The 138,035-nt window shown below is 42.8% G+C and overlaps 1 protein-coding gene across 2 annotated transcripts; it reads left to right on the forward strand.

Annotated features, from left to right (window-relative positions):
* The first annotated feature begins 31,306 nt into the window (after nucleotides 1-31,306).
* On the forward strand, nucleotides 31,307-115,362 carry LOC126177149 (UDP-glucosyltransferase 2-like). Of its 2 annotated transcripts, none has more exons than XM_049924426.1 (7): nucleotides 31,307-31,335; nucleotides 72,706-72,892; nucleotides 90,599-90,786; nucleotides 95,208-95,667; nucleotides 104,780-105,002; nucleotides 108,355-108,574; nucleotides 114,880-115,362. In XM_049924426.1, the coding sequence occupies exons 2-7, from the start codon at nucleotides 72,716-72,718 to the stop codon at nucleotides 115,154-115,156; spliced, it is 1,545 nt and encodes a 514-aa protein (XP_049780383.1). In that variant the 5' UTR covers nucleotides 31,307-31,335; nucleotides 72,706-72,715; the 3' UTR covers nucleotides 115,157-115,362. The 2 variants fall into 2 exon arrangements, with proteins under 2 accessions (XP_049780383.1, XP_049780382.1); XM_049924425.1 differs by lacking the exon at nucleotides 31,307-31,335 and adding an exon at nucleotides 54,526-54,583.
* Nucleotides 115,363-138,035: the final 22,673 nt, after the last annotated feature.

Genomic DNA, 138,035 nt, shown 5'->3' on the forward strand with positions numbered 1-138,035 from the left:
TAGTTCTAAGTTCTAGGGTACTGATGACCTCAGATGTTAAGTCTCATAGTGCTCCGAACCATTTGAACCATTTTGAGACTAACCGGACAATAAACGCGGGATAACTAAACTGGTGATTCTGGAGGGTTAGTGAAGTTAACAGAAGAATAAGTTTTGACAGTGGCACGAACAGTTACAGAATTAATGATGACAAGATTGTTTCTTAGAACGAGGAAGGAGAAGAAACGAGGACATCACACAAAATATATGGAAGAGTATGACCATTCCAAATTTATGTAAAAACTTCGTACGGTTACATTTCGATATCATGCTTGAGAAACTGGAGCATATGAATGAAATGTGATAATATTTCCCAACATAACATTTTTTCAGAATGAGAAAGGCCCCGAGTTCGTGTCTCGGTCTGGCACACAGTTTTAATCTGCTAGGAAGTTGCATAAAACCTTTTGCTTGTAGTCGGTCTAATAGGCATTTGATAATGGTACTTAGTGATGTATGCTGTTGTGTTACTTGTGTAAATGAGGTACATAAAAATGACCATTTGTGCGAAAACAGTATCCCATATTTGGCGTGTGGTGCAATTGCTGCAATATTAGAAATGCCTATTTTATTGTATTTAACAGACTGTGACAAAATAGACGCAATAAAATTAAAAAACCTCACCAGTCGTGCATACCATCCATAGTAACAGCCTTTTCAGTGTTAGACAACGACATTACGATTTTTCATGTAGCAAAACGTTTAACAATCTTTGGTGAGGTAATAGATTCTTTCGCAGAAAGGAAAGCACGCCATGTAAACCTGTACGAGGGAGAAATAAATGCTGGGACCTAAGCGTTGAAGGCATGTGTACTGTCTTGTTTGTCTCTTGTCTTTACTGGTTTCATGTGTCCTATATTTAATTTTACGTCACGCAACAGAGAAAGTTACAAGCTAATAGTCAATGAAGAATGCAAATTTTCTAAAGAATTCTTATTCTCCCGGTCAGAAATAATCCCACCCAGCATTAATTGTGAGGTTTTTTTTTTAAGGAGCTAGGATGTCAAACAGGCGACTGGGAGTAGGAGAGGCACCACAGGACGTTTTAATTTCCACTGTCCTGAATATAGTTTTGTTGACTTCCACTACAAAATATACGCGTTTGAATTCCACAAAGCGAAATACAGTGATCTGAGATAGAAGAATGCTGAGTGAAGAGTCGTGGCAGTCCACTTTGGCACAGTCACTGACACATAACATGTGTTACAGTCCGTCGAACATGTACGTTTCATATATCAAACTCTTCAGAAAAATGTGCACTCCAAAAGATTCTGAAGAATCTATTTTTGTTTTTGACGTCCTATCTCAAACGCTTGGGAAGGGGGGGGGGGCTACCACTTTTGCCCCGGTTCGGAAATATCGTAGATCCGGAGCTGACGCCTCCTTCCTCAATTCAAGTTCCCGTTCGTGCCTCAGCCCACTTGATATTCTACCTAAACTCATCCTAACTGAATGAGTAATGAAATGGAACAATATAATGCATCTGAATGGTCAATGTTTACCATCATTGTGACTGCAGTACTCTCATCGGAATTATCTTAGCACATAGAATGATACACCTTACGCTAGCATAAATGAAGCAAATACATAACATATGCAAACTCTATTGACTACATGCAATGCTGTATAGTATACACAGACCATAACAGTTTACGCACTATTGTTGGACCTTCTTCAACTCCTGATAAGGGTAAAGACACTCAACTCTACCAGGTTGGGGATACAGGAGCAGACAACTGCCAGGATTTACTCATCCTGGCTGTTACATATGAATGTAGTGATGTGGCAACAAATTAGCAATCTGGCCTGGGATCGCTGGTTGCTTGGCTGAAGGGTCGTTGTAGGAAGCATGGCACAAGGTATTAAGTGAACACTTCCAGTTTGCTTTGATATCCACAGATGACACCGGGTCGTTTCTCAAAAATATTAGTACCTGCTCCAGTTCAGCTTGCTGTGAAGCATGGAGGCAATCGGATTCAAGCACTTTCTCACGGATGACGCACAGCACATTTGCACTCCGATTATCTTCGCATTGCTGCGGCAGCACCTCGCCAATGTATCGCACCTTCGCTGATTGGCATACTTCTCGCTCTAAATGTCCACACCCATAATATATTCAGTGGTCAGCCCTTCACTGATAACCATTTCATATGACACGACCAATTCTCCTAATTTGTAATTGAACATGATTTTTAATGAATTTGGATTTGGGGCTAACTGCTGTCACAATCTTATATCTGCTCATAGGGTATATCTTGTTGCTCACAGAATATTTTAGACAGACCAGCAGATACGGCACTTCGTTCGACTCAGGTGTCAGTAATTATCAGCAGAGGTAATCCACTAATCGTGGTTTTATCTGAGGACTGAAAACAGTATTCTGCGAGATTACCACATTCGCTGTGCCCCTGGCACAACTCATCCCACGCGTCGATGCCATCATTGTATCCAATCATACGCGTTATGTCATGCTGCACGAACCTGCTGTTATCTGGGACTGCCCCAGCGGGGCACTTTCCGGTGTCATATCCATTGATCGTGACCGGACCAAATATATCACGAAATAATCGTCAAACGAAAAAACTACAAAGAACAAATATTGTCTAACTTGAAGGGGGAAACCAGGTGACGCTATGGTTGACCCGCTAGATGGCGCTGCCATAGCTCGAACGGATATCAACTGCGTTTTTTAAAATAGGAACCCCCATTTTTATTACATATTCGTGTAGTGCGTAAAGAAATATGAATGTTTTAATTGGACCACTTTTTTCGCTTTGTGGTAGATGGCGCTGTAATAGCCACAAACATATGCCTCACAATTTTAGACGAACAGTTGGTAACAGGTAGGTTCAAATGGCTCTTAACATCTGAGGTCATCAGTCCCCTAGAACTTAGAACTACTTAAACCTAACTAACCTAAGGGCATCACACACACCCATGCCCGAGGCAGGATTCGAACCTGCGACCGTAGCAGTCGCGCGGTTCCGGACTGCAGCGCCAGAACCGCACGGCCACCGCTGCCGGCCAACCTCAATGCATTTGGCAATATGTGTAACGACATTCCTCCCAACAGCGAGTAGTTCACCTTCCGTAATGTTCGCACATGCAATGACAATACTGTGACGCATGTTGTCAGGCGTTGTCGGTGGATCACGATAGCAAATATCCTTCAACTTTCCTCACGGAAAGAAATCCGGGCACGTCAGATCCGGTGAACGTGCTTCGACGACCAATCCACCTGTCATGAAATATGCTATTCCATACCGCTTCAACCGCACGCGAGCTATGTGGCGAACATCCATCGTGTTGGAAGTACATCGCCATTCTCTCATGCAGTGAAACATCTTGTAGTAACATCGGTAGAACATTACGTAGGGAATCAGCATACATTGCACCATTTAGATTGTCATCGATAATATGGGCGCCAATTATCCTTCCTCCCATAATGCCACACCATACATTAACCCGCTAAGGTGGCTGAATTTCCACTTGTCGCAGCCATCGTAGATTTTCCGTTGCCGGTTTACGTTACCGCTGTTTGTGAATGACGATTCGTCGCTAAATATAACGTGTGAAGAAAATCTGTCGCCGGCCGCAGTGGTCTAGCGGTTCTGGCGCTGCAGTCCGGAACCGCGGGACTGCTACGGTCGCAGGTTCGAATCCTGCCTCGGGCGAGGGTGTGTGTGATGTCCTTAGGTTAGTTAGGTTTAAGTAGTTCTAAGTTCTAGGGGACTTATGACCTAAGATGTTGAGTCCCATAGTTCTCAGAGCCATTTGAACCATTTTTGAAAATCTGTCATCGTCCCGTAATTTCTCTTGTGCCCAGTGGCAGAACTGTACACGACGTTCAAAGTCGTCGCCATGCAATTCCTGGTACACAGGAATACGGTACGGGTGCAGTCGATGTTAATGTAGCATTCTCAACACCGACGTTTTTGAGAATCCCGGTTCTCGCGTAATTTGTCTGCTACTGTTGGGCGGATTAGCCGCGACAACAGCTAAAACACCTACTTGAGCACCATCATTTGTTGCAGGTCGTGGTTGACGTTTCACATGTGGCTTAATACATTCTGTTTCCTTAAATAACGTAACTATCTGGCCAACGGTCCTGGCACTTGGATGATGTCCAGGATACCGAGCAGCATACATAGCACACGCCCGTTGGTCATTTTGATCACAATAGTCATACATCGACACGATATCGACCTTTTCCACAATTGGTAAACGGTCCATTTTAAGACGGGTAATGTACCGCGAAGCAAACACCGTCAGCACTGGTGGAATGTTACGTGATAGCACGCACTTACACGTTTGTGACTATTACAGCGCCATCTACCACAAAGCGAAAAAAGTGATCCAATTAAAACATTCATATTTCTTTACGTACTACACGAATATGTAATAAAAAAAATGGGGGTTCCTATTTAAAAAAACGCAGTTGATATCCGTTTGACCTATGGCAGCGCCATCTATCGGGCCAACCATAGTGCGATCTGGTTTCCCCCTTCAAGCTAGATGAGTTTCGTTCTTTGTAGTTTTTTCGTTTGATGCTTATTTCGTGAGATATTTGGCCCGGTCGCTATCAATGGACCACCCTGTATACTGTCGGAAAAGAATCGCGGTATAAAAAAGCAATTAATGCAATGAATTTTTGGGAATACATACGTCGAGGTAAAATATTTAAGTGATTAACACTGCGAGATCACAGGTTAATGTAAACACGAAATAGGCCATTGCAAATGTGAAATACTGTTACTTGAGTAACCGGTGTAACTGCCACACTGTTGAATGCAAGCATGCAATCGTGCATGCACTGTGTTGTATATGTGTCGGACGTCAATTAGCGGGATGGAGTTCCATGCCTGTTACATCTGGGCGATCAGTACAGGGACGGTTAATGCTGTTTGTGAATGACGCAGGAGACGTCGTCCGATGATGTCCCATATGTGCTCGACTGGCGACAGATCTGACGATCGAGCAGTACAAGGGAACAGTTCGAATCACCATACTGACGTACAAGATAGTAGCCAGGATGCGTGGGATAACGACGAGGGTAATTTTTGAGGACATTTTTCGAGGAGAATCAGCGGTTTTGCTAAAAGTACTTTAAAACTGACTTGCAAACGGCTCACGGGCAGTAGGCGTTCGTGGAGTTACAGCAGCCGCTTCAGCCATAGCCAGCACCTACCATGATGATGCGAGGGCCTTAGTATGGTTATCTACATCTACATTTACATCCATACCCCGCAAGCCACCCGACGGTGTATGGCGGAGGATACTCTGAGTACCTCTATCGGTTCGCACTTCTATTCCAGTCTCGTATTATTCGTGGAAAGAAAGATTGTCGGTATGCCTCTGTCTGGGCTCTAATCTCTCTGATTTTATCCTCACGTTCTCTTCGCGAGATATACGTAGGAGGGAGCAATATACTGCTTGACTCCTCGGTGAAGGTACGTTCTCGAATCTTCAACCAAAGCCCGTACCGAGCTACTGAGCGTCTCTCCTGCAGAGCCTTCCATTGGAGATTGTCTATCATGTCCGTAACGCTTTCGCGATTACTAAATGATCCTGTAACGAAGCGCGCTGCTCTCCGTTGGATCTTCTATATCTGTTCTATCAACCATATCTGGTACGGGTCCCACATCGGTGAGCAGTATTCAAGCAGTGGGCGAACAAGTGTACTGTAACCTACTTCCTTTGTTTTCGGACTGCATTTTCTTAGGATTCTTCCAATGAATCTCAGTCTGGCATCTGCTTTACCGACGATCAACTTTACATGATCATTCCATTTTAAATCACTCCTAATGCGTACTCCCAGATAATTTATGGAATTAACTGCTTCCAGTAGCTAAATGATAAAGGATCTTTCTTTCTATGTATTCGCAGCGCATTACACTTGTCTACATTGAGATTCAATTGCCATTCCCTGCACCATGCGTCAATTCGCTGCAAATCCTCCTGCATTTCAGTACAATTTTCCATTGTTACAACCTCTCGATACACCACAGCATCATCTGCAAAAAACCTCACTGTACTTCCGATGTTATCCACAAGGTCATTTATGTATATTGTAAATAGCAACGGTCCTACGACACTCCCCTGCGGCACACCTGAAATCACTCTTACTTCGAAAGACTTCTCTCCATTGAGAATGACATGCTGCGTTGTGTTATTTAGGAACTCTTCAATCCAATCACACAATTGACCTGATAATCCATATGCTCTAACTTTGTTCATTAAACGACTGTGGGGCACTGTATCAAACGCTTTGCGGAAGTCAAGAAACAAGGCATCTACCTGGGAACCCGTGTCTATGGCCCTCTGAGTCTCGTGGACGAATAGTGTGAGTTGGGTTTCACACGATCGTCTTCTTCGAAACCCATGCTGGTTCTTACAGAGTAGATTTCTAGTCTCCAGAAAAGTCATTATACTCGAACATAGTACGTGTTCCAAAATTCTACAACTGATCGATGTTAGAGATATAGGTCTATAGTTCTGCACATGTTCGACGTCCCTTCTTGAAAACGGGGATGACTTGTGCCCTTTTCCCTTTCCCAATCCTTTGGAACGCAACGCTCTTCTAGAGACCTACTGACCGAAACCGGTTACCATCGAAATATATGTTTTTGCAGTCGAGACTGTTTGTATTGAATTTTTAAGACACGAGAGTGCTCCTGCTGTCATACGATATCGCACCCCGTAACGTAACTCTAGGTGAAGGTCCAGTGTGTCCAGCACACAGACAGGTTGGTTGCAGGCTCTAGGCTGGCCCTCGTTCTAACCAACGCACGGTCATCACTTCCACCGAGGCAACACCAGCTTTCATCAGAAAACACATTAGATCTCCATCGTGCTTTCAAATTAACTCTCGCTTAACATTACTGAAGTCGCAAATGGAAGCTGTTTGGGGTCGGTGAAATGCACGCTACAGGGTGTTTTAACACTTCTACTTAGTTATTACCCACTCGTCGGTAAGGTAATCCTCAAAACTTCGAAGACAGATGAACTGACTTATCAAAAGTGCATGTCATCTGATGTTATCTAGAATCATAAGTAGAAGGTTAAAACGAAATTTTTCCCCACATAACTGAAATATTCGTAGATTGCCTGGATCTTCATGAAGTGTGTGGTTTACAGTGAAAGTGATTGGTTCCAGTTTTTAAACATTTATTCTTCCGTTCGTAACCGCTGATCAAATCCATAATGACACATTGCAAAGAGGCAGAGTTGTACAGTATGTCTTCGTAAAACAACTGACCGGTTCACAAATCAAGAAACATACTTTTTCACAACTTTAAGTCTTAGTGAAATATGATTCAAGTAACTAACACAGGTTACACTTCGAGATGTCAGCTCAAACTGCCCGTCCCACCAGCCTCGCTGCTTCCCTATTTATACAGGGCTATTACAAATCATTGAAGCGATTTCATAAATTCACTGTAGCTCAATTCACTGACATATGGTCACGACACACTACAGATACGTAGAAAAACTCATAAAGTTTTGTTCGGCTGAAGCCACACTTCAGGTTTCTGCTGCCAGAGCGCTCGAGAGCGTAGTGAGACAAAATGGCGACAGGAGCCGAGAAAGCGTATGTCGTGCTTGAAATGCACTCACATCAGTCAGTCAAAACAGTGCAACGACACTTCAGGACGAAGTTCAACAAAGATCCACCAACTGCTAACTCCATTCGGCGATGGTATGCGCAGTTTAAAGCTTCTGGATGCCTCTGTAAGGGGAAATCAACGGGTCGGCCTGCAGTGAGCGAAGAAACGAATGAACGCGTGCGGGCATGTTTCACGCGTAGCCCGCGGAAAATTGGCTCATGCCACAACTGGAGACCGACAGCGCCGACTTCATCTTTCAACAGGATGGTGCTCCACCGCACTTCCATCATGATGTTGGGCATTTCTTAAACAGGAGATTGGAAAATCGATGGATCGGTCGTGGTGGAGATCATGATCAGCAATTAATGTCATGGCCTCCACGCTCTGCCGACTTAACCCCATGCGATTTCTTTCTGTGGGGTTATATGAAAGATTTAGTGTTTAAACCTCCTCTACCAAGATACGTGCCAGAACTGCGAGCTCGCATCAACGATGTTTTCGAACTCATTGATGGGGACATGCTGCGCCGAGTGTGGGAGGAACTTGATTATCGGCTTGATGTCTGCCGAATCACTAAAGAGGCACATATCGAACATTTATGAATGCCTAAAAAACTTTTTGAGTTTTTGTATGTGTGTGCAAAGCATTGTGAAAATATCTCAAATAATAAAGTTATTGTAGAGCTGTGAAATCGCTTCAATCATTTGTAATAACCCTGTGTATTCTAAAATAATGGATGGCCTCTTGGACCATTATTACTTAATAATGACAACATATTTTTAATCGTATTTACAATTAAAAGTTCCAAAGCTAAGATGTTCTGATTACACAGAATAATACGTCTAAAATTACAGAATTGAATAATATGTGAAATTTATAATGTAAAAATGTTGTTAAATATGTAAATTCCATCCAAATATGAGTACAATAATGAACTTCACAAAATTAATTAATACACGCTAATTACACAACGACTCACACTCTTAACAGTAATTGAAGCTAAGAGGGTAAAACTAAACAGGTTTTGATTCATAGAATTTGTAACAGATGCCTAGAATTTTATAATTAGGCGTATATCTGGTTACAACAATACGAGTTTAATTAATAAAGTCATTAAGATGGAATGTTATTTACAGTTCTCATCCTAAATTTACGTTTTATAATATGTACCTTCATTTGCAAGCGACAGAATAACTTCTTGAACGAGTAAACTACATTCGTAAAAGTCCAATTATTTGAATAATTACAGTTGGTGATTAATACGAAATATTTTATTCCTACCATTTTCACTAATTCAAGTCTTTCCCATTACTACAATGAATGCCACACTTTGTTAAAATACATCGTCGTTTGTTTTATTTTGTAATAGTGTCTGCTAATTAGTCTCCAACTTAGTGTCATTTCTATGAAATTCACGAATCACCACAATAGCAATCATTTTAAAGTGAGGTACCGTACTACACGATGTCAGGGAATCGGAGTTTCCATTAAGTCTTTGTATATTAGGTATATTACAGTGTCTCTCTCGGAGCTGTCCCTGAAGTAATCGAGTTGTAACAGTTCGTTGTCACTGTGATGCACACTCCTGTTCCAATCGCTGCTGCAGGTGCAGCACGACGCTCCAGAGCCAAACGCCGAAACTGATGGTCTACCCTCTCGGCAGTGCCACGTGGCCATCCCGAGCTCCGTCTTCTTGCAAACGCTGCCAGCAACCGTGGACTGTGGCTAAATTCCTGCCAAGTCTTTCTGCAGTATCGCACGAAGAACGTCTAGCCCTGTTACAAGGTATCGATCAGACTCAGTGAGATGTTGATAATGACGTCTCTGTCACCTTACAGGCATCTTCGCTAGCAACAGCTCACCACGTCCAGTCTTAAAATAACTAACGCACACGACCGTTACAGCGCGTAGGTAAACCAAACTCGGTTTGCACCCTCACAGCGTCGCTACTACCGCCACTCTTACGCGACTGGCTCGAAATTTGGATAATCATCTTTCAGATGTTGAAACACGTCTACCAACTTTCGTTTATCTCGCACAAGTCCTTTTGGTGTTGTGATTTTCTTTTCTCCGTCAGCGTAGTTTGCTGATTTATTGTGAGCACATACGAGTGAACTTCGTTGACGTTCAACCGTGCAAACCGCTCCTGGGCTGGTGTTACCACCTTTCGTTATGTCTATTTTTCAGCAGATGGTTCGATTGGAGATAATTTTGGGTCTGACCGCGCCTATTGGTTCTGTAGCGATTTTCATTCTCTTTGTCTTCACTATCACTCGGTGGCCTTTGTCTACGCCAACGCGAACTACTATTTGATCTTTGTCGCTACATGCGGTGGCGGGATTCAAAGAATGCTTGAGTTCCTTACTTTTTTTTTTTTTTTTTTTTTTTTTTTTTTGCAATTCTGTGAACGACTGTTGTTGTCCGGTTGTGTTTGGATCTCGTCATCGTGAATCAAATCTGTGTTGTCTATCAATAACCCAGTCAATTTGGTCAAAAAATAACGAATTGAAACATCCCCTTAGAAAAATTTATGAATTATTGTGCTGGTAAACCCCTTACGTTATTTGATTTTCAAATAGCTGACCAAAACTGAACGTGCTCAGACGTTTCTCTCTTTACTTATTCTGATCATCAATAAACCGACACACAATATTTTTAGCGCAACGCAATCTGACTTTCAATAATCCCTACAAAAGAATGGCCCTGTCTAACAATAACCTATACCTTTCATGAATCACTTACCTCACAAAAATCTTCGTTTCTCGAATTACTGCAACACAGCGAGCGCCAATACTACCAGCTAAATAAAAGATTCTAACTACTAAAGGCACTAACTACTGGTAGGCATACTTTGCAAATGCAAGATTTTGATAGAGAACAAACAATGTATTTACCTTAATAGTGTTCAAAAGTCATAATATATATAGCAGTTCATGGCATCCAGTCTTACAAATTTACTGTCTCTGATGGACACACGTCCAGATCATCCGCTCTCAAAACTCCGCCATTTCTCTCCCCACATCAACCACTGCTGGCGGCTCACCTCCAACCGCGCAACGCTACGCGCTGTTAACAGCCAACTGCCCAACACTACAATAAATAGCGACTATTCCAACAATGCCACCCAGCCACAGACTGCACACAGCACAGCCAGTGATTTTCATACAGAGCGCTACGTGGCGTTACCAACATAAAAACCTAAACAGCCTACTTACAAAATGTTGGGAATATTTATAAAGTTGTGAACATTTCGGAAAAATACTTATTTGTTGTGTAGTAGTAACAAACAGGAAAGTTCCCCCGTAGGGAGGGCACGTGTCGCCTTTTCCCCCACCAAAAGTCAGCTTCTCCATATTTTTGTACGTACGACTGTGAACGCCTGCTGTTCATGCATCGGTACCATCTCGATGTAACGAAAAAAGTGGTCTATTATAATCAGCACAAAACGATTCCCTGTTTGAGTTCGATTGAATGGTCCGACATATCCTCCCCATTATTGGTTCCTTCGCTTCTGGCAACCTCTCAAATAGTACTTGTATCTCACAAAAATCTGCATGTTGCTCACACTGTAAACAATTCTTACAATTCCTGACGTACTGATCGACATCACTTTTCCTCCCTCTGCATACGGAACAACCCGCCACATGTACTGTTCACATTCTTCGTGAGCGCTCTGTGCTGTTTGCCACCCAGCAGTGTCTTGACCTGGTGCTTGTGTCACAGCTGCCTTCCTGCTTAGTGCATCTGTATTTCCACGATTTGTGGATTACTTCGTTCTCAATTTACTGACTTTTAATGCCCAGTCTACTGAATATTTCCTTCAAACCACTTCATAGCAGCATCGTCCGTCTCTACTTTAAACTTGTTCCTGTACAGACAACACCATGCTAGCTAGCTTTCTCTCTGCGATAAAATAGTTCCTTTCAGGTGCATACAATTGTCTCGGCGCAAAAGTAATAGGGTGTTCTTCTCCATCGACCTGTTGGCTCCAAATGCATCCGAGAGCATGGTTCGCGCAACACGTTATAACACCAATTAAAGCAGACTCCAGAGGGTAGAGTGAGGACTGCGTTTTCAATGGCTTTGGGAAATTACCTATGCAGAAAAATTCCACTTATCTTAAGATATGCACGAGCAACATTCCAGCGTTTATTGGGTGGAGTGTTGAAGGAAGTGAAGCCTTGTCATTGTTTAGGGTACCTGGAAAACATAACTGCTTTTATGTATCTCTGAAGTGGTGACGTCCCTAATTCTAGATCCCATGACCGTCACCAAAACAGAAATAACTGTCTCACTCACCCCACATCTACATCTACATCTACATGGATACTCTGCAAATCACATCTAAGTGCCTGGCAGAGGGTTCATCTAACGACCTTCACAGTTCTCTATTATTCCAATCTCGTATAGCTCGCGGAAAGAATGAACACCTACATCTTTCCCTACGAGCCCTGATTTCCCTTATATTATCGTGGTGATCGTTTCGCCCTATGTAGGTCGGTGGAAACAAAATATTTTTACATTCTGAGGAGGAAGTTGGTGATTGGATTTTCGTGAGAAGATTCCGTCGCAACGAAAAACGCCTTTGTTTTAATTATGTCCAGCCCAAATCCTGTATCATTTCTGTGAGACTCTCTCCCGTATTTCGGGATAATACAAAACGTGCTGCCTTTCTTTGAACTTTTTCGATGTACTACGTCAGTCCTATCTGGTAAGGATCCCACACCGCGCAGCAGTATTCTAAAAGACGACGGACAAGTGTAGTGTAGGCAGTCTCTTTAGTAGGTCTGTTACATTTTCTAAGTGTCCTGCCAATAAAACGAAGTCTTTGGTTAACCTTCCCCACAACATTTTCTATGTCTTCCTTCCAATTTAAGTTGTTCGTAGTTGTGATACCTAGGTATTTAGTTGAATTTACGGCTCTTAGATTAGACTGTCTTACCTTGTAACCGAAGTTCAACGAGCTCCTTTTACCACTCATGTGGATGACCTCACACTTTTCGTTATTTAGGGTCAACCGCTACTTTTCGCATCATTCACACATCATTTCTAAAACGTTTTGCAGTTTGTTTAGATCTTCTGATGACTTTATTAGTCGATAAACGACAGCGTCATCTGCAAACAACCGAAGACGGCTGCTGAAATTGTCTCCCAAATCATTTATATAGATAAGAAACAGCAAAGGGCCTATAACACTACCTTGGGGAGCGCCAGAAATCACTTGTGTTTTACTCGATAACTTCCCGTCAATTACTACGAACTGTAACCTCTCTGACAGGAAATCACAAATCCAGTCACATAACTGAGGCGATATTCCATAAGCACGCAATTTGACTACGAGCCGCTTGTGTGGTACCGTGTAAAAAACCTCCGGAAATCCAGAAATACGGAATCGATCTGAAATCCCTGTGTCAATATACCGTTTTCTTCGAGGTAATTCATAATGTTCGAACACAATATATGTTCCAAAATCCTGCTACATATCGACGTTAACGTTATGGGCCTGTAATTTAGTGGATTACTCCTACTACCTTTCTTCAATATTAGTGTGACCTGAGTAACTTTCCAGTCTTTGGGTACGGATCTTTCGTCGAGCGAACGGTTGTATATGATTGTTAAGTATGGAGCTAATGCATCAGCATACTCCGAAAAGAACCTAATTGGTATACAGTCTGGACCAGAAGACTTGCTTGTATTAAGTGAATGAAGATATCAATGGTGTCGGCTCCCCTGACGCCACACTGTAGAGTCCATATGGCACTCGCTAGGATGAGTGGTGGAGTAATGGGCCGGAGGTTGAGAGTAATATTTTCTTCAACTTTAAGACCCATCAACTCATTAGCAACGTGAGGCGTGCACACACCACTCCAGCGGGCCGGCATCAGCTCGCAAGTGGTTGGATTCCACCGTAGAGAAGAGATGGTCGCGTATGCACCCTGCATTGTTGCTGTCAGACCGAGCAACAGCAGTAGGCTATGACCTCCATGTCAGCGGCGCTCTCCTACTGTTGCAACAACATTCAGCTGCAGAATGGCCTCACGCAGCTATTCAGGTCCTACTCGCTTCCACTGCGGACGTGAGTGATGACTCCCGTTCACAGGACACGACAGACTGTCCTCTGGCAGGAACTGGCAGCATCTGGCTTGACAGCAGGTCAGCGGCGCTGTTGCTCCAAGTCCCACAAGCAGACAGGGCAAGAGGCGGCTGGCCCAGCCCAGTCTCAAACCCATGCCTTCAGATCATGATGCCCTCTCTTCATCTAGTGTGGACGAGGTATCATGATGGTGCTGCTGGGGCCCTAATGCATTTCCCACAAAATTTGCACCTATTTATATGACTCGAAGGCACATTTATTGCACTACTATCCAGCACCTGGTCACATACACTATTTGATCAAAAGTATCCGGACACCTAGCTGAAAATGACTTACAAGTGCGTGGCGCCCTCCATCAGCAATAATGGAATTCAGAGTGGTGTTGGCCCATCCTTAGCCTTGATGACAGCTTCCACTCTCGCAGGCATACGCTCAAGCAGGTGCTAGAAGATTTCTTGGGGAATGGCAGCCCATTCTCCTTGGAGTGCTGCACTGAGGAGAGGTATCGATGTCGGTCGGTGAGGCCTCGCACGAAGTCAGCGCTCCAAAACATCCCAAAGGTGTTCTATAGGATTCAGCTCAGGACTCTGTGCAGGCCAGTCCATTACAGGGATATTACTGTCGTGTAACCACTCCACCACAGGCCGGGCTTTATGACCAGGTGCTCGATCGTGTTGAAAGATGCCATCACCATCCCAGAATTGCTCTTCAACCGTGGGAAGCGAGAAGTTGCTTAAAACATCAATGTAGGTCTGTGCTGTGATAGCGCCACGCACAACAACAAGGGGTGCAAACCCCCTCCATGAAAAACATGAGCACACCGTAACACTACCGCCTCCGAATTTTAGTGTTGCCGCTGCACATGCTGGCGGATGACGTTCACCGGGCATTCGCCATACCCACACGCTGCCATCGGATCGCCACATTGTGTACCGTGATTCATCACTCCACACAACGTTTTTCCACTGTTCAATCGTTCAATGTTTAGGCTTACATCAAGCGAGATGTGGTTTGGCAATTACCAGCGTGATGTGTGGCTTATGAACAGCCTCTCAACCATGAACTCCAAGTTCTCTCACCTCCCGCCTAACTCTCATAGTACCTACAGTGGATCCTCATGCAGTTTGGAATTCCTGTGTGATGGTCTGGGTAGATGTCTGCCTATCTACACATTACGACCCTCTCCAACCGTCGGCGCACTGTCACATCGGAAACAGTGGACCGTGGGATGTTTAGGAGTGTGGATATCTAGTGTACAGATGTATTACACACCCAATCACCTGACCATGTTTGAAGTCCGTGAGTTCTGCAGAGCGTCCCATTTTGCTCTCTCGCGATGTTTAATGACTACTGAGGTCGGTGGTATGGAGTACCTGGCAGTAGGTGGCAGCACAATGCACCTAATACGAAAAAGTATGTTTTTGGGGGCGTGCGAGTACTTTCGATCACATAGTGTAGCTCGCAACATGTGTCTTGTCTTTGTGTGGTAACATCATCCGCCCACTTCAGGTATTACCGCCGTGCGGTGCAGGTTTTTCCAAGCACAGGTGACCAGTCTCGCAATCGTTTTGTGAGTGTGTTATTCTGACCCACACCATCGCCACCTGCACATCCTGCATCTTGTTTGCTACTGCAACAAATGGTACAAATGGCTCTGAGCACTATGGGACTTAACATCTGAGGTCATCAGTCCCCTAGAACTTAGAACTACCCGAACCTAACTAACCTAAGGATAACACACACATCCATGCCCGAGGCACATTTCGAATCTGCGACCGTAGCGGTCGCGCGGTTCCAGACTGAAGCGCCTAGAACCACTCGGCCACAACAGCTGGCCGCTACCGCAACACTTCGCAAAGACTTCCTGACTAATTCTTACGAAGTCCCTAGGAACGGCTTGCAACACCACAATATGCTGATTGTAGATGTATTATAAAGACAGTAATTATTGATTAATTCTGCAACAATTCTTAATACTCGTAACAGATGATTCTGATTCCAATAAAAAATTCAGGTGCAGTAATTCTGAAAAAAAGCTATGAATCGGAACTGTTGTGAATCAATAAATGTCAGTTTTAAAAAGAATTTCACATTTTTACCCTTAGGTTTTAGTAAAAACATTTATGTGCAACATATAAGTTACTATATCTAGAAACTGCAAATAGTTGTGGAGAAATAAAAGGAAGACACAGTTTAATCAAAATTGGAGTTGAAAATGGATTTTTAATCTTTCAGATACAATGTTTCGAAAACTGGTTATCTTGACATGCATATGGCCTCCTTTGAGTAGAACCTCACTAGAATTATTATTGTTGTAATAGCTATCTTTGAAAAATGAATCATTCTCCATACAAATGTGTCAAACTGGCAGTGTCACATGATATTTTGCTCCATAAATAGTTAGAATCATTGGGATTATGGCTAGCTCGTAAATGGCGTCATTATTTGTTACAACACTAGGCTGCGCTCCGGCACGCAGCACAAAATTCCTATTCGGACCAGGCACATTGTTATCACAAAGGTCAGACGTGTTATCAGTCTTGATAACTTCATTTATCTGGTTTATATTCCAATAACCTTAGTTATCTCTTTAAGTAGGGATTCTCATCATTCTTTAAATTCAGAGGAGACGGAATCTTTGATATCCCGAAAGTGTTTGTGAAGATATGGTACGTGAACCTCGTCCCCTCTTTAGCTTGTATGACATTGTTTGGGGACAATTTATCAGTTTCGTCTTTAAGGCTTGGAGTGGCTTTGCTTTTCTCTTGTTGTTCTTCATTTCAACGGGAAAATTTTACTTCAATGCTAATACTTATTTGCTATGTTTCCACTTCAGTCTAGATGTGTTACTTCTCTTCCAATGTTTTTATTTTTTATTTATTTATTTATTGTTCCGTGGGACCAAATTAAGGAGAAGTCCCCATGGTCATGGAACGAGTCAATACATGAAATTATAACACGATATTAGAAACAGATAAAATGAAATATAAAAAAAACATATTCAGGTGACAAGTCGTAAGTTTAAATGAAGACAATCAACAATGTAACACTGGAATTTGCTTAATTTTTTAGCTCTTCCAGGAGCTCCTCGATAGAATAGAAGGAGTGAGCCATGAGGAAACTCTTCAGTTTAGACTTAAAAGAGTTTGGGCTACTGCTAAGATTTTTGAGTTCTTGTAGTAGCTTATTGAAAATGGATGCAGAAGAATACTGCACTCCTTTCTGCACAAGAGTCAAGGAAGTGCATTCTACATGCAGGTTTGATTTCTGCCTAGTATTAACTGAGTGAAAGCTGCTAACTCTTGGGAATAGGCTAATATTGCTAACAACAAACGACATTAAAGTAAATATATACTGTGAGGGCAATGTCAGAATTCCCACATTTTTGAATAGGGGTCGACAAGAGGTTCTCGAACTTACATCACATATAGCTCGAACAGCCCGTTTTTGAGCCAAAAATACCCTTTCTGAATGAGAAGAATTACCCCAAAAAATAATACCATACGACATAAACGTATGAAAATATGCGAAGTAGACTACTTTTCGTGTTGAAGTGTCACTTATTTCAGATACTGTTCTAATGGTAAATACAGCAGCATTTAGCTTCTGAACAAGATCCTGGACATGGGCTTTCCACAACAGTTTACTATCTATCCGAACGCCTAGGAATTTGAACTGTTCCGTCTCGCTTATAATATGCCCATTCTGTCTGATCAAAATATCGGTTCTTGTTGAATTGTGAGTTAGAAACTGTAAAAACTGAGTCTTACTGTGATTTAGCATCAAATTATTTCCTTCAAGCCACGAACTTATTTCATGAACTACATTATTTGTTACTGTTTCAATATTACACACAAGATCCTTCACTATCAAGCTGGTGTCATCAGCAAACAGAAATATTTTTGAATCACCTGTAATACTAGAAGGCATATTATTTATATAAATAAGAAACAGCAGTGGCCCCAGCACCGACCCTTGGGGAACGACCCACTTAACAGTGCCCCATTGGGACTGAACATCACTACCACTCTCAATATTGCGGAGAATTACCCTCTGCTTTCTGTTGTTAAAGTAAGAGGTGAACCAATTGTAAGCTACTCCCCTTACTCCATAATCGTCCAACTTCTGCAGTAATATTTTGTGGTCAACACAGTCAAAAGCCTTCGTTAAATCAAAGAAAACACCTAGCGTTCGCAACCTTTTATTTAATCCGTCCAAAACCTCACAGAGAAAAGAGAATATGGCATTTTCAGTTGTTTAACCATTTCTAAAACCAAAGTGAACTTTTGACAGCAAATTATGTGAATTTAAATGCTCCAGTAACCTTGTATATACAACCTTCTCGATAACTTTAGCAAACACCGATGGCATAGAAATAGGTCTAAAATTGTCAACATTATCAATGTCTCCCTTTTTATAAAGTGGCTTCACTACCGAGTACTTTAATCGGTCAGGAAACCGACCACTCCTAAAGGAAAAGTTACAGATATGGCTGAGAACTGGGCTAACATACATAGAACAATACTTCAGTATTCTGCTAGATACCCCGTCATATCCATGACAGTTCTTGGTCTTTAGTGATTTAATTATTAACTCAATATCCCTCTTGTCAGTATCATGGAGGAGCATTTCAGGTAACAGTCTCGGAACTAAGAGCGCTATATGATTCCCTGTTGGGACTAGGTTTCCATTTAGTTCACCTGCTATATTCAGAAAGTGATTATTAAATACTGTACATATATGCGACTTATCAGTAACACGGACATTCCCACTACGCACTGATTCTATATCCTCGACCTGTCTCTGCAGACCAGCCACTTCCTTTACGACTGACCATATGGTTTTAATTTTATCCTGAGACTTAGCTATTCTATCTGCGTACCACATACTTTTTGCCTTCCTAATAACATTTTTAAGCACCTTACAATACTGTTTGTAATGGGCTGCTGCATTTAGATTTTGACTGTTTCTAACGTTTTGATATAATTGCCACTTTGTTCTGCAAGATATTCTTATCCCTCTAGTCAGCCACTCAGGTTGCCTGTTTGTGCTAGTACCCTGTTTTAAACGTTCTAACGGAAAGCAACTTTCAAAGAGCATGAGAAAAGTCTTGAGAAAAGCATTATATTTATCGTCTACTGTATCAGCGCTATAAACATCTTGCCACTCTTGTTCCTTTATAAGGTTTACAAAGGTCTCTACAGCAACGGGATCAGCTTTCCTGAACAGCTGATGACTATATTTAACACGTGTTGCAACATAAAAATCTTTTAAAGTTAAAATTTGCGCATCATGATCTGAAAGGCCATTCACCTTTTTGCTAGCAGAATGCCCTTCTAGTAATGAGGAATGAACAAAAATGTTGTCTATGGTTGTTCTACTGTTACCTTGCACTCTCGTTGGAAAGAATACGGTTTGCATAAGATTATATGAATTAAAGAGGTCTACCAGCATCATCTTCCTTGCACAATCACTTATACAATTAATATTGAAGTCACCACATATAACTAACTTTTTGAATTTCCTATAAAGTGAACCAAGAACCTCCTCTAGCTTTAGCAAAAATGTTGTGAAATCGGAGTCTGGGGATCTATAAATAACAACAGTTACAAGTTTAGCTCCGTTAAATTTAACCACACCTGCACAACATTCAAACACCTTTTTAGTGCAGTACTTTGAAACATCAATTGACTCAAATGGGATGCCGTTTTTCACATACATGGCTACTCCCGCACACCGCAAAGAGCTCCTCGAAAATCAGCCAGCCAACCTGTATCCTGGTAAAGGAAGCCTCTGAATTATCTCCTTATTTAAGAAGTGTTCAGATGTACCAATAATTTCAGAGTCAACATCTATAAGCAGTTCACTATCTCTAATACCTTGTATATTTTGATGAAATATACTAATTCCCTCATTACTCGGATACCTAAGCTTTGTCAAAAGTGATTCCCTTGTTAGAGACTTCCCTTAAGCAGGAATACCTATCAGCTGACTTCAATCTAAAAAAGGTGCAGCTCTAACACCCACTACTGCAGGATTTTTCCCATGAGTGATCCCACCAACTCCACCTATGCTGTCACCTATAAGCTTTGCCAACCTCCCCTTCCCATACCTGTTGAGGTGCAGGCCGTGTCTAGTGAAACCCGTCCTGCTGATAGACTCCACAGACACCACTGAAATGTGACCCATGCTTCCTGTCATCAGCGCACCCCCAAGTCTCATGTTATTACGCCTGACGGCTGTATTAAGATGAGGTCGATCGTGACTCTGAAACAGTTCCACGAAATGCACATTCGTGTTGCCAGTCTGAGTGGCTATCTTTTCCAGGTCACCATCAATGTTATACTCCCCATTCCTATCAATACTATTACCAGCCCCACCCACAATCACTACCTGATCCTCTTTAGTAAAATCCCTACATAACACCCGTATGTTAACAGTCACCTGAGCCAACCCTGCATTAGGCTTCACAATGCTGGTGACCTGGTACTCACTCCCCAGCACTTCCTGCAACTGCTGGCCTACACCTCTGCCATGAGAACTGCCTAACAGCAGAACCTTCTTCTTCCTCTTCGACTTTGCAACTGTTCTAGGCACAGTAACTACTGAGGTCTGCTGCATACTTCTTACATCTACAGCTACTAGAGATTCCTCTCCACTAGACTCTGACAGTTGGTCATATCTATTGTAAACACCAATAGTAAAACTATTTGAAAATCTTCTCCTCCTAGCAGATCTCTTGCCAACAGCCAGCTCCCATTCCCCAACCCCCTTCTCCCTCCTCATCCTATCTAGCTCCTCATGTGCGTTTTTCAACTGCACCTGAAGGGCACAGATCTTACGCTCCTGCTCCTCTATCAATTTACTCTTGCTACATAACCTGCAGTTCCAGGAGAGGATCTCACCAGAATGCCCACTGGCTTCCCCACTGCATTCCCCCCCAGCGAAAATACTTCGAACAAGTCTCACACCGCAATCCACTACTCACGAACCTACGGCGAAGCCCACACTTCTCACTCATGGTAAAATTTTACTTTTTCTAAGTTCCGCTACTACAATAAGAAGATGTTAAAAACCTGACTACAATAATCACAAACTTACTCTGCAAGGGAAGTAACTACTATTATTAACAGTATTAATAAACAACAAATGTGAATATAATAAAAGACTAATACAGAAAGAGAATCAAACGTCTAATGACATAGTAACGAAGCTGTAAACAGTTCTCAAAAGGTTCTTCTGAAATTATTTCACCAGAAAACACCAAGAACACCGGTTGAAGACTACTAAAGTTCCTAAATAAACCACTATACGCAAACAATTAATTAGTACTTAGCTTTCGATGCGCCGCTACAGCTGCAACTGGTCAGCGCGGAATGTAAACACAGGCAAGAGGTTAAGTTGCTCGATACGAAACACTCACAAATATCAGGTCACAACACAAGAAAGGCAGAGGTGAATGAAGAAACCACTAATACGTCACTTATATAGTAAATATTATCACAAAAACCGTTAAAATATGTATCTGAAACCTAAAAATATATGAAAACTTAAAGAGCGATCTCACACGCAGTCACTCGCTTATGACGTCACACCAAAGTTCTGTTTGCTAACACTTAACTTCTTTGGTAATAATACTCAGTAAATGTCTGAAGATGGCCTTGTAAGCCGAAAACCAGTTAACAATAAAAGTAATATTGTAGAACAAAAGCAACTGGTACTTTTCACACATTATAATTGAAATCCTTTAAACAATCGCAAATGTGGCATCTGTGTACTAAAAATAATAACGGTAATGTAATATTTAAGTAACAGAGACACTTAATTAAATATTATGAATAATTCATAAACATGTTACTAAAATAAACCAAATTCAAATAGTGCTAATGTTTTTCAGGAACGTTAGGCACTGCAGAAATCAGTACAGTTTGCAGACGTAAAAGGTCACATCAATGTACTTTACTTATGGGATCGCGCAGTTTCTCAATTCACTACACGTAGAATGGCACAAAATCAAGCATAGTCTTCAACAGAAGAGACAGTGGAACAATGAGTACACTCAAGTTACTATCTACGAATAAGAAATTCTTATCGTTGGTTAACCTACATTTTTACTAACCCCTAAATCAGTCGATATAGAATTACATAGGCCGCTATGTCCCTGAACTTAATACAATATTTTGATGTAAAAACATTATACTTGGTGACAGCAGTCAAAACTCTATCCTGCTCTAACCGATGACGCCAGGAAGGGAGAGGACAGAAAACTAAAGACTCGGATATCTTGGTACACAAGTAATACACGAAATTCAGTCACCGATGTGACATAAAATTCTAGCAGGATCTGTACTGCAAAGATTAATTTCGGACAAGAGTTGTTGTTAGAGGTGTGGAGGGAGCACGTAGACAGAGAAGTTTATATAAGTCTACGGAAACCAGTTCGATATAGTGAAGACTTTAACAGCACAGATAACATTATGGGTTTCTTAGTTTCGTGTATAGGGGTCTGAAGATTGTGCCAATGAGCCACAGATACTGGTAGGTAATTAAAATTATCAAATAAAATTCTTCATGTTTGTGCGCAGAGTTGTATGCTACATTGTAATCCGTTCATTTAGAATGTTGGGATCAACTGTAATGTGATTTTAACCTCTGCACTTGGGGATTGCACCCTCCATGTTTGAAAAAAACGAAAATAATTAAATACTTTCTGTTCATCCGCCTAAGGGATTTTACGTGCTCTGAGAATTTTGTAATTCCTTCCTTTTAGTGTACAAATCTCTACTACACTGAAGAGCCAGAGAGACTGCTACACCTGCCTGATATCGTGTAGGGCAGGCAGAATTGCCGCAACTCCACGTGTGACATGCATTCGACTAATGTCTGAAGTAGTGTTGTAGGGAAATGATACCAAGAATAGTGCAGGGCTCTCCATAAATCCGTAAGAGTACGAGGGGGTGGAGATCTCTTCTGAACAGCACGTTACAAAGCCCACATATGCTCAATAATGTTCATGTCTGGGGGAAAATTGTAAATTTGTGGTAAGATCTTGTGAGACCAAACTGCTTAGGTCATCGGTCCCTAAGCCGACACACTAGTTGATCTAACTTAAACTGAGTTACGCTATGAATAACACACACATTCATGCCCGAAGGAGGACTCGAACTGTAAGTAGGCTGTTTAGATTTTTATATTGGTAATGCCACGTAGCGCTCTGTATGAAAATCACTGGCTGTGCTGTGTGCAGTATGTGGCTAGTTTGCATTGTTGTCTGCCATTGTAGTGTTGGGCAACGGTAGCTGGATGTGAACAGCGCGTAGCGTTGCGCAGTTGGAGGTGAGCCGCCAGCAGTGGTGGATGTGGGGAGAGAGATGGTGGAGTTTTGTAATTTGTCATGAACTGCTGTATATATATTATGACTATTAAGGTAAATACATTGTTTGTTCTCTATTAATATCTTTCATTTGCTAAGTATCCCTATCAGTAGTTAGTGCCTTCTGTAGTTTGAATCTTTTATTTAGCTGGCAATAGTGGCGCTCGCTATATTGCAGTAGTTCGAGTAATGAAGATTTTCGTGAGGTAAGTTATTTGTGAAAGGTATAGTTTAATGTTAGTCAGGGCCATTCTTTTGTAGGGATTTTTGAAAGTCAGATTGCGTTGCGCTAAAAATATTGTGTGTCACTTTAGTGAATGTTTGAGTACGTTCAGTTTTGCTCAGCTGTTTGAAAAGCAAATAGTGTAAGAGGTTTATCAGCACAGTCGTGTATAAATTGTCCTAAGGGAACGTTTCAGAACCTCCGAATGGGGGAGCTGCGCGGACCGTGACAAGACGCCCCAGACCGCGCGGCTACCCCGCGCGACTCATGTCTGGGGAGTTTGGTGGCCAGCGGAAGCGCCTAAAATCAGAAGATTGTTCCTGGAGCCACTCCGTAGCAATTCTTGACGTGTGGGGTGTCGCACTGTCCTGCTCGAATTGCCCAAGTCCGTCGGAGTGCTCAATGCACACGAATGGATTCAGGTGATCAGACAGGATGCTTCCGCACGTGTCACTTATCACAGTCGTATCCAGACGTACCAGCGGTCCCATATCACACAAACTGCACACGCCCCACACCACTACAGAGTTTCCACCATGTTGAATAGTCCCCCGCTGAAATGCAACCATGGTTTCATGAGGTTGTCTCCACACCCGTACACGTCCATCCGCTAGATACAATTTGAAACGAGACTCGTCCGACCAGGCAACATGTTCCGAGTCATCAGCACTCCAATGTCGATATTGATGGTCCCAGGCGAGGCGTAAAGCTTTGTGTCGTGCAGTCATCAAAGGCTACCCTAGTGCGCCTTCGTTTCCGAAAGCCCATATCGATGATGTTTCGTTGAACGGTTCACACGCTGGCACTTGTTGATGGCGCAGCATTGAAATCTGCAGAAATATTCGGAAAGGTCGCACTTCTGTCACGTTGATCGATTCTCTTCAATCGTCGTTGGTCCCGTTCTTGCACGATCTTTTTCCGGCCGCAGCGATGTCGGAGATTGGCTTTCTTACGGGATTCCTGATATTCACAGAACGCTAGTGAAATGGTCGTACGGGGAAAATTCCTACTTGATCGCTACCGCAGAAGATGCTGTGTCCCATCGCTCGTGCGCTGATTATAACACCACGTCCAAGCTCACTTAAAGTTTGGTAACCTGCAATTGTAGCAGCAGCAACCGATCTAACAACTGCGCCAGACACTTGTTTTATATAGGCGTTGCCTACCGGAGCGCCGTATTCTGCCTGTTTACATATGTCTGTATTAGAATAGGCACGCCTATACCAGTTTCGTTGGCGCTTCAGTGTATTTTGTAACGACTCTCCAAGGCTGTAGCTAATACTAGTACGAGTATTCCGTGGTAATGACACTAACTGCTGTCGGTAGTACCCACCGGCTGAAGATGGCGATGGCATTATCTTCCGGCTTCGTCACCACCAGGGCTCAACGGAAGTTGTGCGTCATCTTTCAAGGGCTTAGTCACTACCAGAGCTTCGTGGCTCAGGTCAAGGCCATTTGCAAAAACATTTTGTGATTGTTTTGTTACGCCAATATGGCAATTTTGACAAAATATGCCCATGTTACCCTTAGTTATTAAGTCCCACACGGGGTATCCTGCCTCTACAGAAAGGGAAATGATGTACAGGTCACCTAGACAGTCTACTACGGCAACGGTAAATTTTATAGTTAATTTAAATAGTTTTCTACTGAAGGGGCGCTTGCAATACGTAAAGCAACACTTTTTCTTCTCTGACGATTTTGGTTGGAAAAATGCGGAATTTCTTGCGTAACATCGTGGGACGTTCCCGGTGAAGCTCCGATAGTTTCATGAACTTCCGATAGGTGGCGGCTCTGTAAGTAACCTTCAAAATGGCGTCTGTGACGGAGGTGCTTTCGGAGCAGAGAGTTGTAACTGAGTTTCTTTTGGCGCAAAACCAGAGCGTTGCAGGTATTCATAGTAGAGATGGGGGATCCGCTCTTGAACTGATACATAGAGTTGAATCTTTCAAAGGAGTGAACAATCAGTGATTCAGAAAAAAAGAAAGGTAGCTCCAAACGTTTCCCATGGCAGAGAGAGAGAGAGAGAGAGAGAGAGAGAGAGAGAAAGAGACGGAGCATATCAGCAGCGCCTCTGCTGGTCACAGCACACTGCACGCCACACAACACAGCCAGCGCCGGCCTCTGCCCTGCTTCTACCTTGGCTGCCTGCATTGTGCAGTGCCCCATTGGATTTTGTGTTTCACATATGCCGTGCCGTCTCTGTGCGTCGTCTGCCGCGTGCAGTGTCTGGCGCAGCTTAACTTCACATCGCACTCTGTCGGCGATCGTTTCAGTCGCACGTCCTGCCCTCTGGGCAGTTGATGCGAGCAACAGGACAGAGAGCCACCTAGCGGATAACATAGGAACTACTTGCAACAACCTGCTCGCAAGGGAACGGACGATTTGTCTTGGAGCCGGTGAGTTCACCGCTCCCCCCACCCTCGGAACTCGCCCGCTCAACGCTCACCCCACCGTTCTCGACTCTAGCCAGAGCGTTGAGCAAAGCAACTCAGGTATCACTCTGGTCTCTGTGGTCTTAGCTCACGCAGTAATACAGCTCGTGGCTCGACCTGCTCGACTCGGTGCTTCTGCATCGGAGTTCGTCTCTACTGGATACTGTTCTTCGTAGTAATACCGCTATGTATATTACATTATTATGTTATGTATACATCATTTGTTTTTATTTTATTTTTATTTGTTTAAACTGATCAGATTAGGTTCCTGACGACTCCTCTTACTATAGGATTTTTATTATGGACACTCGAATTTACGCTTTAATTACGAGCGAACCGATAAACGTATCGCAAAATGTGATACACCAATATTTTCCTTGTTTTACTCTGCGTAAGGCTATATGCAGCACTTTTGTTTTACAGTCAAATTTATATTTTTTTTCTTATTCTGGTACGGATTTTGCGATTTTAGGCGTCTTCGGAAGGAAACGTTCACTTTAAAAATATATGGCTTGCGATGTATTTGTATGAGGTTAATGAAATTTTAATACATTATAGCCAAATATATTGTTAATGTAAATCTCAAGTTACAACAATTTCCGATCACCCAAAAAACCAAGATAGTGCAAAATATATCAATAATCAAAAACTTTGTTATATCGTGGAAATTTCAATAAACAATACAAAATTGCCCACATCTCGTGGTCGTGCGGTAGCGTTCTCGCTTCCCACGCCCGGGTTCCCGGGTTCGATTCCCGGCGGGGTCAGGGATTTTCTCTGCCTCGTGATGGCTGGGTGTTGTGTGCTGTCCTTAGGTTAGTTAGGTTTAAGTAGTTCAAAGTTCTAGGGGACTGATGACATCGATGTTAAGTCCCATAGTGCTCAGAGCCACAATACAAAATTCTTACTCATTATCTGTGTTACTTCAAAATAGGATCAAATAAGATCATAATACAGGTATAGTACTGGAATAAACCAAGTTTAAAGGGCAATGTGCCTTCCATTTATTTTCTATTTTAAATGAGTGGTGAGTTATGAAAAAGAGCTAATTCATTTCAGGGAGTGAACAGTTCTGATCCGATCTCTGAAAAGAACAGTTTTGCCCATTTCTAATTCATAGGTGCTTGCAGAATGTCTACGGAGTCCTACCAATGAACAAAAGCACGGCGAGTCACTGGGTGATGCGTATGTCATCACTGCAATAATATTGTGCAAACCTGCGGCCAGCCGCACATAGCTGTGACTCCTGGAGAACTGGAGCGTGCGAACACTCTCATTCGAGGTTATCGACGGATCACAATCGAACACCTCGCCACTCAAATGCACGCCCCGGTTTGTAGTACTGACACCCTCGTCCACCAGTTCGTGTGCTCAAAGGTGTACGGCCGCTGGTTTTTTCGCCGTCCTACAGAAGACGACCATAAAGAGAAACTTCCATCTGTTCGGCCCAATGAAGGATGTACTCCGCGGGAAGCAGTATGTGAATGATGGGCTGGTTATTGATGCAGCAAGTCGTTGGCTCCGTAGAGTGATACCACCGAGCACACAGGCTCTTCCAGTAAGGTGACGTGAGGTCGTCGCACTGAAATGAGATTACATTGAAAAATAGTGTTTGTAGCCAAGATAGTGGGGAATAATGTGGTGTGTTGGACTCCTGAACAAAGCTAACCTGCTTTCAGAAAAAAAATTGTGTTGCATCCGTCATAAATTTTCGCCTTCAATATTCTAGCAATCACTATCGTGGCCTACGTGTCGAGACGAATCTTTACTTGGGCAGGAGCTGTTTATTATCATGAAATACGACGACAGGCACGTCTGCACGCGCCACACTGAGCGCCGAATGAGAAGCGTGGGAGAGATATCACGTGTTGGTTGCCGGACGAGACCAGAGCATTCGGCCACAGACGGACCTTCTCTTTCGCTCTGGCTTCCAGCTAAGAATCTACATCTAAATGTCTACATGACGACTCTGAAATTCACAGTCAAGTGGATGCCAGAAGGTTCATCGAACCACCTTCAAGTTATTCCCTGACGTTCGATTCTCAAACAGGGCGCGGCAAAAACGAGCACTTACATCTTTCCGTACCAGGTCCGATTTCCCTTTATTTCCTTACAATGATCATTTCTCCATGTGTAGATGGACGCCAACGAAATACGTTCGCATTCCGAGGAGAACAATGATGATTGAAATTTCATTAGAAGATCCTGCCGCAACAAAAAATGCCTTCGTTTAACGATTGCCTCCCCAATCCACGTACCATATAGGTGACACTCTATTCCCTATTCCGTGATAATGCAAACCGAGCTGCCCTTCTGTGAACTTTTCCGATGTCCTCTTCAATCCTTTTGGATGCGGAACCCAAGCCGCGCAGCGGTACTCCGGAAGAGGACGGACAAGCGTAGTGTGGGCAGTCCCTTGAGCAGCTCTGTTGCATCTTCTAAATATTCCGTCAATAAAAGACAATCTTTGGTACGCTTCGAAACGTCCCCTTAGAAAAATTATTCATGAGTGTGCTTAAACTGACACACAATACTTTTAGCGCAACGCAATCTGACTTTCAATAATCCCTACAAAACAATGGCCCTGACTAACATTAACCTATACCTTTCACAAATCACTTACCTCACAAAAATCTTCGTTACTCGAACTACTGCAATACAGCGAGCGCCACTACTGCCAGCTAAATAAAAGATTCAAACTACGGAAGGCACTAACTACTGATAGGAATAGTTAGCAATTGAAAGATGTTAATAGAGAACAAACAATGTATTTACCTTAACAGTCATAATATATACAGTAGTTCATGACATCCAGTGTTTCAAATTTCAACACTCCGCCATCTTTCTCCCCACATCCACCACTGCTGGCTGCTCACCTCCAACTGCGCAACGCTACGCGCTGTTCACATCCAGCTGCCGCTGCCCAACACTACTATGGCAGACAACAATGCAAACTAGCCACAGACTGCACACAGCACAGCCAGTGATTTTCATACAGAGCGCCACGTGGCGTTACCAATAAGAAAACCTAAACAGCCTACTTACATAGCCCCCATGCTCCCCACAAAAAAATTTACAAATTGTTTTGGGCAGTGGACAATAATGATTTAAAAAATTTTTTATAATTACAATAACAAAGATATCCAATGCACACACTTGTTAATACAATGTTGGTCAAAAGCTAAAATTTTCTCACAGTTCATAAATTACAGTTTTTTTTTCACAAAGTCTCATTAGTAAAAGAAATTGCACACAGAAGTAGTGGATTTCCATGCAGGCTTGAAGAAGTAGTGTTGTCCTTCCAACGGAAAGACAGTGATGACTCTTGACATGCTAACAGGTAATGGGCCACAACGGAGCAAACCCACAGCGGGACGTTTCAGCTTTCCTAACAGGATTATCTAGGTGATCGTTCCAGTTAAAGTTACTCGTAATGGTAATCTCTGAGTATTTAGTAGAATTCATAATGGCCTCTAGATTTGTGTGTATTGTCGAACCGAGATTCAGCAGATTCCTTTTTGTACTCATGTGGATGGCTTCACACTTTTATTTATTTAGAGTCAATGACGTACATCGTCTCCTCACTCTCCCGATAGATTTCCGACTGCAAACGATGTCTTCCATAACCAATCTGACTTTCTAGTGGGCAGGTTTCTGTCTGCCCCTGTCGCACCCAATAGTACACCGTACGGAGAGACTACGTCTGAGAACGATTTTAATTGAAGTACTCCTTTTGTATGCCCACAATCGCCAACTACCCATAAATTTATTTCTGAGACCCGGAATACCATTTAAGGTAATCTATACGCGTCTCTTGAGTGGTGATCTTGAAAAGTGGTTGAATGAGGGTGTAAAGTAGGTAGCTGAAAGTATTGTATGCTCAATTTCGTACCTATATGAAAAGAATAAATCACTCGATTTTTACACGAAATATATTGCCCAAATGTATGAAATGTCCTGGGTCTTTCATTGTATTGAAAAGAGAGAAGACTAGGTGGTTAAACAATTTCAGAACTCCACAATACGCTCTGAAATAGGTACATTTGAAATATGATTTAAATTACGTAACTGACACTAGCCTGCATCGCATCTGCTAGAATAGGAATGGCTTGTGGAAGTGTATTTTATCTTGTCACTTATGTGCTTGGCCATGTACTAAACTTTTCTGACTGCGAGAATGTAAAATGTTAATAACTTTAAACGAAACCAAAACTGCATTTATGTAACACAAAAACTGAAACTGATGCAACGCTATTGATTTGAAATTGACCCTGGTAATAAACCAAACTCGATTAGTTTGAAAATAATGGTCCCTGTGCTTAATGAATGCCATCCCTGGAATAATATAATTTCTTACCTTTATCTGCACAATGGTAACGCTCTTCCCACTCCTTCTGTTAGTACTTTAAATTATGTAGTTAGATACAGCTATTGTGCAAAGCTGTCACTTAGCATTCATTTTAATTAAATCACATATGACTGAGACAACAACTTCTTGAGCAAAATAGGTAATCAAAAATGACATGGATCTGGGAACTGCTATTGACTGGTAGTAAGTACCAATATGGCACTGACTTTAAAACTTTTATTATTACTCTTTGAAAATTAATAATTCTCACAATTAATCACTATTTACGAATAAGCGCATTGCATTGGTAACAAAACAACTTTCTTTACCTTAATTATTTCCAGTATGTTATCTCGTAAATAAAAATCATTACTGCCCTTAGCAGGTAACTATATTTCTAGCACACATCAGATACAACACGTCTGTAACACTTGAGAGTCCTCCGTACATCTCTTTACCTAAAGTTACTCTAACACACATCTTTACATGACTGTTCTCCATACATCTCTATATCTAAAGTTACTCACTACATTACCCATAACACACTGAATCAGCGATAGCTGTTGCTCAACGACGCTACTACAGAATCGATACTACATTTGATCATCTCTGGTTCAATACAAAATTTCCTTACACAGTTTTACGCTCTGTATATACCTTAGAACTTTATTGATTGTTCACGTCAAAATGAAAAACTCTGAAGTCACCTGTCATTGACATGAGAATTTAAATGCAATTGAGAACACCGTTCCCAAAAAATACGATGTCATAGTGTCTGCTTACTCACGATCCTGTTGTAGAAATGACTCCTCAACCAATTAGGTAATAGGAATGATACCTTTGTTCTCTCGACACCGAGTTGTTTTGACTTCCGCAAAACGATTCACTATTCTCTTAAAGTTACGGGAGTCGTAGTAAAGAAACTTAAATATTAAAGCAACAAAGATCGTGTCTTACGAGTCCAAGGTGCAGGCTGCCTTATCACTGTTCGCGTAGTGCTCTGGCAGCATTGACTGATCCCACAGCGCTACGTCATAACACACTCGTTGTTCGCAGAGCGAGATAGCAGTAGTCATGTACGATAATAACACATTTCTCGCAATTCGGCGATCCCACGTCTATCTGGGAACCATATATAAAGTTGTCACTAGACTCGCACATGAGATCACTTCTCACCGCAGTAGTATGTCAATTGCAGGAGGCAGAACTCTTACTCAAGGTAACTGTTACTTCTCTCATGCTTTGGAGAGCAATTTGATTTTTTTTCTAGCGTGAGATTGCTCTTCCTCATATTTTTTCTGTGTACAAGTAGTATCACGCTCAAAACTATCTGGAAGACCAGACTTGCATTCCGTCTGATTTGTAACCAACCCACATATGCTACCTGCCTTGTAGATCCTCTGCTGTCTTTACGGTACAGTCGACTGACTATACAAAATGGTTACTACAAGAGACCACAACAGAGAGCTGCTCTGTACGGTTGTAAGACCAGATGCAGAATAGTACCACAATAATCCAAATATCAGGAAACACTTTATTAGAGACGACACAGTCTACATTTGTAATTCAAATTTATTACAATAAATGGCATTCAATTACGCTTTATCATATAGATAAGATAAATTCTGTCTTTTACAACTGAACTTGTTATTGTGTACCAAACACTTCGCCCATTCATGCTAGTGATTACCTGTGGTCTATAGTACAAAGAAAACCATTTAATTATTCCTATTTTTGAGTGAAATCTGCAGCGATTCTTGGCAGCTCATGTACATCTATTTCTATTTAAACTATATGACTGTGTGTATTTTTTTACTTTTATATTATTTTTATGTCTTCTTCATGCATTCCATTTATTGTTCTGTATATAGTAACGTAGTACACGTTTCTTCCAGTTGATATGTCATATATAGACATTTCTCTGCACATAACCTATACTGTAGCACACTACATTTGTTCTTGCTCAAATGCTTCAGGGCTGACTCGCAGGTCATGGGAAGTGGAGTGGGTGGATGTGGGTGGGTTGGTTCAAATGGCTCTGAGCACTATGCGACTTAACTTCTGAGGTCATCAGTCGCCTAGAACTTAGAACTAATTAAACCTAACTAACCTAAGGACATCACACACATCCATGCCCGAGGCAGGATTCGAACCTGCGACCGTAGCGGTCGCTCGGCTCCAGACTGTAGCGCCTAGAACCGCACGGCCACTCCGGCCGGCGATGTGGGTGGGGTGTAGGGGTGGGGATGCAGGGAAGGTGGGTGATGAGGTACTCTCTCTCTCTCTCTCTCTTTCTCTTTCTCTCTGTATGTGTGTGTGTGTGTGTGTGTGTGTGTGAGTGAATGATTGGGTGGATGGGCGGGTGTGTGGATGTGTCAATTTCTTTCTCATTTTTTTAAATTTTTATGATAAACTGTGAATTAATTTGCATTTTGTTCTCTTTTTCTCATTATTCTATTTTTTCTGAACTTCTGCCTCAAATATTATTCCTTCAGTGTGTGCGTTCCATTCCGTTTATTGTTAAGGCATAAGACTGCTACGTATCTTTTAATCCTAGAGTGATGGAGAGTTTCTTGTCTTAGATATTCTGCATATGTGGAGTGGGTACATTCACTCTTCAGTGGCCTTACATGTTCATTGTACCTGAAACTAAATTTCTTACAGTCATCCCACTGTATTTAAAGCTGTAGCTATAGCATGTTAATTCATACACTTCTTAGCTCCCAGAATGAGATTTTCACACTGCAGCGGAGTGTGCGCTGATATGAAACGGTCCCGAGTTCGAGTCTCAGTCCGGCACACAGTTTCAATCTGCCAGGAAGTTTCACTTCTTAGTTGTTGAATTTATCTTTCTTTGCTGACATACTTTTAGTTCCATTCACATTTTGCTATCTGTGATGAAGAGTGTATTAAATTCATGTGTTCCGAAGGCGCTATTAATCTTGTGTGTGCTGTAGTTGTGGAATGTTATGGTGTGCCTTTTTGTGCTAACGAATGTGTTTCCTAGTGTGAATGTGCATTGTATGTTACTGTTATGTGTTTGTATATGAATATATGAATTGACATGTAATAGCTGCAATTTTAAACACATTGGGATGACTGTAAGAAATATTAATATCAGGTACAAAGACTGTATTAAAGAGTGAATGTACCAACTCCGCATATGGAGACCATCTAAAAACTAAAATCACCAGCGCACAGGGGTGTAAACAGATATGACAGTCTTATACCATAACTACAAAAGAAAGGGGCTGTTCACTCTACTGGATGAATATTTCATACGGAAGCCAGAACTGAAAATGAATAGATGCTCAGCTACAAAAAGAGCAATAACACAAGAACATTACTCAGACTAACTCACAGTTTACCACAAAAAAGGAGTTAGTTGACACACACACACACACACACACACACACACACACACATACACACACACACACAGAAACACACACACGCACACACACGGTGCCTCACCAGCCAACCTCCCTGCCTCCTCACCTCTTACACCCACTTCAACCTCTTCCTCTATACAGTTCACATGATCCCTCAGTCAGCCTTGAAGCATGTGAGCAACAACAAGCACAATGTTCTACAGTACAGGTTATGTGCAGAGAAGTGTCTAGATGTGACAAATCATTGGACGAAATAGGTAATATGCGAATTTACTACCTACATAACAGCAAATGGGATAGATGAACAATACCTAAAATGAACGTTAGTGTAAAAAAAAAGATAAAAACGTACATACAAAACCATATAGCTCTAAATAGTTCAATGTACATGAGTTGCCAAGAATCACTACAGATCTCATACAAAGTAGGAAAATTAATAATTTTCTTTATACAGAGTAATTCTTATTAATGTGGAGTGTGATACAGTGTAGGCTATGTGCAGAGAAATGGGTAGATGTGAGACATCAGTTGGTAGAAATGGGTACTACGTGGATTTACTACATACAGGACACAAATTTAATGTGTGAATAAGACATAAAATGAATGCATGTGAAAAAAAAGAAACCACACATACAACCATATAGTTTTAAATACAAATAGTCAGATTTACATGAGCAGCCTACCATCACTACTGCGCTTCTCCAACAGTACAATTCAGCTCTTTTTGCTCTTCGTACAGTTGCTAGACTTGGAAACAAACGTGTCAAACTCCTGACATATTTTGCATATTTCCACTCATTTGCATCATACAGAATAATATTCTTGGATAATTCATTACTTAGAAAAAAAGTACTTATTACACAAAAGCAAGCAGTAAGAATAATACGGAGTGTTCACGCACGGACGTCATACAGGTACCTCTCCAATGAACTAGGCATTTTAATTGCGCCTACGCAGTACACATATACGTTAATGAAATCAGTCATAAACAGTCCATCACAATCTGAGAAGAACATACCTACAACAGTAGAGGGAAAAATGACTGTTATTACCCATTGTATCGGTCACTCAGAAAGAAGTTCAGTATGCAGCAACAAAAAGTTATGATCGTTTGCCCAATAACATAAAATGTTTGACAGGTAGCGAAGCAAGTTTTAAATCTAATTTAAAATCACTCCTCTGGACGACTCATGCTATTTCATTGATGAAATTTTACCTAAAAACTGATAGCCCCTAAAACTAACTAAATAAATAAATTTTAAGCGTAGATGAAATTTTTCTGTGTATATGATACAGTATAAGTGAAGGAGCGACTGACTAGAAATTACACGACAAAACATCTTGTAGAGGACCTGCGCTTAGGAGTCCAATACAGGAATTAGTGTAGTTTTTAACTACGAAAAACCTCATATATGGTTTCAGTCACATGTTTAAACTTGAAATGAGGCGGCGTAAAATATCGTGCGAGAATTCGAATCCAGTACCTGTAGCGACATGATTGTGAGTGAATGACGAAACTAAAAAGTGTTGCCCTACTTGGAATCGATCCTGGCTCAAGTAGAAGTTAAATGCCGCATTATTTAATCATTAGAGAGATGTACATATGTCTGAACTGGAAATAATGTTACGAACAGTTGTGTGTCTGATTGGGAGTCGAAACCGACACCAATCGTTATTGCTGACAGCGGATTGAAGTACGAATAAAAGTAATCACTTTTCGTTTGCAGTTCGGTGTGGACATGCTACAACTTGAATTGACACAACGGAAATTTTTGTGCCCGAACGGGATTCAAGTCCAGACTCGTGCCTTTCGTGGAGACTTTGAGGAGTTTTCAATCTTGGAGAAAAAATGAAACGGTAGGAACGCATCGTCAACAAGTGGTCAGATCCGGCAAAAGGGAGATCTCAGTTCTAATTCCAACATTTTCAACATCCGAAGTTCAAAATACAAGCGTTACAAGTTTTGCCTATTCCACGCCTGATACGGATGAGTTTATACAAAGTAGCACGAGGTAGTTTGCCGATACGGATTTCAACTCACAAGAAGCTTTGTTGGAGTGAATATGACTACTCCAATTTCTAGGCATCCTCCGGATCGAAAGCACTGGCTAACAGGCTACACAACGGTTAACGAGTAAGATTGTTGAACCTTATCGAGTAGGTGGGGAGATTCGTTTTTCTGCGTTCTTATCCAAAATCGAGTTTGAATTTGCTGTTTTCTTACGTGAATTAGAATGATGTTGCTTATCACAGGGAGTCTCTGGATATGTGTACGCAGAAGCGTAGCAGACACAATATGCATGGCTTATCAAAGCTGAACTGTTGTGGGTGTGGGAGTTGAGAACTACAACTGAATACACCTCATACGAAGAAAAAATCCAAGCCAACGTTGTTGTCCTCAGAGTGTTTGCTTCGGCTCCCCAACAAGTTCGAATTAGCCTTTGCAATAAACTGTCACAGCTTTTTCCCTTTTATCGCTCTTATCAGACTATGGCGTCGGTAGGTCAGTGTGCTATCCTAAGTGAACCCCAGGGTCTTTGGAGTTGTGTTACACTGGAATGCATCGATCTGAACATTATCTGAAGTCAGTAGTGTGCTTTTTCGTTACACAGGAGAAATACTGCAATTTCTGTTTTCAGTTTATCTGGGTTGAGCACGAATTTTTATGCATTCTACATCTACATCTACATCTGCATGATTACTCTGCAATTCACATTTAAGTGCTTGGCAGAGGGTTCATCGAACCACAATCATACTATCTCTCTACCATTCCACGCCCGAACAGCGCGCGGGAAAAACGAACACCTAAACCTTTCTGTTCGAGCTCTGATCTCTCTCATTTTATTTTGATGATCATTCCTACCTATGTAGGTTGGGCTCAACAAAATATTTTCGCATTCGGAAGAGAAAGTTGGTGACTGAAATTTCGTAAATAGATCTCGCCGCGACGAAAAACGTCTTTGCTTTAATGACTTCCATCCCAACTCGCGTATCTGCCACACTCTCTCCCCTATTACGTGATAATACAAACCGAGCTGCCCTTTTTTGCACCCTTTCGATGTCCTCCGTCAATCCCACCTGGTAAGGATCCCACACCGTGCATCAATATTCTAACAGAGGACGAACGAGTGTAGTGTAAGCTGTCTCTTTAGTGGACTTGTTGCATCTTCTAAGTGTTCTGCCAATGAAACGCAACCTTTGGCTCGCCTTCCCCACAATATTATCTATGTGGTCGTTCCAACTGAAGTTGTTCGTAATTTTAACACCCAGGCACTTAGATGAATTGACAGCCTTGAGAATTGTACTATTTATCGAGTAACCTAATTCCAACGGATTTTTTTTTTTTTTTTTTTTTTTTTTTTTTTTTTTTTTTTTTTTTTTTGGGACTCATGTGGATCACCTCACATTTTTCGTTATTTAGCGTCAACTGCCACACCATACAGCAATCTTTTCTGAATCGCTTTGCAAATGATACTGGTCTTCGGTGACCTTACTAGACGGTAAATTACAGCATCATCTGCGAACAACCTAAGAGAACTGCTCAGATTGTCTCCCAGGTCATTTATACAGATCAGGAACAGCAGAGGTCCCAGGACGTTTCCCTGGGGAACACCTGATATCACTTCAGTTTTACTCGATGATTTGCCGTCTGTTACTACGAACTGCGACGTTCCTGACAGGAAATCACGAATCCAGTCGCACAACTGAAACGATACCCCATAGGCCCGCAGCTTGATTAGAAGTCGCTTATGGGGAACGGTGTCAAAAGCTGTCCGGAAATCTAGAAATACGGAATCAACTTGAGATTCCCTGTCGATAGCGGCCATTAGGTGTGAATTTTCTGCCACAACATTTTCTGACTCTAGGATTTCTGTCCGTTAATCACAAAACAGATGGCTAGGTCCATAAATTAGTTAGACGTCATGGGTGTATAGTCTGAATAGTGTAGGAGAGAGAACTGAACTTTGCGGTGGATTTTTGGTAAATATTAGGACTTGGATAAGGTCGGAACACATTTGGAACAGTCCTTTGTTAAGAAAACAGTGCAGAGAGATCACGGCTAGGTTCACAGTAACATTTTTTCATCTTTTTCAAAGTCATTGTCCAAATGGGAGAAGGAGGAGGGGAATCTGGTCACTACTGTCACGATTCATACAGGTTGTTCAGCAGAAAGAAATAGCTTGAATTTATGGTACTTTTCTGTTTAGAATCAATCGTTCCAGTAATTTTTATTTGGCAGAACAGTGTAAAATAAGTCTGTTGCATTAGGTAAAGTGTAGGACATTTCCTTGTTTCGACAGGGAAATGATGTAAGTTGTTTGACAATTGTAACGTTCTTTTTTTAATAAAATTATAAGAAAAGATTACGTTGAATGAAGTTTGATCTGTGGAATGGATACAGAACTCGAACTATCGTGTAGAGTGTTGTAACTGCAAGTGGTGTGTTTATTCTGTGTTATTGTTAGCAAAACTGTACACGAATCGATTGGGTAATGCAACTTCCAGTACTAATAACGAAATACAGTCACTACAAAATAAATTCAGCTCCTTAGGCAGTGAATCATCTGGCCCTGCTCAAAACTGATAACTTTGGTCCCTGTGCACATAGCAAATAAATTAAATTGTCATACCTCTAAAGCAGCAACGGACTAACGCGATACATTCTGGTCTCTCATATAAAATATGAATGCTAGCTACATGCTCAGCACTGTGCAATGCTGGCCACAATACTTGAAAGGCACATGAAATTCATTTGGCTGGTAAACGAGAACATTTAAGAAAATTACACTTCTTTAAAAAGTATATGACCTGGACTGGGAGGCGGTACTGATTATAGTGAATTACTCTCTCTCAGATTCTTTTTTTAGCCAAGTTATATTCAAGTTTGGCTGTTCTAAAACATCTGACAATTGAAGCTACATCACTCGCAAATGATTCACAAACAATGAAATTTATACAGCAAGTGTTATCTAACTTCATTAATCCAACATAAATTCAAATCATGAAATTACACATAGCTCTGTTAACAAATCTTAAAAGCATTACAAAAATGAAATATCCAACTAGTCTTTTTCTCAAAACAATTTGCGTACATTCTGGGGTTACTCAAACATTACAAATTATCAGCCAACTCATCTATACCTACGCGTTGACAAAAACAGAAATCATAATTATTTAAATGTTTACCTTACTTTCATGAAGACTTCTCCTTCCATGTTCAACAATACTGACATACCTAAATTAATCTAACTCTTGGTGGCTTCACACAGCACACTACAGAGACTGCCTACTCCATCGTCTTTCCCTCACAGACAGCTACCTACGACTGTGCGCCCAGAGCTCTCTTATTCCAACAAAACTACAATCTTTGGCTCTGCGGTCGCGCACAGTCAGCGATCGCATTATCGAGATTATCAGAGACATTCATCGTTTATAGTATACAAGTTTCATTTTGATTTATTAATATTCTTATCTTATTCTGGTGCCACATACGTTTGTGCCGCAATATACTCCTTTCACGGTGGTCCACTTGACCCCGCTTCTATTTTTTTTTTTTTATTTTAGAGTCTAATCTCTCTTTTCGCTACTTTGATTCGGCCTGCCCCGATTTCATCACCAGTGACAATCTGTACAACTCTCAGTAGTCTTGACATCCATTGACATCATTTATTTAAAATGAATTTATTGGTATTTATCGCACACCATAGAACCAGCTCATACTCACATTAAGTATACAGGGAATGACAGGAAATTAGTGTTGTAGACAGAACATACGTAGTTTCAGTTAGACGAATACCGTGTGATCACTGTTAGTATCAAATATGATAGAACACTTTTGTGCATACCATTGTTAGTTATATGGTAGAGAAATAGACCAGTTAAAACAGATACCGGTATTTTAGGTCTGAATAATCGGTAGTTTCTGGTGTTTGTTCGGTGTCGGTTAGAACAGGTATCCTTTTTTTTTTTTTTTTAATAATAACTGAGTAAGGAAACCGATATATCACTTGGCTATAGCAGCAATGCTAAAATTTTTCGTTATTTTAAAAAAAGGAGTAACTTTAATATGTAAAACTTGCATAGGTTTGAAATATTGCGCTATTACAGAAAATGCGAAAAGCAATCAGGGCTATTTTAATAACAATGCCGAGAGAAGCGAGCAACAAAAAAATGGTTCAAATGGCTATGAGCACTATGGGACTAAACATCTATGGTCATCACTCCCCTAGAACTTAGAACTACTTAAACCTAACTAACCTAAAGACATCACACACATCCATGCCCGAGGCAGGATTCGAAACTGCGACCGTAGCAGTCGCGCGGCTCCGGACTGTGCGCCTAGAACCGCTAGACCACCGCGGCCGGCAACGAGCAACAAGCACATGGCATTAAAAGTGGTACAGCGTTACTGAGAAACTTGTTTCCCTGTTGCCATGTGTAGTGGCTTCAAGTATACGTGTACATGTAGTATGCAAGGCTTGTCCCCACCTGATCTGCACGGTAGTATTCCGTCGGATTGCAGAATGGCACCAATCCTAGTCTGGAATCATTTTACTTAATGACGTAGCAATGAAGTACAGTACTGCATTTGCTTTAAAAGATTGAAGATTACTCCTCCATCGTTATGAAACAATAAAAGAGAAACTAAAGTATGGTAACAGTAATAAATTACACTACTGGCTATTAAAATTGCTACACCATGAAGATGACGTGCTACAGACGCGAAATTTAACCGACAGCAAGAAGATGCTGTGATATGCAAATGATTAGCTTTTCAGAGCATTCACACAAGGTTGGCGCCGGTGGCGACAACAACAACGCCCTGACGTGCGGGAAGTTTCCAACCGATTTCTCATACACAAACAGCAGTTGACCAGCGTTGCCTAGTGAAACGTTGTTGTGATGCCTCGTGTAAGGAGGAGAAATGCGTACTATCACGTTTGCGACTTTGATAAAGGTCGTATTGTAGCCTATCGCGATTGCGGTTTATCGTATCGCAATATTACTGCTCGCGTTGGTCGCGATCCAATGACTGTTGGCAGAACATGGAATCGGTGAGTTCAGGAGGGTAATACGGAATGTCGTGCTGGCTCCCAACGGACTCGTATCACTAGCAGTCGAGTGGCAGGCATCTTATCAGCACGGCTGTTATGGATCACGCAGCCACGTCTCGATCGCTGAGTCAACAGATGGGGACGTTTCCAAGACAACAACCATCTGCACGAACAGTTCGACGACGTTTGCAGCAACTTGGACTATCAGCTCGGAGACCATGGCTGTGGTAACCCTTGACGCTGCATCACAGACAGGAGCGCCTGCGATGGTGTACTCAACGGCGAACCTGGGTGTACGAATGGCAAAACGTCATTTTTTCGGATGAATCCAGGTTCTGTTTACAGCTTCATGACGGTCGCATCCTATATGGCGACATAGCGGTGAACGCACTTTGGAAGCGTGTATTCATCATCGGCATACTGGCGTATCACGCGGTGTAATGGTATGGGGTGCCATTGGTTACACGTCTCGGTCACCTCTTGTTCGTACTGACAGACTTTGAACATTGGTCGTTACATTTAGGACCCGTGGCTCTACCCTTCATTCGATCCCATCGAAACACTACATTTCAGCAGGATAATGCACGACCGCATATTGCAGGTCCTGTACGGGCCTTTCTGGATACTGAAAATGTTCGACTGCTGCCCTGGTCAGCACTTCTCCAAATGTCTCACCAACAGAAAGCGTCTGGTTAATGGTGGCCGAGCAACTGGCTCATGACAATACGCCAGTCACTACTCTTGATGAACTGTGGTATCGTGTTGAAGCTGTATGGGCAGCTGTACCTGTAACTCCATCCAAGCTCTGTTTGACTCAATGCCGAGGCATATCAAGGCCGTTATTACGGCCAGAGGTGGTTGTTCTGGGTACTGATTTACCAGGATCTATGCACCCAGACTGCGTGAAAATGTAATCACATGTCAGTTCTAGTATAATATATTTGTCCAATGAATACCCGTTTATCATCTGCATTTGTTCTTGGTGTAGCAATTTTAATGGCCAGTAGCGTAAAAACTAAACAACAGTTCATTCATAGTATACAATAAAAATAGAAAGTATCTGATTTGCTTCCTGTGTCTACATTGTATGCCGTATTGTAGCTCTTGAAAACGGACAAATTAACGCGAAAAAGAAAGTTCTACAATATCAGTTTTAACTGGTCAGCACTGACTTTGGCAATGCCCAGGTAGTGTTATGATCCCTGACTGCAGTGTGGTTTTTTGAAGAGAGTTTCAAAAATTAGTATCAGTCGGAGAATACTAATGATTTTTTTTGTAGTATTCAACCACTTCTCATCTTTCGAGAAAAGCATAGAACGGTAGATGGGCTATGTTTTCTTTTACTTGCCTGTTAAATTTAATATTTTGTTTCTATGTACCTTGAAACTGACGGAGGCGAAATTTTTTATTTTTTGTTCGATTTCTGCGTGTATTACAAGAAATAAAAGGACTAAAACACCGAAAACCGGTTATTGTGAGCGGGTTTAAAAATCAGGTTAATCTGACGTGCAAAAAAAGCCGCTATAGCCGAAAACCGTTGTTTTCTGTGATAAACGCCATTCCTATGATACTGTGGTTCTAGTTGCGGATACCTGCAGCTACAGTGCATCTGTCGTTATACTGTGATCCTGCTTTCCTAACAAAGTCATAACGCAGTTTGGCAAAGGGTGACCAAGCTTTACAAGTTCTTGTAAAAGGATTGGGTACTCCCATGTAGTCCCAAGCACCCAAATCAAAGGTGATCTGCGTCGTCTTGTCCTCTACAAGAGCGGAAATGTCTCTCTTCGATATGAATCACGTGAAAATGTGTACAGAAACGTATGTGGTTAAATTTGAGTCTTGTTACTGGAGGAGCGAGACACCTAGGCAAGATGGTTTCATGATAACAGAATATTCCGTCGGTTGTTGGTAGAACGATGTTATAATAAATGAAAAGCGCTGATTTGCTTTTGTTCTATAGTATTAATTTTTCGTGTTAACCCGTTTTCGGCTTACAAGACCATCATAAGTAATTTACTGACTATTGTCGCCAAAAAAGTTACAATGTTTGCAAAAGACATGGAAAGAAAGAAGTTGCACATCTAGATTGAAGCACGAACGCACAGACTGACATCTTTGACATTGTGGTAGTAATGCAATGCAAACAGTAAAAATTCGAACAATAAATAAATATAAAGGGATCAAACAGGAAAAATCTCTAAACAAACTGGAAAGATCATGCCTACATAACAGTTTATAATAATAAGGAAACCCACAATAAAATAATATAAAATTAGTATTCGACAAGGCTGCTCCAGGAGGTGTAAAACATAGAGTGTGATACACAAACCAGTAAAACGAAAGAATATCTGAAGAACTTAAGCAATATCAATAAGATATACAGAAGTGATTAAACGCAGCAGAATGGAGGAATGTGAGTTTATATACTCTTCAACTTTTTATTTCTTAAAATGCAGTTCCACCACAAATATGGCATTTACTGTGTGTTCACTCACATTTCCCTCTTACCCAGCATTTATTCATTTCTTTTTATGTTACTGATATTGCTTAAGTTCTTCATGTATTCTGTAGTTTGTTCATGTTTTACAGCTCTTGAAGTAGCATTGTCAAGTAGCAGTTTCTTTTTGTTGGTTTTTTAATTATATATGAACTGCTATGTAATCATGCTTTCCTTTATATTTACTTTGCGCATTGCATTATCACCACACTGTGAAAGATGTCATTTACTGTGCGTTTGTGCTTCAATCTATATGTGTTTCTTTCTTTCTAATGTCGATTACAAGTTTTCTAACTTCTTTGCCGACAATAGTCAGTATATATATATATGTGATGAGGGCTTTGTAAGACGAAAACCGTTTAACATAGTAAGTTAACAATGTAGAACAAAAAGAAGTAGCGTTTTCCATATATTAGTTTCCATGGGGATGGGACTCCGATATTATCTCTAATGATCGTACTTAAAACCTTCTGTTTAAATATGCTTGCTCTGCGGGAAGAAGAGTTCTTGTGATCCAGAAGCGCCCAGTGAAGCACTGTGCGGTTAGGTTCGAGACAATCGATTTCAGATTATTGGATTCATAGTGACTCCTCTTAAGAAGAAATCTCACGCGATACATCGCCATCGTAGATGGATTTTAGGTTCTTGTGAGTCAATAGAGAGTGCATTGTTAGGGGTGGAGCGTACTGGACCCAAACAACTTCTCAGCGCTTTGTATTGGCGACGAAATAGCAGTGGGAGGCAACAGGCACCGGAGTGACTACAGCCGTCAGGATATATAGGTAATGTACTCGCAATTGCGTAAACGACCACCATTGGTTGCATATTGCAACGACGACAGTGAAAATTTATGCCGGACCGTGAGTAGAACCCGCATTTCCCGCTTTGCGCGAGCGGTCACCTTAACCGCTTCGGCTATCCATGCACTAATCTCAGCCAGACCCAAACTTTCATATGCCGTCGGCCATGTATCAGAACCTGCATTCCCGACCAGGAAGGACATGTTTATTGAGAGTCGACAACCTGGTATTGGCGAATAAGTGCGAAAGTTGGAAATATATGCAAGGGTGAAAGAATATCGTATCATAGAAATAACACAGGCACTGATATTCCGTATTGCCAATACCAAGCCCTCAACTCTCAATAAATATGTCCTTCCTAGACGAGAATATACGTAATGTACGAGTGCAGGTTGTGACACGAAGACCACGACAGGTAGAAGCTTCGGTCTGACCGTGACTCGTGCACAGATAGCCGAAGCTTTTAAGGAGACAACTCGCATAAAGCGGAAAATTTGGGTTCGAGTACCGATACGGCACAAATCTCTAGTGCCATCTTCCAATACACAGCGGATGGTGGTTCATGTTCGCAAATAGGAGCTCATTTCCAGCTTTGTACCGACATTTAGTTATTGGTTATATTCCGATCTCTGCCTTTTCTTTACAGTTATTACACTCTACAGTTTCGTCTATTGTCATGGAAGTTATTCCCTTTTCGCCTTTCCTTGCAGTTATTACCCTCTACAGTTTCGTCTATTATCATTGAAGTTATTCCCTAATGCCTTAGCACAAGTCGTCTCATTCTCTTCATTTTCTTGTCAGTGCTTTCAAAGTACTCCTTCCTTCGTCGATTTTGTGAAGAGCATTCTCATGTCTGATGACGTCAGTCCGCCTAATCTTCAGTATCCTTCTACAGCACAACATCACAAACGTCTCAGTATGTGATTCACTTTCATACAATTCTTTGTTACAAACGCACAATCTCGTGATGTTCTTCCTCACTTTCAGGTCTATGTTTGATACTGGTAGACTTCGCGAGGAATGCCCTATTTTTCAGCGCTAGTCTGCTCTTGTATGCTTCGTCCACCATTTCAATATTTTCCATGCTAGGTAGGAGAATTCCTCCACTTTTCAGGTACGCTGTTTGGATGTTAAATTTACCGTCAAAATATCGGTTCTGTTAATCATTACTCTCGGCTTTCTTTCTATTATTCTAAATTAGTGTTCTGTGCTCAGAGTGATCACTACTAAACAGGCTGATTCCTTTAAGCCACAATAAAAAAACATTATTTGAGTAGTTCCGCATACATCCCGTCGAAGTCTGCAGTCTTTCCAATTTTGGAGACTACGGCTTCTTGCACTTCTGAATTTGTAAATCGTTGGGAATATAGATAACTATATGACTAACCCAGTACCGCTCGAGTATTCATTTTTCCATTTCTCTATCACAAACTAAATCATAAAATGAACTGCGTTTTTAGTATAATATCGAGAAAACCTCGTTTCCACGTCTTCGTGAAATTATGAAACAGACGCACAAAGAGAGATACACTACCGGCCATTAAAACTGCTGGACCACGAAGATGACGTGCTACAGACGTGAGATTTAACCGACAGCAACAAGATGCTGTGATATGCAATTCATTAGCTTTTCAGAGCATTCACACAAGGCTGGCGCCGGTGGCGACACCTGCAACGTGCTGACATGAAGAAAGTTTCCAACCGATTTCTCACACACAGACAGCAGCTGACCGGCATTGCCTGGTGAAACGCTGTTGCGATGCCTCGTATAAGGAGGAGAAATGGGTACCATCACGTTTCCAACTATGATAAAGGTCGGATTGTAGCCTACCGCGATTGCGGTTTATCGTATCGTGACACTGCTGCTCGCGTTGGTCAAGATGCAATGACTGTTAGAAGAATATGGAATCGGTGGGTTCAGGAGGGTAATACGGAACACCGTGCTGGATCCCAACGGACTCGTATCACTAGTAGTCGAGATGACAGGCATCTTATCCGCATGGCTGTAACGGATCGCGCAGCCACGTCTCGATCGCTGAGTCAGGAGATGGGGACGTTTCCAAGACAACAACCATCTGCACGAAACAGTTCGACGACGTTTGTAGCAGCATGGACTATCAGCTCGGGGACCATGACTGTGGTAACCCTTGACGCTGCATCACAGACAGGAGCGCCTGCGATGGTGTACTCAACGACGAACCAACGAATGGCAAAACGTCATTTTTTCGGATGAATCCAGGTTCTGTTTACAGCTTCATGACGGTCGCATCCGTGTTTGGCGACATCGCGGTGAACGCACTTTGGAAGCGTGTATTCGTCATCGGCATACTGGCGTATCACGCGGCGTAATGATATGGGGTGCCATAGGTTACACGTCTCGGTCACCTCTTGTTCGCACTGACGGACTTTGAACATTGGTCGTTACATTTAGGACCCGTGGCTCTACCCTTCATTCAATCCCTGCGAAACCCTACATGTCAGCAGGATAATGCACTACCGCAAGGTGCAGGTCCTGTACGGGCCTTTCTAGATACAGAAAATGTTCGACTGCTGCCCTGGCCAGCACATTCACCAGATCTCTCACCAATTGAAAACGTCTGGTCAATGGTGCCCGAGCAACAGGCTTGTCACAATACGTTAGTCACTACTCTTGATGAACTGTGGTATCGTGTTGAAGCTGCATGGGCAACTGTACCTGTAACTCCATCCAAGCTCTGTTTGACTCAATGCCGAGTCGTATCAAGGCCGTTATTACGGCCAGAGGTGGTTGTTCTGGGTACTGATTTCCAAATTGCGTGAAAATGTGATCACATGTCAGTTCTAGTATAATGTATATGTCCAATGAATACCCGTTTATCTTCTGCATTTCTTCTTGGTGTAGCAATTTTAATGGCCAGTAGTGTACTTGTACTGCTACATTCACAGGCGTGTGTGGGTACTGCCCGCGAAATATTTTGCGAAGATGTAATAAATTTAAACGTCGTACACAATTCGGTAGTTTTTCACACAAATCTCTATTTATGGCACGATAACTTCCGAACTATGATAAGTAGATGGTTCTTACCCCCATGATGACAATAACGTCTATGTGTACCAAGTTTCGCTGAAATCATTAATTCCTAATGTGTGGATGTAGCCGAGTCGCTCGCTTTGTCATAAGCTGTACACCTCTGGTCGTCGCTGTATGTAATTTTTAGATTCACTTCCCGCTTTACAACAGTATAAAAAAATTGCAAGAAGGAATGTGAAGTCACTCTACTGCGTAACCGAAGTAGAGGACCTGTTGTTACGGTAAACAATGATAACGTCGGCATGTGTACGTCACAAGGCTTTGTCATCATTTTTCAACACGTAGGAAGGCAGCAGGTCAGCATCCGAAGAGCCTGTTGGTATCTTTGCCACGTGCACTCCGCGTGTCGCGCAGTGGTGATGTCGCGGCTGGTCGGGTCTGTCCAATTAGCAGCCACGGTATTGGTATGAGGGAAGGCGTGGATCTCGCACCTGAGTGCAAATGGCCTCGAGTATTGCACAACACACAACGTCTTTCTTGACCACATGTAGTGTTAAGAAATAAATGAAATGCGATAGCTGCAACTTAAGTGACCTTTAGTCTGTAGTTCACGACAAATTTCTTTGTGTTGTAGAAGCTGGAAGTGAATTCATGGAAGTCGATATTCCGCCGGTACGTAGCCATCGTAGAAGCCAATGGGTTATCTGTTGTACATTAATATTTCACGTCCCGTTTATGATGTAGAGTACTTTCTTGATGGTGAGTTATCTGTTCGTACTAATCGTCTCTAAAATTTCACAGGTATTTTGCATGCTATGGAGTAAAATTTTTCGGTTAGTCGACGCTGTATTTTTTTATAGTTTTCTCAACCGAATACCGTGTTAGAATATAGGTCCAAATATTTTGCCCGACACCCGTCATATCATTTCCTCGCTATAATTATTACTGATGTATAATTACGGTATCTGAACTGTGTAGAGAGTTTGTGGGAGACAGACACCAGTTAGTAGCGAAGTTTAGTTTCGGTGGAACGAAATTTCCAGTTACTGGGATTCCATTTGTTTGAGTAGGCTTTATGCAATTTTTGTAACGGAATTTTATTGGATATGCTGTCACGGACAGCATTTCCGATAATTTTACCTAAGTACTTAAGTGTCGGCAGCTAAGGGTTTCAGTTAGTCATCATTTATTCCAGGGAAAAGCTGCACGGTCAACAACAGTAATCTGTTCTTTCGAGAACAGTTACTGTCTTCATATATGTATATACTTAAGTGTTTAACCTTTGTGATGTTGCCACACATCGTCGTGAGAGTGAGTCCATATACTCGTTTTTCTTGTAAAAGATTTGGATAGCCAGTTCCGAAAGCGATAAATTCCGCTACAGAATGTCTGAATTCGCTGGAAGTCCCGATAATCGCTGATTTTTCTTCCAGACTCAGGAAATAAATGTGTAAACAAACGACAGTGCCAGATAAGGCACTCCATGGTATTTAGAGTTTCTCAAACCTTTTGTATCAAATTGAAATATGTGACAGTGGGTCCTCAAACGATTATATTGAGATACGGAATGAGTGGTCGGAAATGCATGTTTACTGCGGCATAAGACATCCACATCGTACACTGCATAACAACACGTAACTCACAGTAATTTTTATAGGAACGACCGCCAGTCTCAACACATGCATAGAAACGGCGCATGAAATACTGTCACACTCTCACAGACATCCCTGGCGTCTGTTGTATCGGAAGATAGGCAGCTTGGACACTAGAGAGCTGATCTTCATCTGTTTGTACAGGAGTTTCATACACCAACGTCTTGATGTAACGGCAGAGGAGTGAGATCCGATGATCGCGCTGACCATGGGACAGCGTGCCCCCTTCCAATCCAACAATGAGAGTGGGTGTTACTCAGGCGCTCCCAGACACTTACATTGAAGTGGGCTGCTGCACCGTCGCGAGGAAACCACAAGCTTTCGGTGGCAACAAGGGGACATTCTCCAAGAACTGTGGCATTACATCTAGCAGGAACACCGAGTAGTTGAGACTGGCGGTCGTCCGTTTTAACAGTTACTATGAGATACGTTGTTATTATGTTGTGTGCGCTGCTGATCTCCATAACACTTCTGACCACTGATTCCCTATGTCAATGTAGTCGTTAGTGGACCCACTATCACTTGTTTCAGTTTCAGCCAGAGGTTTGACAGCCCTTGCTGTGTGCTAATTACTCCAGCCAATGAAACCAAGGCGATGAAAATATTTTCCAACACCAGGATTCGAACCAATTACCCTTTCGTCTACGGAGGTGTATTACCATAACACCATTATTTATGTACACTAATGGCCACTAATACACTACTGGCCACTAAAATTGCTACACCACGAAGATGATGTGCTACAGACGCGAAATTTGACAGGAAGAAGATGCTGTGATATGCAAATAATTAGCTTTTCAGAGCATTCACACAAGGTTGGCGTCGGTGGCGACACCTACAACGTGCTGACATGAGGAAAGCTTCCAACCGATTTCTCATACACAAACAGCAGTTGACCGGCATTGCCTGGTGAAACGCTGTTGCGATGCCTCGTGTAAGGAGGAGAAATGGGTACCATCACGTTTCTGACTGTAGTAAAGGTCGGATTGTAACCTATCGCGATTGCGGTTTATCGTATCGCGACATTGCTGCTCGCGTTGGTCGAGATCCAATGACTGTTAGCAGAATATGGAATCGCTGGGTTCAGGAGGGTAATACGAAACGTCATGCTGCATCCCAACGGCCTCGTATCACTAGCAGTCGAGATGACAACCATCTTATCCGCACGGCTGTAACGGATCCTGCAGCCACGTCTCGATCCCTGAGTCAACAGATGGGGACGTTTGCAAGACAACAACCATCTGCACGAACAGTTCGACGACGTTTGCAGCAGCATGGACTACCAGCTCGGAGACCATGGCTGCGGTTACCTTGACGCTGCATCACAGACAGGAGCGCCTGCGATGGTGTACTCAACGACGAACCTGGGTGCACGAATGGCAAAACGTCATTTTTTCGGATGAATACAGGTTCTGTTTATAGCATCATGATGGTCGCATCCGTGTTTGGCGACATCGCGGTGAACGCACGTTGGAAGCGCGTATTCGTCATCGCCAAACTGGCGTATCACCCGGCGTGATGGTATGGGGTGCCATTGGTTACACGTCTCAGTCACCTCTTGTTCGCATTGTCGGCACTTTGAACAATGGACATTACATTTCAGATGTGTTACGACCCGTGGCTCTACCCTTCATTCGATCCCTGTGAAACCCTACATTTCAGCAGGATAACCCACGACCACATGTTGCAGGTCCTGTACGGGACTTTCTGGATACAGAAAAATGTTGGACTGCTGCCCTGGCCAGCACATTCTCCAGATCCCTCACCAATTGAAAACGTCTGTTCAATGGTGGCCGAGCAACTGGCTCGTCACAATACGCCAGTCACTACTCTTGATGAACTGTGGTATCGTGTTGAAGCTGCATGGGCAGCTGTACCTGTACACGCCATCCAAGCCCTGTTTGACTCAATGCCCAGGAGTATCATGGCCGTTATTACGGCCAGAGGTGGTTGTTCTGGGTACTGATTTCTCAGGATCTATGCACCCAAACTGCTTGAATATGTAATCACATGTCAGTTCTAGTATAATATATTTGTCGAATGAATACCCGTTTATCATCTGTATTTCTTCTTGGTATAGCAATTTTAATGGCCAGTAGTGTATTTTATTATTCTAGAAGGCTTGCACAGGTTTCCCTTGAAGGAAATTATAATACTTTTCCGTCTGCCCCTTATCCACCACATGCTTCTCGTCTTTGTGCTTGAAGAAGACAACAAACGTAACAGCGAAGCTGATAAGCATCGATTATCACGCACTTCGTGCAACCGTACTTCATCGCCTCTATCGCAAATTTGCCTGTTTTCGGGCTAGTCAAACTACCTGAGGCGTGATCGATTTGCAGTTACGCAAACCTGTGCTTCGTGCACATGTCTGAGCATGCGTACCGACAATCTGTGGGCTTGTACAAAGTAACCTCACTTGTGAGGCAACATTCGAAGCGGCGCTATGGAGCAAATAGCTGGAAACTTTTATTCGAGAATATGGAAACTGGTATTGCTTCAGATGCATTATCGCGGTAAGTTAAAGATTTTTTTTTTCTGTGCTGCCATTTCATTCCTCTCGCCCCTTATGGGCAGGGGATGGGCTGTCAGGGGATGCAAATCGCCGCTTTTCAGTCATGTGACGGAACTTTTTTTAATATATTATAAAATTGGACATGGCTGTTCACAAAATGAATGGTCGACGTACTGAAAAGACATAGATTCTGTTGCATGATTTAAAATATAAAGGGTGTATTTGGTGATTAATTAATAGATTGAATGTTTCACAAAATATAAAAACATATACACAATTTCAAAAAATAAAAAGCCGATGTGTTGACTGACTGAAACAGATATATAGATGAGCGGGCCTAGAGTGCTGGGAAGAGGGGTATCGTGGGAATGTAGCAATTGGTGTCAGTGCCAAAGAGAGTGATTTTGTGGGTGAATTCGGGAGAGTGAAGAGGGATGCCATTCCGGACATGGTTTACGATGTGGGTGGAGAGGAGTAGAGCGGAAGGGAGCCATGGCTGAGGTAGGTGGGGTGGGCCCTTTTAGAGTTGACAGGATCTTAAAGAGACGTGCTGCATACGTCATATACACTAGTCAGCACAACTTGGACGAGAGTAACTTTCGCATGACGTATCGCTGTCAAGTGACATAGCTCGATAAATCTTGGAGCATACGTAAAGAGAACCGATGCAGTACGGCGCAGAAGGTTACTGAAAGAAGTACAGAATGAGGCAAACAGAAATGACACTTTTATCCAAAGACAATAATTGCATTGAAGCCACGGCGAATCATGGTGGTCCCCTGCACATTTTAAACGACGGGCCATGGTCGTTAATACTTCGTTTAATCACTATGAACAGCAGTGCGTGCTCTGCGACTGTCGGTAAGGAATTCTTGTGGTAGAGCGTTCCTTCCTCCATGTGGATGCTCTGCGATGTGTCTCCCCCACTCATCCCACACATGCCCGAAAGGCTTAGGCGAACAGGTAAGGCAACCAACTCGCCGATTATCCTCTCGATCCTGGAGCGCCTTATCAAATGGCTCTGAGCACTATGGGACGTAACATCTGAGGTCATAAGTCCCCTAGAACTTAGAACTACTTAAACCTAACTAAGGACATCACACATATCCATGCCCGAGGCAGGATTCGAACCTGCGACCATAGCAGTCGCGCGGTTCCGGACTGAAGCGCCTAGAAACGCTCGGCCACCGCGGCCGGCAGCGCCTTATCGCCTGTTAAAATGAAGCAAGAGCCGAATGTACCCCTGAAATGAGGAAGGGCTCCAGAATCACAATTCGGTTGTCTGCTAAGTGTACCCTCTTCAAAGACTTCGTAGTCAGTACGCCAATTCCACGTTACGCATCCCCATGCTATAACTTCTGGACCACCAAAACGATTATGTTAGCCTGTGTTCATTGGTACATAACTTGTTCCTACCTAATTGGTTTATGAGGATACGTCCAGTCTTGTCGACTATACGCACGTCGTTACTAAAACAAAGATGAACTCTCTCAGAAGCAATAATGGAAGCGAATAAATGGTACATTGGGCTATGCGTAAAATAAACCTGGGAGAGGTAGGAATGAGGTATCGAAGCCAACAATCGCATGTTACAGAGGTATACGGATACGTTCAACAGAGGTTTCGCAGCCTCTTCATCTTGACAGAAATCGCTGTGCTGCTAAGGCTCTCAGGATCGTATCCTTATTTTTAATCAGTGATGTTACGCGTGGCAGGAGGCCTGTTTGACGTGCGTTTGTTCCATTGTTCCCGAAATAATTATACCGATCATATCGCTATACGGCAAGCTTCCTATTATGTCGCTGCAGATTATGCGACGTATCGATTATCAGTGTAGAGTTCGGCGATTTTGGAAGAAATAAAGAACAAAACGTGAAGTAATCTGATGTTATTAGAACAAATATTTTCATTTAGATTAGAGATTCTTGGTTGTGAAGATATAGCTGACGAAAACATACTTCAGTTGTTAAACAGAGATGAGTATAAACAGGGATTTTGGCAGCTATATGACGTAGTGAGCATAGTATGTGCGACAGAGGGAGAGAGCGAAGCCGAGGCGATCAGGAACCCTTTGTCACGGACGCCGAGGCAAAAAAATGCATTGATGTATCATTAAAGTATGCATTGATCTGTGTATATCGACGTATCGCGTCTCCGGAAAATGAGAGCAGTCGTCAGTAAAACGCATGGATGAAAAATAGAAACAAAAAAATTTCCCGAAGTTGGACTGGAAATAAATGATACGAAATACTATCAGCTTAATTGTAAATTTACAAAGTAAGTTGTCAGTTTCTGGCAAGTTGGGGGTTGGGTTGTTTGGGGGAGGAGACCAGATAGCGAGGTCATCGGTGTCATCGGATTAGGGAAGCACAGAGAAGGAAGTCGGCCGTGCCCTTTCAAAGGAACTATCCCGGCATTTGCCTGGAGCGATTTAGGGAAATCACGGAAAACCTAAATCAGGATGGCCGGACGCGGGATTGAACCGTCGTCCTCCCGAATGGGAGTCCAGTGTGCTAGCCACTGCGCCACCTCGCTCGCTTTCTAAACAACTCTATGAGAAATGTTCAACCTAGTTTTCTATTAACAGGAAACAAATAGATCTTTCCTCACTGATTCTTTCGCACACACTTCTGGCAAGTAACGCGTAAGTAAAGCGGTGGGCTTTCAGATGGAACATCCGGCACATTTAGTAAAGGCAGTAAATAGAAGTTGCGGTAAAACATGTGTATTTTGAATTATCTGTGTTTTTCGGTTATCCCTGCAGTTTCGGGTCCACGTAGGCGTGTATAACAATGAGATTGCAGTGTCTTCGTTCACTAAGATAATGTGAGAATAGGTTCTTGGTTCCATTAACCAGTCCTTGTAGTACAAACTACGTCTTCTCATAAATGTTTTTTTTTTCGTTACAATCTACAAAGTCGGCCAAAACGAGCACATCGTGATCGTCCGAACTCCACGTACTCTAACTACAAGCTTATGATTTGTCAACTATGCTTTTTCTGGGTGGAAGCGATGGGAGATCTGTGTGCGCTTTTATACGAGGCTTGCACGTGCGAACTTGCCAAGCCTGCAGTTCTTGACCCGCTGCCTTTAGAAGCACACAGAGAGTAAGTGACGTTCCGCTTGCCCCCAATTTTCAGTTTATCTGTACGAAACAACTGGTCCATTGCTGTGGAGCACCTGTTGATCTCGTGTAGCGTCATTTTACTTGCGGCCTAGGTGACAGGTTCAACACAGACAGGTGGGTCAAATGAAGCAGGTAAATCGATCACGTCACGGCAGGCACCGGCGTGGGGGAAAGAGGGGGGGGGGGGGGGTTCGCCTGCGCGGTGACGACACAAGCGCGATTATTGATCACTCCGTCATCGCACCAAACAGACCAATTTGAGCCGAACGTCAGGTGTGGCGTACTAGTTTCAGCGAGTCACGGTGATGAAGCGGAGAGAAAGTGACTACTGGACAGCGGCACAGCGGCTGGTGAACAGCGGTCAGTGCCGTACCGAGCCTCGACGGAGACACAAGCTGCAGCAACCGCTCTACACACACGTGCGTACCTGCTGTAGATACTACTCTCGACTGGCATTCTTCTTCTTCTTCTTCTTCTTCGTGTGTCTCTGTTCCGCATCGACGCAGGGTCAGCACGGTTAGTGAGGAATTTGGCACGGTTCATTTAAGGAGTGGCCAGATGACCTTTCATCTACATCTACATCTACATCCATACTCCGCAAGCCACCTGACGGTGTGTGGCGGAGGGTACCTTGAGTACCTCTATCGGTTCTCCCTTCTATTCCAGTCTCGAATTGTTCGTGGAAAGAAGGATTGTCGGTATGCCTCTGTGTGGGCTCTAATCTCTCTGATTTTATACTCATGGTCTCTTCGCGAGATATACGTAGGAGGGAGCAATATACTGCTTGACTCTTCGGTGAAGGTATGTTCCCGAAACTTTGACAAAAGCCCGTACCGAGCTACTGAGCGTCTCTCCTGCAGAGTCTTCCACTGGAGTTTATCTATCATCTCCGTAACGCTTTCGCGATTACTGAATGATCCTGTAACGAAGCGCGCTGCTCTCCGTTGGATCTTCTCTATCTCTTCTATCAACCCTATCTGGTACGGATCCCACACTGCTGAGCAGTATTCAAGCAGTGGGCAAACAAGCGTACTGTAACCTACTTCCTTTGTTTTCGGATTGCATTTCCTTAGGATTCTTCCAATGAATCTCAGTCTGGCATCTGCTTTACCGACGATCAACATTATATGATCATTCCATTTTAAATCACTCCTAATGCGTACTCCCAGATAATTTATGGTATTAACTGCTTCCAGTTGCTGACCTGCTATTTTGTAGCTAAATGATAAAGGATCTATCTTTCTGTGTATTCGCAGCACATTACACTTGTCTACATTGAGATTCAATTGCCATTCCCTGCACCATGCGTCAATTCGCTGCAGATCCTCCTGCATTTCAGTACAATTTTCCATTGTTACAACCTCTCGATACACCACAGCATCATCTGCAAAAAGCCTCAGTGAACTTCCGATGTCATCCACCAGGTCGTTTATGTATATTGTGAATAGCAACGGTCCTATGACACTCCCCTGCGGCACACCTGAAATCACTCTTACTTCGGAGGACTTCTCTCCATTGAGAATGACATGCTGCGTCCTGTTATCTAGGAACTCCTCAATCCAATCACACAATTGGTCTGATAGTCCATATGCTCTTACTTTGTTCATTAAACGGCTGTGGGGAACTGTATCGAACGCCTTGCGGAAGTCAAGAAACACGGCATCTACCTGTGAACCCGTGTCTATGGCCCTCTGAGTCTCGTGGACGAATAGCGCGAGCTGGGTTTCACATGACCGTCTTTTTCGAAACCCATGCTGATTCCTACAGAGTAGAATGTCGCCAACCCGTTCTCCCCACCCCCCTTTCTCCCCTGGGACGAAATACCTGAACCCATCAATGTGTGCGCGTACTGTTATTCGTGTGAAAATGAGCGAAAGTTTTCTAAATGTTTGCGAATCGTGTAACCGACGCCCGGTATTCACCTAGAGGAATGTGGAAAACGGCGTTAAAACCGCATTCAGACTGGCCGGCACACCGACCTTCGTCGTTAATCTGCCGGGCGAACTCTCTCCGGGGCCGGTGCGCCTCCCCGGCCCGGACGCGGCGCTTTAACGTGCACGGCTATCCGGGTAGGTACTCCGCATTGTCATTACGTTGTTTACCGCCAGTTTCCACACAGGGCACTCTGTACAGACTGTGCTTCGTCTCAGCTCCGAGCGCTGGATTAGCCGAGCGGTCTGAGGCGCTGCAGTCATGGTCTGTGCGGCTGGTCCCGGCGGAGGTTCGAGTCCTCCCTCGGGCATGGGTATGTGTGTTTGTCCTTAGGATAATTTAGGTTAATTAGTGTGTAAGATTAGGGACTGATGGCCTTAGCAGTTAAGTCCCATAAGATTTCACATACATCTGAACATTTGATTGAGCTCCGACTGCGACATGAAGCACGGCATCGCGACTGAACTCATCCTGTTCACTTTGTGTAGGCGTCAAGTACCTCGTTCCCACGCAGCCTGCTGTGTCCATGCCGTGCGTCTGTCGTGCTGTTTGCTATCCGTCGGAAGAGCGATTTTGCGACAGATGACAGGTGCGCAGCGAGAACACAGTACGTCACGTGGAAACTACACTATGTGATCAAAAGAATCCGGACCCTTGGCTGAAAATGACTTACACTTTCGTGGCACCCTCCATCTTTAATGTGGGAATTCAATATACCGTTGGCCCAACCTTAGTCTTGATGACAGCTTCCATTCTTGCAGGCATACGTTCAAACAGGTGCTGGAAGGTTTCTTGGCGAATGGCATTTCATTATTCACGGAGTGCTGCACTGAGGAGAGGTATCGCTGTCGATCGGTGAGGCCTGGCACGAAGTCGGCGTTCCAAAACGTCCCAAAGGGGTTCTATAGGATACTCCGACACAGGCCGTGCATTATGAACAGGCGGTCGATCGTGTTGAAAGATGTAATCGCCATTCTAGAATTGCTCTGGGAAGCAAGAAGGTGTTCAGAACATCAATGACAGGCTGGTGTGGCCGTGCGGTTCTAGGCGCTACAGTCTGGAACCGCGTGACCGCTACGGTCGCAGGTTCGAATCCTGCCTCGGGTATGGATGTGTGTGATGTCCTTTGGTTAGTTAGGTTTAAGTAGTTCTAAATTCTAGGGGACTGATGACCTAAGATGTTAAGTCCCATAGTGCTCAGAGCAATTTCAACCATTTTTAAAAACATCAATGTAGGCCCGTGCTGTGATAGGGGTGCTCCCTCCATGAAAAACACGACCATAACCTAACACAACCGCCTCCGAATTTTGCTGTTAACACTACACACGCTGGCAGATGACGTTCATCGGTTATTCGCCATACCCGCAGCCCGTCGTCGGATCGCCACATTGTGTACCGTGATTCGTCAGTCCACACAACGTTTTTCCAGTGTTCAATCGTCCAATGTATACGGTCCTTACACAAAGCGAGGCGTCGTTTGGCATTTACCGGTGTGATGTGTGGCTTACGAGCAGCCACTCGACTATGAAATCCAAGTTTTCTCACCTCCCGCCTAACTGGCTCAAATGGCTCTGAGCACTAAACTTCTGAGGTCAGCAGTCCCCCAGAACTTGAAATTACTTAAACCTAACTAACCTAAGGACATCACACACATCCATGCCCGAGGCAGGATTCGAACCTGCGACCGTAGCGGTCGCGCGGTGCCAGACTGTAGCGCCTAGAACCGCTCGGCCACTCCGGCCGGCTCCCGCCTAACTGTCATAGTACTTGCTGTGGATCCTGATGGAGTTTTGGATTCCTGCATGGTGGTCTGGAGGTCTGGATAGCCGTCTGCCTATTACACATTGCGACCCTCTTCATCTGTCGGCGGTCTCTGTTAGTCAACAGACGAAGTCGGCCTTTTGTGCTGTGCCGGTCGCGGTGGACGTGCGGTTCTGGCGCTGCAGTCCGGAACCGCGGGACTGCTACGGTCGCAGGTTCGAATCCTGCCTCGGGCATGGGTGTGTGTGATGTCTTTAGGTTAGTTAGGTTTAAGTAGTTCTAAGTTCTAGGGGACTTATGACCTAAGATGTTGAGTCCCATAGTGCTCAGAGCCTTTTGAACCATTTTGTGCTGTACCTGTCCGCTCACGTTTCCACTTCACTATCACATCGAATGCAGTGGACCTAGACATGTTTAGGAGTGTGGAAATCTCGCTTACAGACGTATGACACAAGTGACACCCTACCACCTGACCACGTTCGAAGTCCGTGAGTACCGCGGAGCGCCCCACTCTTCTCTGTCGCGGGACTCGCATTCGGGAGGACGACGGTTCAATCCCGTCTCCAGCCATCCTGATTTAGGTTTTCCGTGATTTCCCTAAATCGCTTCAGGCAAATACCGGGATAGTTCCTATCAAAGGGCACGGCCGATTTCCTTCCCCATCCTTCCCTCACCCGAGCTTGCGCTCCGTCTCTAATGACCTCGTTGTCGACAGGGCGTTAAACACTAATCTCCTCCTCGTCCTTCTCTCTCACGACGTCTAATGACTACTGAGGCCGCTGATGAGGAACACCTGGCAGTAGGTGACAGCACAATGCACGTAATATGGAAAACGTATGTTTTTGGGATGACCGGATACTTTTCATCGTATTGTGTACATCAAGGCGCTGAAATTTTGCGTTGGTGGTTGTTCCGTGTTCGTCTCTTTCCGGCTTTGGTCGAACTGCTACTAATCTCTCTCGAAGGTAAGTGCCCTGTCTGACCACACACTGGGCTCTGCGGGGTTTCCGCAAACATAGTCGAGGAGCTTGCAATACTTATTCAGCAGCCTCCAGATCCCTACGAATTCTCCCATAAAGATTACAACACTCTTGTCAAAGACAATACAGGGCCTACGGAAATTCCCGTTACAAACTTTTAGGACCTGTAGAAGTCAGTGAGTACATAATATTTTGAATAGGAATCCATGTCCGGGAACGTACCGTTCAGTTCAGATCTACAACGCGTCTACGACTGCTGAGGGAAATAAAACAGTCTGAGTGTTGTTGTCCTGCTATGCAACAGCATAGACAGGATTACGCGTAGCACGGCACATGGTCACCTGATGTCACTTAACGTCGAGTTGTTACCTAATAGCTGTGCTGATTCATTTCCTCAAGCAGAAGTGGATGAGTTAAACATCTGAACTGAAACCGTCGTAGAAAGGAAATGGTAAATTTCTGGACATGGGTCCCTATTCAAAATATTGTGTACTAACTCTTCTCTACCAGGAGTAGAAGCATGCAACGGGAATTTCTCAACACCCTATATATGGGGAGACATCGGCGAGAGGCTTAACGAATCTAGTATCTACAAGTTTTGTGTTCCTGTTCGTTTTACCTTTTGTTGCACCTGCTGAAGGTAACAGTGATAATATCTTTCTCATCTCTGAACCAAGGTTCCAACGGCATTCTCCACAACTCGTCTGGCACGTGAGAGGCAATAACTGAATATAGCCTCTCATATGTTTAGAGAGGCTACATTTCGAGCGTACCGCCTCATTAAACATTTTTTCAGGGGAAACGCTACGTCGCCAATAATAACAAATAGTAGATCCTCGTTGCCCTTGGGAGGTAATGATGTATCTGACACGTTCAAACATATTTCCATTGAAGAGTTGGCAAACGGTCCATCATCACTGGCTTCCCTACATCATCCAACACCAACGCAAATAAATTTACAGTTCGCGTCCCGCAGTAACAAGAGGACTACAGAAAATGACAGTTTATAATTGGAGACTTTCACAGTTTATCGAATCTTTTGAGCGCATGTTTTCCGTCGATAGCACCAGTAGAGCTAGATAATTGCTGCAGCTCGTCAAAGTCTTCAGCAATCCTCTTCCACGCTGCCTCAGTTTGCTGCGGAATTTCAACAGGCGAAGGATACTACTTGATGAGCTTAAAAATATAAATGATGATCCGATTAACTGAGGCATGACATATTCTGTAACGGAAGCTCATAGAAACTTGAGAATCCCCACAAGCAAGATACGTACAAAACAGTAAATTGAAAGGGAAATGGAGTAAATAAAACAATAAGCAATCAATCATAAACATGTAAGTAAATAATACGTAATTAAGTACAAAATTAATGTTTGGTGCGTTTGGAAGTTCCTACCTTAATGTTACAGTCAGTCTTTCCTCACTTGAAATACACATTCTCCATTCCGCGTGTTTCTCTTGAAGTCAGGAAGAAGGAATGCAATAAATTCTTGAAAAAAGTAAATCCCATTCTAAAATATATTGCGAATTTTATAGGATCATTAGCCAGGCTGTTCAACACTGCAGTTTGCACCCGTAGTGTAGGGTAGCGTCTGTGATTAGTAATCACAATGTCCTCGGTCCCGGGTTCGAAACCCGCCACCGCTTAAAATTTGACTAGTAATCAGCATTGGCGACCGAAGACTTCCGGCATAAGAAGTCAGCCTCATTCTGCCAACGACCTTGTCAAAGAGGGCGGAAGAGCGGACAGAGGTTCAGGGCACTTTCTTGTCCTCGGGGTGGAAAACTACCCCTAAAGGCGGAGGTATCAGCAAAGATCAACGGCATGAGGATGCGGAAGACAGTGGAAACCACCACATTAAACACACATAACGGTCATCCACAGCACATGTGACCTGTAGCTGAAAAAGTGTCATGATGATCTCTGCATTGACAAAAGATTCTGGAATAGTCCCCGATTCGGATCTCTGCGAGGAAGAGCCAAAGGAGAGGTGATCATGAGAAAAAGATTCAACAACCTACTAAAGGATAACGTTTGCGAATCGGGGCGTGAAATATCAGAAACTTGAATGAGGTAGGAAAGCTAGTAAATCTGAAAAGAGAAATGCAAAGGTTCAAGCTAGATATAATAGGGGTCTCTGAAGTGAAATGGAAAGAAGACAAGGATTTCTGGTCAGATGAGTATAGGGTGATATCAACGGCAGCAGAAAATGGTATAACGGGAGTAGAGATCGTTATGAATAGGAAGGTACTGTGAACAGTTCAGTGATAGGGTTCCTCTAATCAGAATTGACAGCAAACCAACACCGACAACGATAGTTCAGGTATACATGCCGACGTCACAAACTGAAGATGAAGAGATAGACAAAGTGTATGAGGATATTGAAAGGGTAATACAGTACGTAAAGCGAGATGAAAATCTAATAGTCATCGGGGACTGGAATGCAGTTGTAGGGTAAGGAGTAGAAGAAAAGGATACAGGAGAATATCGGCTTGGGAGGAAGTATGAGAGAGGAGAAAGACTAACTGAGTTCTGTAATAAATTTCAGCTGGTAATAGCGAATATTCTGTTCAAGAATCACAAGAGTAGGAGGTATACGTGGAAAAGGTCGGGTGGTACGGGAATATTTCAGTTAGATTACATCATGGTCAGACAGAGATTCCGAAATCAGATATTGGATTCTAAGGCATACCCAGGAGCAGATATAGACTTAGATCACAATGTAGTAGTAACGAACAGGCAAGTGGCAACAAAACGACTAATCTCGTTGGTGTGTAGGAAAAATATCATCCACACAATTCCGAAGACTGCAAGAGCTGGCAAGTGCGTAAATTGTCGCACAATCAGCTTAACAGCTCATGTATTAATGTTACAAGACAATGGTTAAGAAAATTGAGAATGTGTTAGATGATAATCAGTTTGCCTTTAGGAAAAGTAAAGGCAACAGAGAGGGAATTCTGACATTGCGGTTGATAATGTAAGCAAGACTAAAGAGATCGAGACACGTTCATAGGATTTGTCGACCTGGGAAAAGCGTTCGACAATGTAAAATGGTGCAAGGTGTTCGAAATTTGGACAAAAATAGTTACGAGCTATAGGGAGAGACGGGTAACATATAATACCTACAAGAGCCAAGAGGGAATAATAAGAATGGACGACCAAGAACAAAGTGCTCGAATTAAGAAGGGTGTAAGACAGAGACGTAGTCTTTCCCGCCAACGGTTCCATCTGTACGTCGAGGAAGCAATGATGGAAATAAAAGAAAGGTTCAGGGGTGGAATTAAAATTCAAGTTGAAAGATTTACAACTCGCTGATGACATTGCTATCCTGAGTGAAAGTGAAAAAGAATTACATGATCTACTGAATGGAATGAACAGTCCAATGAGTACAGAATATGGATTGAGAGTAAATGGAAGAAAGACGAAAGTACTGAGAACTAGCAAAAATGAGAACAGTGATAAACTTAACATGAGGACTGATGGTCACGAAGTAGATGAAGTTAAGGAATTCTTCTACCTAGGCAATAAAATAACCAATGACGGACGGACCAAGGAGGACATCAAATGTAGACTAGCGCTGGCAGAAAGGGCATTCCTGGCCAAGAGAACTCAACTAGTATCAAACATAGCCTTTAATTTGAGGAAGAAATTTCTGAATGTATGTTTGGAGCACAACGTTCTATGGCAGTGAAACATGGACTCTGGGGAAATTGGAACAGAACAGAATCGAAGCATTTGAGATGTGGTGCTACAGACAAATGCTGAAAATTGGGTGGACTGATAAGGTAAGGAATGAGCAGAATCAGAGAGGAAACGAAGATGTGGAAAACCCTGGCAAGGAGAAGGGACAGGGTAATAGGATATTGTTAAGACATGAGGAAATGATTTCCATGGCACTAGAGGGAGCTGGAGAGGCTAAAAGCTGTAGAGGAGGACAGAGAGTGGAATACATCCAGCAAATAATTGAGGACGTAGGTTGCAAGTGCTACTCTGAGATGAAGAGATTGGCACAGGAGAGCAATTCGTGGAGGGTGACATCAGACCAGTCAGAAGACTGGTGACTCAAAAAAAAAAAGTACTGCATGGAATTCTCCCTCTCGTTCTCCAGTTCCGAATAGAGGGCGAACCCAGTAACTGTGTGTTGTTTTTTCTTTTTTTCCTCTCAACAAAACTAAGTACGTCCCAAGTGGCACAACAACTCCCTTCGTTGTTTGTTCCATTGGTGACTGAACACACCTCGCACACGGCGTGTTACGTCGGAATGCACCAACGCGACACGACAATAGCACAGTCGGAACACGGTGTCGCATGTGAAAACCTCCCCTTGTGTAAATTATCGACGTGACGACGTCTCACCCCGACGGATACACGGCTGAAAAGACAGCATTACGAAAGCTACCTTCTCCATCCTCGGCTGTTTCTGGCAAACTCGTATATCTGATACATATTATATTTCCATATCATTTTGTAGCTTAAGATCTTAATTAAATTTATGGCGAACTCGTACATCTGATACATATTATATTTCCATATCATTTTGTAGCTTAAGATCTTAATTAAATTTACTCGCAGTACGCTTTACGAATCATCCCGCTCGTGAGAATGGACGAGAAACGTGAAGTAGCACACAATCCTTAGAATTAGTTTACGTTGATGAGTCAAAACGACTGGACCCGTTAATCAGCCGGTGCAAGTTCAGTGCAGTTCCGAGGGTTTTTCGGCGTGATTGGTTATTGGTGTGTATCCGCTGCTGAGTCGCGTTGTTGATTCTATTTGGTGCACAATATTTCGATGACCCAGCCGTTCTTCGTCAAGTGATGCGAAGTAAGCTCTTCTGTATTCGCTGCCTGGACTTCAAGCTGGCTATAGAATAGTATCGCTGTCGCGCCGCTCTTTGTAGCTAACAAACGGACCATCGGATCTGTTATTCGCGGCTTTTTTGAGTCTTAGGCATGTTGTAAAGGGGCGATCCTGTATAAGTGGCTAGAGGTTGTCCAAGCGAGAGCCCCTAGTTTTCGAGAAAATTGACGAAGTTTATTTTCACTAAAACAGAACGGCTTTGTGTTTCAAAAACAGACACTGTGTGCCTGCAAAACTCTTCAAGTTCCATTTTTAATGAGTTGCTGCGAGAGGAAATGCTCTTTCTCTGTAAAGGCACATAAGTCTCCGGTCCAGTGAAAGTTCTTCAGCGACGATGTCGTCATCTCCCCCGACTCCTGGGTACTGCAGGGTAAATTGTTTTGTGTATATTCGATTTGTCTGGAGAAAAAAGAAACACTCAAAGAAAAAACGTACCGTCTCATATTCTTGCACTTCGTCAGCTCCATCGATGTGTATTAAGTCATCCAAACTGCTGTTTGTGAGAAAATGAAACACCTACAGCCGTCCTTATCATGTCATTTATCGTATAGCTCCCAATTTCGGCGCTTCAATGCACCATCTTCAGGCCTCAGCTGATGCTGAAGGGATTATGACCAACCACATACACGATGAGTCAAAGGCCAGCATAACTGGTTTACGCAGACTACCTGTAACTGTGATATTCTCTCTCCAACCACAACTGTCAGCTGGCTGCAGCAACATTCGAAATAGAAAGTCTAAAGAAACCTGGAGCTAGTTTGAGGCTATGATGCAAGGCTTGGTTCGTAATGACGGCATGTGTCCAACTTATTCTGCTGTATTCCTTAACAGACTCTTAATTGATGTGTTATTTTCACGATATGCCCTCTTGTGAAGGAGACAGTTTCTTACAACATGTCTCACGAGCTAACGAAAATGCCTGTCTGGTTTTCTTTGGTTTTCTGCTGCAGTCTCCTTTCTGCAAAAAGCGCTGCCTTAATGTGTCGGCGACCTGACGCACTTGCGACACACTGGCTTGCTTCCAGATTCAGCCTCTGTCTCTGGTGTGACTCGATTTTGCCTGTGACAGTGTGATTAAGTATTAATAAAATTCTTGTAGTTTCTACCCCTTACTATTTTGTGTCGTAAGAGAAGGTTCGAATCGTGAAGCGATCTTTCGCTGTATCTGATGACGTTAGTGAGTTCACCTTTCGATTCTTCATCACACTCCACTACTTCTGATTGATCTTCTCTAGGCTGTCCTCTGTAGAACCGTTTGCTTCTTCCATTACACTGTGCTTGTGGCAAAAACTGGGGCCTAAGCCCCAGGGGTATGCACTGGATATACACCACCGTGGTTAGACCTAGGATTTCCTATGGGACCGAAATGTGGTGGAAGAAGGTAGAACAGCGGGTTGCTGCTAAAGAGCTTGCTAAGGTGCAGACATTGGCCTGCTTAGCCATAACGGGCGGAGTTAGCAGCGCACCAACCGCTGGAATGGAAGCCATGCTGTATATGCCTCCACCTTTGGGTTAAGATGGAGGCAGCAGCTGGGGCATACAGACTTAAAATGGCCAAAACTGGGTCTCATTCGTATGTCCAGAATCACACAGTAACATAGTGAGTGAGGTAAATATAGGTATGGCTGGGGAAATGCCCGCCGACTATATAATAACTCCGAACTGCTTCGACACGCCTTACAACATAATAACTGGAAGCAGAGAGCAGTGGGAGAAAACAGTTCGACACCGTACGGGGGACATCGTTTGGTTCACCGATGGGTCGAAAACAATCAAGGCGTTGGGGCAGGGTTGTACGCGGTTCAGCCAAGAGTGGAGAGCAGCATCTCTCTAGAGAACCTGGCCTCCGTATTCCAAGCCGAAATTACTGCAATCAGGGCATGTGTGGAGGAGAATATGAGTAGGTGCTACAGACAGCCAGGCAGCCCTGAAATCATTAGCAGCTCCTGCAACAAGATCTAAGACTGTTACAGATTGCCACAGGGCTCTGGTAGAGCTAGGGGGAAGCAATAGGGTGTACCTAGTGTGGGTCCCTGGCCACTCAGGAATCTGTGGCAATGAACAAGCCGATAGATTGGCTAGGATGGGAGCAACAACTCCATTTATTGGACCGGAAACTGTCTCGACAATCACCAAGGTTATGATCAAATTAGAACTACGGAACTGGCTTAGGAAACAGCACGTAGGATATTGGACCAAGGTCTATAAACAAAAACATGGTAAGGTAATGATGCCCAAGCCATGTTTTAAAAGAAGCTCTGTAATCTTGGGATTGAACAGGAAAGAGATCAAATTCATGACTGGACTGATGACCGGCCATGGGAACTTCGAAAAACACCTACACACAATGGGTATAATGGAAGAGCGCCCTAAATGTAGGATCTGTGATGAGGGTGAAGATACTGCATCACACCTAATCTTTGAATGCAGGGCATTGGAGAGTAAAAGATACATAATCTTCAGGACAACTAGACCTGAAGAAGTTGTGTCTAACAAAAAACTGGTGGAGGGACTCCTTGCACTATTTAAGGGCATTGGTTGGCTTTAATAGATATACAGCGAGCGATACCGCACAATAATCCTAGTTTCGGTGCGGGCAGTGGCGAGTTTTAGCTCTCCTGCTAAAATCAGTCAATCAGTCAAATCCATTACACTGTACTCTTTTGAAACTGTACTCTTTTGAAACACGCTACACTGACGACAATTGATGTCGGTGACAAATGCCAACTGGTGGAATGCAGGGCCTGGGAATTCCGTAACGTTCCATGAGGGGTAGGGGACAAGAGGCGAGGAAACCCATGAAGTGAACATTGTCCAGATATTGGGAATTTTAACTACGAACCATTAGTGAAATCGATGTTTGAAGAATGTGTGCTGTTATTAACGAAATTACTACGGCGTAAATTACTATTTTTTAATAATTTTGCGTGGTATACATTATTTAATGACAGTCTGTACGATTAAACCGGAAAAAATATGCACCGCAGAAACTAGTATCGCGGTAGCCGTAAACTCTAGCCTCTGAGCTACGCTGGCTTCGTCAAAAGAGGCCTAAGGTATGCATAAAACTTCAGCATCCATTTTGTCGGGAACTAGGATCCATCGCTCAAAAATTCCCGAAAGCGAGGTTTTTTGGGACCGGTCTCTGTACAACGTATGTGATACGGATGAGATGGTCCCCTAGTGATCCCTACTACCTGTGCCCGCCAGACTCCGTATGATTGTTTGTTTTCAGAGCGCGCACTGAAACCCCGTAAAGCGCACGAATGTTTCCCACCTCAATGGATGAGATGGCCGGCGGAATCTTAATAAACTCACTGCCGGACTCGAAACCTTGTTTACCTTGCAAACTTCCGCCCTGGTTCATTAGGGTTTCCGACATTGTTATTCGATAGACTCCTAAACTGCACTGTCCCAGAAACATGGTATTTTGCACCATGATACTGTTCACATCGTAATTAATTACAGGATTAGATGTTTTCAAGTCGGCTATAAAAACACTGTGTGCCAAGTGGAATCAGTAACTTCTCCAAACACCTGACTGCACAAAATAGTACTGTGTTATTTTGAAATAAATATTATATCACATTTAACTGCTGAAAAACAGTTCAGCACCAGATTTGCGACTTGAATTCTCTGTGTTTCTTTATTCGAGACATTGTCTCAACATCCGTTTCACCACAGGGATTCGCTACTTACAAGTATTTGCGTGGAGCTACATGGTCTCTGCAGTCGGATATAGCTTACTGTTTCTCTAACCGTGAGTGTGTCAATGCGGTTTCTGTATACTCAGCCCATCCTAAAGGAGATGTGAGGAATTTTATATTCGTGTAACTATAAAGGATGATCAGAAAGTTTCCATGCAACATTAGTTTGCAGTCCGTGAGATTTCCACACCGTATGTAATGCTGTAAATAGTTAACAAAATCAAGTGACATTGTGTAATCGTAATCATTCTAGTACTGTGATCCACATAATACGTACTGTAACGTTCGTTTCAGTCACGTATATCCTTCTTCAAGCTGCGCTTTTGAAAAACAATGTTTCATTTCTGCAAAAATCGTAGGAAATTCAGTCCCCTGTGTCAAGTACTGGAGGTGACATTTCTTACACAAGAGCAGGGAAGGCTATTCAGTCGCATTAAATATCGAAGTCAGCACAGAGGCGTTGCGTTCAATTTGTGAGACAGCACTCCATGGTGAGCTGGACCTAGCCCCGACTGGGCCAGTGGCACACTCAGAATTTCCGTACCTGACTTCAACGAGTAGAATCGACTCGTGTGTGCAGATATTATTAGAACACACGACACATCGATAAGCAAAATTTATGTCCTTATCTTTACTTGTCTTACGCTAGAGATAGCGCCAAATCATTGACCTTCAGAACGAATCCACTGAGTAAAGAATGTCTACACTTAAAGGAAAGGAAGAAATAGGATGGTAATATACTGACGGACCAATGTACATATAAAATATTACACAACTGTATGAATGAAGAGTCGAACAAAACAAATGTAAGATTATCAACATCTCTTTAAATATAAGTTAAAATCCAACAAAGACTACGGGGTTCGTCACCTTCTGGAACGGATTCTCTTTTAATGATAGAGTAAAGAAAGAGGTCAATGGGGTATCGACAGAAGCCCGAATTACTGGAATATCACATAAATATGTCTCAGTTACAAAGTTATCCGAGAACGATATCCATCCATACAAACAGTCTACAATTTTGATGTTGATGACACATTCTTCATAACAGTTACGGGCATTTAGGGTGATGTCCAACTTATGTTTCCCACTGTCAGCCAAAAGAATATAAGCATCCACTTCTGATTATGAAGCAGGTAATAGAGTTGATTTTCTTAATTTGGCTCCAGATTACATGACAAACCTGCCCTCAAACAGTTGAGAAGCTACTTGTTACGGGTAGAGGTATCGCTTATGGTAACTCAAATTACGTGCATCAGCTTTTTAGTCATACAAAATGCAAACTAGATCTTGTAGAATGGTGGAAATCGGTACGCAGAAATAGAGTTCATCAGCGGGGTAGCTACTGCTAATGGATCTCGGTCAACACGTGAGGGCAACTTACCTAAAGAAATTAAAATGGTAAAAAACAAGGGAAATAATATTACACGCACTGAGGTGCTCAGTGTACTCCAGAAACAAAATTTTATCTGTTTTGTGTTCACTTTCTAGTTGGAGCCGTTCATTTCAGACGCGTTCCTGTCGTCAATACGTTATCCCATAAGGGAGTGGGTACTCTGGGATGTCAGTGTGAGAATCTCAGATTACTGAATAGTAATGTGTGTGCAGTTTCTGAATTAGGGCCATATATGATCTGGAAATATTTTTAATGTGAGACAATTGCAGGATATTCAAGGTTATGTGGACAGACAGAGTAGAAAATGGAAGAAGTCTACGGAACTGTATTACCAGAAGACGATACAGGTTGTTGGGACATTTGCGCCGGTCCAAACTGCAGTGCAAAGGAAAAACTGCAGTGGTAGATAAAAATCGGACTTGCTCCAAAATATTACTCGAACGGCATCGAGCAACAGACGTACGCAAATTATCCTGCTTATGTGTAGCATATAAGGTGATGGTGGACAATACAGAGGGGTCCAAAAAAATGTATCCACTGTTTAAAAGTCCATAAGTTGCAAACTAACTGACGGAGTTGTCTCATTTTTGGTGAAAGTGTAGCTTAAATTCCAACTTAAAGATATCACTGTAGGTGTTCGAAATGGTCACCATTAACATCCACACACAAACGATGCCGCCGAACTGCAGCACGAACTACTGACTGCAACGTGTTCAGTTGGATATTTGCACATGAATGTACGATGGATTCTTGAATTTCATCCAATGTGCGTGGCTTTTGTCGAAAAACGACGTCCTTTAGTGTTCTCCATAGGTAAAAATTCAAATGAGTTAGGTCTGGGGAACGTGGTGGATACTCCACAGCACCTCTACGGCCTATCCATTTTCCTGGCAAATTTTCGTCGAGATACGCCATAACACGATTTTGGTAGTGGGCTATGGCACCATCTTGTTGAAAGTAAACTCTTCCGTCTCCAAACAAGTCTCGGATGGCAGGTAAAACGGATGTCTGAAGCTTCTGATGGTACACCTCACCGATAACTGTGCCGTCAAAGAAGAATCGCCCAATCAATCCCAGGTAAGACAACCCACACCACACATTTACTCCTGACAAATTCACGGCTTTGCCTACATGGACGTTCGGATTTCCGGCGACCAAGTAGATGCAATTGTGGCGATTTACTGTACCACTGAGTTTGAACTGTGCCTCATCATCTCTGCGAACTCTTCATCGTTGCGCACCATGTTAGAAAACCACTCGCAGTACTCCATTCTACGATCCGGGTCGTCCTCGTTCATTGCATGTAGCAATCGTGGGACGTACCACTTCCACTTTGCTGTCTTCAAAATTCGCCGAACACTTGAGCGACTCACTCCTGTGTTACGGGCACATTGTCTCACAGACTTCAATTGTTGTAACACACGACGGGAGTTAGCTGGACTTGTTACTGTTACAGGTCGTCCAGATTGTAGTTTGTCTACATCTTTAACACAGCCTTCGGCTTCAAATTTGTCTCGAATGCGACGAATCGTTAAACGTGTCGGTGGCTCTGTTTGATAATCATTTCGCCATTGCCGTTAAACCTCATTAATGTTTTCGTACTTAAAATACCACTTCAAAACTGACTTCCTTTCATCGAGTGTAAGCCTTGCGCCAGCCATCTTTACTCGAGTAACTAGGTGCAACTCAGAACAAAACACTGAATATCTGGCAATGTCATCTCACAAAACAAAACAACGCAATACAACGCTTGTGTGGCGATTGCCGGAACTACAAACTATTACACTACCAAAGACAACTCCGTCAATTATTTTGGCAGTTATGATCTTTTAAAAAGTGGATACATTTTTTTGGACCCCTCTGTATACACCGGTGTGCAAAACTTATGGACAAATACAGCTCTGCCAAGTAACATACTTCAGTGAAACTAGGATCATTCGTGGAAAGAACACTATAGCAAAGAAGGCAGCTGAAAGAAATACGCTATTTATGTTAGTATCATTGCGTATTTCTCTCAACTGCCTTCTTTTCTACGCTGTAGCAGTTTATCGAGATATATTGCTCGGCGGTTACACACCATGCGGAAGTTTCTTTCGTCCTTCAGTTTTGCACAGCACCACTCTATACCCATGTGTACCTATGTTCAAATTTTGCAGGATGCCATAAATTCTACTAAGCCTTCCAGTCGGCTGAGACTCACTGAAAAATAGCATCCACCACTATCTATTGCATCACTGTGAGTGAATATAATGTTTTCCTGACGAAATTATCTGTGCAACACAAATTATACCGAGGGCCTTTAAAAAAGAAAAAAAGGTGCCCCGTTGCAGTTGTAAAGCAACGAAGGCTCCTTTAGTACATTACTGGCCATTAAAATTGCTACACCAAGAAGAGATGCACATGATAAACGGGTATTCATTGGACACATATATTATACTAGAACAAATATATTATAATGAACTACATTTTCACGCAATTTGGGTGCATAGATCCTGAGAAATCGGTACCCAGAACGACCACCTCTGGCCGTAATAACTGCCTGGAGAATGTGCTGGCCAGGGCAGCAGTCGAACTTTTTCTGTATGCATAAAGGCCCGTACAGGACCTGGAACATGCAGTCGTGCATTATCCGGCTGAAATGTAGGGGTTCGCAGGGATCGAATGAAGGGTAGAGCCACGGGTCGTAGCACATCTGAAATGTAACGTCCACTGTTCAAAGTGCCGTCAATGTGAACAACAGGTGACCGAAATGTGTAACCAATGGCACCCCATACCATCACGCCGGGTGACACGCCAGTATGGCGATGACGAACACATGCTTCCAACGTGCATTCACCGCTATGTCGCCAAACACGGATGTGACCATCATGATGCTGTAAACACAACCTGGATTCATCCGAAAAAATGACGTTTTTCCATTCGTGCACCCAGGTTCGTCGTCGAGTACACCATCGCAGGCGCTCCTGTCTGTGATGCAGCGTCAAGGGTAATCGCAGCCATGGTCTCCGAGCTGATAGTCCATGCAGCTGAAAACGTCGTCGAACTATTCGTGCAGATGGTTGTTGTCTTGCATCAGTTGACTCAGGGACCGAGACGTGGCTGCACGATCCGTTACAGCCACGCGGATAAGATGCCTGTCATCTCAACTGCTAGTGATACGAGGCCGTTGGTTCCAGCACGACGTTTCGTATTACCCTCCTGAACCCACCGATTCCATATTCTGCTAACAGTCGTTGGATCTCGACCAACGCGAGCAGCAATGTCGCGATACGATAAACCGCAATCGCGGTAGGCTACAATCCGACCTTTACTACAGTCAGAAACGTGATGGTACCCATTTCTCCTCCTTACACGAGGCATCGCAACAGCGTTTCACCAAGCAATGCCGGTCAACTGCTGTTTGTGTATGAGAAATCGGTTGGAAACTTTCCTCATGTCAGCACGTTGTAGGTGTCGCCACCGACGCCAACCTTTTGTGAATGCTCTGAAAAGCTAATCATTTGCATATCACAGCATCTTCTTCCTGTCGGTTAAATTTCGCGTCTGTAGCACGTCATCTTCGTGGTGTAGCAATTTTAATGACCAGTATTTGATGTATTGCTTGGTACATAGTCCCTGACCTAAACCTATCACAATATGCCACCGTCAATATTATCCGGTCAGCTCAGTCGTGAGGCATTAGTGTGCACGACACATGAAACAATGAGGAAGTGTTCCATTTAAAAAGCTTAGTGAGACGTATTTTCATTTCTTTCTGTATGTAAGAATGTGAAACAACTTTCTGTTACTTACTACACGTATAAAGCGGATATAAATGTGTGAGGGAGGAAAGTAGCTTTACGAAAGTATTTTCGGCCTGAAACGCTGGAGAATGTCAAACGTATGTCTTATTTTCTCTTCGCAGGCATTCCACAATGAATGGCGCCGTGTTGGTGATCTTACTGCTGGCGGTGGGAGGTTCGGAGAGTGCCAAGATCCTGGCCGCGTCGCCGTTCCCCGCCATCAGTCACGTGTTGCCCCTGAGAGTCATCGTGCTTGAACTCGCTAAGAGGGGCCACGAAGTGACGTACATCACAACAGACCCGATCAGGGTACGTACTCTCATTCTGCCTTCTGTATCATCAATAGAAAATAAGACCGTCTGCCTTTCTTACTAAGCGCTTTTCGGAATATTTGTCTTGAATCCATTTGCTCTATTGTTAAAGTGACTGAACAGTGATGGTGCGATCCGGGAGCCTGCCAGGGTGGCCGAGCGGTTCTAGGCGCTACAATTTGGAACCGCGCGACCGCAACGCTCGCAGGTTCCAATCCTGCCTCGGACATGGATGTGTGTGATGTCCTTACTTAGTTAGGTTTAAGTGGTTCTACGTTCTAGGGGACTGATGACCTCAGAAGTTAAGTCCTGTGGTGTGCGTACTGTAAGACCTTCGGTACACACACCATCAGATTATTTGACTTATCGCTCTAACGAAGTAGGCGAGTGTCAGCAATATGTCTCGTGGTCTTATCGTGGCGTGTTTATCTTCTGCCGTTAGGGCAGACGATAGAAATGCCACTTGCTCGCTTACAGTAGCAGATCGACGGAGACCAACTTTAAACAGAACTTGATTATTAAAATAATAAAAAGCATAGAAATTACTTAACTTGATTCTAGATGCTATTTACAATTGACAATCTGAAGTTCCTTTGGTCTTGGTACGTTAATCTTATTCTCACGTATCTCTGATACTTGACAAAGTGTCTATACATTTCTCTTCATGGCTATGTACAGGAATATGATAATCTTATTAGGCGCAGACTGAAACCTGACTATAGACTGGTACAGACTAATGCAGACTGAGTGTGATCCGCGAGGAGAAAAGATTCTACGTTAGCAGCAATCTCATTGGCTGCGTTACATATTAATACGCGGATCGGCGGAAGCAGAATTTGGTCCGTCTCTAAGACAGCTCCATCTCTGAGACGGACGACCGCTGCCCCTGCGCTGTTGTGCTTAGCGGGGCGCGCTCTATTGGGAAAGTTGTGTACGCGCTGACTACGCGGAACTATGTACACAACAAGTCCCATAGTGCTCAGAGACATTTTTTTGCGATACGGGACGGTGCGATCGATCACGGAATTCGTTGATCTTGTGCTCAACATAACTTGTTCAATACCGGCCAATTAATTTTACGTTTTTATTTTAGTTATGTTTATACGACCGAAACTGGCTCCTTCTCTCAAAAAACATGAGTCGTCTGCAGATTCTATCTACGTATGGATACGCAGAAAACTGTAAATACGGGCTTACGAGATAAAATACCCAGGTGTACTGGTACGAAATGAGCGTTAACATACAAATGTGTCGATAGGGAACATTTGTTGTGAACGAGCCTTAATTTTTTTTGTTTGGTTGGCATGACATCTGTCAAAAATATATAGTATACATCAAGTCATGGAACAAACAACATCATAGGTTTTCATCGAGTTAACAATGTCGAATTTTGTACCAGAATGTGATGATTTGCGGAAAGCATTAATTTTTTGTTTTCATTTAAAAAAAAAGGTGCCGCAGAGTCACATCGAATGCTTGTCGGGGCATATGGTGATCATGCTTTATCAAAAGCAACATGCAAAAGATGGTTTCAACGGTTCAGAAATAATGATTTTGATGTAAGAAATGAAGAACGTGGAAGAGCACCAAAAGTTCGAAGACGCCGAATTGCAAGCAATATTGGATGAAGATGATACTTTGAGTCAGAAGCAAATGGCAGCAATGCTAAATGTGGCACAACAAACAATTTCTGACAGTTTGAAAGCTATGGGAAAGATCCAAAAAGTGTGGAAAATGGGTATGATATGAATTGAATGAAAGACAGATGGAAAACCGAGAAACCATTTGTCAAATTTTGCCTCAAAGACATGAAAGAAAATCAATTTTGCATCGGATTGTTACTGGCGATGAAAAATTGATTTATTTTAAGAATCCTAAACGGCAAAAATCATGGGTTAATACGGGACAACCATCAACATCGACTGCAAAACCAGATCGATTCGGCAAGAAGAAAATTCTCTGTGTTTGGTGGGATCAGAAAGGTGTCGTGTATCATGAGCTTCTAAAACCCGGTTGAAACTGTGAATACTAATAGCTACAGACAACAAATGCTCAATTTGAACTATACATTGATCGAAAGAAGACCAGAATGGGCCAGAAGATACGGCAAAGTAATTTTTTTACACGACAATGCACCTGCACACAAAGAAAAACTGGTTCACGATACAATCAAAACACTTGGCTGGGAGCTGCTACCCCATCCGCCGTATTCACCAGACGTGGCCCCTTCCGACTACCATTTGTTTTCATCAATGGGACACGCATTGGCTGAGGACCACTTCGATTCCTACGAAGAAGTCGAAAATTGGGTGTCTGGTTTGCTTCAAAAGACGAACATTTCTATTCGCGTGGTGACCACAAATTGCCAGAAAGATGGTCAAAATGTAGAGAAAGCAGTGGTCAGTACTTTGAATAAAATGTTTTTACTTTTCAATTCAAAATTAGTGTTTCATTTTCCCAAAAAATCGCTCATTTCATACCGGTACTTGGTATTAACTACGCGGAGAAGCACATGGTAGAAATAATGAGTCCTGATGAATTATTACGTGGTGGTGAGTTTTACCACGTTCTGTCACGGTACACACCAGTTCGTCTGGATATTAGTTTCGTGTTTAATGTTCACAGATTCAGTGGGGCTAACAACCCCCTATTTCCACTGGAAACGACAAAACTGTTGCGGAACTTAACGCAGAATCTGAAGCACTAACAACGCATCAAAAGAACGAACTCATTTGCGTATCTTTCTGTTTCTGATAGTACCTGGATCCAAAACACAGTAACGTTTTAAAAACCACATTGAATGTAACAACTGCTGGCAACTTTCGCACGTCGTAGCCAATAAACCACTGCAATAGAGTATTTACAATGTTGCCTAGCTATGAATACTCGTTTCGCCATCAAATGTCTCTCTAAGACACCATTTGTTAGCAAATACGTATGTTGCGTCCAACTGATCAGCCTGTCGTGGAAATAGTAGTTCATATTTTCTTCTTACAGAATTCAGATTAAAAACCACGTGACATGATTTTCGCACTAAAATGCTGCACCAGCTAATTAGAGAATATGTGGACTTCAAACAATAAAACACTGCTGAACATTTTACATGACTCGAATGAGACACAGCTAACGTAGTCCACTGTAAAATATCGATGACATGGATAAAATTGGAAATTTGTGGTAAGGTCTTATGGGAGCAAGCTGCTGATCTCATCGGTCCCTAAGCTTACCCACTACTTAATCTAACTTAAGGGGGGGGGGGGGGGGTAGGACGTCAAAAGGGCCGACTTGGAGCAGGAGAGGCATCACAGGACATTTTAATTTCCAGTCTCTATACTTTCACAAATAAATTCATCAAACTTTGTCAGCATCACCAGGAAGGATTCAGGATTCACACCCATTGCAGTGGAAGTTCGAAAACATAACAAAATAAATTTTTTTACGTGCGAAATTTCATCATTGCCGGTGTGGCCGTGCGGTTCTAGGCGCTTCAGTCTGGAACCGCGTGACCGCTACGGTCGCAGGTTCGAATCCTGCCTCGGGCATGGATGTGTGTGATGTCGTTAGGTTAGTTAGGTTTAATTAGTTCTAAGTTCTAGGTGACTAATGACCTCAGAAGTTAAGTCGCATAGTGCTCCGAGCCGTTTGAACCATTTTTTGAACCATTTCATCATTTTTTCACTTACTAATGGCTGCATTTGTTGCTATAGGTACACTTTTATTCGTAAGTTAGAGAGATGCTTCGATGAATTTTGCACAGCATACATACCATACTCACAGGTGTATGAAACGCTAGAATTTATTTAATTTATGAAAAAAACGAATGAACTGTTATATTTTAAACTTCATGTTTAGAAAAAAACACAAATTTTATAGTTAATTACCTCAAGTCTTACCACCGTTTTTAATAGATTTGGAAAATTCTAGAGTTTCATACACATTTAAGTATGCTTTGTATGCTCTGCATAATTCATCGAAGAATCTCTCTTACTTATGAAGAAAAGTGTACCTACAGCAACAAATGCTGCCATTAGCAAGTGAAAAAAATGAAGAAATTTCACATGAAAAAAAATTATTTCTTATGTTTTCGAACTTCCACTCGTAAGAGTGTGAATTCTGGGTCCTTCCTGGTCATGCTGACAAAGTTTTATGAATTTATTTGTAAAAGTACAGACAATGGAAATTAAAATGTTCAGTGGTGCGTCTCCTGCTCCAAGTCGGCCCGTTTGACGTCCTACCCCCCTTAAATTAACGTACGCCATGGACAACACACACACACACACACGCATGCACGAGCGAAGACTCGAACCTCGGACCGGGGCAGCCACGCGGACCGTGATAAGGCGCCTGAGACCTCGCGGCTACCTCACGCGGCACGTGGATAAAACTCTGGACATTAAAGTTATCTAATAATTTGAAGTGTGGAAGCTATCCATGGTCAATACAACTGCTTGTTTTATTGCTTTGAAAAACTTACACAACTTCAAAACCATAAGACATCATATAGAACTAATAATCGTACCTAACGCAGTAACTGAAATTCTAATATCTGGGCACTGTTCTTGCAATTTCTATACTAGAATCTTATGTCATTAAATGAACTAGTGTAGCGGAAGGTTGTTAAGATTATCTCTAGAGTCACTTTTTTCTTGAACAAAAAGATTTTACAATAGGTTATCTGTTCTACAGATAACACGCAGATACCATTTGATCCGGCAGTTACGAGTATTAGGGCACCTCAGCAAAATGTTATATCAGTTAGATAAAACGTTCTGAGTTAACTTACCACAATAAATTCAGATAAAATTCCAAGCTTTCGATAGCTGCCTCCGTCATCGTCGTCATGGGCTATGTCTGATTGTAATGAAACTTTCCTTTCTTTGTATTTTTAGTTTGGCGTCAAGCCGCACCGCTGTGTGTCTTGCGGGACTAACGTTTTGATGTTTTATTGATGGGTCACTGTCATTATTTATTACCTTAAAGGGTTTTCTACGGATCATCTAAGGGCCGGCCGCGGTGGCCGAGCAGTTCTAGGCGCTTCAGTCCGGAACCGCGCGACTGCTATAGTCGCAGGTTCGAATCGTGCCTCGGGCATGGATGTGTGTGATGTCCTTAGGTTAGTTAGATTTAAGTAGTTCTAAGTTCTAAGGGATTGATGGCCTCAGATGTTAAGTCCCATAATGCTCAGAGCCATTTGAACCAACCATCTAAGGTCCTCTCACCTATTTCAGTGGTGTAATTATTTAGAGGAGATAAATGTTTGGCATTTAATCAAAAGTTAGCATTAATAATATTCATTCGATGAGAAATCTTGATAGCTTAATGCTTTGGGGGAATGTTGTGCCTACATCCCTGACCTTTCACGTGGTTTGTCGTATGTTGTCTCTTTTGTCGTGTAACTGTCTCAAAATTTCTGTAGTAGGGTCATGTAAGATGTCAGTGTTTAGTTATCGATGAACGTTGACATTTGTTGCAAACCTGCGTGCGTTGACAATCCACAGGAGATCGTTATTTTGGACGGCTTGTATCTGCCGCAGTTCGTAGTCGTGACACCCAAAGAGGATGCGAGAACCCCTCACTTGTACCAAACCTCCAGAAATGTCGCACTTTAGCCGGTCGGCCCGTAGAAGATGGTATAAGTGGCGTACAGTATAGTTCGCTGTGCTTTTCCATCCGAGTTTTGAGGAGATTAAGGCAATCCGTCCTTGAAATGTGTCAGTGAGTATTCTTTCTACCTGTTTTGCCTAGAAACCCTCAAAGATTATGTCTTTCGCAGAAGAAGTATCAGTGCCGTCGGGGTCTCCGTAAATTACTGTTCTGCTTCCTGTGGTTCTAAGTGATGAAGCGGCAACTTATATTATTCAGAATATCGGTCAAAAGGGAGACCATTATGTATTTTTGTACTGAACACCGTAAATTGATAATGTCCAATTAGTAATGATTTAACTGAAAACTAACTACACTCCTGGAAATTGAAATAAGAACACCAATAAGGACATGGTAAAAACTAAATATGTAGCAAGAAAGAAAAAAGGGGAATTTTGTTTTTTGTACTTGACAAGCTATGAAAAGTAGACTTCAAATGGCAAAACCAGTACAAAATAACTGTTAGCATTATGTAAGGTAAATATAATAATGTAATTATCTCATTTTCCAAAATAGTATTGTAGGTGCTGTACTGGTATACGGCATGACTTTATATACACTCCTGGAAATTGAAATAAGAACACCGTGAATTCATTGTCCCAGGAAGGGGAAACTTTATTGACACATCCCTGGGGTCAGATACATCACATGATCACACTGACAGAACCACAGGCACATAGACACAGGCAACAGAGCATGCACAATGTCGGCACTAGTACAGTGTATATCCACCTTTCGCAGCAATGCAGGCTGCTATTCTCCCATGGAGACGATCGTAGAGATGCTGGATGTAGTCCTGTGGAACGGCTTGCCATGCCATTTCCACCTGGCGCCTCAGTTGGACCAGCGTTCGTGCTGGACGTGCAGACCGCGTGAGACGACGCTTCATCCAGTCCCAAACATGCTCAATGGGGGACAGATCCGGAGATCTTGCTGGCCAGGGTAGTTGACTTACACTTTCTAGAGCCCGTTGGGTGGCACGGGATACATGCGGACGTGCATTGTCCTGTTGGAACAGCAAGTTCCCTTGCCGGTCTAGGAATGGTAGAACGATGGGTTCGATGACGGTTTGGATGTACCGTGCACTATTCAGTGTCCCCTCGACGATCGCCAATGGTGTACGGCCAGTGTAGGAGATCGCTCCCCACACCATGATGCCAGGTGTTGGCCCTGTGTGCCTCGGTCGTATGCAGTCCTGATTGTGGCGCTCACCTGCACGGCGCCAAACACGCATACGGCCATCATTGGCACCAAGGCAGAAGCGACTCTCATCGCTGAAGACGACACGTCTCCATTCGTCCCTCCATTCACGCCTGTCGCGACACCACTGGAGGCGGGCTGCACGATGTTGGGGCGTGAGCAGAAGACGGCCTAACGGTGTGCGGGACCGTAGCCCAGCTTCATGGAGACCGTTGCGAATGGTCCTCGCCGATACCCCAGGAGCAACAGTGTCCCTAATTTGCTGGGAAGTGGCGGTGCGGTCCCCTACGGCACTGCGTAGGATCCTACGGTCTTGGCGTGCATCCGTGCGTCGCTGCGGTCCGGTCCCAGGTCGACGGGCACGTGCACCTTCCGCCGACCACTGGCGACAACATCGATGTACTGTGGAGACCTCACGCCCCACGTGTTGAGCAATTCGGCGGTACGTCCACCCGGCCTCCCGCATGCCCACTATACGCCCTCGCTCAAAGTCCGTCAACTGCACATACGGTTCACGTCCACGCTGTCGCGGCATGCTACCAGTGTTAAAGACTGCGATGGAGCTCCGTATGCCACGGCAAACTGGCTGACACTGACGGCGGCGGTGCACAAATGCTGCGCAGCTAGCGCCATTCGACGGCCAACACCGCGGTTCCTGGTGTGTCCGCTGTGCCGTGCGTGTGATCATTGCTTGTACAGCCCTCTCGCAGTGTCCGGAGCAAGTATGGTGGGTCTGACACACCGGTGTCAATGTGTTCTTTTTTCCATTTCCAGGAGTGTATTTCCTGAAAGCGTGGTCTTATAACGGAACTACACTGAAGCGCCAAAGAAACTGGTACAGGCATGCATATTCAAACACAGAGATATGTAAACAGGAAGAAACGGCGCTGCGATCGGGAATGCCTACATATGACAACAGATGTTTGGAGCAGTTGTTAGATCGGTTACTGCTGCTACAATGGCAGGTTATCAAGATTTAAGTGAGTCTGAACGTGCTATTACATTCGACGCACGAGCGACGGGACACAGCATCTCCTAGGTAGCGATAAAGTGGGGATTTTCCCGTACGACCATTTCACAAACGTACTGTGAATATCAGGAATCAGGTAAAACATCATATCACCGACATCGCTGCGTCCGAAAAATGATCGTGCAAGAACGCTACCAACGACGACTGAAGAGAATCGTCTATCTTAACAGAACTGCTGCACATTTCAATGCTGGGTCATCAACAGGCATCAGCGTGCGAACCATTCAACGAAACATCATCGATATGGGCTTTCGGAACCGAAGGCCCACTTTTGTGCCCTTGATGACTGCACGACACAAAGCTTTACGCCTCGGCTGGGCCCGTCAACACAGACGTTGGACTGTTGATGATTGGAAACATGTTGCCTGGTCGGACGAATCTCTAAAATTGTATCGAGCGGATGGACGTGTATGGGTAAGCGGACAGCCTCATGAATCCATGGACCCTGAATGTCAGCATGGGATTCTTTAAGCTGGTGGAGGCTCTGAATGGTGTGGGTCGTGTGAAGTTGGAGTGATATGGGGACCCCTGATATGTCTAGATACTGCTCTGACAGGTGACATGTACGTAAGCATCCTGTCTGATCACTTGTATCCATTCATGTCCATTGTGCATTCCGACGGATTTTAGTAATTCCAGCAGGACAATGTGACACCCCACACGTCCAGAATTGCTATACAGAGTGGCTCCAGGAACACTCTTCTGAGTTTAAACACTTCCGATGGCCACCAGACTCCCCAGGCATGAACATATTGAGCATATCTGGGTTGCCTTTCAACGCGCTGTTCAGAAGAGATCTGCAACCGTTGTACTCTTACGAATTTATAGACAGCCCTGCAGGATTTATGGTGTCAATTCCCTCCAGCACTACTACAGATATTAGTCCACTTCTTCGTGTTTGCAGGGGTCCTACACGATATTAGGCAGGTGTACTAGTTTCTTTGGCTCTTCAGTATAGATGGGAAGGAATCGTATCGGCGACTGTCGTCTATGGCGCGGAGCTGTACCTCGTACTTACACTCGAAGCAATTCGTACATTTTCGTCAGCTTAAACATTATTCATTTATTTATTAAGGAGATCGATTTCTGGCGTTGCAATATTGAAGAAATTACTTACGACCTGTAGGTTTCTCCTAATATCTGTAGTGAAAAAAGCGACTTCTTTAAGCAAATATATGTTAAACGAAGTTACTTGCTTCGTGACAAAGTATGCGTTCCCTACTTATCTCACTGCTCACGGAACGGACGTTCTCATGTCTAGCCACTCCGTCTCCCTCCAACCCCCAATGTAAACACCATATGGTCCGCCAACTTTTTCAGCCATCATGGAATTGAAATCTCACTTCCGGCTGTCTGCGTTCTGCAGTACCGCTTTGCTCACACGAGGTACAAAAGTGCAAAATTGGAAAACAACAAAATCAAATGTGCCATGAACAGAAGGAGTACGTCACGAAGAGCTACCGAAGAAAACTGCATGCAGGATCAGGCCTTCTGCAGTCGTAACGTCACACTCATTCTGAGTTCATGAATTAGGAAGAAAGGCAGCTGAATCTTCGCCATCCCCATTGTCCGTCGCCTATTTACTTGAAAATGGTCCTTAAAGGCCGGTATTGTCGGGTATATCACCCCCACATATTTCATCGTCTTCGCCCACGGGTTTGGGTGACCATTTCTGGAGAGCCTTGTGCGTATACCCGTTCCAAAATTTTGCCCAGAGTCCTAAGTAAACTTAGCCGCTGGACGAGGCTGCCGGGTAACACGGGCCCTGGTATTACTAGGCCCGTGTTGCGCTATAATTCACATCCGGTCGCGGCAGTCGGGACTGATGAGACGCGCTGCCGCTGTGCGAGCGCGTGGCCACTAGAGATGGGCAAAACTGTTCTTTTCAGAGATTGGATCAGAACTGTTCACTCCCTGAAATGAATTAGCTCTTTTTCATGACTCACCACTCATTTACAATAGAAAATAAATGGAAGGCACATTGCCCTTTAAACTTGGTTTATTCCAGTACTATACCTGTATTTTGATCTTATTTGATCCTATTTTGAAGTAACACAGATAATGAGTAAGAATTTTGTATTGTTTATTGAAATTTCCACGATATGACAAAGTTTTTGATTATTGATTTATTTTGCACTATCGTGGTTTTTGGGTGATCGGAAAATGTAGTAACTTGAGATTTACATTAACAATATATTTGGCTATAATGTATTAAAATTTCATTAACCTCATACAAATACATCGCAAGCCACATATTTTTAAAGTGAACGTTTCCTTCCGAAGACGCCTAAAATCGCAAAATCCGTACCAGAATAAGAAAAAAAAATATAATTTTGACTGTAAAACGAAAGTGCTGCATATAGCCTTACGCAGAATAAAACAAGGAAAATATTGGTGTATCACATTTTGCGATACATTTATCGGTTTGCTCGTAATTAAAGCGTAAATTCGAGTGTCCATAATAAAAATCCTATAGTAAGAGGAGTCGTCAGGAACCTAATCTGATCAGTTTAAACAAATAAAAATAAAATAAAAACAAATGATATATACATAACATAATAATGTAATATACATAGCGGTATTACTACGAAGAACAATATCCAGTAGAGACGAACTCCGATGCAGAAGCACTGAGTCGAGCAGGTCGAGCCGCAAGCTGTATTACTGCGTGAGCCAAGACCGCAGAGACCAGAGTGACACCTGAGTTGCTTTGCTCAACGCTCTGGCTAGAGTCGAGAATGGTGGGGTGAGCGTTGAGCGGGCGAGTTCCGACGGTGGGGCGAGCGGTGAACTCCCCACTCCGAGACAAATCGTCCGTTCCCTTGCGAGCAGGTTGTTGCAAGTAGTTCCTATGTTATCCGCTAGGTGGCTCTCTGTCCTGTTGCTCGCATCAACTGCCCAGAGGGCAGGACGTGCGACTGAAACGATCGCCGACAGAGTGCGATGCGAAGTTAAGCTGCGCCAGACACTGCACGCGGCAGACGATGCACAGAGACGGCACGGCATATGTGAAACACAAAATCCAATGGGGCACTGCACAATGCAGGCAGCCAAGGTAGAAGCAGGACAGAGGCCGGCGCTGGCTGTGTTGTGTGGCGTGCACTGTGCTGTGACCAGCAGAGGCGCTGCTGATATGCTCCGTCTCTCTCTCTCTCTCTCTCTCTCTGCCGTGGGAAACGTTTGGAGCTACCGTTCTTTTTTCTGAGTCACTGATTGTTCACTCCTTTGAAAGATTCAACTCTATGAATTAGTTCAAGAGCGGATCCCCCATCTCTAGTGGCCACCGGAAGTTGTGGTTGCGATAAGCGCTACTGGGGTCCAGCTGCGCCGCAGCACGGAGCGTCATTCGCTCTGCGAACGTCGAGGAGTGCGGACGCATAGCTCTGGGTGTCTCGCTGGGCGTTGGCTTGCTACGATCACTTGTGTTAACGTGCCACAGCCATGCCTCTGCGACGTGCATGGCGACGTCGCTGGCGGCGCAGCATACCTGTCTATCGCAGTTTGAAGGCCATTGATACTGACTTGGCTGGACAGCTCAATAAACAGCAATTGATTGGAGGCCCAAATGTTTTTCGTGGACTGCATCTGAACTTCGCTTGTGATGTTCAGGCTGTGTTTGGAGGTAGCATGTGGCTGACACTTGCAGTTATATGGGGCAACCAAGCAGATTATGGTGGCCTTGAAGCCTTCCCTGATGCAAATATCTTGGCTTGGAAGACATGGAGTATAGCAGAGACTACAGGACTCTTGGCTAAACAACCATATGGAACACTGGTTCCAAGTATGCCATTTGTTTTGACAACAAGAAGGAAGAAAAAATTTAATGCCGATGAATACCTGTTTATATGGGCCAAAGTAGGCACTGGCAATTGTAAAATAAAGATCAATGGAGATCGTATGATTTATTATAGACAATAAAGTTTGTTCCTTCCCGCAGTTATATATTTTCCAAATGTACTGCTGCAATGACCAACTTACTACCGACTGCAACAATCCATCCACTTGTCCTCACTCTCTCACTGTAAAGCCTCCCACTTTCCATAACCACGTCCAAACCTCGCTTCCCCACCCACCTGCAACACCTGCTAAGATACCCATCCTGCCTACGCCACCAAATACCAAGCCAAGCACCCACTCATCAAACCAGTAATTCCTTTGTCCACCCAGCCCGTTCACAATCGTATCCATCCCAGTAACGCTCACCACCCACCTGCCACTGCTCAAGATATCATGAAATTCTTCAGCATCCTTCTCCACAATTTCCAACCAACAACCGAACACCCTTTAATGAACTTACCTTGCAGCTCAATCTGTATTCCATCTCAATATCTAAGCCACCTAGTCCCAAAACAAAGTACACTTTCTATTCACCCATCTCAACATCACTCATTTAAACCCTCATCACCATTCACCCACATACCCCATTCCCCAGACTGTCGTCATGTCCTAACAGCAATTCAACATTCTATACATCAACATCTACTCACTTCCAACTAACAATCCACTGTTAATACATACCCTGTTCCAACAGATAGCACATACCTCAATACTTAATGATTCGTTTCTCAGACACTGTCATACCATCCAAACTCTCCCTGTATCCTTTACTATTCAGATAGTCCCCAAACGTCTGGCCAGAGATGGAGTTGCAACTTGTCACCACAAGAACGTCCCTGTCTGTCCACAAGCCTTATGCAATATTCTCACTCAATACCTTATCCTTACCCATTGTTCACAATCTTAACTGTTATCTGTGCCACTATCTACAGCTCACCTTCCCCAACCTGCAGAACGCCACTGGCGTCAGTTTAGAGACTCCCTCCAACGTTATATTGCCTGCATCACCCCAACAATCCTGCCCTGAAAGCAACACTATTCCAGATGTCGTAGCTTCTCCCAAACTTCCTGGAGACCTCACTACAATACTCTTCAATCCGATTGGAAGTGACCACCTATGTGTTTTCCCCACAATTCCCTACAATCTATATGCAACCCATCCTAATTTCCCTGCCAAAGTTATCCACAATTACTCGTGTACCTAGTAGACTGTCTATTGGGAATACATAAATACTCAGATTGGAAGCCACTCACTATCTTCCTAGCAACCCGTTTTGTCCCTCATACCATGCCCTTCTTGCAACGTAACTTGTCAGACGTTATTTGCGCCGACATTTCTACCAAGGCCATATTGTATGTCCTCATCACCCCACCCTCCCCAACAGCCCCTACTCCTCGAAGAATACCACCCATTACACCCCATCTTCCTAAAGGGTCACAACTAGGATACACTAATATGCCCTATAAAATGAGAGACACATCAGAAACTTACTAAACGCAAAAAAAAGAAACAATCCGGCAGCGGTCAGGCGAGCCAGACCTGCACCAGACTCTATTCTAAACGCCCTCTTCACTCTTCCAGGCACTGGAAAGCATTCCATCGACTCACTGGCAAAAATCCCGTCCCTCACTACCCACTCCTCCACAACAACCATCATCTATCTGATAATCTGAGCAAAGCTAAACACTTTGGATCTGATCTCTCTGTCATCATCTCCATTTACGATGACTCTCACACTGGTTACTCCCTACTCCCTACAATATATGAACGCAAAAATATCACTGTCTCACCCCTAGCCCCCAGCTTCCAATACTTGGAAAACGTACCACAAATGGACTTACACATACCAATTATGCCTCACTAAAACAAATATGTATATATGTATAAATAAATAATCAATATTTCTGTCACATTGTAAACTGTCCAAACTTTTTTCATACTTTTTAGTTTCCATCTCGGCTTCAAATCTTATTGTTCTATTTCTCTCCGTTCTTACGATCAGTCACCCTCCTCTCCACATTGAATCCTTCTGTACTGCTGTCACATATTCCTATTAGACGTCATTACTAACAATAGACTTAAATATGAAGAGGAAATTGAATGACAGAATGTTAATAAGACTGATATTTCTTGACTTCCAAAGATTCAGGATTATTTATTATTATTACTGTTATTATCACCATCATTACCATCATTTAATATTGCTCATGTACTAAAGTAATTTTCATGTTGACTCCTTAATGATCACGTGTTAGATCTAACAGAGGGTCTGAAGGCCATAATCTTTGCGAGACGAAATAAATAAATACGTTCATCGAGCCTCCACGTCCTCCTAAAGACATGTAACGTTAAGTGAAAAATTATGATGGGACGAAAGGCACTTTCTTAGAGAAATAATGCAAGGAAACCTTCCCTCAAAAGCCTTCAAAATCAAATCACTAGCCAGACAAGTAGGTCTCAAAATAATGGGCTGGTGAGTACGTTCGTAGTGCTTTTCCATAAATTTAATAAACAACAGATACATAGAAGACGTACTTTGGCCTTCAATAAGATATCTTTCTTCACTATATACAACAGTCTGCTAACGCTGGGGTAACGTTGCGATTCCGCAAATGTAGAAATCGCTGAAAATCACGTGAAAATCTGAGGGCGCAAGATCAGATGAATCAGTTGGATGTGGAATGACTTCCCAACCCAACTCCTGTATATTGTCTTTTTGTCAGTCTAGTAGAATGTTGGCGGCCGTCATCATGGAGTGGCATCACTTCACGGAGTTCTCCTTGGACTGCGTCTGCAGGACGTCTTAGTTGTTGACAATCAATTTCAGCAGTGATCGTTACACCTCAGAGAAGCAAACACCGTCGCTGGTTCATGAGATGCATGACATAATCTTTTGTGGATGCGTGCAGGTCTTTTTACGGCAAGTTACTGCTTTATTTGGTCTTAACCATTCCTTTCTTTGCCTTACTCATATTGGTATCAAGACACCGCTTCTTGTCACCAGTAACGATACAGGACAGGAATGGTCGGTGTTGTTCCCGAGCCAACTGATGACGAGCGAGAAGTAATGGACACATGACCAACCAGACGTCATGGACGTCGAAGACCCCTAGAGGTCTCTGCATCATGGCGCCGTAAGCTGTAGCGGCGAGCGCCTCCTGGCCCGCTTCTAGTGTGAGGGCGCCACAGTGGAACACGTGGTTCCAGCGGCCAATAGCGGCGCCCCCGATAGAGTACTTAAGCGCCTGCCTCTCACTCAGCCAGCCCCCCTACCCTCCATCTTTACACCCTACATCTCCTTTCCCAAGGTGTCTTCCATCAGCTCCCCCTCCCGGATGATGCCCTCTCTCCCTCCATTTATCTTTCCTATCAACTCTGATCCTCACCCCCACTCCTTTCCTCTGTCTTTCCCTGGGCTCCCTCTTCCTCCCCCCTTCCATCCTGTGTTTTCTCCCCGCCTATCATCTCCTTTCTCCCCCCCCCCCAAGTCCTTTTGTACTCCCCTACTCTGCCTTCCCCAATCCATGGCACGTCTGCTCAGCACCCCCCCACCCCTCTTATGGATCCTCCTCTTCCATTGGCTCCTTTCCCCCCTCCCCCTTCACTTTTCCTCTCCTTCCCCCCCCTCCCTTTTTCCCGTCATCTGACCAGTTTCCCCCCACCTGCTCTCGGGTGTGGTATGTCTTATTTTGTGCCAACTTTTAGCGTAGTGTTTAAGTGAGTGTTCAGTTTTGTGCGTCATTCCACAGTGTTGCGAACAGAAATCATGCTGTCGCTGGGTGTGCTTTTTATATCTCTTGCGAACAGAACCCAGACTGTCGCCGTGTTTTTTTAATTGTCTGTATTATTTTTCTGCTTCCTGTGTATTTTATTAGCTTCATCAACCCTGTGTTTTATGTTTTATGCTCCAGAATTTTCTGCCATTTTTACCTTTAAGTCACCGATTTTATCGCCAACTGTTATTATTTTTTTTATTATCTTCATCTTTTTAATACAAATTCTGCAGGCTGCAGAGCGGCGTAATAAGCTGCTGCCAGCCCGCCCCCTTTAGGGGGAATAGAAACTCAATAAAGGAAAAAAAAAAACCTCAGCCAGCGAGCCCCTCACTCCCTGGTGTCTCCCTTCCTCTCCACCCCCAAACAGCTGCCGCGCCTTTACCCTTGTGTCCTACCCCCTCTCCATCTCCATACCCTCCGCGTCCTTTCCCGACGCAACTTCCATCATCTACCCCTCCCAGATGATGAGCTTCGCCCTGACATATACCCTTCCTGCCAACTCTAACCCCATCTTCCTGCCTCCTCCCCAGGGCTCCCTTCCTCCCCCTCCCTCCTCCTGAGCGGCTTCCCCCTCCTACTCCCCCTCCCTCTCTTGTGCCACCTTTCAGTCTCTTTGCACTCCCTCCTGCCCTGTCTTCCCTCTTCATCTCCCGCCCCACGTGCCTCCTGCCTCTTTGTTTACCCGCTGACGCCCCTACTCTCTTCATCCCGCTGCCTCCCCGGCTACCCCTCCTCTTCTATCCTCTCCGACCTCTCCCTCAGCAGGTCCCACCTGGCAGGTTTTTTCTTCGTCGTGTGTCCTCCAAGTGGGTTTTAAGTGTGTTGTTCTAGAGTTCTTCTTTGTGTTTTAAGAATCACCAACTGTGTTTTTTTACTTTATGATCACGTCTCCATGTCAGTGTATTTTTACCTCCATTATCTTCCTTTACTCTGTTTTCTCCTTTTCTATCGCCTACTATATGTAAAATTTTATTCTTCTCTTAGTTGTCCTTTCACTCGGCTGAAGACCGGCGGATTGTATTTCTGACAGCTCTCCACTGCCCATATGGGGCAGGGGAATGAAATCATAATAAAGGGAAAAAAAAACTCAGCCAGCGAGTCTAATTGGCAACGTCTCTGGACACATCGCCTGGCATTAGATAGCTTACTTACTTCCTTGATCTGTGTACGATTGGACATGGTTGTTAGGTTTCCTTGTGACTCCGTTGTTTCGATCTTGTTGCTGTTCGTTCTGTCCTTCGTTGGTCGTGTCCGTCCTCTCCCACTGTGTTGTTCGCGGGCCGCTCCGCGGCTCCCGCCGCGCTTTCCTTTACTTCAAACCCGCGACCGATCTGGTCGCAGTTACAACACACTGATTTTTGTGATTTTGGATTAGAGCATAGATATTTCAACCTTCTCCACAGCATGAAAATGTCATACCTCGTTAGAATAATCACAGTTCACCACATTTGCCAGTTCTCGACTACACCGACGTTGATCATTGTGGATTAATGCATTTAGATGATCTGCATAAAACCCCGAAGATCTTTCTGAACGCGAGGAGCCACTAGTGTGAAATCGACCTTTCTTAAAACTGGGAACCCATTTTTTGCCGTGATCTGTCCAGTGGAATTATATCCATACACGGTGCAAATATTTCTGTTTGCCCCCGCTGCTGTCTCCGCTCTACTGAACTCAAACAGAAGAATATGTTACAAACGTTCCGATTTCCCCACTTGGCACTTCATTTTCCAACGACCACAGCTCCACTCACTATCTGCAAATGACAAGATGACGGTATGGAAAGTCAAACAGCAACAGTGAACTACAAACAAAAAATAGCAATCGGTAAATAAACCCATATCAACCGGAGTACCAACACGCAAAACAAAATCACTGCGAATTTATGTACCAACCTAACATTAACCACGTTTCACGACAGTGTTCGGTTTTAATAAAATACGTACGCTGCCACACGTCAGCTCGTATTGTTAAACTGCTAATCGTTGTGTTGTCGAAGATACGCTGCACGTGAGTAATGTGACATACAGTTTCCTGCGTTAGTATGCCGCACGATCATGGGCACTAAATAGTGCTATTATTTTCAATTCAAAACTGCTAACTGTTCAGTATGACTTAATTACATTTTCCACAAGGCTGAACCAGCTTTGAATAATTTTATTCTTAAGGACTAAACGAAAGTTAAATTCTATTTTGTCTTATCTTTCTCCTTTACAGAAGCCTATAAAAAATTTGACAGAGGTGGACGTATCTCCGGCGTATAGATACCTCAGGAGGTCTGTCGACTGGATGGCGATGGCGTCGCACGAGTGGGACCCCGTGGAGATGCTGTGGACCATGATGGACATGACGGCTCCCATCTGCGAAGACGGCCTCAACAGTCCAGAGATGGTCGACTTCATGAAGTACGTGCACCACTGCAAATCACTTGCTTCTAACACTTCTTCGGTTCAGCGCGACAGAGCAGGAAAATCTATGGAGTAAGCAGTTCGTTCTGCACTTATAAACAACATCACGTGGGAATTGTCACATGACCTTAACATGATGCTCTTTATTTGCAATTTGGGTTGGTTGGTTGGTTTGGAAGAGGGGACCAAACAGCGAGGTCAGCAGTCCCATTGGATTAGGGAAGGATGGGGAAGGAAATCGGTCGTGCCCTTTCAGAGGAACCATCCCAGCATTTGCCTGAAGCTACTTAGAGTAATCACGAAAAACGTAAATCAGGATGGCCAGACGCCGGTTTGAACCGTCGTTCTCCCGAATGCGATACATTTTGGGCTAAGATTGAAACTTACATACTACACGTATTTCAGCTGTTTCATGTTTTTATTTCCTTCTCTTTATTACTGACACTAACGGTGCTGGATTGATGCTACTTCGGAGGCAAATCTAAATTCGTTAAAGGAGGAAAAATATCTTTATATAGGAAAATACCAAAATGATGTAATTATAGTTTCCATACTAGCAAGAGCTGCTTTATGTGTTGATTACTGTGAAAATATCACGACACAGTGTAAAGAGGGCATAAAATAGCAAGACTTTTTTATGTGACTGTGTGGCTATAGTGCTAGGTAAAATTTTTAGTGTAGGATTGTACTGTCAGTGAATCCGTTTAATGTATATATATATATATATATATATATATAGATTCCATAAGGATGAAACGAGCTTAAATATATGCAACCGGAGAGTAAAAGCGAAAGATTTTCGTCCCTAAAGGAATCCGGAGTATGATGAAGTTCTAATTTGATAGGCCTATACGTCGCAGCTGTATATTCGAGCCGTCCGATGTGGCCGAGCGGTTCTAGGCCCTTCAGTCTGGAACCGCGTGGCCGCTACGGTCGCAGGTTAGAATCCTGCCTCGGGCGTGGATGTGTGAGATGTCCATAGGTTAGTTAGGTTTAAATAGTTCTAAGTTATAGGGGACTGATGACCTCAGATGTTAAGATTCCATAGCGGTCAGAGCCAACTGAAAAATTGTAAAATCGATGTTTTTCGGGACCCTTTCACTTTGGCGTTCTAGGAAGGAATTTCACAATGCCACTGCAGCACAATGTATTAAGACAGAGATTTGCCAATGGGTTTAAATGCAGTAAAAAAACAAAAATTAGTGCGGGATATCCGGTCTTTTAATATGCCTATAAAAACAAAAAAGCTACATCTGAACTGGTGTCTTGTCTCAAAGAAGGGAGAGCTGTTGTATTTATACAGATTGCACAAACACGTGTGCCAGAAACTTTAGGGATCTGCTCTTAGCATTAAAATATTAAAGAAGTTCACATGAACATGGGCCAGAAAATACTTCGGTAGACAGGTACTTAAAGGTTTTAATAATCACAGCCGGCAAATGATACTGTTCCCACACACATATGCATGTATGAAAGGTTTTGTTATTCATGACAAAAAATTTGCATTTACGAAATACATTTACATAAATTTCTCTAAGTGACCGCCTCTTGTTCCTTTCATCCCCTGACCTTGCATTCCATATTCCACCGAACATTGTGGAAAACTCCTGGTGTGTTCCGTATTTGATCACATCCATTTTGGATACGCTTGCTCAGAATATCAACATTGAGTGAGGGAGTAGAGTAAATCAAGAATTTTAAAACTCCCCAGCGGAAAAAAATCATTGGATTCAAATCAGACGATCGGGCAAGCCACGCAATGGATTCCCATCGAATAATATTCAACTGTGATTCTTGAGTTTCTCCCGGCGTATTTGATAATCAAAATATCCACGGGTGTGCTGCCGGTCTATAGTGTCCAACAGGCACAATATTTCGGCGATCATACATGTCGCCATCATCAGGTGAACTGACGGACTGAGCTCCTGTGAACGTACCGGCACGGAGATCCGTACGCTATGGCTGCTCAGAGGGAAGTGGGTTCGGTCGCGGCGGCGGCCGATTTAAATACCCTCCGCCCGCGGCGCGCTCCCTCCGCCGTCCGCTCCCCGCGCCACGATCGCGCGGTGGACCAGATTGCGACGGCGTCTGAGATGACGTCGGTGTGATGGCTCTGTCCGCCGTGGTCGTCACAACTATACGTTTGCTAGATTTACTCTTGATTAACCCAATCGCTGGTTCCCAAGCCTTGCTAAGATTATAGCCACAGTCACGGTTTATGAGGTCGTCATTGGTGCGAATTTCGATGGCCTCTCTAACAACGCTGTCCCAGTATCTCGACGTCTGTACCAGAATCCTCGTGCGGTCATACTCCATGGCGTGATTTTCCGACAAACAATGTTCAGCGACCGCCGACTTGCTCGGATACATCAGTCGAGTGTGCCTCTGGTGTTCACGGCATCGATCCTCGACGATACGCATCGTCTGACCGATATACGACTTGCCGCATTGACACGGAATCTGGTACACGCCGGCCTTCCTCAAACCGAGGTCATCTTTGGCGCTCCCCACCAGTGCACGAGTTTTATTTGGAGGACAAAACACAGTTCCGACCTGGTGTTTCTTCAGAATGCGGGCGATTTTCCCCGAGAGTGCGCCTGTGTATGGAATAAATGCAGTGCCTACCTCCTCCCTCGTGACTTCATCCATCTCAACAGGTTGTGCTGCAGTGGTTGGGAGGAGAGCACGTTGAATCTGCCACTCTGAGTACCCATTTTTTCGAAATACAATTCTCAAGTGTTCCAATTCCTGGGGTAGACTCTCTGCGTCAGAGATAGTGCGCGCCCTATGTACTAGAGTTTTAAGTACGCAGACAGCTGCCACCACCCTTCACAGAGGAACGGGGCGTGGCGCGGGGCGCGGACGGCGGAGGGAGCGCGCCGCGGGCGGATGGTATTTAAATCGGCCGCCGCCGCGACCGAACCCACTTCCCTCTGAGCAGCCATAGCGTACGGATCTCCGTGCCAGCACGTTCACAGGAGCTCAGTCCGTCAGTTCACCTGATGGTGGTGACGTGTATGATCGCCGAAATATTGTGCCCGTTGGACACTATAGACCGGCAGCACACCCGTGGATATTTTGATTAATATTCAACTGTTCGATAAGTGATTATCAAGATACTCGCGAAATATCCATATAAAGTGAGGTGGAACACCATCGTGCGTAAACTGCTTGGATGACACCTACAGCTACATCATCAAGTAAATGAAGCAAGCCATGTCTTTGAAACTGTATATACGTTTGTCCAGTAATACGTTGCGGAATAAGAAATGGTTCAAATAGCTCTGAGCACTATGGAACTTAACTTCTGAGGTCATCAGTCCCTTCATGAGTGCTTCCATAATCTCGGACGTAACTGTTATGACAATTGAACATGTCGTCACATGAATAGTCATGAATAGTCATGAGTTAATAAGGTATATGCTAAGAACTGTATAAACACAATACACCGCACTGACATGCATTGACAGAAAGGTATTCTTACCTTGTAAGTCTGCCTCGTGTAATTCCTGCATCCGTTTTAGGTGATATGGGTACAGAAGGTAGAAATCGTCATGGCATGAATACCCGCCCTTCTCACAATTCTCCTTGTAGTAACTGATGGAGCACGAAGAACCGTCATTCAGATACGGCCTACAGCACATAACGTTGTCTCCCGCCATCTATAACTCTCTACTCAACTGAGCCTATCTTTTGCAGACGTTGGTGGAACTGCACAAACGTTGTTGCACAAATAAAATGCCTCCGATAGTAACGTTCGGGATAAGGTTGAAGGTTGAAGTGATGCGTTTGCCTTCCCGTCTACTAGGCTGTACACACAGTGCATACCCTATCATTTTAGAAACTGAATACTTTGTTTTGATGTGTTGTGAGTGCAGTTGCTCTAAAACAGAACAAATAACAATGTGACGAAAGAAAGCAAACGCCATGACCAAGTGTAAACAAAAAAGTGAGTAACAGTGTACATTGGAGGTACGCTACAGAACCAGTAGTCACTAGGAGGAATTCCTTTGAGACACATGTTCGTATTAACTTTTCGTAATGATATGATGTCAAGAATAGATGTATAAAGATTAGGACACATGTTTTTATACGTCCTGTATGGCTTTGAACCAGGTTCTCTTAAGATGCCGAATCCAGGTTATTAAGATACCCATGTAAATGCTTGCACAAATTCAGCAATAATTTTGAAAGGAATCTGCTTGTACTAGGGATGTAATATGTAACGATATTCAAAATCTGCAGGGCACTTATTAGCGATCGTTACGCCACACTACAGTCAGGTGAATTTCGGAGCCAGTGCATGTTGGTGACAAAAAATTCTACACCAAGCGCCTGAAGGCTCATTCCATAGATATCCCTGTTCTGTGTCCAACGCAGAAGATACGTAAATTTCTACTCGCGCGATGTTGTTACAGGTCGCCGCCGAAGTTCGACCTGTACATCATGGAGAGGGGTCTGGTGCCGTGCTTCTACGGCGTGGCTCACGCAGTCGGCTCCCCTCCCGTGGTGGGCCTCGTGACCCTCGGAGCCTACCCTTACATCCACTGGAACGATGGAAACCCGGACAACCCAGCCTACACGCCGTGGTGGGTCCACCCTTACTCGGACCACCTCTCGTTCTGGCAGAGACTCTACAGCTCTTACGTGTGGCTCTACGCTAATTTAGTGTGGTCGAATGTAGTGCTGCCCAAGCACGAGACAATACAGAAGAACTACTTCGGTCCTCGAGTCCCGTCGATACACGAACTGGAGAGAAATTTCAGTCTGATGATCCTCAGTAACCATTTCACGCAAAGCTATCCCAGACCCAACCTACCCAGTTTTGTGGAAGTCACTGGGCTACACATCCAGGCAGATATTAAGCCACTTCCTAAGGTATAGTACATATGTAATATTTATATTCTGTATTTACGTCCTGTTGGAGTATGTAACATAGCTACAGATTTTATTCGCAGAGTCGATTCTATATCGTACAGCGTGATAACTATCCAGGCTTCAGAACAAGTCGAGGTATAGGGGAACTCGGGGCGGAACGGGAGACTTAATGTTTAACAATTTCTATAAAATAAGGGAACACAAGGAAACGCTTCCTCAAGTGATAAAAAAACACCTTGTAGTGTAACCTAATGTACCTTATTTTAAAATCGCTTGAAACAATACATTTTGCATTTTTTACAATTTTTCAAAGAAAGTCTTGCATATTTCCCGTTCCGCCCCACCCACGGGGCAGAATGGGAGAAGGTATTTTTTGTTAAATTGTTGCACAAACGTTGAATTTGAATTATGAATATCTTATTAAACTATGACAAAATGTTGTATAACAGGCAATTCAGACTAAGGAATGTGTAATTTAAACAATTAAAAAGTCATTCTTTAATATAAGAAAATATTTTAATGTCATTCTGAAAAATGTACAATGCTTAATAACCATCAAACCATTAACTAGTAGCCCTTTCGGCAATAGTCACAAATCAGTAGTTCCTCTTCATCTTCACTGTCTATGCCAGCACATGAATTGTGCGCCCACTCTGGCATGCGACCCAGCCCTCAACAGAAACGGAGTAGATGCCCCACAGTAGAGTGCATGGGGGCTTAATTATATAGAATGCAAATAATTTTAATTTTAGTCGCTGTCTGTCCGGTTACGCAGTCTCGTAACCGGTTGGCCCTGACTAGTATTAGTACGCAATCTGACTGCATAGAATAACAACAAAGAATGAAAGAGAACTTCCGTTAACACAATTAATTAATTAAGTCCCCAGCAACTATAAAACCTACGAAACAACAAAACACAAGTGTAACTGTTCTGTGTGTGGAAGTGTGATTCAACGTACACATCTGGCACGGTTCTTCCTCAATAAGACAAGGTATTTTAAGCACCATTTACACTGAAGTAATTAAAAAAAACAGAAATACTATAATTGCACATAGAAACCAGAATTACACTCTAATACATGAACACAAGCCAGATGCTTTGTTGACTGAACCTGTGACCGAGAGACATTGTTAGTTAGGAAATCTGAAATAAAAAAAATTTCTTTACCTTCATATATATTGACGAAACATACACTCTGATCATTACAACATCCGCAATCGAACAGCATCGGCTGTCTAGCCCATCAGAACAACTGCATACAACATGCTCACAACTAGTCACGGCTACATCAGAACTCCTACTGCCCACTTCTCAATAAGCACTCTCCACGACGACTTCTCGACAAGCACTCTCCACTACCACAAGCACTGCCAATGGAGGCGGCTGAACAATACTCTTTGGCGCAATCTCTGGCGCTGTGACTCAGTGTAGCCACCTTTCAAGAGACACTCAGTGTCCTCTCTCTCTGATTCTCTCATGCCCATCATCTTCTTCCTTTTATTTTTCTTAAGGTCTTTGATGTCCTCTGTTTCGGTTTTTTGGGGTGTACAGTTTGATATTTTTGCCTTAAGTTGCATTGCACCTGACGTCTCTGTCCTGACATTGTTTATATTCGTGCACCCTCCTCGTTTCTGTAGGCCTACTTTACGTGCGACAGCATTCTGCAGTTCCTTCTTATAAGGAGAATCCGTTAATACGACGGTTTTTCCTTTTCGTCTTGTAGTCCGCCGTGTATTTTGACAGATTAGTGGGATTGGAATGACAGCCTCGGGCGATACCTGGAAAGCTGAGTTGTTCGGCGAACGTAGCTGGTTGGGAGAGTCTGGCATCCATGAACATCCATGGTGGGTTTGCTTTCTACTTGCATCAAAATATGACGGGGCAGAACTGGACACTATCCCATTCTGCCCCGTCCCGTTCCGCCCCAAGAGCACTTTTGAGGTTAACAACTTTCATGGAGTGTAATAACTGACATATTTAAATGCATTAAATAACTAAAGTATAACAAATGCCATTCACTTTAAGGGAATGTGTCATTTTAGGGTATACAATTAACAATTAACAGCTTACCTGGCGTTGAAATTCACCAAACGTTAGAACAACGCAAGCGGTAACGTGACGGACAACAATTCACTTAGATCTCGCACTTCAAACTAAATCAGAATGGCTGCCCTCACTTCCCTTCCAATCGGAGAAATAGTTACATGCCCATACAACAGATTGCAACACTGCCCAGTCTAGTAGAGAGCAATTTCCCATTGTGCCCCGCTATCCCGTTCTGCCCCGAGTTCCCCTACTGTTCTTGAAAGAGAGATGTAACTGGCCATGGCTATTACATTATGTAACACTGGACTTCGTTGGCCTCAGTTCAGGAATAGAATCCATAAGTTTCATCAGGTATATTGTTACGCACCTGAGCCACTCAGTGGCGATTAAATCGTTTAGAGCTAGCAAATGGCAGGGATGTTGACGCCTACATTTCAGTTACGTGATTCAGCTGGCCAGCCGAAGTGCGACATAGTGCCCAAGTCTGTGATAACCACTATTCAAAAGTTGTATTACAGGGCTGCGAGAGGTACAGCATTTGTTGTAGATGCGTTACGCATTTTGTGTTGATTCAACAAAAAATCGGGCGACTTCATTCACGGTATGGTCAAGAACACATCCAAATACGATGGCTTCTTTCCACCATTCTGTCACCTCTCCGCTTCGACCCATCTTAAGCCTGTCTCACACGTTATAGGATAGTCCGTAGTTTACTTTCCAGCTCGCATTACGGCTAAAGTATAACAAATGCCATGCACTTTAAGGGAATCTGTTATTTTAGGGTATACAATTAACAATTAACAGCTTACCTGGCGTTGAAATTCACCAAACGTTAGAACAACGCAAGCGGTAACGTGACGGACAATAATTCACTTAGATCTCGCACTTCAAACTAAATCAGAATGGCTCCGTCGTGTGATGGCTGGCATCCCAGCACGGAGTGTTGCTTGTTTTCCATCATAGCCGCTGTGCTGTTTTCCTTTAAAGTTCCTCTGAACGCTACGTTCACTGGCCAATCACAAATCCTGTTTGGCGTCTGACGTCACATCCTGTAAGGCAGGGAACGCTGGTTAACCTGGGAGACGAAAGCTAAATGACAACTATTGAACTACACGAAAAAAAAACGAAAATTAGTTACAAACTACGCCACGTACACACTTTATTCGACATATAAACGTCACTACAGATATTCGGATTCAGGTTATGAAATGTTCGATATGCGGGCCGTCATTGGCGGTGATGTGCAGCAGGCGAATAGCGAAATTCTGCTTAACCTCTGAAGTGTCGGAATATAGATGCTGTCGATGACCTCCTGCGTGGCAGTTTTCAGCTCTGCAAAGATTTTGGGGTTACTGCTGTACACATTTTCTTTAATATATCCCCACAAAAAGTTGTGGCATGTGTTCAGATCCGGAGAATATGGAGGCCAATTGAGACCCATGCTAGTGGCCTCTGGCTACCCCAAAGCCACAGCACGGTCCCCAAAATGCTCCTCCAGGACATCAAACACCCTCCTGCATCGATTGAGTCGTTCTCAGTCTACCATGGGTCACATCTTGACAAAATCAGGGTACTTTGGATAATGGAGATGAAAGCATCTTCTAAAAGCTTTACGTACCGTTCGGTAGTCACCATGCCATCAAGGAATATCTCACCGATTATTCCGTGACTGGACATTGCACATCACGCAGTCACCTGTTGAATTGAAGAGACTTATCGATTGCGAAATGCGGATTCTCAGTCTCCCAAATGCGCCAATTTTGCTCATTGACGAAGCCATCCAAATGGGAGTGGCCCACAGCAAAAGGTGCGTGCGCAAGCGCATACTAATTCCCATCATGCCTTGCGGCCAGTTTTGCAGTTTGGACGTCCTAACGCAAACCTTTTATAAGTTATGACGGTTTTATTTCAAATAGTTCTCCTTACGACCATACTTCAAAATTAAGTAACTTACCGAAACGATTTCTAATAGCTTGCAATGAAAAATGGGGTCACCATGAGTTCGTATTTGGTGCATGTTAGGTCATACGTCACTGCATATGAAAAGTCGCTATCGTACTGAATTCTTCTTGAAACTCGAGAGGAGAACCTATATATATCTCCATACTCCAAAGAATGGATTGTATATTGTGCACTCCGTTCCACTGACGAGTTCAAACGATATAGCTAGAATGAAATATTCACAACATACCTCGAGGAACAAATTTTGACATCAGGTTAAGTGCAAAACTTCCTTATCTATTACAATATATAAGTAACTGCAGCCTTTTTCGAGGGAATGTGTCTGTTTTACGTATTATCGCCCTAATGACAAAAGAATTGCTGTGGCTTTTGTAACAACAAAACTGAAATTATACGTTTCTTTTCGTGCAATGAATGGGCTTTTACATAAAATATTGACATATATTATTCTCACTAGTTCATTAACGCACTGCTTTGGAATCCATCGCAATTTCAACTAATTACAATGTTAGTGACATTAATCTTTGTAAACTCTAGTATGGAAACAAGAAAAGTGAACGTGTTGCTCAAAATTCGTCCGTGAGTGACGCTCCTCCGAAGAAAAAGATGTATGTGGAAAATAAATCGTCACTTCTGCTGCAGTTTTGGCGGAATCCTATACCCCAGGGTACATTTCATAAGGAGTGACTGGTACGGAAAGCTGCCAAAATGACTTTACTTCGACGTCTCAAGGTTCAGAGAAATTTTAAAACAAATGACAGCACATAGCGCACCATATTTTAGTTTCTATCCACATGCAGACTAATTTCGTGAACTTTCTCATGACAAATATATTTTCACATCCTAAACATTTAGTACATTTGCATCTTGACTAGCGATAGGAGACGGCCATAAAAAAAAAGCAACCGTATTTTTTCGGATAGAACTACGCTCTTTCTTGAAAGCACAATAGTAGTTCTTGTTGACACAATAAAATTATTTCGTACCTCTGAGGGCGTGATCAGTCTGACGATTTACAGAGTCCTGTCAAGGTGAGAACAGGTTATCAATATACTTGACGAAACTTTAGAAGACATTTGAAGTGAAAAAGTACAGTCCTCCCTCCTGTATTGGGGTAAGAAGTAAAGGACATTATATTATACGTGTGAATTGCTTCTCTGTTTCTGAGAACATTGATGTGTAGGGAAAAAATCCGTTGGCAACTTTCAGTCCTAGTCATTTATTATTAAAAATAAAAAGAGATATATGATTCAACCGAAATTGGAACATAATAGATTTTCTCCAGACTACTTATTCTTTACTTTCCTTAGAGGTGTCATCGGTGGTGAGTTTTGAGTAACACCTACACTTGTCTTGTTGCTATGTTAAAATATACTCATTTTGCCAAAAGTCAGCAGAGTCTCATTCCACTAACATAGTAATGTAGTTGAAATTCTGACAGATTGGAGCTTCGTTACTATTATGGTTGCAGAACCCACAGCAATTCTCATTTCACCAGCTGTTGATGACCCTTAAAAATTGTACTATTAGACTTAAAGTCTGTACAGGGTTATTACAAATGATTGAAGCGATTTCACAGCTCTACAATAACTTTATTATTTGAGATATTTTCACAATGCTTTGCACACACATACAAAAACTCAAAAAGTTTTTTTAGGTATTCACAAATGTTCGATATGTGCCCCTTTAGTGATTCGGCAGACATCAAGCCGATAATCAAGTTCCTCCCACACTCGGCGCAGCATGTCCCCATGAATGAGTTCGAAAGCATCGTTGATGCGAGCTCGCAGTTCTGGCACGTTTCTTGGTAGAGGAGGTTTAAACACTGAATCTTTCACATAACCCCACAGAAAGAAATCGCATGGGGTTAAGTAGGGAGAGCGTGGAGGCCATGATATGAATTGCTGATCATGATCTCCAACACGACCGATCCACCGGTTTTCCAATCTCCTGTTTAAGAAATGCCGAACATCATGATGGAAGTGCGGTCTCCAGTTGTGGCATGAGCCAATTTTCCAGCATGTCCAGATACACGTGTCCTGTAACGTTTTTTTCGCAGAAGAAAAAGGGGCCATAAACTTTAAACCGTGAGATTGCACAAAACACGTTAACTTTTGGTGAATTGCGAATTTGCTGCACGAATGCGTGAGGATTCTCTACCGCCCAGATTCGCACATTGTGTCTGTTCACTTCACCATTAAGAAAAAATGTTGCTTCATCACTGAAAACAAGTTTCGCACTGAACGCATCCTCTTCCATGAGCTGTTGCAACCGCCCGAAAATTCAAAGCGTTTGACTTTGTCATCGGGTGTCAGGGCTTGTAGCAATTGTAAACGGTAAGGCTTCTTATTTAGGCTTTTCCGTAAGAGTTTCCAAACCGTCGGCTGTGGTACGTTTAGCTCCCTGCTTGCTTTATTCGTCGACTTCCGCGGGCTGCGCGTGAAACTTGCCCGCACGCGTTCAACCGTTTCTTCGCTCACTGCAGGCCGACCCATTGATTTCCCCTTACAGAGGCATCCAGAAGCTTTAAACTGCGCATACCATCGCCGAATGGGGTTAGCAGTTGGTGGATCTTTGTTGAACTTCGTCCTGAAGTGTCGTTGCACTGTTATGACTGACTGATGTGAGTGCATTTCAAGCACGACATACGCTTTCTCGGCTCCTGTCGCCATTTTGTCTCACTGCGCTCTCGAGCGCTCTGGCGGCAGAAACCTGAAGTGCGGCTTAAGCCGAACAAAACTTTATGAGTTTTTCTACGTATCTGTAGTGTGTCGTGACCGTATGTCAATGAATGGAGCTACAGTGAATTTATGAATTCGCTTCAATCATTTGTAATAGCCCTGTAGTTACTTGTACGTGTATGTTGCAGTAGATGAAGATGTTTTGTGCATTAACCATATCCCAAAATACTAGCCTCTTTTCGTGCTATCATTTACGAATATCTCGTTTCTATTTTTATTACTGAATAGTTTCTTTGAAACGGTTTGAAAAAAATTACTGAGCAGCCGGCTTCCGAGCACAGCTCTCGAAGTAGTCCGAAGCAGTTTCTTCACTTTGCTCGGTGCTCTCAGACAGCACTCCTGGAATTGTTTACACCGGGAAGAATTTTCAGTAACAGCTACTGCGTGACAGTTCCGAGTGAGTACTTTCTCTAAGTGTCTGAGGCTGTTGCGAAACCATATGTCGGAAGCGTTTACACACAGCAGGAGGAGAGAGCCGGTTAGAACTGAGTGGTCAATCTCCGCGAGATTTTTCAGTCGCAGTTCCGTGCGTGAATGAAGAGGCTGCGATGGAAGAGCGTCGGGCTGCAGCCGCACTCTCAGTGCTTTTATTGTCAAACAAACGTAGACGACAAGTTTCGTGTTGGATAATAGAATGAATTAGGCGATGGGGTGAATTTGGAACAGTGCAATAACCTCACAGTAGAGCTTGCAGTTGGTCATGAAGAACTACATATCACTAATTGTCACGGGCAGCCACAACTCATCTGAGATGTATGAGAGTAGAAGAAGCCTAAGGAGTCCATGAAGGGCACCTTAGTGCCATGAAAGAACGACCGTGCTCGGCTACCGCTACAAACAACATATTGGAGGAAGTTGCTATAGAACGGATCTGGTTTCAATGCAGAACAACGTAAGGGACTGCCAGCCGTACTTTGCCAATTTTCGCACGCCTTTAAATGCGGAGTGGAGAAAAGACAGATCGTACGGTCCATGATTAGACACTATATCGGAGCTGGGGTTTATCCACCGACAAGCCCAGCTCGTGGAGGATGTCGCCTGCCGAACGACAGACAATCAGAGAGGAAATGGAGAAGACGCTGCAACAACGCATCGTTGAACCTTCAGAGAGTTCTTTTGTGATCCTTGTGTACAAGAAGGAAGGCACATCATGGCATTTCCTTATCGACTGACGATGATTGTACCAAAATAATTTAGTAAGAGGTGTATCCTTTGTCCTCGTCACTGATTATGGCGTCTATGAGTTCAAAGTGATGCCATTTCGTCTAATACTTCAGTCACCTTCGAACAGATGATAGAGAATCCGCTTACATCTTACGTGGACGACACGTCTTTCCTGTTGGATGACGTTACCACTTTTTGCAGACGTTTGAAAAACATCTAAGGCACCCGACAACCGTTTTGAAGTATTTTCAGACTTAATCCCAAAAAGTGCTTCTTGGCCACCCAAAAACAAAATTCTGAGTCACCTAGTTAACGGGGATGGAGTGCGTCCCGATCCAGAGAAAATTAAAGCAGCCACAGATTTTCCGATTCCTCGGCACATTCGTGATGTGAAAAGTTTTCTCGATATGTGCTTATGCTACGAACAATTCGTAAAGGAATTCTGTACAAAGGCACATTCATATGCAACAACTTTTCTGCATGGAGACGCTAAATGTTCCTGGAACGAATTCAAGAAAGATCTTTCCACTTTCTCAAAGAGACGCTAACATCTTCTTCAGTCCTAACACTGTACTAGGTGCAAAGTGAATGCAAAGACGTAACTTTACGATGATGCAAGAAGTTGTGGGATAGCTGCAGTTCTAGTACAAATTCAGGAGGGTTATATTTACAGAGTATTCCCCAAGTACAAGATGTCGCACGCCACGGGACGACGCAGCGGCCAGGCTGGAAGACATCCCTTAGGCCTTCTTCTGATGCTCTGTAATCTTTCAGTTCACTGACCTAACCGTTTGTGATTGCTGTCATGTTGGTGACCACAACAGTATTCTTGTTGATGAACACAGGCAAGATACAGAAGCAAGTACGTCTAAGACTCTCAAGTACTTTGCCTTCGTATTTTGACCGTTTAACACGCTGGGGTCCGGCATATTGACTAAATGGTGCACAGCTAACATCATGTGCCCCGTACACGGTCTGAACACATCGTGATCCCATGGCATGTTTCGATATTGTGCTGTCCATTGTGGCAGGAGGGTTACCTTCAACAGAAGAACTAACTCTGATTCCTTTGTTGATCGGCATACCGCCACACTCTGTTTACAATTACGAAAGGAGTAATTAATCTACTTGTTTGATGAATACCTTTTGCTTCGTCTCAGAGGATGAAATGCGAATATTTTTCGTGTTTCACCAACAGGATGTACAGAACTGGTTAGACGGAGCGACAGAGGGTGCTATCTACTTCAGCTTGGGCACCAACGTACTGAGTAGCAAAATGCCACCAGAAAAGCGACGGGCTTTTCTCGATGCCTTCTCGCAGCTCCCGCAGAGGGTGCTCTGGAAGTGGGAAGAGGAAGATTCGTCAGACCTGCCACCTAACGTCCTGTTGTCCAAGTGGTTTCCACAACAGTCAGTACTAGGTATGTCTTACATTTGTATCAATAGAGTACTACTTGCATTACTGTTATGACTGTCATTTTATATGTTTTCCATCATTCATTAGTTGCTTCTATATGCATAGAGATGTATTCCGTCTTTGCAACTAAATGGGAGATTGTTTTTTTTCTGCTATACGAGTTTCACTTCTTTTAATTGCGAAGCATCTTGAGTGGTCTGTAATACGTTTGTTGTATGTATATAATAAGTGTGATATATAACATGTGTTACTACATCACATTTCACTACATTTTTTCTTGTTTTTTTAGGAAAGAAACAAATTTCGTGAGATAAAACTACCACTTGGTGTTTGTTACGATTTCTGGTGTTATTAACCCATGTGTGTCCTCCTGGAATTGTATTTAATTGATCTATTTACTTCAGATGACTGATTTTCGGCGTTTTTTCGAACACATTTATTTGAAAATTGTATTTCCACTTTTCACTGTGTGTTTATTGTGTGTATTTAGAGTGGGTAGTGCAGCCAACTGTAGCTTTGTGTTTCTCATTCGTCTTTTGCGTTGATGTGTCTATGTCTGTATGTAATTTATATTTGTATATGTATGTGTATGAGAGTATTATTTTCTCTCTCTCTCTGTCTCTCTCTGTCTGTCTGTCTGTATCTCTCCCTCAGTACCAGGTATGTCTTACGTTTGTATCAATGACTTCTCTCTCTCTCTCTCTCTCTCTCTCTCTCTCTCTCTCTCCCTCTGTGTGTGTGTGTGTGTGTGTGTGTGTGTGTGCGTGTGTGTGTGTGTGTGTGTGTGTGCGTGTGGGTGGGTGGGTAGGTGGATGGGTGTTTGCGTGTGTGAGTGTGGGTATGTAGGTGAATGATGGAGGGAGAGAGAGGTTTCTTACATCTGTATTTTTTTAATTCTTTTAGTGACTAACATGATCAGAGGGTTGCATGCGGATTTAGGACTACCTGGTAAATGAGTTGGGATCTGGGATCTCTAACTGTGCCACCGAGTGAGGTGGCGCAGTGGTTAGACACTGGACTCGCATTCGGGAGGACGACGGTTCAATCCCACGTCCGGCCATCCTGATTTAGGTTTTCCGTGATTTCCCTAAATCACTCCAGGCAAATGCCGGGATGGTTCCTTTGAAAGGGCACGGCCGACATCCTTCCCTAAACCGAAGAGACCGACGACCTCGCTGTCTCGCCTCCTTCTCCAAACAACCCAACCCTCTAACTGTGCCACTAATATCACGGAGCAATGTTATGTGGAGCCACTCAAGGCAGAGATTTACATCACCTTCTCGTATTTTCTCTAGTTTTGAAAACATCCATATACGATTAGACGTAGCTAACTCATTTCTTCGCCACTAAAGCTATCCACAAGTATTCCTAACGTCTGTACCATATATTTGATAAGTACTGACTCAATGGTGTTTTGATGTCTTTTCGTCTTTCCTAGAATCCAGTACTCGCTCCTTAGCGTTTATCAGTTTCCATTCAAACCCTTATACTTCAGTGCCAGCATTTTTTTTCTTTCTTTCTTTTCCAAGCAAAAAAGGCTTGTAGGACGTTGGATGAAGATTCTGCACAGCTCCACTGGGGAACACAAAACTTTTTGAATGTTGTGACTCCGAACATACGAGTAAGAAGAAGAAAGAAAGATTATCGTTTAACGCTCCATCATTGACAAAATCGGCATTCTCGAATCTCGACATCATCTAAATTTTTTCCATAGTTAGTACACTATATATCATTCCACTACTGAAAATCCCATCTCACCGGATAATGCTGTAAGCACGCAGTCCTACGCAGTTAACACGTCATACTAGGCGTTTTAATGCTTGAAAAGTCTTACGATAGCTCTTGAAGGCGTTAAATCTACAGAAAACTCCTGTAATAAGGCTTCCGACGACGACTTCCCTACTTTATACGTCCTAACTGTCATGGCTCTATTTCAGATGCAGCATTGTGGTGATCCCTTACGATCAGTTTTACAAGAGAATAGCGTCTCACACGGGAGTGTAAAGTCGTCCTGTTTGCCGACACTGCTAACAGTATAACGTCCAAGCTGAGAATGTCAGTCCATTGCTCCTTATTTGTTAACGATTTTGCCATATTTTAAAAGTTCAAGATACTGAATTGCTAGGTGAAGCTTCCAAATAGACCAGCACAGAGTTCTGCTGTGGCCCTCAAACGCTGACCTCACATTCCAGACACAGGAGCGTTTAGTGTTGTTGGGAAGATTGGTTGAAAGCAACGTAAAACACGTTGCAAGTGGTGAAGCAAACGACCCATCCTTGGCGCAACTTTCTCCATCCACTGAGGTGGAATGAAGGCCTATTAAAAGCTCTCCGTATTGGACATACTCCCCTGACGCACGTGTTCCTCCTCCATCGCAGTGTGGTGTTGGTGACGTAACGCTAACAGTTCGCCAGTAATTGCTCATTGCTACTTTTTTTCTCACTGGAGGGCAGTCCTGGAGTCATCTACGGACTTCCCCTGTATTTTAGGTTACTGTTGGACGAGAGTGGCGAAGATTTCTACACTGTGTGCTGTTTCAGAACTTGGATTGTAAGTAGTATCAAAGGCACCAGCTCTTACTTTTTTTTACATCAGGTAGCTCCCAGCTAGAACTTCAATTTGTTTTATTTTATTATTATGTTTTTACATAGAAATTTGTTTTGTATAATGGCTATAACCGCTTTTACACAAATTCGGATGAAAGGTTTCACCAACCTCAAAACTATTTCCTCTACACAAGAATTTTTATGCGCGCAAATACCTTGCCATTTAGTGTCCCAAACCCAAACAACGGCAACGATGCTGAGAGTCCTTACCTCATCTTTTTGTTAGCTTTTTCGCTTCTGTACCATCAATCAATACTTGATCCATCATCGTGAAAACATCTTCTACATCTATTAATTCTGCAATAAACATGGTCCCTGAACTTTCTTCTCTATCCCCAGGTACTGTGTGCTTATATGTCCGCCTGGCTGAGTGATTACGTGCTTGCCTACTGTGCAGTGGTCTGGTTTCGATTCCCGGCCGGCTTTGCAGATTTTCTCCGCCAATGGACTGGGTGTTGTGTTGTCCTCATCACCCATAAATCGCCCAATGTGGCGTCACCTGAAATTAGGCTTGCAACACGTGCTTATGTGGAGATTTATTATAAAATTCTTTCATCTCATGTAATGGTTATCATATGTCTTGAGTGATCAATCCCTAGCAGATTTCGACGATGAAAAATTGAAAATGTTTAAAGTTTGATTCCAAGAATATCGTCTTTAAATATAGTACCTCCTGGAACAGTTTCACAAATAAAACAAATATTATTGCTTTTATAAGCCATTAGTAACACATTTTTATGAAATCTACAGCACATCCGAACGTGAAAGTCTTCATCACGCAAGGAGGCCTCCAGAGTTTCAATGAAGCCACTTACTATGGTGTTCCTTTAATTGGAATTCCATTCATGGGAGACCAGCACTACAATGTCGAAAAATTCGTAGCTGCTGAGATTGGCTACAGGTTGCAGTTCCGGCACGTCACGAAGGATACTGTTTTAAAAGCTATACGAACAGTTCTTGAGAATCCCAGGTAAGCAATTTTGCTATTAGCAATTTTCCGTGTTTCAGGTACTGAAACATAACGGAACACATTACGGAAAATATATTTCCGAAAGGACTTAACAACTGTGAAGATTCGTATAGAGTTATTCACATTACTTACAGATCTTTCAAAATATTTCAAATTTTTTTAACTTATAGCTGAGCAAGTTGAATGTGACTTCCATTGGTTATTTTGCATCGGAAGTCGATTTCTTGTCAAACTCGCTGCAAGATGTCATACGTAATCTGTCTAACTGTAGCGTAGATTCTTGCTCTGGTCCCTGCTAGGTTAGCCGGTAAGGATGGTACAAATGTTTTGATAAATCCCAACAAGAAAAAGTCAATATGTGTCAAGTCCTGTGATGGTGGGGATCATGTCATCGGTAAACCTTCAGTATTCCATTTACCTGGAAAGCGAGTATTGAGGAAACACCGGACATAAGTGATGTAGTGCGATGGTGCACCATCTATCATAAAGTGCACATAGCGTTCTTAGACAGCCTTGTCAACGAACGCTTTGAAAGTTTTGCAACATATCTAAGTACTTTATTCCGTTGAATGTTTCCTCTTGGGAAAAGGAAGGGTTGTAAACTTTGCTCTTCCTTAGTGCACAAAAGACTTTAACTTTTACGCTATCACGAGGGTTTTCGAGGATTTCCGCTGCCCCAAATCGGACAGTTGTGCTTATTAGCTCAACCACTCAAAGTAAAAGTCGACTCATCAGTAAATATAACGTTTACACTGGAATCTTGGTCTTTCCAATCGATGTGATATTGTCCCACAACAGTCCTTGCGAGTTGTCCTGCCTGTGTGTTCAGTTCTTGTATCATTGTTAATTAGCACGGTGTGAGATGCAAATACCTTCTTACACAATGCTCAACTGTCATATGTGGGATGCTCAGCTCGTGAGAAACACGTCAGGTCCATTTAGTAAGACTGTTATCAAAGCTTTGCCTCACTCTATGACGACGAGAGATACACGTGGTCGACATTAGCATTTTATATGTCTTATTAAGCTCCCAATATCAGCAAAAACCTTATGCTACTTATAAACGGTAGACCTACTGAGAGAATCTTTACCGTACTTGGTACAAAAATACGTTGTACAATAGACATTGACTTCGACTCTTCGAACCTAAATACGCAGCGAGAATGCCTAAAGACTAGCGAAGGCAGCCATCTTGGTTACAACTGTGTCTAGCGCTTGCAGTGGTATGATTCGTACTAGTGTACTACGTGAGTCTGAACTCGAGCTAGTGTCAAAAAATGGTTCAAATTGCTCTGAGCACTATGGGACTTAACTTCCCAGGTCATCAGTCCCCTAGAACTTAGAACTACTTAAACCTAACTAACCTAAGGACATCACACACATCCATGGCCGAGGCAGTATTCGGACCTGCGAGCGTAGCGGTCGCACGGTTCCAGACTGAAGCGCCTAGAACCGCTCGACCACTCCGCCCGGCGAGCTAGTGTCCCACAATAGTACTCCAAGACTAGATATGTAAATCATACGAACAAATTTGTACAAATTTTATAAGCTGTAAAGTATTAGAAACATCTTGTACTAATAATACAAATAATAGAAATCACAGTTTATTGCTTTAATCATAGTCGCAGGTAAAGGTAATTTCTCAATTTCTAATAATAATAATAATACTAATAAACTAATGTTAGGACACATAGCACTGATATAACGATGCACAGAATAAGCTTCACGAACTGCATCCCCAAAATTATGTGATTTTCTCCTCTTACCCCACATGAGTCTCTAATAAGGACAAAGTAACTGGATCAGTAAATGTTACCCACCTGCCCATTTACGTTTAGCGTCAAGGTCAGTCAAAGTGTAGTGAAGTTGCGATGGCTATACTACTAGGAAGTATTTCCCAATAACTTTTAGGTCTCTCGTCAAGATGACCTCAGTGACCCCTGTATCTTCATAAGGTATTCCCATGTCCGAATCGTCAGCATATCCAAACTTCCGTGATATGGTTTCGGACGTATGAGCTACGTAAATACTGAACTCCAATATTACAACTAGTTTGTTGTCCCTATTTAGACTGTACTGTGTTTTTATGTTTTTTATGTTGCATCATATATAACACAGCAGTATCTATTATGCAGTTTTCGGTAAGTTTCACTAATTGCAGCATCAACAACTCCGATTTACCATCCTTGCTCTGTGTTCGGGTTTTCCCCAAATTTTAAGGTTCGCGCTCTTGTTTTTGCTCCGTTGTTTATCACAAAACAGAACTTCACACATTGTTTCTGCTCTCATGCATTCATCCTATATTCTGTGTAACTACATATAAACAGTTTCCTTTTATTTGTTTTTCTAATTTATTTAGAGCTTAGTAAACGGTTGTTTCCGGATTCTACATTTATTTCAAACAAGATACTCCTTCTGGACGTCATTTATTTACTTTTTCTGTAGTCATTTTACCATAGCATCAGTTTCACCTCTTGCAATATACTTCGCTCGTTCACTGGTTACGTGGCTGTACCATTATTCGAAGTTAGGCAAAGCTAGAGGGACCACTTCTACTGTACTGTTACAGCGTTCGGAGTCAAATACACTCCTGGAAATTGAAATAAGAACACCGTGAATTCATTGTCCCAGGAAGGGGAAACTTTATTGACACATTCCTGGGGTCAGATACATCACATGATCACACTGACAGAACCACAGGCACATAGACACAGGCAACAGAGCATGTACAATGTCGGCACTAGTACAGTGTATATCCACCTTTCGCAGCAATGCAGGCTGCTATTTTCCCATGGAGACGATCGTAGAGATGCTGGATGTAGTCCTGTGGAACGGCTTGCCATGCCATTTCTACCTGGCGCCTCAGTTGGACCAGCGTTCGTCCTGGACGTGCAGACCGCGTGAGACGACGCTTCAACCAGTCCCAACATGCTCAATGGGGGACAGATCCGGAGATCTTGCTGGCCAGGGTAGTTGACTTACACCTTCTAGAGCACGTTGGGTGGCACGGGATACATGCAGACGTGCATTGTCCTGTTGGAACAGCAAGTTCCCTTGCCGGTCTAGGAATGGTAGAACGATGGGTTCGATGACGGTTTGGATGTACCGTGCACTATTCAGTGTCCCCTCGACGATCACCAGTGGTGTACGGCCAGTGTAGGAGATCGCTCCCCACACCATGATGCCGGGTGTTGGCCCTGTGTGCCTCGGTCGTATGCAGTCCTGATTGTGGCGCTCACCTGCACGGCGCCAAACACGCATACGACCATCATTGGCACCAAGGCAGAAGCGACTCTCATCGCTGAAGACGACACGTCTCCATTCGTCCCTCCATTCACGCCTGTCGCGACACCACTGGAGGCGGGCTGCACGATGTTGGGGCGTGAGCGGAAGACGGCCTAACGGTGTGCGGGACCGTAGCCCAGCTTCATGGAGACGATTGCGAATGGTCCTCGCCGATACCCCAGGAGCAACAGTGTCCCTAATTGGCTGGGAAGTGGCGGTGCGGTCCCCTACGGCACTGCGTAGGATCCTACGGTCTTGGCGTGCATCCGTGCGTCGCTGCGGTCCGGTCCCAGGTCGACGGGCACGTGCACCTTCCGCCGACCACTGGCGACAACATCGATGTACTGTGGAGACCTCACGCCCCACGTGTTGAGCAATTCGGCGGTACGTCCACCCGGCCTCCCTCATGCCCACTATACGCCCTCGCTCAAAGTCCGTCAACTGCACATACGGTTCACGTCCACGCTGTCGCGGCATGCTACCAGTGTTAAAGACTGCGATGGAGCTCCGTATGCCACGGCAAACTGGCTGGCACTGACGGAGGCGGTGCACAAATGCTGCGCAGCTAGCGCCATTCGACGGCCAACACCGCGGTTCCTGGTGTGTCCGCTGTGCCGTGCGTGTGATCATTGCTTGTACAGCCCTCTCGCAGTGTCCGGAGCAAGTATGGTGGGTCTGACACACCGGTGTCAATGTGTTCTTTTTTCCATTTCCAGGAGTGTAGCTATCGTATGAAGTCAGAGAGGCGTTGCTTCGGCCGTAACAGGTCGGTATAGCCGGTATGCAAGTGTTAACACAGACGCTCAGAGAACTAAATCGGAATCTTTGGAAGAATGACAGCTCGATTCCTGCGTAACCGTGTTGGGTGAATTTAGAGTGCCTTTTGAGGAAGGCTTTACGGGCATTCTGTGTCACTGTGTTATGTCTGGCGTACTGATAAGCAGAATAAAATAAGAGAGCTTCAAATGGCTCTGCGCACTATGGGACTTAACATCTGAGGTCATCAGTCCGCTAGAACACAGAACTACTTAAACCTAACTTACCTAAGGACATCACACACATCCATGCCCGAGGCAGGATTCGAACCTGCGACCGTAGCGGTCGCGCGGTCCGGACTGAAGCGCCTAGAACCGCTCGACCACGTCGGTCGGCAAAATAAGAGAGATTAGAGCGCATTCAGAGAGACATAGATAGTCGCTTTTCTTTAGTACAGTATGTGAATACAACAGCATCGAAGATAGCTAATATTGGTACAATGGTCCCCCGCCACACACTGTACTGCTGCTAGCGGAACATGTCTGTAGATGTAGAATATATTATGGTCTCCTGAAAACTGATTCTTCAATTGTTATTCGAGGTGCCATTGCATACAGTTCTAAGAACATAACCCACAGCTATAAACTCTTCTCAGAAATTCCACATTTCAAGTCATCATTTTCAGCCGCTACCTAACGGAATATGCCCTATGTGACTTTTGGTAGCTTTAATTCTGCAGCATTGTGCAGTAAATTGGAAGCTTGCCGGAAGTCTAGGAAAAGGGGAATCTGGTGGTAGAGTCTGTAGAGACCATACCTCTATAATTAAGTTTAGTCTCACTTCGAGTGACTTAATTCTGTTCTTCATCTTTAGTTCAGGGGCTATTTCTTATCCCTAGTCGACGTTAGGAACTTCAAAGCAAGTACGGATAAATGCCTTACGCCTCTTATTACAATGGGCTTGTAATCTAGCGCTAAATCGTTTATCGACGTTCTCTTAATTCTCTGCATACTTTCGATCTGCGTTAATGTACTTCTGATCATAATTATTAATAATAATAATTTTTGGGCTTTCTTTATTTTGGGAAACGTGTGGTATGAACAAACATTAAAAAATATTGTTGTGTTTTCCTTTCTTTGTGAAAATAAGAGAGCAATATTCATGAAATCAACTAATTTATGTATGAGTAGTGTTCCTGTCAATGCTGGAACATTCTGGGAGATACCTTATTTTCAAAATACTCTCTTTGGGACAACTAAATCAGCCGGAATTTCGTTTTTGAAGCGCGCATTTCGTTATCTTTTTTACTAGCCATCTCCATACTTTCTTTCAGAAAACTAGACAAATATCTCTTGCATTATTCCTGATGTGTAAATTATAGAATGCTGGTAACTCAACTCGTTCATTCGAAAAACCGTGCTGTGCTAAGCCTCGTGTTCAATCACATCGACTTTATCACGTAGTCATAGGTGTCACGGTCGCATCGACAATGTGACAAGTGCGAACTTCTGTCGTTAGTGCACACAGGGGTAATGCAACGTGCCCACTTTGTGGTGCGAAATGTAGTACTGATTGCAGGCATACCAGTATTGCAAGTTCTGTGAAATAAGAAAAGCATGCAATCTGTCTACACTTAAAATTGGTAACTGCATATCTATGAAACCATTCATAGAAAAACAAGTTGTTGCGCAGGTAGCTGTAAAGCGCAGTCAGTGTTTTAAGTCAATGGATTGCTCCACTTTACAACTAGAAGTTTTCCAGCTCTCGGGTTAAAACGAACTCAAATGCCAGAAATGTAACTGTTATAGTATATGTTATAGTACAACTAATCCTTAAACTCAAATAAGCTTAATTTTCTTTTAGTGCTCATCAGTTCACTGAATGATGCGCATTTCAAACCACTTCCTTTACTTGTTGCTTGTCCATATGAAGATGCCTCAGTGCCTCTCATAAGCCCCTTCTATCAGTTTGAGTTTAAAACTTGTACCATTTGTGTTCTTACCTCAGGTGAATACCAGTAATGTAGTCCATCTACTGTACGGGGAAATAAATTAGAAGTATGTCTGGATGGGTAAAAATTCAATCATGTTCAAATTTTTTGTCAGCTTATTAGCACTTATTTCTGAAATATATTCAAAAGGCCTTGTTCTGATTACAAATAAAATGAAATGCCTATATTTCACAATAAGTCATTCGTATTCTTGGCATTGTATTGTGTGCTCTTACTCTGAAGATGTGCTAATGATATGGTATGATGTCAACAGGTATCGGGAAAACATGAAGAAGTTGTCAGCAGTGTATCGCGAGCACCAGGCACAGTCGATGCCACAAGCCATCTGGTGGATAGAATATGTACTACGTCACAAGGGAGCTCCACATTTGCGAAGCGGAGCCATTGATCTTAGCTGGTACCAGCTGCTGCTGCTAGATGTCATCGCCTTCGTGCTGGTCGTAGCTGCAATCACAACACTTGCGCTGTACTCACTGGCGAGATATCTTACATCGCTGATACTTCACGCCAAAAAACACAAGACTGAATGATGAACTTTTTATTAGCTTTGAAGGATTTAACATACTAGTGCCAGTGATAGGCATAAGTGTTTTTCAATGGCTAGATTAAAAACGATGTGTGATATCACTGTCATCATACGGTGTGTTATAACATACAACAGTCTTCGTCGAAATCTTATGTGGAGAGATGTGGAGTTGGGGACGAGGCTACTCTACAGCTTATTGTAGATCTTGGCTTCTGTCCCAAAACATTTCATTCAAGATTGAAACATTCGTTTTATGTCTGTTATGTGAGCTTTGGAAATAAATTATATTTATTTTTTAATTAGCACTGTCTTATATGTGACCAACAACCAGTCTAATCACACAGTTTATAACTGGCTAAAGCTTTGAAAATTTTCCAGACTAAGAAATCCAGAAAACATTATTTCGCGTTTAAAGTGACTTGGCCTGATTGTTTGTTTTAACACATTAAACATAAAGGAGGGAAATGTGAATTCATTTATTAGCCTGTGGCAGAAACTTGCCGAATTATCTGACCATTTGCATAGTTTGCTACAAGTGATGGACTATTGGCAATTATTCAAGTATCGCTGACTACTGCATTGACTTTCTAGGTCTGTGAGGGGATGTTCTGGGAATTTCTAAACACGTGGCATGGACTGATATTATCTAAAATATGTGAGGTTTACAAGCGGCATACGTAATTAAACACCTTTGCTGACACTTGATACATTCATTTTTGTAGTGACATGAAAATATTCATTTTTGTAGTGGTATGAAACTTGAGGTTGTTAGCAGGTGATCAGGCGCAACAAAAGTCCCTTGTCCTCAGTAGATAAGTAGGCATTGTGTTCAATGAAAAGATTATTGGAAATCTATGTCCATTTCAGCAGTATAAGTAAATTCGGTCTCGGTTTCTAAAGTCAAGACCCAGTGGCCTTGGTTTCTAAAGTAATGACTCAGTGTGAGCTGGATTAAGATCATAATATTCTAGAGGGCCAGACAAATCTGTTAAAATTGGAACAAAACATTTTGTTTTCAGCTTTGATTAACTTTATGATGTGACACAATGCACTAGCAGATTTGGGCACTGTTGTGCATAAAGTATAAGGTCAGGAGAGAGAGCCAATATTGTATCACACCGAGTGTGGGACTCGTGGTGTGGTGGAATTTTGAGACAGTAATTTGATCAGGAATGAATTCTCAGTAGTGACAATATTCCTGTGAATAATGTATGTACATGGACCACTACCTATTGGCTTTTATGAACAATTATTGAGTGCAACAGGACCACTTTCTAGTCCAGTTGGCGCCAAGTAATTCATGCTTAAGGGACATGCCAACAGTGCAATATACTTCTACAGTATCCAAATTTCCAACACGTTTTCCCGCAGCAATGATGTGATTCACATTCCAGAACATAATCATGCCAAGCTCAACAGCAGTCGTTCATTGCTGTGAATGTATCAGACATGTAATCGAACTCAGTGAAATCTTGTTTAACGTCTCTTGTAATTTTATTAGATCATGTGTTTAATAATGTGTAATTTGTATTTAGTTGTTACTAATTCTCAGAATCTTACATACGTCTCATGGTCATAATTCATAAATCGGTTAAAAATAATGTTTCTCAATCATATATATATATATACGATTGACAGGAATGGGTATTTCTTTAAATACAGTAGAAGAAGAATGGGTAGCTTTGAGGAATGAAATACTGAAGGCAGCAGAGGATCAAATAGGTAAAAAGACGAGGGCTAGTAGAAATCCTTGGGTAACAGAAGAGATACAGAATTTAATTGATGAAAGGAGAAAATACAAAAATGCAGCAAGTGAAGCAGGCAAAAAGGAATACAAATGTCTCAAAAATGAGATCGACAGGAAGTGCAAAATGGCTAAGCAGGGATGGCTACAGGACAAATGTAAGGATGTAGAGGCTTATCTCATGAGGGGTAAGATAGATACTGCCTACAGGAAAATTAAAGAGACCTTTGGAGAAAAGAGAACCACTTACAGGAATATCAAGAGCTCAGATGGAAACCCAGTTCTAAGCAAAGAAGGGAAAGCAGAAAGGTGGAAGGAGTATATAGAGGGTCTATAGAGGAGCGATGTTCTTGAGGACAATATTATGGAAGTGCAAGAGGAGGTAGATGAAGATGAAATGGGAGATATGATACTGCGTGAAGAGTTTGACAGAGTACTGAAAGACCTAAGTCGAAACAAGGCCCCAGGAGTAGATAACATTCCATTAGAACTACTGACAGCCTTGGGAGAGCCAGTCCTGACAAAAATCTACCATATGGTGAGCAAGATGTATGAGACAGGCGAAATTCCCTCAGACTTCAAGAAGAATATAATAATTCCAATCCCAAAGAAAGCATGTGTTGACAGATGTGAAAATTTCCGAACTATCAGTTTAATAAGTCACACCTGCAAAATACTAATGCGAATTCTTTACAGACAAATGGAAAAACTGGTAGAAGCCGACCTCGGGGAAGATCAGTTTGGATTCCGTAGAAATGTAGGAACACGTGAGCCAATACTGACCCTACGACTTATCTTAGAAGAAAGATAAGGAAAGGAAAACCTACGTTTCTAGTATTTGTAGACTTAGAGAAAGCTTTTGACAATGTTGACTGGAATACTGTCTTTCAAATTCTGAAGGTGGCAGGGGTAAAATACAGGGAGCGAAAGGCTATTTACAATTTGTACAGAAACCAGATGGCAGTTATAAGAGCCGAGGGACATGAAAGGGAAGCAGTGGTTGGGAAGGGAGTGAGACAGGGTTGTAGCCTCTCCCCGATGCTATTCAATCTGTATATAGAGCAAGCAGTAAAGGAACCAAAAGAAAAATTTGGAGTAGGTATTAAAATCCATGGAGAAGAAATAAAAACTTTGAGGTTCGCCGACGACATTGTAATTCGGTCAGAGACAGCAAAGGACTTGGAAGAGCTGTTGAATGGAATGGAAAGTGTCTTGAAAGGAGGATATAAGATGAACATCAACAAAAGCAAAACAAGGATAATAGAATGTAGTCGAATTAAGTCGGGTGATGCTGAGGGAATTAGATTAGGAAATGAGACACTTAAAGTAGTAAAGGAGTTTTGCTATTTGGGGAGCAAAAGAACTGATGATGGTCGAAGTAGAGAGGATATAAAATGTAGACTGGCAATGGGAAGGAATGCGTTTCTGAAGAAGAGAAATTTGTTAACATCGAGCATAGATTTAAGTGTCAGGAAGTCGTTTCTGAAAGTATTTGTATGGAGTGTAGCCATGTATGGAAGTGAAACATGGACAATAAATGGTTTGGACAAGAAGAGAATAGAAGCTTTCGAAATGTGGTGCTACAGAAGAATGTTGAAGATTAGGTGGGTAGATCACGTAACTAATGAGGAGGTATTGAATAGGATTGGGGAGAAGAGGAGTTTGTGGCACAACTTGACTAGAAGAAGGGATCGGTTGGTAGGACATGTCCTGCACGTCCTTGCACCTCGTATCGAGACCAACACCAACTGTCCCAAGCGCCAGACACCCGTGAGATCACAACAGGGGCAAAGATCCTTGTACAGACGAGTAATCGATAGCGTCGCGCCAAAGAGCTGGTGTGCCAGAAAAGGCGCACCACGGCTCAAGAATTTACTATAACGGAAAAGAGTAATTTGGGTAAAACTTACATATTGAGCCCTCCATCCCCAGTTCTCATAATTTAAATGCTGTATAAATATGTAATATGCCCCGAAATAATCAGTAAAGGTTTTTATACCAACTAAAGCAACACTTCTCCAATTATCTTGAACTTTTGTTAATTTATAAGGAAACGTGTCTTAAATACGGATTGAATGTTGGCAACGACAGATATACTGTGTGATCAAAAGTATCTGGGCCCAACATATGTGTACGTTTTTCATATTAGGTGCACTGTGCTGCCACCTACTGCCAAGTTCTCCATATCAGCGACCTCTGTATTCATTAGACATCATGAGAGAGCAGAATGGGGTGCTCCGCGGATCTCACAGACTTCGAACGTGGTCAGGTGATTGGGTGTCACTTGTGTCATATGTCTGTATTTGAGATTTCCACACTCTTAAACATCCCTAGGCCCACTGTTTCCGATGTGATAATGAAGTGGAAACGCGAAGGGACACGTACAGCACAAAAGATTACAGGCCGACCTCGTCTGTTGACTGACAGACTGCCGACAGATAAAGAGGTTCGTAATGTGTAATAGGCAGACATCTCTCCAGACCGCCACACAGGAATTCCAAACTGTATCAAGATCAACTGCAAGTGCTATGACAGTTACGCAGGAGGTGAGAAAACTTGGATTTCATGCTCGCGTGGCTACTCATAAGCCATACATCACGCTGGTAAATGTCAAACGACACCTCGCTTGGTGTAAGGAGCGTAAACATTGGACAGTTGCACAGTGGAAAAACGTTGTGTGGAGTGACGAATCACGGTATACAATGTGGCGATCCGACGGCAGGGTATGGTTATGCCGAATGCCTGGTGTACGTCATCTGCTAGCGTGTGTAGAGCCAACAGTAAAATTCGGAGGCGGTGCTGTTATGGTGTGGTCGTGTTTTTCATGGAGGGGCTTGCACCCCTTGTTGTTTTGCGTGGCTGTGTCACAGCACAGGCCAACATTGGTGTTTTAAGCATTTTCTTGCTTCCCACTGTTGAAGAGCACCTTTCAACACTTGTTCATAATTCACGGCCTGTGGCGGAGTGGTTACACGACAATAACAGCCCTATAATGGACTGGCCTGTACAGAGTCCTGACCTGAATCCCATTGAACACCTTTGTGATGTTTTGGAACGCCGACTTCGTGCCAGGCCTCATCGACCGACATCGATACCTCTCCTCAGTGCAGTACTCCGTGAAGAATGGGCTGCTATTCACCAAGAAACCTTCTAGCATCTGATTGGACGTATGCTTGCGAGAGTGGAAGCTGTCATCAAGGCTAAGGGTGGGCCAGCACCACATTGATTTCCAGCAATACCGATGGAGGGCGCCACGAACTTGCAAGTCATTTTCAGCCAGGTGTCCGGATACTTTTGATCACATAGTGCATATCTGGAACTGTTCAAGCAATGAGAAACCTCGGTTCACATGACTTAATAATGACGTCAGAGGCGGCAGGAAAGTAAAAAGAAAAGAAACATATTCAATTCAGATTTCACGACTCACAGATTAGGAGTCATCTTCTCACATTGGCAGTAGACCACTGCGTTTACCACGAAAGAGAGAAGCTGTGAGAAGTGGCAATGAGCTCTTAACAATGATTGTGGTACCTAAAAAGAACATATTTGTGACAGAAATGGTGATGGAGGGAAAATCGGCACAAGAAATATTGTTGAGATCGAATTGCACCCAACCATGAATTTCGAGTGAGTGTTAAATATAGGAATCACCTTATTTCACGTGACTAATTTTGGAAATAAATATGCTGTCAGGTGAACTGAACCCAGAAAAAACCATAATTAAATGTGTTTTAGAGATAATGAAATGGGTGGCGGAGAGTGAATAACAGCAAAAACCCGAATATTATTGTCAAAGTATAAATAGCAAAGAAAGGTTGGTACCTCTACTAACATAAGTGTAAAGGATCCTCTCTGTATTTTCCGCGTTGCGGCGCACTGAAGGAAAGCAATAATAACGTACTCGGAGAGAGAGATATTTCGCTGTGTGATTATTTCGGTTCGAATACATACGAAGGAGCCAATGACATCACCATAAATCACGAACAACTTTCAAGGAAACGAATACTGAAGCAAATAGAAATGAAATACAGAATACGAGACCTTCTACTACAAGAGACGCCCGTGACTCAAATGCAAGTGAAGAACTGTCAACGAGAATTTCTTAGAATGTAAATGGAGCAAATTGCAGACTTCCAAAAACATATTCGTTTATTTCATTAGCTGTACATCCACAAATGAAATCACTTAAGACCCTCCATCATACAAACTGCACAATTCATGAAATACATGAATATTTTTTTTACTCTATCTTCTCTATTCGTATTCAGATAAATAATAGTCAAACAACTCTTTGCACTGTCTTGTTGCTTGTAAGAATATTTTAATTGCAGACCACGTTCCTATAATCAAGTTGGTATTGAAAGTTTCTTGTTATACTTAAACTCGTGTTCGTAAGTGTCAAGTTGGTACGGTACCTGAAAAATCTGTATTTTGATAACCAGCTGTGTAAATTGCGGTGCAGGGCAACAGAACTACGTGAAAATTTAATTTTCAACGGAAACATCAAAGAATTCATCTGCAAGAAAGTAATCCGTTTTCAATGAGATTTCCGAACGCCATGTGACTGCAAAACGAAATGACTCAGATTAAAATATTGGCCCTGAATATTGTTAATCTTTATCTTTAGTCTCACAATTACTGCATCAGAACTGTTATTGCAATTACACAGCAAATGAGTGTAAAAATTAAAGCATCTTCACAAGACAGAGCTTTACTGAAATCTTCTGCTGGTATTAAGCCTCCGAACTAATATGATATTATTTTCACAAATTAGTCAGACAATCACTGTACCTTACAAAGGACTTGAACTTCGATGATTATTCAATTTTTTGGCCTATATGTGTGCACAAGATGCTCGTCTGCTCTGAAACCTATGTCTGTTAGGATCATGATGAGGTCGTCAAAAATAAAATTTCATTTGCCGTACTGGCGATGGGCAATGCAGGACGGTATCTCACCAGTTATCATGAAAATGGTCCACAGTTCACAATTCATGATGTGCAATGTAAGTATGCAAACAGAGTCACAGAAGTAAATGAAAACGGGGAACTAATCTTAACGACAGACAAATGAGAACGAGACTCAAAGTTTAAGTGTGTTTCATTAACCAATGACAACAATACACCCTTTCATAAAGTTCTCACATCTAGACAAGTTAGCAAAATATTTCTTAATAGTGTCTTTGGCACTTGTTTCAACTTAAGACAAACCCATATGTTGCATTGTAAGATTTCTTCAGCAAACTTCAACCACATACAGTGTTCCAACAATAAGAAGCTATGCAGCTATAAAAATATAAAAAAAAGCAGGATTACCTTAGAAATTGGCTTTTGACATTCTTCTTTCCTCAAAACAAGTTAGTACGAAATCCTTTTTAAATAATGTTGCCCTGCTAGAAGGCAGCCCGGCTTCGACCCTTTTCAAAACAAATACATAGCCAGATTGCCCAATACACAGTGCTACTGCTACTCTCTGACTTACCCGCACGTCATCTCTGGTCTCTTACAAAGAACACATGAAGATGAACCAATGGAAACATTCCTCATTACGGCAGTTCTACAGCTATGATTGTAGCTCTTCAAATTCCGGGTTGTCAATGGAAGTTGCGACAGGACACTTCATCCTCCCTGAGTAATCCTGGACAACATAATTGTTTTGATCTATGTGGGTTGACAATGGAGCTTGTGACGAGACATTCATTCTCCTTGAGTCTGTCTGGATAAAATACTTATTTTGAACTCCGTGAGTTGTCAGTGGAGAAACTGAAGGCAAATATATAATACTTAATATTATAGAGGTTGAGTAAATACGCAACTTCTTTCACATTTCTCACCAAAACTACCCGAAATTTGACTTGGCAGACAAGACAGTACCCTGTTAAACAAGAATTTTGCCAAGTGGTCTCTGCTGATGCAATAGCAGGAGGCACCGAAAATATTCTCAAAAGAAATCATCACAAAAACAAGTCATCCATTCAGTCCCTTGTAGACCAGTTTTGTGTGGCAGTTACAGACAGCGATACAAAAGAGAAGTTTCAAATTTCACGTTCAAGAAATTATTCACACAGGAGAATTGTCGTGTCACCGCCAGACACCACACTTGCTAGGTGGTAGCCTTTAAATCGGCCGCGGTCCGTTAGTATACGTCGGACCCGCGTGTCGCCACTATCAGTGATTGCAGACCGAGCGCCGCCACACGGCAGGTCTAGAGAGACTTCCTAGCACTCGCCCCAGTTGTACAGCCGACATTGCTAGAGATGGTTCACTGACAAATTACGCTGTCATTTGCCGAGACGATCGTTAGCATAGCCTTCAGCTACGTCATTTGCTACGACCTAGCAAGGCGCCATTATCATTTGCTATTTATCTTGTCATGCATGTACCGTCAGACCGATGTTCACCAATTATGGATTAAGGTTAAGTATTCCAGAAGCTACGTACTTTTCTTCCTACTATAAACTCCTATAACTGTTCCAGACCTCACGCCAGCCTGCGTGAGCTTAGACGCGTGCTTTTCGGCTACCAATCATAGTGGCTTGGCTGTCTTGCCAAGTCACAACAAGAATTGTATAAACATACCGGCATTTGACCATCGGACAGACTCAAGTACGGACGACATTATAATAAGCATCCCTGGCGTAGACAAAACGATGAAAGATTTGAAAGCAAGTAAATCACCAGATCCGGATGGAATCACAGTTCCGTTTTATACAGAGTACTCTACGGCCCCTTATCTCGGTTACATTTATCGTGAATCTCTCGCTGAGCCCAAAATCCCAAGCAACTGGAAAAAAGCGCAGGTGACTCTAGAATATGAGGAGGGTAAAAGAACGGACTTGCAAAATTACAGACCAATATCTCTAACTTCGGTTTGCTGCAGAATCCTTGAACATATTCTCAGTTCGAATATCATACGTTTTCTTGAGACTGAGAAGATTATGTTCACGAATCAGCGTGGTTTTAGAAAGCATCGCTCATGCGAAATTCAGCTTCCTCTTTTCTCACAAGATATACTACGAACCTCGGATGAAGGGCAACGGGTAGATTCCATTTTTCTGGATTTCAGGAAAGCGTTTGACACGGTGCACCATTGCAGGCTGTTAACGAAGGTAAGAGCGTAAGGAATATGTGAGATATGTGAGTGGTTCGCAGACTTCTTAAGTAATGGAACCCACTATGTTGTCCTCGACAGCGAATGTTCATCGGAGACAAGGTTATCGTCAGGAGCGCCCCATGGAAGTGTGATAGCACCGCTGTTGTTCTCTGTATACGTAAATGATTTGCCAGACACGGTGGCAGTAATCTGCGATTGGTGTGCTGTGATGCTGTGGTGTACGGTAAGATGTCGAAGCTGAGTACCTGTAGGAAGGAACAAGGCTTCTAAGCTGACGAAGTTTCTAGTTGATGTTACGAATGGTAGCTAGCTATAAATGTGGATGAATGTAAGTTAATGAGGATGAGTAGGAAGAAGAAACCTGTAATGTTCGGTTACAGTATAAGTAGTGTCCCGCTTGAACTGGAACGAGCGTGTGAGAACTGCGGTAGGGAAGATGAATGGTCGACTTCGGTTTATTGGAAGAATTTTAGGAAAGAGTGGTTCACCTGTAGAGGAGACCGCATGCATGGCGCTGGTGCGACCTATTCTTGCGTAGTGCTCGAGTGTTTGGGATCCGTACCAGATCGGACTGACGAAAGACATCGAATCAATTCGGAACCGGGCTTCTATACACGGTACCAGTAGGTTTGAACAACACGTATAGTGTGTAAACTTTTAGATGGCAGACCTCTCCCTAGTCCTGAATCGGTAGAAGTCGGTAAACGTCGGGAGGCTTCGGTAGGCACGCAGTTTCGACTGCTGCTAACATTATGTAGGTGACTGTGTTGTACAAGGTAGCCATTGTCGTCTGCTTCGTTATTGTTTTGCGCTGTACTGTTCTGCGTGTTCTTATTGTGCAGTTGTGCTAAACATTATCAAAATGAGTGAAGAGGCAGTTGCTGGCCCATCTCGGGAGTCGCCAACAACCCCCACCGACAGGCCTACGGTTAGAAGGAAACCAGTACTACGTATCGATGCTCGCAAAATTATATTGCGTGTGATTGAATGCTGCGAAAGGGAAAGGGAGCAGAAAAAATTGCTTCACCCCATTTACAAATCTTCATTGAGAGCTGCTACATACACAGGACAAAGCATGCGTAGCACTGGAAGATTCAAACAGTTTTGCAAGAATCATCCTGGCGTATCACCACAAACGCCTAGCAGGAAAAGGCGAGTTTCCATTTCAGATATTTTGTTCGCGATCACTTTGAAGGAGCCCCCTATTTCGTCCGAATTACCTTATATTTCATTTTACCTTGCTACCGTATTGCTTTGTATGGAAACACCACTGGTTACTGTATTATTTCGAAACACATTCATATTACAATACATTTCCAAATTCAAAACGCACAGAGAGCAGACATACATACATTCATTTGTATATGTAGAGATTGATAGTTACGTTATACTATATGACCTGTTTAAGTACATTTAAATTTCATAATTAATAGTTTAACATTGCGGGGAATGAAATAAAAAATTGCGAGCAGTGGGAATCAAACCCGGGTCCGCTGCATGACAAGCCTTTACCTAATCAATTGGGCTATGCATGCAACAGTAACCTAACTGTTGAAAGATTGTCTATTAGTCTTTTCGGGCGTTCGGAGAACAACTCACGGAAGTTTCATTGCAATTGGGTGAATGGTTTGTGAGCGCATAGTAGACAAACACACACACATATATATATATATATATATATATATATATATATATATATATATATATATTTCAATGTACATGACGATTTCAGTTTCGTTTACGAACAACATTTAAAGTGAGTTTTACTTCCAAGCCTTTCGTCTGCTTTCGTGTAAGCATGACGCGCAATTTGTAGTGTCAGCACTGCAACTGGTAGGCGTGCCTTGTACCCCCCCCCCCCCCCCAACGGCTCCTCTCCCCTCGCCAGCCAATGCTTGCTTCCTCCTCTCCCCGCACTCCCCTCACAACTCTGTCGTCTTACAGTTAACACACTGTATCTGCTATGGAGATGCTTCGAGAACTCAAATGGGAATCCCTGAGGGGAAGGACACTTCTTTTCGAACACTACTGAGAAAATTCAGAAAACCAGCATCTAAAGCTCACTTCTGAACGAGTCTACTGCCGCCTACATACATTGTGAGTAAGGACCACGAAGATAAGTTTCGAGGAATTAGGGATCATACGGAGGCATATAGACGTTTTCCCATCGCTCTATTTGCGAGTGGTACAGGGTAGCCTCCGCCGTGCAACGTACTGCGGTTTGCGGAGTATCTGTGTAGATGTAGCTGTAGACGAACAAAATTTGTGGTTATAAATTCCTGGGGTGGGTGACAATGTATACAGAAATATCAGCGAATAATCTAGTTCAGTCAAATACAGTGGCATAAATACTTACAGTCCTAGAATCAGGTACAAAGCATCACAAATTCATTACAATTATCTGTACAGATTTTTGTAAGAAACCTGTAAGGACAAGTAAGAATTCCTATCAATTCAAATAAATTAAGGCAGATACAAAGTTTTCGTGCAACATGGTACAAAACTTTAGCAAGCAGTTATAATTGTCTGTTCAAATGTTTAAGAAAATCTTATGAAGACAAGTGAATATTCCTGTCAGTTCAAATACAGCAAGAAAGATACACATATACTGTACAACACAAAAATGCTTACAAGTGTATGTTCAAAATTATTGAGAAAACCTATAAGGACAACATCATGCAATGGGAGGAAAACGTAACACAGCAAAATGTCACATGCATCACTGTTTTGACACCCTCACCCTTATCACAGCAGCACCAACGTGGTAGCACGAACAAATTTCAGGGGCAGACTCAGAGAACATAGTACTTTGCCTTCAGTTACTCCACTGACAACCCACGGAGGTCAAAATAAGTATGTTATCCAGACAGACTCATGGAGAATGAATGTTTTGTCACAACTTCCATTATCAATCCACATAGATAAAAACAAGTATGTTATCCAGGCTGACTCAGGGAGGATGAAGTGTCTTGTCATAGCCTCCACTGACAACCCAGAATTTGAAGAGCTACAATCATTGCAGTAGAATTGCCATAATGAGCAGTGTTTCCATTGGTTCATCTTTCATGTACTGAGACATGGTATGACATTCAACTTAATGCCACAGCTAATTGTATGAAGTCAACCAGTATCATTACTTCCATTGAGCTTTGTGTTTTCGTGTTAACCAAGCTAATCTCCCATGCGTGTCGAGAGTACTTGAAACAAATTTACAAAGGAAATGATTTACTTATTACCTGTAAAATGAATTGTTCTGAAAAAATGCTAATTTCCTGTACGTGTTTCTTATTCATTATCTGATACGCACACAGTAGAAATGGTTACCTTATAACATGGACATTATATAAATTGTATATAAGGCTTGTCATTAAAGTTCTGGCGTCATTTCAACCAAGTTCTTAAACAGGTAAACTTTTAATTATCAGTCTGGTATCAAATGTCATCTTGAACACGTATCTCCATCTTTAAAGTACCTCACATAAATGAAAAAGCTTTTAAGTTAAATGCATTTACCTATCTGGTCAGGGTGGTAACTTCCACATATCTCATGTACAATACAATCAGAAATAAGTATGATGATCACGAAAATAGCTAATTATTGTATACACGCTCTTAGAATAAAAAATCTTTTTGGTATAAATTCTTGTTAGTCCTGTGTTAGTCAATGTCTTATACTATGGTAGCAAAAATCTTAAGTGTAACACTTTCTTAGCATTCATCAAATTCACTGGTATCATTACGACTTCAAAACCGTTGTCATTCCTTGTGATAAAAGAATACCATGTTAATTAGATATTCATTAACAAGCTGTAAGTTCCTGAAAATTCAAAGGTCAGGTGTTAACGACAAAGTGTCTCTATTATCTGTCGACTAAATTCCCGATAAATACATATATACAGAGCATAAATCTGAAGAAAATATTCATGTGAAATGTATTTTCGATCTTGTTTCCACTGCTGTGCAAAGTACCATGAAGTTAATATTAAACCACATAAATCGTCATTAATGAAACAAAAAAATCCTCGTTTACTCCTCGTTGGCTACCAGAAATAATAATACCTGAAAACATCCACATACATCATCACTACTGCAATAACGTCATCTTCTACTCCTCATCGGCTTCCTTAAATACTTGTTCTTAAAAAAAAAAGTGTCTTCAGCTAGGTACCCCTCATAATTTGATACATATTATTCCTTCATTACTTCTCAGCATAAGTACCATTTACATTATTTCAAAATAGCAACACCTTATTTCATCATATAAATACAGCTACATCATAAGCACATCATTTCTTGACTTTTGGTCTCAGTATTTTTTACATAAATGTCATACCATACCCTTTCATTCCTTACACTGCGTCTAGGTTCTCACACTGTACATATTCATTTGAAGCTGAAAGGTCATTTCTCTGTGTAACCAACAGGCAATAGCTGAGGATTGTTAGACTCATATAACTATTTTCAAACATATTAAAATGCGGTCAATATAGTAGACTTCTGAAACATCATTCACAAATTAGCAAAAGTTCACAGCAAATTACGTTTATCACCAGTTGCGAAAATAATTGCTTGTAGTGAAATGTCAACCAGTCTGAAAATTTACTTCCCTATACTTTCACTAGGATAGTAGGAGAGAGTTATTTATACTTATTACGTAAGTATGAAAGTAGATGTGGAGTGCACATGAAACAAGAGAAGAAATAGTAACACCCAGCTCGAGGAGACATTTGGTGCCAGCTGATGTACTCATCATAGATAGATGTATCTTGTACTTACCTCTGTACTTACACTAGGATAGTAGGAGTGCGTTATTTACCCTTATTACCTAAATGGTGCATCTACATCTACATCTACATTTATGCTCCGCAAGCCACCCAACGGTGTGTGGCGGACAGCACTTTACGTGCCACTGTCATTACCTCCCTTTCCTGTTCCAGTCGCGTATGGTTCGCGGGGAGAACGACTGCCGGAAAGCCTCTTTGCGAGCTCGAATCTCTCCCATTTTACATTCGTGATCTCCTCGGGAGGTATAAGTAGGGGGAAGCAATATATTCGATACCTCATCCAGAAACGCACCCTCTCGAAACCTGGACAGCATGCTACACCGCGATGCAGAGCGCCTCTCTTACAGAGTCTGCCACTTGAGTTTGCTAAACATTTCCGTAACGCTATCACGCTTACCAAATAACCCTGTGACGAAACGCGCCGCTCTTCTCTGAATCATCTCTATCTCCTCTGTCAACCCGACCTGGTACGGATCCCACACTGATGAGCAATACTCAAGTATAGGTCGAACGAGTGTTTTGTAAGCCACCTCCTTTGTTGATGGACTACATTTTCTAAGGACTCTTGCAGTGACTCTCAACCTGGCACCCGCCTTACCAACAATTAATTTTATATCATCATTCCACTTCAAATCGCTCCGTACGCATACTCCCAGATAATTTACAGAAGTAACTGCTACCAGTGTTTGTTCTGCTATCATATAATCATACAATAAAGGATCCTTCTTTCTATGTATTCGCAATACATTAGATTTGACTATGTTAAGGGTCAGTTGCCACTCCCTGCAACAAGTGCCTATCCGTTGCAGATCTTCCTGCACTTCAATGCAATTATCTAATGCTGCAACTTCTCTGTATACTACAGCATCATCCGCGAAAAGCCACACGGAACTTCCGACACTATCTACTTGGTCATTTATATATATTGTGAAAAGCAATGGCCCCATAACACTCCCCTGTGGCACGCCAGAGGTTACTTTAACGTCTGTAGACGTCTCTCCATTGAGAACAACATGCTGTATTCTGTTTGCTAAAAACTCTTCAATCTACCCAGACAGCTGGTCTGATATTCCGTAGGCTCTTACTTTGTTTATCGCCGGCCGGAGTGGCCAAGCGGTTAAAGGCGCTACAGTCTGGAACCGCACGACCGCTACGGTCGCAGGTTCGAATCCTGCCTCGGGCATGGATGTGTGTGATGTCCTTAGGTTAGTTAGGTTTAAGTAGTTCTAAGTTCTAGGGGACTTATGACCACAGCAGTTGAGTCCCATAGTGCTCAGAGCCATTTGAACCATTTTTGAACTTTGTTTATCAGGCGACAGTGCGGAACTGTATCGAACGCCTTCCGGAAGTCAAGGAAAATGGCATCTACCTGGGAGCCTGTATCTAATATTTTCTGTGTCTCATGAACAAATAAAGCGAGTTGGGTCTCACACGATCGCTGTTTCCGGAATCCATGTTGTTTCCTACAGAGTAGATTCTGGGTGTCCAGAAATGACATGATACGCGAGCAAAAAACGTGTTCTACAATTCTACAACAGATCGATGTCAGAGATATAGGCCTATAGTTTTGCGCATCTGCTCGTCGACCCTTCTTGAAAACTGGAACTACCTGTACTCTTTTCCAATCATTTGGAACCTTCCGTTCCTCTAGAGATTTGCGGTACACGGCTGTTAGAAGGGGGGCAAGTTCTTTCGCGCGTTCTGTGTAGAATCGAATTGGTATCCCGTCAGATCCAGTGGACTTTCCTCTGTTGAGTGATTTCATTTGCTTTTCTGTTCCTTGGACACTTAATTCGATGTCAGCCATTTTTTCGTTCGTGCAAGGATTTAGAGAAGGAACAGCAGTGCGGTCTTCCTCTGTGAAACAGCTTTGGAAAAAGGTGTTTGGTATTTCAGCTTTACGCGTGTCATCCTCTGTTTCAATGCCATTATCATCCCAGAGTGTCTGGATATACTGTTTCGATCCACTTACTGATTTAATGGAAGACCAGAACTTCCTAGGATTTTCTGTCAAGCCGGTACATATAGCTTTACTTTCGAATTCACTGAACGCTTCACGCATAGCCCTCTTTGCGCTAACTTTGACATCGTTTAGCTTCTGTTTGTCTGAAAGGTTTTGCCTGTGTTTAAATTTGCAGTGAAGCTCTCTTTGCTTCCGCAGTAGTTTCCTAACTTTGTTGTTGAACCACGGTGGGTTTTTCCCGTCCCTCACAGTTTTACTCGGCACGTACCTGTCTAAAACGCATTTTACGATTGCCTTGAACTTTTTCCATAAACATTCAACATTGTCAGTAGACGAAGTCGAGTTTACCACGAATTAAAAGAAGAAATATTAACACCCAGGTCGAATAGGCATCAGTCACCAGTTGATGTACCCATAATCCCTACCAGCGATTCCTTGAGCTAACATAGACTGGATCTCGTTCTTTCCTCTTTCCCTGTATATCAAAAGAATGGCATATGGCGGATCGAAAAACTTTATATGTTCCTTGATTTTAAAATCAAGAAAGGTGGAAGGAGTATATAGAGGGTGTATACAAGGGCGATGTACTTGAGGACAATATTTTGGAAATGGAAGAGGATGTAGATGAAGATGAAATGGGAGATACGATACTGCGTGAAGAGTTTGACAGAGCACTGAAAGACCTGAGTCGAAACAAGGCCCCCGGAGTAGACAACATTCCAGTAGAACTACTGACGGCCTTGGGAGAGCCAGTCCTGACAAAACTCTACCATCTGGTGAGCAAGATGCATGAAACAGGCGAAATACCCTCAGACTTCAAGAACAATATAATCATTCCAATCCCAAAGAAAGCAGGTGTTGACAGATGTGAAAATTACCGAAGAATCAGTTTAATAAGCCACAGCTGCAAAATACTAACACGAATTCTTTACAGACGAATGGAAAAACTAGTAGAAGCCGGCCTCGGGGAAGATCAGTTTGGATTCCGTAGAAATACTGGAACACCTGAGGCAATACTGACCTTACGACTTATCTTAGAAGAAAGATTAAGGAAAGGCAAACCTACGTTTCTAGCATTTGTAGACTTAGAGAAAGCTTTTGACAATGTTGACTGGAATACTCTCTTTCAAATTCTAAAGGTGGCAGGGGTAAAATACAGGGAGCGAAAGGCTATTTACAATTTGTACAGAAACCAGATGGCTGTTATAAGAGTCGAGGGGCATGAGAGGGAAGCAGCGGTTGGGAAGGGAGTGAGACAGGGTTGTAGCCTCTCCCCAATGTTATTCAATCTGTATATTGAGCAAGCAGTAAAGGAAACAAAAGAAAAATTTGGAGTAGGTATTAAAATCCATGGAGAAGAAATAAAAACTTTGAGGTTCGCCGATGACATTGTAATTCTGTCAGAGACAGCAAAGGACTTGGAAGAGCAGTTGAACGGAATGGATGGTGTCTTGAAGGGAGGGTATAAGATGAACATCAACAAAAGCAAAACGAGGATAATGGAATGTAGTCGAATCAAGTCGAGTGATGCTGAGGATATTAGATTAGGAAACGAGACACTTAAAGTAGTAAAGGAGTTTTGCTATTTGGGGAGCAAAATAACTGATGATGGTCGAAGTAGAGAGGATATAAAATGTAGACTGGCAATGGGAAGGAAAGCGTTTCTGAAGAAGAGAAATTTGTTAACATCGAGTATAGATTTAAGTGTCAGGAAGTCATTTCTGAAAGTATTTGTATGGAGTGTAGCCATGTATGGAAGTGAAACATGGACGGTAAATAGTTTGGACAAGAAGAGAATAGAAGCTTTTGAAATGTGGTGCTACAGAAGAATGCTGAAGATTAGATGGGTAGATCACGTAACTAATGAGGAAGTATTGAATAGGGTTGGGGAGAAGAGAAGTTTGTGGCACAACTTGACCAGAAGAAGGGATCGGTTGGTAGGACATGTTCTGAGGCATCAAGGGATCACCAATTTTGTATTGGAAGGCAGCGTGGAGGGTAAAAATCATAGGGGGAGACCAAGAGATGAATACACTAAGCAGATTCAGAAGGATGTGTGTTGCAGTAGGTACTGGGAGATGAAGAAGCTTGCACAGGATAGAGTAGCATGGAGAGCTGCATCAAACCAGTCTCAGGACTGAAGACAACAACAACAACAACGATTTTAAAATCATAGAGAAAATTTCGTATTGTACCAGCTTTGTTGATAAAGACTTCAGAATGTGATTGTAAAATATCGAATAACTCTTGCCTATCTACTTCAGAAGCATCCTCTACATACTTCATCACATATGGTTTCATAGATTTCAATAGATTGATCCATCTTCTGAGAAGTACTTGATTTATAATCAATATCTTCTGTGGAAGATTGTAATTTTGAAGAAGATAAAAATTTCAAACAGTTGATGCCTTCTCTCGCCCCTGAAATCAAATCATCGAATTGCAAACAGACTAACTTCCCATCGACATCAGCTTTCTCCTAACCATCATCAAAGTTTAGAGTAGTTCTGAATTCAGTAAAGAAACCAAAATCTAATATCATTTGTGTAGAAAGAAGGGACACAACTAAGAAGCTGTCAGAGAATTTATTACATTGGCAAATTAAATCCAAACATTTCTGTTTCTTAACCCCTAGAATTTTTCCAATAATCACACTCTTGATTTTAGTTCATCGCAATGGAAATATTGGACAAACAGTTAATTCCTGACATTTACTGAAAGCTGCCTTATTTATAACCGAAATGGGACTACATGAATCCAATACCGCTGACAAAAAAGATTTCTGACAGAAACTTACCCTATAGGGTGGATTAAGATGTTCTGATTGTCTACCTTTTCTTCCAACTAGGAATCTCTAATATCATCAAATTGGGCAAAATTTATTCGTCTGTCCTCTGAATCCATGTCACAAATCGTTTTTTTATAAGGAAGTGTCACCAAAATCCATTACCATATCATTAGTTGCGTTCATTACATCAGAGGCCTAAACATGTGTTTTATTTTCATCGTCATTATTCGACGAAGGCATAAAGTTAGTTACCCAGTCAAAAAAACTAATTTCTTTTAAGTTTAGTGTTTGGTCCTCAACAGTCTCTATATTTACAAAATTATGGTCGGTTTCACCTAACACCTGTTCACTTTGTATACTAATGGGTTCACAGTGTATGATTTTTATCGTATGAATGGAGGTATTCTCTGTTTCGACAAACGAATCGTTTGCCGCATGTGCCATCAGTCATCCCTGTGATGGCCTGTCACGTCTAGCGTTATCACGAGGATTAGGTGGTCTAATCCCGACTACTTCAGAGCGTCGTTCTGGACTAAAACTGCCACTATCGCGCCTCTCCTGGTTATTTCTTTCGTAATAACTGTGCAGACCACACTAGCCTACCTTTTGTTTAGTTGTCACGAAAGTCATGTGATCTGAAATCAGTATTCTCAGTTTATCGATCGGAATTAATGTTTCGTCTTTCACAGTAGCTACTTTTATTTCTTAAACTATCCTGATGTCTGATGGAACTACCATTGTTACCGTAACTTCTTTGGTTCCAAAAACTACCACCTCTGTTTCTGTCTCTGAAATTGCCGCGATTATACGACTGATCTCTCGAATGCCGATTGTATGAATAATTATAACCACGACTATCAGAGAACTGACTATTCTCTTCATAATTTTTGTTCTGATTCGCAGAATATCCTTCATCTGATCTGTTACGTTGAGATTGGAAATTTTGTCTGTTGCCGACTCTGTGTTTATTGCATGTATGCCAACAATGATGCGTGATAAAATTCTCCGTCCGTTTGGTGTTCTTGTGCAACTGTTCTTATTCTTGTGGCTGGTTCAGATTCTGAATAGCCACACATAGGTTTACGACCAGTTTGCCATGAAGGTGGAAGACAAATGAAATTGTTGGAACCACTCTCTGGGCTGCATATTATTGGGAGAATTTCGAAAAGTCTTAAACTTTCTAATAGTGAGGAAATGTTTGTAACCAAATGAATCATTCTGATGTGAGGGCAAATTATTTTTTTGTGAAATTAGAGAGAAGGTCAGCGTTGGCCGTAATATTGATGGTTTATTGACAGCAAAATCGATTTTCAATCACATAGTGATCATCTTCAGTGCTGCAAGTTAAAAATTTCACATAGCGATCAGTGAATAAAAACCAAAAGACCACAAATACCTTGAGTATAAACCAACTGTTTGGAAGAACTTACCTGTGGTGTAAAAATTAAACTCATAGGCACTGGTGTCAAGTTATTATCAGTAACCAAAGCTTATGAAACGATCACAATAACTGAAGCCGCTGTTTACATTCACCTATACAGCAAACCTCGGTGACAGGGTCTTGGAAAGCCTTATGTATCACGTGTGCCTCGTAAAGACTTAACAGTACTTTATTTGGCAAGAGATTACCACAAAGTACCAAAGTGCACTTGTAAATCATTAACTGAATCTTTCAAATTTAAAACTGTACATTAAGAAACCCATTGCAAAAAAGAAAGGGGGAAATGCACATCCTGCCAACATGCACTGGCGTGTTATTTTCAAGCAACTTAAAAAACATGTAAGTATAAAAGTGAACCGGTAAAATTATATGGTGTCAGATTACTGGACTAGTAAAGAAGAAAAACATACAAATAACATGACATCAATTTGTTATAACACAGTAACCGCCATCTGGCGTAGGAAGTCAGAGATACAAAGTTCTTAATTTACGTAAAATATTACGTCGAAACCAAGAGGTCAAACACATCAATACTGGTAATTATACAATATATGTCACGATATAACAGGTCAAAATCTCATGAAACACATTACGTACTATAAAATTTTTTAGTGTGCAGACTTACAATTTTTTATCCTGCTTGACACCTGTGCCTATGAGTTTAATTTGTACACCGCAGGTATGTTCCTTCCAACAGTTGGTTTATACTAAAGGTATTTGTGGTCTTTTGTTTTTTATTCACTGGTCGCTATGTGAAATTTTTAACTTCCAGAACTGAAGATGATCACTATTATTATTTATTATTATTGTGGTCTTCAGTCCTGAGACTGGTCTGATGCAGCTCTCCATGCTACACTATCCTGTGCAAGCTCCTTCATCTCCCAGTACCTACTGCAACCTACATCCTTATGAATCTGCTTAGTGTATTCATCTCTTGGTCTCCCTCTACGATTTTTACCCTCCACGCTGCCCTCCAATGCTAAATTGGTGACCCCTTGATGCCTCAGAACATGTCCTACCAACCGATCCCTTCTTCTAGTCAAGTTGTGCCACAAACTCCTCTTCTCCCCAATCCTATTCAATACCTCCTCATTAGTTACGTGATCTACCCACCTAATCTTCAACATTCTTCTGTAGCACCACATTTCGAAAGCTTCTATTCTCTTCTTGTCCAAACCATTTATTGTCCATGTTTCACTTCCATACATGGCTACACTCCATACAAATACTTTCAGAAACAACTTCCTGACACTTAAATCTATACTCGATGTTAACAAATTTCTCTTCTTCAGAAACGCATTCCTTCCCATTGCCAGTCTACATTTTATATCCTCTCTACTTCGACCATCATCAGTTATTTTGCTCCCCAAATAGCAAAACTCCTTTACTACTTTAAGTGTCTCATTTCCTAATCTAATTCCCTCAGCATCACCCGACTTCATTCGACTACATTCTATCATCCTTGTTTTGCTTTTGTTGATGTTCATCTTATATCCCCCCCCCCCCCCCCCCCATGAACCATGGACCTTGCCGTTGGTGGGGAGGCTTGCGTGCCTCAGCGATACAGATGGCCGTACCGTAGGTGCAACCACAACGGAGGGGTATCTGTTGAGAGGCCAGACAAACATGTGGTTCCTGAAGAGGGGCAGCAGCCTTTTCAGTAGTTGCAGGGGCAACAGTCTGGATGATTGACTGATCTGGCCTTGTAACATTAACCAAAACGGCCTTGCTGTGCTGGTACTGCGAACGGCTGAAAGCAAGGGGAAACTACAGCCGTAATTTTTCCCGAGGACATGCAGCTCTACTGTATGATTAAATGATGATGGCGTCCTCTTGGGTAAAATATTCCGGAGGTAAAATAGTCCCCCATTCGGATCTCCGGGCGGGGACTACTCAGGAGGACGTCGTTATCAGGAGGAAGAAAACTGGCGTTCTACGGATCGGAGCGTGGAATGTCAGATCCCTTAATCGGGCAGGTAGGTTAGAAAATTTAAAAAGGGAAATGGATAGGTTAAAGTTAGATATAGTGGGAATTAGTGAAGTTCGGTGGCAGGAGGAACAAGACTTTTGGTCAGGTGATTACAGGGTTATAAATACAAAATCAAATAGAGGTAATGCAGGAGTAGGTTTAATAATGAATAAAAAAATAGGAGTGCGGGTTAGCTACTACAAACAGCATAGTGAACGCATTATTGTGGCCAAGATAGACACAAAGCCCATGCCTACTACAGTAGTACAAGTTTATATGCCAACTACCTCTGCAGATGATGAAGAAATAGATGAAATGTATGACGAGATAAAAGAAATTATTCAGGTAGTGAAGGGAGACGAAAATTTAATAGTCATGGGTGACTGGAATTCGTCAGTAGGAAAAGGGAGAGAAGGAAACATAGTAGGTGAAAATGGATTGGGGGGAAGGAATGAAAGAGGAAGCCGCCTTGTAGAATTTTGCACAGAGCATAACTTAATCATAGCCAACACTTGGTTCAAGAATCATAAAAGAAGGTTGTATACCTGGAAGAATCCTGGAGATACTAAAAGGTATCAGATAGATTGTATAATGGTAAGAAAGAGATTTAGGAACCAGGTTTTAAATTGTAAGACATTTCCTGGGGCAGATGTGGATTCTGACCCCAGTCTATTGGTTATGAACTGCAGATTGAAACTGAAGAAACTGCAAAAAGGTGGGAATTTAAGGAGATGGGACCTGGATAAACTGAAAGAACCAGAGGTTGTAGAGAGTTTCAGGGAGAGCATAAGGGAACAATTGACAGGAATGGGGGAAAGAAATACAGTGGAAGAAGAATGGGTAGCTCTGAGGGATGAAGTAGTGAAGGCAGCAGAGGATCAAGTAGGTAAAAAGACGAGGGCTAATAGAAATCCTTGGGTAACAGAAGAAATATTGAATTTAATTGATGAAAGGAGAAAATATAAAAATGCAGTAAATAAAGCAGGCAAAAAGGAATACAAACGTCTCAAAAATGATATCGACAGGAAGTGCAAAATGGCTAAGCAGGGATGGCTAGTGGACAAATGTAAGGATGTAGAGG

Source organism: Schistocerca cancellata, chromosome 3 (genome assembly GCF_023864275.1).
Source record: "Schistocerca cancellata isolate TAMUIC-IGC-003103 chromosome 3, iqSchCanc2.1, whole genome shotgun sequence".
In the NCBI taxonomy this organism is placed as follows: Eukaryota; Metazoa; Arthropoda; class Insecta; order Orthoptera; family Acrididae; genus Schistocerca; species Schistocerca cancellata.

Coding starts and splice junctions, on each gene's coding strand:
- LOC126177149 (XM_049924426.1), top strand. CDS start 72,716: ATGAATGGCGCCGTGTTGGTGATCTTACTGCTGGCGGTGGGAGGTTCG. Junction 105,003..108,354: donor TCCACAACAGTCAGTACTAG/GTATGTCTTACA, acceptor TGAAATCTACAG/CACATCCGAACGTGAAAGTC. Junction 108,575..114,879: donor ACAGTTCTTGAGAATCCCAG/GTAAGCAATTTT, acceptor TGATGTCAACAG/GTATCGGGAAAACATGAAGA.